Source organism: Desmodus rotundus, chromosome 2 (genome assembly GCF_022682495.2).
Source record: "Desmodus rotundus isolate HL8 chromosome 2, HLdesRot8A.1, whole genome shotgun sequence".
In the NCBI taxonomy this organism is placed as follows: domain Eukaryota; kingdom Metazoa; phylum Chordata; class Mammalia; order Chiroptera; family Phyllostomidae; genus Desmodus; species Desmodus rotundus.
In genome coordinates this window covers 106,435,356-106,578,574 of record NC_071388.1, presented here as the reverse complement: position 1 = coordinate 106,578,574, position 143,219 = coordinate 106,435,356, and the positions used below count along the sequence as shown (strand labels likewise).

At 48.9% G+C, this 143,219-nt stretch overlaps 1 protein-coding gene across 8 annotated transcripts; it reads left to right on the top strand.

Moving 5' to 3' along the window:
* The first annotated feature begins 25,276 nt into the window (after window positions 1-25,276).
* Window positions 25,277-118,115, top strand: FBLN2 (fibulin 2). 8 transcript variants are annotated; one of them, XM_053918518.1, is made up of 19 exons: window positions 25,277-25,406; window positions 63,776-65,137; window positions 78,709-78,819; window positions 86,273-86,384; window positions 87,823-87,952; window positions 91,540-91,720; window positions 95,126-95,335; window positions 95,933-96,046; window positions 96,675-96,776; window positions 98,646-98,786; window positions 102,895-103,029; window positions 105,113-105,250; window positions 107,042-107,185; window positions 107,309-107,437; window positions 107,873-107,998; window positions 110,063-110,179; window positions 110,697-110,825; window positions 115,676-115,799; window positions 117,329-118,115. In XM_053918518.1, exons 2-19 carry the CDS (start codon window positions 63,835-63,837, stop codon window positions 117,684-117,686), a joined length of 3,804 nt encoding a protein of 1,267 aa, XP_053774493.1. In that variant the 5' UTR covers window positions 25,277-25,406; window positions 63,776-63,834; the 3' UTR covers window positions 117,687-118,115. The 8 variants fall into 8 exon arrangements, with proteins under 8 accessions (XP_053774493.1, XP_024433845.2, XP_053774495.1 ...); XM_024578077.3 differs by lacking the exon at window positions 78,709-78,819; XM_053918520.1 differs by lacking the exon at window positions 98,646-98,786.
* The last annotated feature ends 25,104 nt before the right edge of the window (window positions 118,116-143,219 follow it).

Sequence of the window (143,219 nt, the reverse complement as noted above, 5' to 3'; positions counted from 1 at the left end):
ATTCCTTTCTTTTTCACGAAATTCTGGCATGGGGAGTCACGCTTCTTGGCAGCGGGCAATCAGGCCTACACATCTGTTTCAGAACTGCGTAGGCTGAGATTCTGTAAAAGACTCCTCTGAGAATAGAGGGGTCCCTGCCCCACAATGGGCTCTACAGGCCAGAGTTTTCAGTGCCAGGAAAAACAACTCACATAACATTAGTGGGGATTTCATCTATCCACGGGAGAGAGAGGACTACTAGAAAACCAAGTGTTCTTTTAAAGGGCTATTCACAGACTCTGACTTGCAGGCTCTCACTCTCACTCTGGAGGTCCTGGAGACATACAGAAAGAAACTGAGTTGATGGCTTCAGGGCAGGGGCTAGAGGGATAGCTGCCATTTTCCCTGGGTTGAGCCCTCCTTCAACATAGCTGGCAGGTGGGTGACACCTTTCCTGTATTGAGCCCTTGCCCCACATGACAAAATCTGAAGCTGCATTAGCCTGGTGAACACCACTTGCCCCACCATGACAATTGCCTGAGGCCCTGCCCCACCAAATTTGAGTATCTCCAGAGGTTCTTTCAGGAAGGCAGCCAGCCATGGCCCACAATGCAGTTTTCCTTTAAAAGTCTCAAAGTTCTGAAGGCCCCAGGAAGGTGGGCTACTGGACTCAGTGTGCCCGTGCCTTTTGCTGAGTCGCCCTAGGCTTGGAACTGGCAACAAATCTGCATCTGCAATAACCTGGTGAACACCATTTGCTCCACATCAGTCACTCCCTGAGACCCCACCCAAACCAGCTTACATAGCAGGGAGACTCTTTCAGTGACTGAGCCTTATGGGCAGCTCTCAGGCAGCAACAGGCTTTGGGGTGCCCTGTGCCTTCTACTGAGCAACCCTAAGCTCCATTACTCATGGCAGTCAGCCTCAATGTTCAGCATGGCCTCTTCAACATCCTTCTAGGCCCAAAACAAGCAGTTAACACCCACAGCTCACATTGTGGCTGTTACTAGTTAGCCCCAGGCCAGTCTGGGAAGCAGCTGGCCTTGGACTGCACAGAACGCACCCCCCCCCCCCCCCCCCCCGCCGCAAGAGGCCCCAGAACCAACACATCTTCTGGCCAGCTTTGCACAACAACAGAGCACCATCCAATGAGCTCCACAAGTGGAACACCTAAAGGGATATCTCAGCAGGTACCAGAGCCCACTGGAGTGAATCCTGCTCTATGGGGTTAGCCACTGCAGAGTAGCTTGTATGCCGTGGTCTGGCCAACTCTCACAGACAGTCAGCCTGAAGGCCAACCCCACCCAGTACAACGTCAATAGCAATCAAGGCTCAACTACATGAAGAAGGCACTTAAAACCCACACAAGAAAACTCCTGGAGTGCTTGGCTTAGGTGACAAGGGAGGCTGTGGCACAAGGCCCCACAAGTCACCTACTACATAAGGCCACTCTACCAAGACTGGGAGACAACGCAGCTCTACTTAATACATAGAAACAAACACAGAGAAGCTGCCAAAATGAGGGGAGAAAGAAACATGGCCCAAATGAAAGAAGAGAACAAAACTCTAGAAAATGAACTAAATGAAATGGAGGCAAACAATCTTTCAGATACAAAGTTCGAAGCATTGCTTTTAAGGATGCTCAAGGAACTTAGTGCGAACTTCAACAAAAAGATATTATGCATAAAAAAGGACATAGAAACCATAAAAAAAAAGACTGGTCAGAAATGAAGAACACAATAACTTAAATGAAGACTATAGTAGAAGGAATCAATATCAGATTAGATGAAGCAGAGGATCAAATCACTCATATGGAAGACAAGGTAGCAAAAAAACCACTCATTTGGAGCAGCAAAAAGAACAAAGAATTTTAAAAATGAGGATAGTTTAAGGGACCTTTGAAACAATATCAAGCATAACAACATTCGCATTGTAGAGGAAGCAGAAGGAAAAGAGAGAGCACAAGGGATTGAGGAACTACTGAAGACATAATGATGGAAAACTTCCTTAAACTGGCAAAGGAAATGGACATACAAGTCCAGGGAGCACATCGAGTCCCAAACAAGATAAACCCAAAGACGTCTACACCAAGACACATCATAATCAAAATGCCAAAGGTTAAAGACAGGGGAAAATCTTAAAAGCAGCAAGAGAAAAACAGTTAGCTACATAAAACTGATCTCCCATAAGATTTTCAATTGATTTCTCAAAAGAAACTTTTCAGAACAAAAGGGATTGGCACTAAATATTCAAAGTTATGAAAAGCAAGGAACAACAACCAAGACTACTCTATCCAGCAGGTCATCATTTATGATCAAAGGACAGATAGCTTCCCAGACAAGAAGAAGCTAAAAGAGTTCATGACCAGCAAATCAGTATGTCAAGCAATGTTAAGGGACTACTTTAAGGAGAAAAGAAAAAAAAGAATATAAATGTAAATAATAAAATGACAATAACTATGTATCTTTTAGGAATCACTTTAAATGTAAATGGATTAAATACTGCAAGCAAAAGATATAGGGTAGCTGAATGGATAAGAAAACAAGACCTATATATTAACTTTAAATCAAAAGACACACAGACTGAAAGCAAAAGGAAAAAATAGTAGTTTATGCAAATGGAAACGGAAAAAGTTGGTGTAGCAATACTTATATCAGACAAAATAGACTTCCAAACAAAGGTTATAATAAGAGACAAGGAGGGACATTTCATGACAATAAAGGGATCAATCCACCAAGAGAATATAACCCACATAAACATTTATGCACCTAAATATATACAGAAAATACTGATGAACATAAAGATAGAGAATAACAGTAATACAGTCATAGTAGAGGACTTTAACACCCCAATTGACATCAATGGATAGATAATCCAGACTGAAAATCAATAAGGAAACAGTAGTCTTAAGTGACACATTAGACCAGATTGATTTAATTAATTTTAGAGCATTTCATCCAAAAGCATGAAAATATACATTCTTTTCAAGCATACATGAAACATTTTTCAAGATAGGCCACAAGTCTCAACAAATTTAAGAAGATCAAAATCATATCAAGCATCTTCTCCAACCAAAATTGTATGAAACTAAAAATCAGATACAAGGAGAAAACAGAAAACACACAAATACATGGAAGCTAAAGAACATGCTACGAAACAATGAATGGATTATCAATGAGATCAAGGGGAAAATCAAAAGATATCTAGACACTCATAGAAAATCCTATAGACTCCACCAAAAAAACTATTCGACCTAATAAGTGAATTTGACAAAACAGCAGGATACAAAGTCAATACTCAGAAATGGAATGCACTTTTGTACACCAACGATGAAATATCAGAAACAGAAATCAGGGAAAAAATTCCATTTGCTATAGCAACAAGAAAAATAAAGTACCTAGGAATAAACCTAGCCAAGGAGGTAAAAGACCTGTACTCAGAACGCTGAAGAAAGAAATTAAGGAAGACACAAACAAATGGAAGCATGTACCATGTTCATGGATTGGAAGAATTAACATCATCAAAGTGTCCATACTACCCAAAGCAATTTACAGATTCAAAGTGATCCCTATTAAAATACCAATGACATATTTCACAGATGTAGAAGAAACATTTCAAAAATTTATATGGAACCATAAATGACCCTGAATAGCCACAGCAACTTTGAGAAAGAAGAACAAAGTAGGAGGGATCACAATACCTTACATCAAGCTATTCCAAGGCCGCTGTAAACAAAACAGCCTTGTACTGGCATAAGAACAGTCACATAGATCAATGGAACAAAATAGAGAGCCCAGAAATAAACCCATGTCTGTATAGTCATTTAATATTTGACAGAGAGGGAGAAGCATAAAATAGAGTAAAACTAGCCTCTTCAACATGGTTTTGGGAGATCTTGACAGCTACATGCAAAAAAATGAAACTCAACCATCAACTTACACCATACACAAAAATAAACTCAAGATGGATAAAAGACTTAAATATAAGTTGCGACACCATAAAAGTCCTAGAGGAGAACATAGGCAGGGAAATCTCAGACGTTCCATGCAGCAATATTTTCACCAATATGTCCCCTAGAGCAAGGGACATAAAGAAAAGAACAAACAAATGGGACTATATCAAATTAAAAAGCTTCTGCGTGGCTAAAGAAAACATCAGCAAGATGAAAAGGGAACCAATTGTATGAGAAAATATATTTGTCAATGATACCTCAGGCAAGGGTTTGATTTCCAAAATACATGAAGAACTCACAGGATTCCACACCAGGAAGACAAACAATCCAATTAAAAAATGGGCAAAGGGCCTGAACAGACATTTCTCCAAGGAGGACATACAGAGGGCCCATAGACTTGTGAAAGGGTAGTCAGCATCACTAGCCATCAGAGAGATGCAAATTAAAACCACAATGAGATACAACTTCACACTGGTCAGAATGGCCATCATTAACAAATCAACAAATAAGTGCTGGCGAGGTTATGGAGAAAAGGAAACCCTAGTGCCCTGTTGGTGGGAATGCAGACTGATGCAGCCACTGTTGAAAACAGTATGGAATTTCCATAGAAAACTAAAAATGGAACTGCCTTTTGACCCAGGAATTCCACTGCTGGGATTATACCCTAAGAATCCTGAAACACCAATTCAAAAGAACCTATGCACCCCAGTGTTCATAGCAATGTCATTTAAAATTGCCAAGTGTTAGAAACTGCCCAAGACCCCATCAGTACATGAGTGGATCAAAAAACTAGGGTACATTTACATGATGGAATACTATCAGCAGAAAGAAAGAAGGAGCTCCTACCCTTTGTGACAGCTTGGGTGGATCTGGAGAGCATTATGCTAAGTGAAGTAAGCCAGGCAGTGAAAGACAAATACCATATGATCTTACCTATAAGTGGTACCTAATCAACAAAACAAACAAGGAAGCAAAATATAACCAAAGACATTGAAGTTAAGAACAAACTGACAGTAACCAAAGGGGAGGTGGCAGGGGATAATGGTGGGGGGGAAGGGGGAAAGGGTGTCAAAGAACATGTATAAAGGACACATGAACAAAGCCAAAGGGGGGCAGGATTGAGGGTGGAAGGTGGAGATGGCTGGGGTAAGGCAGAGTGGTGGGAGGGAAATGGAGACAACTGTACTTGAACAACAATAAAAAATGAAAAAGATAGTACAGTAATTAATAAATAATTTTAAAAAGATACCTAGACACAAATGAAAATGAAAACACAATGACCCAAACTCTGTGGGACACAGCAAAAGCAGTCTTAAGAGGGAAATTCATAGCAATACAAGCCTACCTAAAGAAACAAGAAAAATTTCAAATAAACGATTTAACCTTACACCTGGAGGATCTAGAAAAAAATAGAAACAAAGCCCAAAGTGAGTAGAAGGAATGAGATAATAAAGATCAGAGTGGAAATAAATGATATAGTCTTTAAAAACTATACAAAAGATCAATGAATCTAAGAGCTTTTTCTTTGAAAAGATAAACAAAATTGATGAACTTGTAACCAGACTCATCAAGAACAAAAAGAAAAAGAATCCAAAGAAATAAAATCAGAAATGAAAGAGAACTCATAACCGATACCACAGAAATACAAAAGACTATAAGAAAATACTGTGAAAAATTATATGCCAACAAATTGGACAACCCAGAAGAAATAGATAAGTGCCTAGAAAAATACAATCTTTCAAGACTGAATCAAGAAGAAACATAAAATCCAAACAGACCTATTACCACTAACAAAATCAAATCAGTAATCAAAAATTCACAAAAGCAAGTCCTAAACCAAATGGCTTTCTCAGGTGAATTCTATCCAACATTCAAAGAAAAATTAACATCTATTCTTCTCATGCTATTCCAAAAATGTTGAAGGTGGGAAAAGGCTCCCAAGCTCATTTATGAAGCCAGCATTACCCTGATTCCAAAACCAGACAAGGACATTAAAAAAAAAAATCATAGGCAGCTATTTCTAATGAACACAGATGCAAATTTTCTCAACAAAATACTAGCAAACTGAATTCAGCAATACATTAAAAAGATCATATACCATAATCAAGTGGCATTTGTTCCTCAGATGCAAGGTTGGTACAATGTCTGCAAATCAATTAAAGTGATACACCACATGAACAAAATGAACGACAAAAAACATGATCATATAAACAGATATAGAAAAAGCTCTTGAGAAAATCTAGCATCAATTTATGATAAAAATTCTCAGTAAAGTGGAATAGAGGGAACATACCTCACCATAATAAAAGCCATATAGGACAAATCCACAGCTAACATCATATATTACCAGTGAAAATATAAAAATGTTTTTCCTATGATCAGGAACAAGACAAGGGTGTCCACTTTTACTACTCTTATTCAACATAGTACTGGAAGTCCTAGTTACAGCAGGCATAAAAGATGAAGAAATAAAAGGCATCCAAAATAGAAAGGAAGAAGTAAAACTGTCATTATTTGTAGATGACATGACACTACATATAGAGAACCCTAAAGACCCACCAAAAAATATTAGAACTGGTAAATTAATTTAGTTAAGTAGCAAGATACAAAATTAATATTCAGAAATCAGTTGCATTTTTACACACCTAATGAACTATCAGAGAGAGAAATTAAGAAAACAATTCCATTTACAATTGCATCAAAAAAAAATACCTAAAATTTAACCAAGGTGGTAAAAGATTTGTACTTGGAAAATTATCAGACATTGAAAGAAATTGAAATAGATACAAATAAACAGAAGCATATACTGTGTTCATGAATAGGAGGAATTAACATTGTTAAAATGTCCATACTATCCAAAGCAATCTATAAATTTAAGGCAATCCCTATCAGAATACCAAAGACATTTTTCACAGAATTATATCAAATAATTCTAAAATTTATATGGAACTACAAAAGACTCACATAGCTACTGCTGTCTGGAGACAGAACAAAATTGGATATATCATGGTACCTGATATCTAACTATACTACAAGCCATAGAAATCCACCCAGCATGGTACTGGCATAAAAAAGACACTTAAATTAATGGAAGAGACTAGAGAGCTCAGAAATAAATTCAGGCCTATATGGTCAATTAATCTATGACAAAGGAGGGAAGAATGTACAGTGGGGTAAAGACAGTCTATTCAATAAATGGTGTTGGGAAAACCAGATAGATACATGCAAAGAGAGAGAGAAAGAAAGAAAGGAAGAAAGGAAGAAAGGAAGAAAGGAAGAAAGGAAGAAAGGAAGAAAGAAAGGAAGAAAGAAAGGAAGAAAGAAAGGAAGAAAGAAAGGAAGAAAGAAAGAGAAAGAAAGAAAAAGAAATCAGACCACTTTCTTATACCATACGCAAGAATAAACTCAAATGGATTCAAGACTTAAATTTAAGACCTGAAACTGCAAAACCCCTAGAAGGAAACATAGGCAGTAAATTCTCTGACATTGCTCTCAGTAATATTTCTTCTGATACATTTCTTCAGGCAAAGGAAAGAAAAGAAAAAATAAATAAATGGAATTCATCAAACTAAATTTTTTTTTTTTCACAGCAAAAGAAACCATTGACAACACCAAAAAAGACAACCTACTGATTGGAAGAATATATTCACCAATGGTATATCCCATCAGGGGTTAATATCCAAAATGTATAAAGAACTCATATCCTGGCCCTGGTTGGTGTGGCTCAGTGGACTGAGGGCCGACCTACAAACTGAAAGGTCTGTTGCCTGATTGATTCCCAGTCAGGGCACATGCCTGGGTTGGGAGCCAGGTCCCCAGTTGGGGGCATGTGAGAGGCAACCTCGATGTTTCTCTCCCTTTTTCACTCCCTCATCCTCTCTCTCTAAAAATAAATAAATAAAATCTTTTTTAAAACCCCTCATATCTGAACATGAAATAGCTGAACACCATAAAAACAAACAATCTGATTAAAAAATCGGCAGAGGACCTGAATAGACATTTCTTCAAAGAGGACATACAGATGACCAATAGACACATGAAAAGACGCTCAGCATCACTAATCATCAGAGAGATGCAGATTAAAACCATCATGACATACCACCTCACACAAGTGTTGGCCTGGCTATGGAGATAAGGGAATGTTTGTTCATTGTTGGTAGGAATGTCAATTGGTGCAGCCATTATGTGAAACAGTATAGAATTTCTTTAAAAGATTAAAAATACAGTTACCATACATCCCAGCAATTCCACTTCTGGGTACTTACCTGAAGAAATCCAAACCATTAATTCAAAAAGATAGATCCACCCTTATGTTCATTGCAGCATTATTTACAATAGCCAACCTATGAAAGCAATATATCCATTGATAGATGATTGGATAAAGAAGAAGTGGTACATGTATACAATAAAATATTACTCAGCCATAAAAAAAAATCTTACTATTTATGCAACATGGATGGACCTAGAAGGCATTTTTCTAAGTGGAATGTCATACAGAGAACAACAAATATCGTATTGTATCATTTCAGTTATATGTGGAATCTAAAGAACAAAAACCAACAAACAAGAAAGAAACAGACTCAGATACAGAGAACAAAGTGATGGTTGCCAGATGGGGGAGGGTTTTGGGGAGTTGGGTAAAAAAGCACTACTTGGCAGTCACAGAACAGTCACAGGGATGTACAGTTCAGCATAGGGATATAGTCAGCAATATTGTGATAACTGTGTATTGTGCCAGGTGGGTACTAGACTCATCAGGGGGATCACTTTGTAAATTATATAAAAGTCTAGCCACTATGCTATACACCTGAAACTATTATAAAATAACATTGAATGTTGACTGTAATAAAAAAGAATTTTAATTGCAAAGCTGTTCAATTAAGGAGGAAGGGGAAAGGCAGGCTGTGGAAGTTGGCTATCTTTTTACATTGTTTTATTTATTGATGTGATGGCACCAGGGCTGATCCTGCCTGTCCTCCAACCTCTGGGAAACCTACCTCTGCAAAAAGATGATAGTTTGGCACGTTCAGTTCCATGAGGTCAGGCACCCTATGCTACTCTGTGGGCTCAGTGCGCAGCGGGTCCAGCACGGGAGGTTCTGAGGAACACTTGTCTGCAAGAGGGAATTGGTATTTAAATGAGAGGTTGGCTTTATCAAACATTTTTTTTTTGATACCTATTCAGATGATCGAATGGTTTTTCTCCCTTCGTTTGCTAATGTGGTGAGCCAAATGACTTGCCCTTCCGGGGTTAAGCCAAAGGTACATTTCTGGATAAATCGTATTTACACATGATGCATTATCTTTTAGAGATGGCTGAGTTTGGCTTGTTCATATTTGTTTAGGATGTTTGATCTGTGTCCCTGGATGAGATTGGTCTGTGCTTTTCCTTTCTCATAGAGAAAACATTGGAAGATATGTTCTATTTCTCAGCCTCACCTCTACCCCACCCCAACCCAGCACCCTGCCTCTGCTCACCAGCTCAGCCATCTAAGCTGGCCAGGGCTGAGGGAAGAGCTTCTTGGGCCCTGGCTGGGAATCAGCCCACCTGTGCAGCCTGGAGTGACCTGGAGATTGACGTCTGTTGGCAAAGTCATGGAGTAGGTAGAGACCCCTCATAGCGGGCGGGGCCTTGGTGTGCTGGATGGGGCTGGGAGCCCTTCCCCATAAACCTGCACTGGGCACAGCTCTCCAATTCAAGTGCCACCTGAGTAGCCTGGACTTGCTGGGAAGACAAAGGGTAAGTGGTTTTCTTTTCCTTCTATGGGTGCTATCCTTCAGGCTCTGTGGACCCCACTATTCCCTGACGGCCATCTCTGGCAAATCCCAAAGTATTGGGGCCATTGTGGATTGTGAATTCTCTCCCCTTCACTCCCAGCATTGGAAGTGGTCCATAGCCCAGGGACTGGGTGGAAAGGGTATAGCTTGTCTTAAGCTGCTCTCTGTGCCTCTTTTGCATCCAGTATGGGGAGGCAGGAGGTTGCAAGGAAGAGGCTAGCATCTGATTCTACTGCCCTCTCGCTATCAGTCTCTATAGCCTCCTGGGCTGCACTGACTTGTCATGATATCAGCAGTGTCCTCGGTGTGACTTCCATCCCCTCCAGCTCATTTTTAGGCAGGTGTGATTCTTTAGGAAACACTACTAGGGAGAGGCCCCTGTGCAGAGGACTGGGACCTGGGACAGCTGGCCCCAGCTGGACCCCTTCCCATCTGCTCAGTTCCTGCCCCCAGCCAGATTCCCTGCTGCTGTGGTCTTGGGCAAGGAGTGTCCTGATTAATCAGGAATTGGTTTCCTGGCATCTTAATTCCCAGATAAGGAAAATCCCACACCCCGCATCATTTCCTCTTGCTTAGACATTTAGGGATATAAAAGTCAACCTAGGTCAAGGATTTGGATGCCAAGAGTTTATTTGGGAGGTAATGGAAGAAAGCACAGAGTGAGTGAGGCAGGGGAAGGGTATGTTCACTAAGTCACCAGTGAGGACATGTAGGTTGTTCATATGCACTGTGTTCTTCCGGCCTACCCATAGACCTCATGCACAGTTTACAGACAGCTCCAAAAGGTGAGCCAATTGCCCTACGGCACACAGCTTGCAGGTGGCAGGGTGGGGACTGAAGCCAGATTCTCCGCAGAACATCTTCTGCTGCTGGCACATGTGGGTGGACAGCCATGGGTACACGCTCAGCAGGTTTCCAGATGCAAAGTAAAGTGACGTTGAGCCCTGCTCCTCCCCTTGAAGCTCTCCAGAAGGCCAGGTGATGACATCACTCCCTGTCCAATTTCAGGTTTGCTCAGGGAAGGCTGCACCCTGGCTTTTCATGGAAAAGCCAGGGTGGGGTTTGGTGAAAAAAGAACTCCCACCTCCAACTATTGAGAACTCTGGAGGCACTGTGGTATGGTCCCAGGTGGGGAGGCTCAGACCAGTGCAGCAGTGGAGTCAGGCTGCCTGTGTGTGGTCCATCCTCTGGCTCTCCTGGCTGAGTCTGAGGGCTCATGACCATAACCTCCAAGCCTTTCAAGTTTCTCACCTGTTAAATGGACCTGGTGACAATGCTTGTCTGGAGGGTGACACAAGCCTTGCATGAGGCAAGAAGGCAACATGCTTTGACTGGCTCCCTCAGCCCTGTGAGAAACTCATGTGACAGCCTGGTGCAGCTGGGTGGGGGTGGGAGCAGGGGCAGTAGGAGGACATTTCTCAGAGTGAGTCCCTGGCATCTGGCATTTGGGTGCAGCCTGGACATTGAGAGGAGTACCGGGATGCTGCTACCTGCCCAACCCCCACCCCCTTTCTCCTACATGTTGGCATATTGTTTTGTTCAGCTGGAGCCAAGCAGTTGTAGGAGAAGTTTCCATGAAAGAGCCTAGGGAACAAGGCCCCTTTGTTTGATTAGGGATCTGCTTGCTTCCTGGGCCTGAATTGTGGTCAGACCTCAGGCCGGCCTTATGGAGCACTATCTGCAATGGGAAAAAGGCCAAGGCTCCCCTCTGTTACGTGGGGAAAACAGAGAGGACAGGAGACTTGTCCAGAGATCTTAGTATGTCCGCAGTGGAGGCATGACTAGAACCCAGCTCCCTGACTCCCAATGCAGTGCTCACTCCTCCTCCACCCTAATGTCAGTTCCTAGTGCTCCCAGGGTCTGTGTTAGTCAAAGAGTTTATTTGGGAGGTGATCTCAGAAATCTTATTATGTGCTCTAACAGCCTTACCTGGTCCCTGTCCGTCTGTCTGTCTTTCCCACCCTTCCATAGAGAGTTTTGGAGAGGTGACTGTGCAGCCACATTCCCAATTACAAGGAATATGCAATAAATGTGAGCAAAACATTCATGGTCTTGTCCCTCATGGACTTTGTCCAGGGGCAAAGACTTGATGAGCCTGCAGACAATTATGGTACAGGAGCAATACCCTGAGACAGAGTACCCAGGTGCTGTGGCCCTGCAGTCTGGGTGGGAAGAAGCTAGGAGGTCTCCCTGGAAGAAGTGACATTTTAGCTGAGGTCTGAAGGCTGAGAAGGAAGCAGCCACAATACACAGATTATGTATTATATAATTGTACCCCTGAAACTTAATATAATTTTATTAACCAGTGTCACTCCAATAAATTCAATAAAATAAAATTAAGGAAGGAAGGAGGGAAGGAAGGAAGGAAGGAAGGAAGGAAGGAAGGAAGGAAGGAAGGAAGGAAGGAAGGACAGAAAGAAAGAAAGAAGGAAAGAAAGAAAGAAAGAAAGGAAGGAAGGAAGGAAGGAAGGAAGGAAGGAAGGAAGAAAGAAAGAAAAGAAGGATGGAGCCAGGCAAGGATATAGGATCAGTGGAGGGGAGTGTTTTGCTGTCCAGTGCCACAGCACAAGCAGGAGCTGAAGGTTGCACAGAGCAGATGCAAGCAAGCAAGTGGAGGAAGCCCTATAGGAGCTGAGGGGAGGGGAGAATGTGAGAAGAGTCAGGAAATGCTTCTATTGAGAATGGAGATACAGACTAGAGTCAAACCACTGTAGGACCTTGCTGGCCAGGCCAACAGGTGTGGGTTTTGCTCTGGAGGCCCCCATGGAGCCATGAAAGGGCTTAAAGGCAGAGAGTCACAGGGCCAGACTGTGCTTTAAAAATCAGTGGTTGCACCCTGATTGGTGTGGCTCAGTGGGTTCCTCATTCTGCAAACTGAAGGTCACTGGTTACATGTAATTGACGTTTGCTCACACATTATCGATGTTTCTCTCCCTCTGTTTGTCCCTCCCCTCCCCTCTCTCTAAAAATAAATAAATAAATAAAATCTTTAAAAAAAAAAGAAATCAGTGATTGCAAATTAAAAAACAAGGGGCAAAAAAGACATGAGCAGAAATTTCACAAAAGAGGAAATGTAGACAGCTGATAAACATATGTCCAGCTTATCCTCATTAGTGACAAGGGACATGGAAACTGAAACCACACAAACACATTTATATGCTCTAACAGCCCTACCTGGCCCTTGTCCATCTGTCTGTTGTGTGCCTCAACAAGGGTTAGCAAGGAGGTACAGTCTTCACCAGCAGCTGGAGGGAATGCACACTGGTACAAACACTCTGAAATAACAATTTGGCATGAGTTGGTCAGCTTGAATGTGTGCACACCCCATGACTCAGCACTCCCACTCTTGGATGCATCCTAGAGAGCTAGTACAAATGTCACTGGAAGACCGGTACAAGGATAGTTACAGCAGCATTATTTGTAACAGGAAAAAAAAAAACCCAACCAGAAAACAACTTAAATATCCATATACAAGAGAATGGATCAGTCTGTTGGGTCAGTCAGTGCTGGAGAGATAAGAGCAGCTATAGGCACTGACATATATGCTCCTCATCAATGCAATAGGAATGTTTAGAGGATGTCTGTTTAATCAAGTTCAAAAACAGCACACATTAAATTACAGTTTGGGGATGCATGCTTTTAAGGAAACTGCGGATTTCTAGATCTTGCAGCCTCTGTCTTTCGCAGACTCACTTTCTGCTATTTTCACAGAACTGGAATCAACCACTGGGCTCTTGTCACATCTTCTCTGGCTTAACATTTTTGCAATGGGTGTAACCCACTTGTTTTATTAGTCACCAACCCTCGGCAACGACTTTCCCATCAGACCCACGTTTGTTTGCCTGGCCTCTGTGAGTTAATGACATTGTGAGATTTGGGAACCTTTGGGTTCTCATTGGCTGGACTGTCTGGGGCTTCTTCAGCTGAGGCAAAGTCACTGACAGTCACTGACAAAGTTGATGAAGTCCCTTTGTGCCTGTTGGGGATTTCACAGATAACATGTTTTTAAAATGTGTGCTATTATCTGGCAATATGTGAATCTAGTATAGAAGAAATCAACTTCAAACGCAGAGCTCCTAACTCCTTCAGGAACATCTGCAGATTCCTCTCCAGCATCTGTCCACAGCCCCCAGTTTCCATTTAGAGGTTCACCCCACCCCCTTGGGCTTTCAGAAGAGCAGATGACCTGGGCTAAGCCAATCAGCCAGCCCATTCACCTAGCTGCAATGACTTAACCCCTTCCCGTGGGAGAGAACCTTAAGATTAGTGGACTAGTATTTCATTTTGTCTGGACTTGAAGGGTTTCTGGGCTGGAGCTGCTGAGAATTTTGGTCACAGAAAGGTGCTTTTGATGGAAAATGGAGAAGAGGGGAAGAGAGCTGAGGGACAAGAGGGGAGAGATTTGTTTCTAGAGACCTAGGTCCAGCTGTGCCTGTAGTCAACATCTCTTCTGTACTCTCTCATTATGGAATTCAATATTTCCCTTTTTTGACTTAAGCCTCTTTGAATCAAGTTTACTGTGACTTGCAGAAGAAAGCCCAGACCAGCTCTCCTTCCCAAGTCATTAGTAACACCTTCTGAGCCAGAAACCAGAGAGTCATCATTGCCCCTCCCTCTCCCTGGCTCCCCACATCATACCAGTCTGCATAGTCTCCCTACTCAGTATCTCTCCGATTCTATCACTTCCCCATGCAGCCACACTTGTCAGAACTCCATTAGCTCCACCTGGATTCTAGTACCAGCCTCCTGTGTTAAAAATCCTACAATAGCTCTCAGAATAAACACCAAATTCTTCCTGCAGCCCACTGGGTCTCCCAAGTCCTCTCTTTGCTTAAATTTTCCTTCAAAGGATTCCCTAGCTTCCATATCACTAACTTAACTTTCTTTGAGAACTTACAGTGTGTCAGGTCCTACAAAACTCCTTTCCATCTGTTACTCATTTATCCCTCATGAAACCCAATGAGATAAGCACTATTATCCCTATTTATAGAGGAGGAAATGAGGCCCAGGGAGGTTAGGAGCCTCCTCAAGCCATCATGCAGCTAGAACTCAGGCATTCTGGCTCTAGTCTCCATAGGTTAACCACTGCACTATATTGCATTCCTGCACCTTCTCTTTAGGGCAGTTCTTACTTTTGCTTTCAATTTATATCTGTCTCCTGTTAGACTGTGGCTCCTTGTGGAGGCTGACTCTGCCCTTGACTCTGCCCTCCTGCTGGACCCCCAGTGGGGTGCACAGTGCCTGGCCCAGCTTGGGTGTCCAGAAAATATTTATTGAGTGAGTAATATTAGCTAAAATTCATTGAGAACTTGGCCTGTACAAGTAGCTGCCTAAGCTCTTTCCATATATTAGTTCACTAAGCCCTCACAATTGCATGTTGAGGTTGACTCTTATTTTATAGCTGGGAACACTGAGACACAGAGAGGGGACTTCCCTCAGATCACGTGGCTAGTAAGTGGCAAAGCTACTTACTAGCCACGTGATGTTCAGTGGACAGCTGAGGGACCCTAGAACCAGTGTGTATTGGCACTTGAATACAGTCACCCCAAAGAACTAACTCCAGCTTGGGTCACATTACCTGAAGTTAAAGTTGGAACGCAAAAGGTGAAACTTCTCTCTGGACTGTGCACACTACCCTAAGGTCATGTGCTCAGTCCTGGCCCAGCCCTGGGAGAGTGACAGGTTGAATTGGCTACAGGGCACTGGAGGAGCTGGGGAGTGCCAGCCTGGAAAAGAGCACCTTGGGGTCCCTGACTGAGGAGTAACAGGATGGTCTGGAGGGCCAAAGGGCAGGGCCAGAACCCAAGAAGAGAGTCACCTCTCTGTGTGAAGAAGACTTTTCTCTCGACATATAGAGTGGTCCAGGAATGGAAGGCGCTGCCCCCAACCCCAGAGCTGAGTTCCTGGTTCCTTCCTCTGGGTTCAGCTTGGGCAGAAGGACGTGGGCTCCTTCCACACAAGGAAAGAACTCTGTCCTCTGGTGCCCAGATTGCTATAGCCCAGTGGGGACCAAGGGTCTCAGAGTTTGGTGAGAAAATACAGCCTACTGAGCTGTGGCCCAGGGGCAAATGCTTTGGACTGAGAGGCCTGTGCTGAAGAGGTGGGGGTGGGGCAGGGTAGAGGGCACAGAACTCACAGAAGCTGCCTAGAGAAGCAGAGAGAGCCTGGGTTTGGACCCAAGCTAAGCTCAGTTTCCTCAACTGTAAAGTGGGACACACAGTATTTAACCTCCATTATGGTAGAAAGGGATGCAAGAAAGATGGTTGCACCATAGCTTTGTAGACTGTAGAGCATAGTGACCATTTTATTTACCAGCTTTTTACATTGTTTTATTTATTGGTGTTTTAGAGAAAAAGAGAGAGGAGAACAAGAGATTCAGTTTGTTGTTCCACTTATTTATACACTCATTGCTTGATTCTTGTATGTGCCCTGACCAGGATTGAATTTACAACCTTGGCATATCAGGATGACACTAACCAATTGAGCCATCCTGCAGGGCTTTAGTTAATATCTTCATCATTGCATTAGTTTGGGTCTGTCAAGAAGCCCAAACTAATTTTACCAAGATGGAATTAGGTACGCAAGGAAATCCTTGGGGAAGGGAACAGGAGAAGGCAGGGAGAAACTCAGACCAGTGCAGCTCAGACACACACTTGTGACAGGAGAAGGTGAAGGAAGGACAATTGGGGAGGAAGAGTCTTAGAATGTGGCACAATTCCAAAAACCTTCAGCCAGGACTACAGGGGGCCCTAGGCAACATTTCTGCTGAAGAGTCCTGGGACTCTCTGTAATGTCATTAGCATTGTGGATGGGGATGGGGGTAGAGAGGAAGGCGCGGAAAGGATGTCCTATGGAAAGTAACTTCACAGGGTGATCTGATCAAAAATTCCTAACTGGGCAGGTCATGGTGGGTAGTCACGCCCTAGGCATATAACTTCTTTTCTAAAAATCTTTTCTTTGCCTTAAGCTAAACCTTGTCCATTGTTTCTGTGCCTCTAGGTTAACACACTTTTGAAATGCTCCCTTTCAGACCCCTCCTTCTAATAACTCTGTTTAAAGTGTGTAAGACAAGTATTTAATACATAATCTTAACTATCCTATAATCCAATCTTACTTTCACCCTAGTGCTATCTTCCTTACAGTCCCTCCTTAATTCCAAATGCATAAAATAAGCTGCAAAACTGTTTTCTCCAGAGTGTTTGAGACCTTACTCTTCAGTGTATGTCATTAGTTTGGCTCAAATAAACTCACAAAAATTTTCTGCAGGTTTGGATGTTTCTTAGGGTGACAGCAGCCATTGTGCTCTGTTCTTGGTGGGTGGGGAGTGGAGGGGAGGGGACTGAGCTTAAGGTGGCAGGTCTAGAGGGGAGGACAGTCACCCATGCGTGCTGCTTGGAGCAGATCTGAGTGGTGCATTATTCTCATGCCACCATAATCATCATTATCCTAAAATCCTCAGTACTCAAGGACTGGTTGGGTGTAGCCTTGCCAGGTAACCAGAGGTTATTTTGAGCCTCAGAGGCCAAAGTTTGTTTTTTAAACAGGAATGTGTTTTCCCTTCCCACATTCCTAGAAGGGGAAGTTTTCAGAAACTACTGTAAATTCCTTCCTCACAACAAGGCAATGTGCTGAAGACCCAGCCACCAACTATGTGTGATGGGGTAGCCAGAAGGCTTGGGGTTGAATTCAAGGGCAACAATAAATAAGGATGGATGAATGAATGAAAGAAAAATGAATGAAAAAAGAGCTGGAAGAAAAATATATATGTAGTTTACTATGTCTATCTCAGAATGGGGAAAGCCTAAGTACAAAGAAAGATGCTGGTAAGTTTTTCTACATCAAAGTTTGTAAGTTTTATGTAAAAAAATGCATAACCAATACATAAAACAGATACCTCCGTTTTAACTAAAGTTTAGTTTAACTTTAGTTAAAACGGAGGTATCTGCAGCATTTGTACTTAGACAAAAGGCCAATAGTCCTACTATACAAAGAACTGTTTAAAATTATTAAAAGAAAGATGAACAATTCAATAGTAAAAATGAATGAAGACCATGTACACTGAGTTCTCAGGAGAAACACATACAGCTAATAAACACTTAAAAAGACAATCAACTTCAAATAATGCACACCATCTTCACCCTAACAGACTGACTAAAACTAGGAAGGCTGCTGGTACCTGGTGGTGTGGTCACTGTGTGAGAAGCACGGCCTCTCACTTATTCCTGATGGGAGGCGATTTGTACAACTTTCTGGGAGCCCTGCTAAAAAAGCATTTAAAAATGCACATGCCCTTTGTCCTTGCAATTTCTTGAAAGTACACAGGTACCTAAAAATATTGATTCAAAGATATTCTTCAAATCATTTTTTATACTAAAGAAATTAGAAAATGATCAGTGGAGGATCAGATAAATAAACTGCTATTAGAGCAGACAGTGAGATACTGCACAGCTATTGACTGTTATTATATAGATATATGTTTTGATGTAGAAAATGGCCAATATGTATCTCATAAAAATGTAGCAGAAAAATGTTCATTAGAATTTCATTGTGAGCGTACATAAATACATATAGGACAGAAGTAGTTATAAGAGATTCTTTGTGAACATAGATTTGCTGATGTTGAATGTTTCATTATTGTATTTCCTAACTTATTTATTAATTAAAAATCAGTGATAGCCTCTCCCATTTCACAGATGGGAAAACCAAGGCTCAGAGTAGGCAAGAGGCTTGCTGGGATGAGGCCTCCCGTTTCTGGGCTGCCCTTGCTGTCCGAGGGGCCCTTTTCAGCTCCTTAGGGCTTCAGTGTGGAGCTGTAAGCAGATCCTTTCCTTCTCTGGGATGTTCAGTAGAGAAGGGGCTCTAAGACCCTTCAGCCTAATTTTCCAGCCCATTAGGGAGGTTCCAGCCCCTCTGCTTAGCACCCCTGGCCCCCTTGCTTTCCTCCCTCCCTGCCAGGAAAGCTGGACTGAGCAGCAAGGCTGGGCCAAGCCTTACCCAGGGTGACCAGAACTTTTCTGAACTGCCAGAAATTTCATCACACCAGGCAAGGGATGGGCTGGGGGTGAGTCACGAATGTGCTGGGCCTTAGAAGGTAGGAGCTAATCATTCCCAGATGGGAGGCATCAGGCTGGGCAGCTCTCCCAGAATAAGCAGGCAGCTTGGGAAAGTGTAGAGAAGCCCCAGTGTGAAAAAAATTGTAATGGTTTCCCCCTACCTCCTCTCTCCATACACCCCTTTCAATGTACTTCAGCCCTCCAACCATCTGCCAAGGGGTCTCCCAGTCCCTGTTTATAAACCCTGGGGATGGGGAATCCACTGCCTCCTACAGTGTGCTCCACTCCTTCTGCTGCAAGGGCGGGGAAAAGCGTGCAGACTCTGTCGGCACACTGCTCTGGGCTAGGGCCCTCTATGCCACTGAACCTCAGTTTCTTTGGCTGTAAAATGGGGTAATGATATCTAGCACCTTCTAGGATTATTTTGAGAATTAAATGGATTAATCAATGTAGGGTGCCTATTAAAATGCTTTGGCACACAGTGTATGGCTAACAAACAGGAGTTCATTCTTCATTCCCATCATTGTCCCATTTATTTAAGGTAAATCACTTTTGGGGAGGGTCTGGGCATCATGAAATGCTAATCCCTGATAGCTAACCTCAGTGTCCAAAGAGGGCCTGGGAAGTGCAGGCTCCAGACTTGGTAGGTAATGTTGCATCAATGAACGAATTAGCAAAGACTCTTGGGTGTGAATTTAAAAATCAGCTCAAATTGGCTATAGCCCCAGAGGGATTTATTGACACTTGTAACTGAAAAATACAGGGATGGGTGGCTTCCAGCCAAGCTATAATCAGGTGCTTAAATGTTATGTCATCAGAAAGCTCTCTTGATTTCTCCTCCCCCTCATTCTTCTCCTCCTCCCTTCCTCTCAGCCCTGCTTTCCTTTGAGTTGACTTCATTCTCAGCAGGTTTTCATGAGAGGTGGCCTACATGTCACGGCTCATACCCACAGCGGGGCAACACAGTAAGAAGAGTGGTTCTTAAATAAAGATGTCCCCTCCCTTGAGTCACAAGCCCTTCCCTGGATGGAATATTCTAGCAGGCCACAACTGGGCCAAGTGCCCACTCAGGAGGAGGAGAGGATAAGCTCCATCAAAGGAACCACATGGATCCATAATGGAGAGAAGAGGGTTCTACAGAGGCGACTCAGGAGCTGGTAGCTGCAGCAGGGGACAAGGATGGGTAGAAGCCACAGGTGTGGACTGCACCAGTGTTCTTAAGGGCTCCAAACTCTGAATTTCTGTGCAGAGGGGTGCACACAGTGCACTATGGCTTCTTAGAACATTTGAGCTTACTACTGAATTGGGATAGTGGTTAGTAGTTAGGTATAGTTTAAGCTGCTATAACAAAGGAGCCCTAAAAGACAATGGCTTAACATATTTGAAAATTTATTTCTCTTTCATGTGCAGGTCCAGGTGAAGCATGATGGTTCCATGATGATCAGGGACTCCTCCCACCCAATGTACTCAAGGTGGCTACTCCAGCTCCATGTCCACCACCAGGTCCTTGCTTTAGCCAGTGGGAAACGGAAAGCAAAGGGCAGAGTACATCACTTCTGCTCCCATTCAATGGCCTTAAACTTTCACTGCCCTACCTGGCTGCCAGGGAAACTGGGAATGAAGTCTTTAGCCAGGCAGTCATGGGTCTGTGTAAAGTTTCTTTAATTATGGTTCTGACACAAAGGGAGGGGGTGACTAGTAGTTTCTGCCCAGGTAGAACAGCATTCAGGGTGGGTGGAAAGGCAGGGAGGTGGGAAGTTCCTGGTGTATGATCAGCTTCTCATTGGGTTGAAGAGTAGGAAGCTGGGGGTCAAGGACAGGAGTATGTGTGGATACAGAGGCTGGAGAGGCAGGTGGGGTTCAGAACAGAGAGGGCCAGAATTGGGTTCCAAGGACTGTGTGCCCACATGTCTGAGCTCCATTCACACCACTAGCCAGCAGTTGTCCTTGGCCACTCCTCAGGCCTGGGGTTTGTCCACTGGTGGTGCAGCCCACTCCTGAGGAGAAGGAAGGAAAGAAGGAAGGAAGGAAGGAAGGAAGGAAGGAAGGAAGGAAGGAAGGAAGGAAGGAAGGAAGGAAGGAAGAAAGGAAGGAAGGAAGGAAAGGAGGGAGGGAGGGAGGGAGGGAAGGAAGGAAAAGAAAAGAAAAGAGGCCCGCATAGACCCTGGGGCTCAGGACAGTTTGAGCAGTGTCAATGTACGGAACATAAGAAATGTCCAAACCTATAGAGAATTTTTATGAGTTTATTTGAGCTAAACGGATGACATATGCCAGGGAACAAGGTCTCAAATACTTCTCACAATGACAGTTTGCAGTTTCTTTCCTGCATTTGGAATTTAGGAAGTAACTAAGTAAGACTACATGGAAGTGAGAGAAAGTAAGGCCGGGACTGGATTACAGGATAGTTAATGAGATTGTGTGCTCTTTTGAGGGTGGTTGTGGTTGTGAGGGATATGAAAAAGAGGCATTTCAAGCGTGTGTTAACCTAGATCCACAGAAACAATGGGCAAGTCTTGCTCAAGGAAAAGGAAGCCTTTTACTAAAGAAGTTATATGCCTGGGTTGTGACTACCCACCATGACCTGCCCAACTGGGAATTTATGATCAGGTCACCCTGTGAGATTGCTTTCAGGTGCTGAACTTGCCATATTCATTATAACCCCTTTTTTCTTCCATAGTAGGGAATTCCAGGGACTGGCACGAGGCATCATGAGCTCCGGGTGGGCACACGGTCTTGGCCTCACAGCCTCTTCACTTCCTGGGGAGGGACACAGCTGGAAGGACAGAGGGACACCTTGAAGAAATGTTTTCCAAACTTGGCAGCACCTTACAGTCAACTTGGACTTTAAAAAAATACTAATGCCTACCTGCACCCTCTGGAGACTCAGCTTTAAATGTTTTGAAGTAGACTGTGGATGCTGGCATTTCCACACACAAAAAAATTCCCAGATGATTCTGAAGGACTGCACATTCTAAAGGTTGGGCCTGGGTTTTTCTTGAGCAGCAGGATGGCAGGTAGTGCCATGCCTCTGCCTGAAAACCACTGTCCATCATCTTGGAATACCTTTTCCATATTTGTGGAATATTCTAGAGTCTTGCTGGGTCCAGACACTCACTTTTCTAGCTTCCACAGACAGTTGCCCCATGCTGCCCAGTCATTGTACCAGCAACAGATGCTCAATGGGAGGCAAGAGCTACAAGGAAGCAGGCCCCAGTGTAGAAGCCACTCTTCAAGGAAAAGATGTCCTGTCAGCCCTCACAGGAAGCAGCAGGAGAAGCTCTGGGGGTGGGGAGGAGTCCGGGACCACCATTCAAGGAGTGGACAGCACCCATGCCATCTGCTCCCAGGAGTGCAGGGAGACTTTGGGTCCTTTGGCTGGTTCAACTTGGTTTAGTCTGTGTGCAGTTAACAAAAACAACATACATTTAATCAACGGCTTATCATGTGCCAGACTCTGCTCTAAACTTCTTCAGAACAATCCTATGAGGCAGAAACTACTTTATAGAGGAGGCCGCTGAGGCCAAAGAACTGAAACCACCTGCTGACTGTCACCCAGGGGGGATGTGGCTTTAAACCAAGGCCATCTGCTTACAGAGTCCCTGCTTCAAAACCCCATGTGATTGTTGTATGGGGTTATTATTATTGTTACTGTCATTTCTCAGATGCCAGGGGTGGTGCAGTGACCTTCCCAAGGCTATTCAGCTAGGATTCAGACTCAAGAAGCCCAAGGAGAATTCTCTTCCCCACGCTGGCTGCCAGGTGGTGCAGGTGAGCCTCATGCTTGCCAGACCTGGTGCCACAATGCCTAGGGAGCTGGTGAGATTGTCACTGATGTGAGTAACTTTGATGCCCACTCTGAGCATTCTGATTGAGACTTATCAGCCTGGAACTTCCTCCAACTGTGTTTCAGCCAGATCTGGGCCTCAAATTCCTGGGGGTGATGTGCATTCTGTCTGCGATTACAGCCCTGGCAGGGCTGTCTTGGCTGCATCACTGCTCAGATAACAGAAGTCTGGCGAAGTGTCTCCACTTATCTCCTGGAAAGCTGGCTTGGCTTTGGACTCAGACTGCTGTTGGGTGAGGCCAACTCTCCGCCTATTGCCTCTCCTGGCTCAAGGAAACTGCAGCAGGGAAGGGAGCCATATCAAAGGGCTGTGAGTTGCCCAGATGAGTGAGGCAGGTGTCTCCCATTGTGCCAGCCTGCATGCCTGATGACAGAAATAAGGAGTCATTCTGTCACTTGCTCATCAGGTATTTATTGAGCACTCCCCTTGGTTCAAGTCATGTTCAAATTATTTTTATATTTGAATTCATCTATTCTTCCCAATAAGCCCATTAGATAGGCCCTGCTATTATTTTATTCATTTTACAGCTGAGAAAAACAAGGTCCAGAAGTAACTTGCCCAAGGTCACACAACTGGTGTGTGGCAGAGTTCTAAACACAGGCTATCCTACCTATAGTCATGTACAAATGAATAAACAAGTCAGCCAGTGACAAATACTCTGAAGAGTAGAGAGAGTAGAGCAGTTGCTACCTCTGCTGAGGTCTCAGAGAGGGCTCTCTGGGGTGGTGACTTTTCAGCGATATCTCAATGCAAGGATGAGTCATCCATGAGGTTCTAGGGGAAGGACATTTTAGGCAGAGGGGCACAGCAAGTACATAGGTTCTGATGGGAAACAAGCTCCAGTGGGGAAAAGGGCCCAGAGAGCAAAGAGTCAGGGTTAGACAAAAAGCCAGGGCAGGCTGGACCCAGGTTCCCAGTCCAGGCTTTGGCTCCTCATCCCCTCCTGGCTCTTCTGTGGCCATCCCTGCCTGAGCCATGCAGCATTTCTTGGCTTCACCTCCTCCCAGCTGTGTGATCCTGGGCGAGGGGCTTCCCTTCTCTCTGCTTTTGTTGGGTGCCTCACCCATGTCTGGGGCTACAGTGAGGCCCCTGGGGTGAGGTACACTCTGGGCCCATGGCTGCTGCCCAGATATGAGATGGCAACCACTGGGCCATGTGTCTTCTTGCAGGGATGGTAGGTGGTCCTGGAGGTGGTTCTGGAAGTTCTGATTTCCTTGCGGGCCCAGTCTAGGCCTTAGGTCTCAGAGAATGTGGACCTAGGACTGAAAGACCATGGGACAGAATCAGAAGGAGGTGCAGAGATCAAGAAGGACAAAGTAAGTTGGAGACAGGTCAACATAAAAAGTGAAAGAGAGACACAGAGAGAGAGAGGACGGGGGAAGAGTAGGAAACACAGTGAGAGGGAGAGACATTATGAATATTCTATATGCCACTGAATTGTATACTTTAAGATGGCAAAAATGCTGAATTTTATGCTATGTGAATTTCACTGCAATAAGAAGAGACAAAGACAGAAGATGGCAAACAGGGAAAGACAGACAGGTGGAAGTTCAGAATTCCAGGGTCCTGACTCTCTTTGGACCTGACTGGACTCTGAAGTTGATGATGGGGGAGAGACTTGGAGTTCCTGTACCAGAGTTTAGTCCTGCAGGGACCAGTCAGTGGCTGTAGGCCAGTCCTCCTTTCACCTGGGCTGCTGAGGAGACAGAATGTGTTGCCCTGGTCTGGCAGTGTGGATTTTATTTGTGTGGGTTTGGGGTGGGGTTTTGAGTCCCTAGTCAGGAGAAAGGGCCTGGGATGTAGTTCCTTGCCAACTTTCTGCTCCCCACAGGTCCTCTTACCAGGCACAGGCTCCTACTCTGCCAAAGGGGATGAGTGGGTACTAGGTGATGGGATGCCCACCCTGCCGGGATTGTGGGGATCAGAGTCACAGTAATTACCGTTTTGAACTTACAACTTGCAGGGTGTTCACCACCTGTTGAATGGGCCCTGTGCTGAGGGCATGACATGGGATTCTCTATGTCTCCCCATCAACAGGCACGGGTTAACCCTTTCAAGAGATGAGGAGGCTGGATTCAGAGGTCAAGGTCCCACAGTGGTCACAAGAAGCTGTGTGGGCTGGGGGAAATGACAAACCTACACAGTCTCAAAGTTAGAGGCTGGGAACTATGAGCCAAAAGACCTGTATTAGCGTGTCAAGTGCCAGCAGGCCCAGTGGAGTGTGGGAACCGCCCCGGGATCTGAAGGCTGGGGCCAAGCTGGGCTTGCCGTCGACGGTGGACCCTTTCACATTGGTCTGCCTCTTTGAAGAGTTGTACCCAGGCCCCTCAGGCCCTTCCAACGTGTCCAGAGTTTCTGAGCCCATCTTCCGTGTGAGGACACTGAGGGTCACACTAGCTGAGGGGGCCAGAACAAAGCTCCCTAGCTGCGGGCAACAGTGCTATATCTGGAACTCAGAGTTTAGACTGGGCGGGGGGAAGGGGCTGCAGGGAAGGGGTCGAGGTCCTTGGCGAACTCGCGGCGGCGCAGCCATCTCTAGGTCTCGGTTTGCACACCTCCGCCAGAACGGAGCCGCACCAGGTTGCCCACCCACTACGCGCGTCGGGCGGAGACCCCGCCCCGGGGCGGAGGCAGAGGCAGGGGAGGGGCAGAGAGTCAGCTCCGACCCACCCCTCTGTGCCTCGCCCCGCCTCACGCCGCGCATAACCCAGGGGCGCATGAGCTCTGGGGGCGCACGAGCTCTGGAGGCGCCGACGGCTCCGCAGACAGACGCACCGACGGACGTGTGTAGCTTCCCGAGGTGAGTGCGCACTGACCCCCGCCCGGGCCTCTCTCTCCCCACTGACCCGCGACCCCACCAGCCTGCGCTCAATGCCCCGACGGCTCGGCGGCCCCACGGCCGCGCACCCCGCGTCCAGGTCCCGGCCGTGGGGACTGCCCCTTAGCGCGTCAGGCCCATTGGCTAGATGTGGGCACTGAAGCTGGCTCCTTACAGCGGGCTAGGGCTCCGCGGGCAGGTCCCCCACGCGCCAGTTCCCCTTGGTCATCAACCCCCCTCCCCTTGTCCCATTGCTTTCCAACCGTCTCCCAAGTCGAGAGGCCTGGTCCCCATCAACCCAGGGGAAGACTGGAACCCTAGGTCAGGCACCACCTCTTCCTTCACACATCCTCAGTTACCCCTCCCCCTTCTCTCAGTCACACTCACTGCCACACACGCACTCACACCAGTAACCAGCAGAAGTTCTTGCACACTGTTCGTGGGTGCACCCACCCCCATGCCTGTCATTCTATTGCTCAGGTCTCAGTCCAATGTTCAGAGCCTCCTCCTTCAAGTTTCTCTCACACATGTTTGGGCTCCTCACATTACCCCTCACACTCTGCCCTTTTGTGCACACGTGCTTCATATATATGTGCCTTGCACACTGGCGTCTCTCAGACATACGTGCCTCTGTATCAAACATTTGTGTTTCTGTTAAACCTGTGTGTGTCTCTAACATGCACTTATGTCTGCCACACATGTGACTCACACACACATATCATATGTCCCATGTGCGTCTCACATACATGGAGTCACAAACAGTTCCATGCACACTGTGAATCTTGCACACAGAGTCACATATGCCCACAACTTCATAGCCTAGGCACTGCCATGCCATACTTCCATGGGCACAGTCCTCAGGCTATCCTGAGTGGTTGGAAGTTGGGGTGGGGGGGCTCTTGTCTGACTGCTCCCTCACAGAGGGGCCTGGGTGGCTTTGGGGAGCACGGGGAGGGGCCTCTGCCTGCGGGGTGGCCCTGACTCTGTCAGCCTCCCCACTTTTCATTACCCCCTGCATCCCCTGCCCTTCCTTATTCTCCCAAGAAGGAGTGCCCCCCTTCTTTGCTGTCACAAGTTCTTGCCCTGACTTGGACTGGTCCAAAGCTGGTCTGGGCCAGGAGGTGTCACATGATAGGCCAGAAAAAAAAAAAAAAAAAAAAGGTTTTGGGTGTTGGTCATCGTCTTGAGCCCCTGGAGTAAGGGAGCCTTGATGTCTGGGCCTGGCACTGGCACATACTGTGGCTAAATGATTGGGGCTCTGGGCCTCACCTTCCCTACATGCAGATGGGGGTGAAGGTCCCTGCCAGGAAGGAGGAAGGAGGGACCTGGAGCTGTCGCTTGCAGTGCTTCCTCAACTTCCCACCCTCCCTTCTGTGTTCAGAGCTGTGTGGTGGGGCAGTGGGCTGGGATGGATGAAGTCAAAGAGTCTTATTCCTGTGGCATGAAAATCGGCCAGCCCTGGCTGTGGTTGTCCCTGCATGTTTTGTTTGGCTCTTACCGTGTTGTTATTTTTAAAAAAAATTTAATTAGCTGGCAGCATTTACAAATTGTCAGGTTTCACATCAAAGTCTGGATTTCTGTCTTCTGAAAAAATCACAGGGTCTGGCAGCCCAAAGTTCACATCTCATTGGCTGGTGCTGCCTGTCTGCTGCCACTGGGGGTGGGGCTGGAGCACCATTTGGCCACACTCCCCACCCGGCCTGCTTGCATTCTTGGCTCCTGCCTGGCCTGCCTAGGCTTCCATGTTGGCTGACCCTTGCTGTATAAATGGGGGTCTTTTTGCTGTACTGCCCACCCCAAAGTGGGTGTAAGCTAGTCCTCTCATTAATGGCTGGGGAATCCTTGAGTGAACCTCCAATCTTTCAAGGCCTTTCTCATCAGAGCACTGATGGGCATACCAGGGGCCTGGCATCTTGTGATGCTGGCAGGCACCTTCTGCTAGACTGTGGGAATTAGTGGCCTGGATGCCACATCAGAGAAAGGCAGTTACTTCAGAGCTAGGCCTCATATGTTGGTTTTCTTCCCAGATCTTGTCAATGACCCTGCGGGTCACATTCTTACCCCTTTGTGCCAGCTGGGGGAACTGAGGCTCGGAAAGGGTCTTGTAGCAAGCAAAGGGTCAAGCTGGGATTTCAACCCAGGGTTTTTTTGACCCTAAAGTCAAGCTCTTTGTCCCCTTCTTAATGCATGCATGAGGTGAAGGACTTAGTCCCATTGACCCTGGGCAAATTTCCTGAGCCTGGTGCATGTCTGACATTCAGTAGGTGCTTAACGAGCTTGTGGAACAACTGAGGGATGTAAAGCTGCGTTCTCTGTAGAGGTCAAGGTAGAACTAAATTCAGAGACTAAGATGAAGATCTCACATGGCCTAAATGGCTGTTAAATTTCTTTTGAATTTTCCAGAAAGCCCAGTGCAATTTCCTTCTCTGGTCTTGATGTCCATGTTCACTGTGATCCCATTGACCACCAGGGTGAAGACCTCCAAGTCCCTTGAGTCTGTATGGCCTCAAGGGCATTGTGGTGTGTCCTGTTGGACATTGGATTCGATGTTTGCCTTGCATTTGGGGACTGTGGGTGTGAGCATATTCTCTTTGAACTCCTTTTAGGCCTTGGTGGATGAGATGCCTTATAAGAAGGGACTCAGTCACAGGAGGGAAGGCTGGCTTCAGCTCCAATGTGTGTGTGGCATTGCGGGGGGGCAGCCACTGAGTTAAGTCCTAATTCTCATGACCCTCTGCTCTTCTCTTGTTTGCCACCTGCAGGTGGCTGAATTTACTTAAGCTTAGGGTCCCCATGATGTGTGGCCTCCTGAAAGATTGTTGACTGACTGACTGACTGAAGACCAGCTTTCTCAGTGTCATGTGAACTTGGGAATGGTAGACAGTGCCTGGCTTCTTCCTCCTGGAGATTTTTGTTTCTGTTGGGGAAGAAGGTGCTGGGCCTGGCTGCATAAGGTGGTGTTGGGGGCCTGTTCCACCCTTTTCTGGGCCTCAGTCTTCTGTAAAAATGGCCAAAAAATCCATTTAGTTTTTTCCATAAAATAAAAGACATAGTTTTCATTTTCACCAATAACTTTATTGATTTGAATATTTTGAGTATGTCAGCTATCTCTCACTATTGGCTTCGAGTGGGTAGAGGCCAGGGGTGCTGCTAAACATCTTCCAATGCGTAAGACAGCCCCACAGCAAAGAACTATTTGGCCAAAGTGTCAATAGTACCAAGAAACTTCACAAACTACTTTTGACATGTTTGATCAGTCACAGCACCTTCTCCATACACTGCACAAATCTTTTGTTGCGTTCTTATGTTTCTTGAAATAATCAAGTGTAATATACCGAGAATGTGTATTTTCGTCTATCTTCAATATTAAAATGGCTGTGCAAAAAGTTGCCAATTTTGTTAAGTTTTTTAAAAGAATGCATTCTGATTTGACAGCTATCACAATACAATCTAACAAGATTGTTTCCAATGACATTAAAGACAGCTAAGTACTGCTAGAGCTATTAAAGGGAGAAACGTGGTTCTTCTTGCCAACACAGTAAAGAATTACAGATCAGCAAGCCTGTTGGTGTGCAGGCAAAGTTTATTAGTGCTCAGTTCTAATGGGAGAGCAAAAGCAAAGGGGGCCAGAGCAGGGTAACCAGAGGCTGAGTGGCCAGCACCTGGGTGGCCAGAGGCTGGATGGCCAAAGAGAGTGGCCAAAGGCTGGGTAGCCATGTACCAGCCCCCCCCCCTCCGCCCCTCGCTGTGTGGCAAGATAGCCAAGAGACCAAGAGCTTGAGTCCTTTGTTCTGAGGATTTATACAGTTGATGGGATGGGAGTGAGGAAGTTACGTATTGATTACGTATTGGTAAAGGTGGTGCCAGCTTTCCTGGGGAGATGTGACTGCACCAATGTAGGCACGTGTGGAGGTCTGTTAGCTCAAATCCTTATCTTGCTCCAGGCTCTATTTGTTCATTTTGTATATGTGACAGGAGGCAGGGAGTTTACTCGAAGTTGTTTTACGGGCTTCACTGTGGACCCCTTTCTCCTTCCTCCTACCAGGTCTTGGGATGAATACAGTCTCAAGGATTTCCTTTTCCCAGCTAGTGGAGATGATACACACAGACTTTCAAGCACCACCCCCTCCCCTGGCACCTTCCCGCTCAATCATAGTTTTGCTTGTTGTTCGGAATGCCTGGCAGCCTTATCAAGCCAGGCTCAGGGACTACTGGGTCAATGGGTGAGACATCTCTTCCTTTGCTTTTAGCCTCCTGTATTAAGTTCTTTGTTAGATTGCAATGGTGAGGGTCCTGCCTTATTTCCCCTCTGACCACTCATTCCTAGCTGCTACCATAACAGAGGCATCATATGGAAAAAACTAAACGAACGTTTTAGCCAACCCAGTAGATGCTGCCCAATGGTTTTCCAGTGCTAATGGTCCTGAAGTTGGGATATGGTCATAGAATCCTGGGGTCTGCTGTCCAGGTGGCAGCTGTGCGTTGCCCTCCTCTCTGGCTTCCTGAACTCTCTCTGCCCCCATCTACCCCCCAGTCAAAGGCCTTGCCCAGGGATGCTGTTCCAGCCTGTGAAAGGATCCAGCACTATGCTCTGTCAGCCTGTGGCCTCCCAGAGGGCCATCACTTCTAATTCTGTCAGGCAGGAGCTGCTGCTGGAGCCTGGATGTCCTGTACTGAGGGTGGCCAGGCAGCAATGGTCTGGGCAGGGAGCTCATGGTGGGCAGTGCAGAGACTATTTTTGCTCTTACACAGTTTATATTCTAGTTGGAGGGGTGAGGTGGGATAACTTGGTCAACAAACAAATTAATTCCATTGATTTCCCAGAGGTATAGATGCTATAAAGGAGCTGTAAGGCAGCAGGGCAACCACATCCAGGTAGGCAGGGAAGGTGTCATTCAAGAGAGGTTTTCTGAGTTGAGACCAGAGTGGTGAGGCCCTGAGGTGGGACCCTGCTTGGTATGTTTGAGGGACACAAAGGGAGGAGGATGGAATGGGTGAGGGACAGCAGAGAGGGGCAGGGTAGGGAGATTGAAAGCTGCTGGAGAGTTGTGAGCCAGGGAGTGATGAGAATTAATTTCTGTCTTAAGACGCCCTCCCTAGCTAGCTATAAGATCGAGAAGAGGCTTTGCTCCTCGACAGAGTGGATGTGGCCGGGAGTGCTGAGCTGCCTGGTAATCACTCATTAGAGCCAGCTTGGTGCTGGGGACAGTGTTTACCTGTAAGAAGCTACAGGCAGGTTGGGGAGAGAGCCCTGTCGACATTTGAGATCCAGGGTGACACACCCTGGTTAAATAGATGCTGGCATGGCCCGACAGGGAAATACTACACAACTGTAAAAAATGGGATGCTTTCTGTAGGATCTATTAAGAGAAAAACACAATGTGCTGAATGGTATGTAAAGCATACTACCTCTTGTGTAAAGTAAGAAATACCAATTCACGTTCGCTTGGCTGTCCAGAAACAAACTTGGAAGAGACACCAGGAGCAAGCTGTAGTGGTTACCTGTGGTTACCTGGGGAGGTGGTGCAGGTGGGGGACAAGCGTGCAAAGGTGAGGTGACACTTCCCACCGTATGCCTTTTATATTTTATGGTTTTTGAACCATGCGAATATATTGCCTGTTGAAAACATTACATTAAATTCAAAAGCAACTGGGCAGTTGGTGGCTGACGATTATTTGTGAGTTTTAAGTGGAAGTGTTTAACGATGGTTTTTAAGTTGTCTGCTTTACTGACCTTGTGGTGGAGCAGACGTCTTCCTGGCTTGGTATACAAAAGTTTCCACTGTGATTAAAATTAGATGGTCAGAAAGTCACTTTTTGCAAGGTTTGGCAAATGGACAAAAGAAAAACCCACCCTTTCCCTCTCCCCCTTTTCCTGTGGTTGTATTTCCTCTGGTGATTAGACTGCTGGCTCTTCCTGGGGTGGGCACTGGTGCACTGACCGTTCTCTCTTGAGCCCATCCACAGTCTGCTAGCGACAGATCCCGACTCCAGGAGGGCTGGACTAGCGGGCAGTGGTGCAGGGAAGTGGTGCGGTGCTGCTTGGGCATCCTACAAGGTTCAGACCCTAGCTCTGCTACTCACAGGCTGTGCTCTTTGCACCAGTTACTTACCCTCTGAGCCTCAGTTCCCTCATCTGTAAAATGTTCCCCTACCTGTATCTCTCAGGGTTGTTGGAAGGAGGAAACGAGACCACTTATTCCTTTATTCAGCAGATGTTTATTGAACACTTACTGGGTACCGGTCACTGTGTTGAGTGTTGAGGATAAAGCAGTGACCAAGGCAACGTCTTCTGTCCGCACAGAGCTTCTTTTCTGGTTGGGCAAAGCAGATGGGACACAAGTGGATACTCTGTGTGGTGTGCGCTGCACTCTGTGCCTGTGAGGAACAGCAGACAAGTTGGCCTGGGGCTGGCAGTGGGAGGGTAGGGCTCTTTTAGGGAGAGTGTCAGAGAGGGCCAGCAGAGCAGGTCCTGGGTGCAGTGGGGATGTTCAGGCAGAGGGCATAACAAGTGCAAATGACTGGAAGCAGCTGGAGGACAGGACCTCTGTGAGAAACGAAGGTGGTCAGAGCATGGGCCCAGTCTGGTGTTTTGATTTTATTCTGTGTGTGATGGGGATTCAATTCCTGGAGAGGTGAGATCTGAATGAGATTTTAAAGCCCTAGGGGAGAGAGCAGGGTGAGGTCTACATCCAGGCCTTATGGGGTAATGGGCAGTTGTGGAATTGTGGCCTTCCTCCCAGAGGGTTAGCAGCCCTCGCCGGGTCTTACTGGGAGCAGCCAGGGAAGGCTTGTGGAGTGGGCCTTCCTGATTAGTGGCTGCCTGGACACCCACGCCAGGGACATGTGGCTGAGGCCTTGGGTTCTCTCTCTCACACACACAGCTCTAGCAGTAGCCTGTAGTGTGGGCAAAGCCATGGTCCTTCCCATGACCATCCTGAGGGCCACAGGGATTCAGACAAGTAGTTATGAAATGCTCTTTGGTCAGGGCTGTCCTGGAGAAGAGCACAGAGACCCTGGTTGGTGGAAGCATTCAGCCAAACCCCGGGGTGGTCAGCAGGGAAGGCTTCCTGGAAGACGTGTTATTGGCACTGTAATGTGAAAGTAGAGAGGTGAGGGAGACACAGGGACAGGAGAAAACCTGGCTTCCAGAGACGTGGGGTGAAGGGGAGGTGGGAAGAAGAAGAACTGGAGAGGGAGCCAGGTCTGTCCACCTCCAGATTCTGTCCCAGGCAGGCTGCCCCTTGATTACAAGGTCCCACTGGCACACACATACCACTAACTCATCTACTCCAGGCTGGTCCCCTCCCAGGGCCCCTCTTGGGTCAAGCCATGCGTCATTTTACTTCATTGTCCTCACAGCTATTGGAATTTGGAAACACTGCAAAAATGCCTCTGCCTTCTCATATATGGAGATTGTTGCAATGAAAGTGCTGGTTTGGGGAAAGGTTGTTTCCTTCCTTGAGGGTGGGGAGCCTGGCTTTATATGGAGTATTGTGGGCCAGAGTGACCTCGCCTGAGTCACAAGCTGACGGGGAGCTGGTGCTGCCTGCCTGCCCAGGGTTGGGGCCAGGGGACCCTGGGAACTCTGCCTGGCCAAGAGGGTGGGGGAGGGGGCATGTGCCTGGGGAGTGGGCCAGCAGTTTTTGGGCATAGGAGGCCTTTGCCTTCAGGTTGACACTGCTGGCCTTAGGCCACCTCACCTCTTAAGTCCTCAGTTTTCTGTTCTATGAATTGGGGACAGCCTTGCTGACTGTGCTGTCATTTTGTCCCTGGGAATGGCCTAGAACATAGGAAGAGGGCTGCGAAGTGTGGAGTGACTGTGGGGTGAGGGCCCAGCCAGGTGTGTGGGAAGCGCAGGGGGCACTGTTTTGTCTACCTGGCCTGAGTCACATGACCCTGGATAATGAGGGTTTTCTCTCTCAACCTCAACCTCTCAATCTGTTAAAGGGACCTGGTGGTAGTGCCCACATAGTAGGGTTAGTGTGGAGACTGAAGAACGTATGGCAAACCCCAAGTGTGGGCTTCGGCAAGTATGTGGTGCTCCACTAATACATGATAGCTAGGTTCTTTTTAGTGGCAAGGCCATCCTGTTCTCTCACTTCTCTTCTCTTTGTTCTGATCTCTGAGATGCCTTTGTCTGCATCGGAGCCAGCCCTAGGCTCTGTGGTCTGGACACAGCAGATTCTTTTATTTTTTTAAAATAATTATTTAATTACAGTTAATATATGACATTATGTTGGTTTCAGGTGTACAACACGGTGATTAGGCATTTATGTAACTTATGAAATGATCAATATTATTGACTATTGCCAATATTCTTGAATGCTTATATTGTACAATAATATTATTGTACATCCCCCAGCTGTTTAACTGCCAATCTGTACTTTTTTTTTTAATTTTTATTGTTATTCAATTACAGTTGTATGCCTTCTCTCCCCATCCCTCCACCCCACCCCAGCTGAACTTCTTAATCCCTTTACCTTCTTCACCTCCAGTCCTCCCATCTGACAGCTGTCAAAATGTTCTCTGTATCTGTGAGTTTGTTTCTGTTCTGCTTGTTTATTTTGTTTTTTAGATTCCACATATAAGTGACATCATACGGCACTTGTCTTTCCCTGTCTGACTTATTTCACTCATTAGGTCTATGCACATTGTTGCACATGGCAAAATTTCATTCTTTTTTCATGGCTGCTTCCATACCTTGGCTCTTGTAAATAAAGCTGCAATGAAAGGCCCACACTGGTTCTTGAAGCCTCCCAGAGTTCCTTCTTCCTCAGCCTTGGTTCCCCATCTTGGCCCTACATTTTCAGTCATGTATTTGGTCATTAAGTAAGCTTTTGGTGATCCAGAAAATTCTATTCTTCTTAGAGTTTCCTAACAGTGAAAGCACAGCATTAAAAAATTTTTTGGTAGAGAACTCTTGGGATCCCTGAGAATACCTCCCCAACACCCCCTGAGTCTGTGGCCTGTAGTCGGAGTGATAGAGAAGAACTTTGAGTAGGAAAGTGTAGGCTGCCTGGGAATGCGCTGGACAGGCCAAGTGGGAACTATGTGGAGACAGGATGGGGACCGAGGATCAGGGCCAGCTCAGGAAACGGGTGGTCTTTATACATGCCAGCCCCTCAAAGGCACACCACACTGTACCATCTTTCACTCCTGGCTCTCACTCGCTCTCTATTTCTCTCCCATTGCCCATCACTTCATCAGCTAGCCTGGTCCTCTTGGTAGCTGGTACTGGCCTAGAATCTCAGTGTTTCCTATCTGCTCCTCTGTGTATCTTCATAGCAGATGAATTATGCCACCTTGTCTGACCATGGACACCCCAGGATCGCTGTCTGCTGTTGTCTGATTACATGGCTGATATAGGCAGGCCCCATGGGTGCCTTGTGGTTCTTTCTTGGGGAAGGATCCAGTGGGTGTTGGCTTCTTCTCATAAAGTGATGATTAGCATAATCCCATCTAGTGTCTTGCCTCCCATGCTTTTACATTATACTGAGTATATTTTTAAAAATGCCTCCCCTGTTTTATTTATATTTGTTTTTAAAGGAGGTGTTCTGTCACAACTATAGATAGAAATCAGGATCACTCGCATGGAATCAACAATACCCACGAAAATAAAGGTAGATGCAAAACAGGACCAAATTCTCGTTGCCTTTTGTTCCCTCCCTCAGTCTGAGCCTGTCCACTCTTTGTGAAAAAGAAGGTTGGTAAGTGGCAGGGAGATGTTCATGGCACTGAGAGTTTTCTGTGGTTGTGACTGGTTAAAACAGTGTGCGGAGGGGTCCTTACTCACCATGGGGGTCTTGCCCTGAGACCTTCCCATACCATATATGGTTATCTCTAGCCCCACTTGGAAAGGCCCCTCTGGCTGGTCATCACACACCTCACATCTTCTTTGAACCCTCCTGCTTTCTGGGCCCTCCTTGGCATGTCTCTCACTGGGCAGGGCTGTGAGAGGAGGCTGCCACCCCTCCTGCCAGGATGTGTTCTTCAAAGTGAAGTCCCTGATTCCTGGGTAGTGGCTGGTGCTTGTTTTCCTGTAGGGGCTGGGGCTACCCGCTGTGCTCCCCAGCTCTGCACCCTTTGTGCCAGCTGTGCAGAGCTTGAGAGGATGAAGGCAGCATATCCCGAGGTGTCCTGCAACCTGGAGGCTGTGCCAGGGGGAAAGGCTTAGTGCCAGGGCTTCAGCTCTGAAGTAGAAGGCAATGGGTGCTGGCAGGTGAGGCTGGGTCTAGGGCAGGGGTGTCAAACTCATTTTCACTGGGAGGCCACACCAGCCTCGTGGTTGCCTTCAAAGGGCTGAATGTAATTTTAGGACTGTATAAATGTAACTACTCCTTAACTAAGGGCAAGGAGCTCAGTGTTGCCGCCAGGTAGAAACAAGGTGCTGCGACGGATAAAACAAGGTGCAGGGCCAGATTCGGCCCTCAGGCCTTGTGTTTGCCACCTGTGGTCTAGGGCTTGGATGAGGTGAGGGTCTAAACCTGGTCAGATGGGAAAGTGCCTTATAAACTGTAAATTGCTGAGCCCAGGTGAGCAGAGGTCATTAATATTGCTTTTAATGGGTAATACCAATAACAGTCACAGTAATGGCTGGTTGGCTACAGGCCCTTAATTAGCTACAGGACCTGGTGTGAGGGAAGATGTACTGCTGGGAATGGAAAAGTTGTTGTGACATTAGCTGCCTGTTCCCTGAAATGCCCACCATGATCCCAAGACCAGAGGTGCCTGACTCAGGTACACCCCTTGGAGTGACTGTGGCTTTCCATGCATGGGGTGGGTGGAGAGGCCCTTCCTCACCATACAGCATGGTCGCCCATTGGTGACCTGGGCTTCATCCATCACAGTGATTCTCATACATCGTCAGGAAAGGACAAGTGACTGCTACCTCCAGGGAGTGCTGCAGCGAGGGACTCCTCATACCCATCTTTCTTTCTCTCCCCCTGCTCCCCCGCTGATAACCCCCCATGTGATCTCCATTTCTGTGGTTCTGTTCCTGTTCTAGTTGTTTGCTTAGCTTGTTTTTATTTTTGTTTTAAGTATGGTTGTTAATAACTGTGAGTTTGTTGTCATTTTACTGGTCATAGTTTTGATAATCTTTTTCTTAGATAAATCCCTTTAACATTTCATATACTAAGAGCTTGGTGATGATGAACTCCTTTAACTTGACCTGATCAGATAAAGTGCTCTTTATCTGCCCTTCCATTCTAAATGATAGTTTTGCTGGATAGAGTAATCTTGGATGTAGGTCCTTGCCTTTCATGACTTGGAATACTTCTTGCCAGCCCCTTCTTGCCTGCAAGGTTTCTTTTGAGAAATCAGCTGACAGTCTTATGGGAACTCCTTTGTAGGTAACTGTCTCCTTTTCTCTTGCTGCTTTTAAGATTATCTCATTCTTTTAATCTTAGGTAATGCAATTATGATGTGCCTTGGTGTGTTCCTCCTTGGGTCCAGCTTCTTTGGGACTCTCTGAGCTTCCTGGACTTCCTGGAAGTCTATTTCCTTTGCCAGATGAGGGAAGTTCTCCTTCCTTATTTGTTCAAATAAGTTTTCCATTTCTTGCTCTTCCTCTTCTCCTTCTGGAACCCCTGTAATTCGGATGTTAAAACGTTTCAAGATGTCCTGGATGTTCCTCAGCCTCTCCTCATTTTTTTGAATTCTTGTTTCTTCATTCTGTTGTGGTTGAATATTTCTTCCTTCCTTCTGGTCCAGACCATTGATTTGAGTCCCAGTTTCCTTCCCATTACTGTTGGTTCCCTGTACATTTTCCTTTATTTCACTTTGCATAGCCTTCATTTTTTCATCTAATTTGCAACCATATTCAACCACTTCTGTGGGCATCCTGATTATCAGTGTTTTGAACTGTGCATCTGATAGATTGGCTATCTCTTCATTGCTTAGTTGTGTTTTTTTCTGTAGCTTTCATCTGATCTTTCATTTGGGCCTTTTTTTTTTTTTTTTTTTTTTGTTTCCCCTCATACCCATCTTTCTTTGTCGGTACTTTTCTCTGGTTGATTCTCTCAAAATGATTCAACTGTGCCCATCCTCAACTTGGATGTGTCCTAGTTCAGTTTTTTCTAGAAATGGTCTGTTCTCTTTGATTCCCAGATCAAAGTCCTGGGGAAGAGCTTTGATCAACCCAGCTTAATACCTACCCTGGGCCAATCAGCTGTGGCCAGGGGCAGGGTCACCAAGTCATCCTATAGGTATGGCTTTAGGGGCATGTCTCTAGCCATTCTCTGAGAATGGGCATTCAGTGAAGCAGGCTGTTGGGACAAAGTTTAGTAATTTCAGAAGCTCAAACTTCTTGGAGTCCAGTCATAGTCAGCAACAGATATAACACAGTTGCTGTTCTTGTTTTCTTTCATGGTTGTAAGAATTATTTTGGTTATAGGTGACAGAAATTACAACTTAAGCAAACAAGTCATGGAATTAAAATATACAGGGGACTAGCTTCAGGCTTGGCTGCATCCAGGGCCTCTGAAGATGCCGTTAGGGCTGTGTCTCCATGATCCATGTCTCAGGCAGGCTCTGCCATGTGACAGTCAGGTGGTGGCCCAGCACCTCCAGGCTCAGTGCTTTGAGCTTAGGAGCTTCAGTACCAGCTGGTGTGACTGAGTTGTGTGACTGTCCCTAACCAATCATTGTGGATGGGGGAAGGAGGCCTCTTATTGGCTATCTAGCAGTCCACATAGCCTAAGGGTGGAGGAGGTGGAGGAGAGGGTGTTTCCCAGAGGAAAATTGGGTTTCTCTTACCAGGAGAAGTGGGCAGAGATCCCTACAGCATCTCTGGCATGCTCCAGATAACTGACCTGTACACTCCTTTCCCTGTCCCTGTCTCACACGGTAGACCCATCATGAGAGAACGTGAGGATGTTCTAATATGAGTAACATCTGCGTGGCTTGTGTTAAAATAGGGAGTTGGAAAGAAGGGTACGGATTATGGGGTCCCGACCTCCAACCCAACCACTTTTACTGCTAATGGTGAGGATGTGGGCAGAGTTAGTTATTCTCTGACAGTTTGCTCTAAACCTCTTGTTTTTGTCCCTCCCTTCCTCCCTCCCACCCTTCCTTTCTTCCCAAGGATTTTATTTATTTATTTTTAGAGAGAGGGGAAAGGAGGAGAAAAGGAGAGAAACGTCATGTTAAGAGATACATCTGTTGGAGGTAGACCTGGCCTGTAGCCCAGGCATGTGCCCTGACTGGGAATTGAACCAGCAACCTTTTGGTGCATAGGCCAGGGCTCAGTCCACTGAGCCACACAAGCCAAGGATTTTTTTTTCCTTTTCTGTGAACTCTGAAGTTTCAGGAACTCTGTATAGCATGCAAAGAGGTCAAAAGAGGGAGCCATGAACACTGAGAAAAGGTTTCCCAGAAGAGGAGATATTGAGCTGGGTCTTAAGAGAGGAATAGGAGTTTGCTAAGGGGCAGAAAGGTGTGCCTGACAGAGGGAACAAAGGAACTGGCAGACTTGAGGAATGTGAAAAAATTAGAGTAACTGGGGCCAGTATTTATTTATTTATATTGAACATGTGTTGCCTGTTGTTTGCCATGTGTGATCCTGGGTCTTTGCATCATCTCCTTGAGTCCTCCCAATGTTGCCAAATGGCTACTGTGATTGAGCCCGTATGTAGACAAAAAGCATGACTGCTCAGGGGGTCACATGCTCTGAGCTACCCAGCAGCCTAAGGGAAGAACTGGGTTAAAGTTTGAACCTTGACCTTAGGGTGCCCTTGATCCTTGCTATCCATTTTTGCTCTGGCAGTGGCTGCTGATGGCCTTGGGGGGGCCTGATGGTTGTGCTAGAGCCTGGGCCAGACCCTGCCATTTGCTTCACACTGGCTGCCTTGTTGGCAGCCCTGAGAAATTCCTTAATTTCAGGGCCATGCAAGTAAATTGGGGCACTGGCAAAGCAAAGACCTGAGGGAGTTGTAGAGTTTGTCTGGCTGATGCCTCCTTCCAGATGCCTCAGTGGCTGAGGGAGCTGAGCTCTGATGGTTTCAGTCCTGCCCATTCGTTTCTATCATCTCTGTTTCCTTTCTGGCCCTGTCTGCTTGGCTTTTGGTCCACTTCTCTGTCTCTCTGTGTCTTCAGTGTCTTTCTGCCTGACTCTATTGCCCCCACCCTCCTTCATCTAGAATCTCAGGTCTAGTGAAGCTAAAAGGACACATGAGATGAGGCATAAGGGTGGGTATGAAACTGGAAAAGTTGGAATACGTGCTGCTTGTCATTACCAGAACCAAAAGTAGAGACAATGATTGAAATTGTATGGGCACTGTATGCAGATGGCCAGCGATTTGAAAAGACTGCAGGTTATGTATCCTTAAAACCATTTAAACATCTTTCAAGCTGTATAAGGAAAAGGAAGAGTGTGTAAGGGGTGTAGAAAAAGCTCATTGGGGTGCTCACCTGAAGCCCGGTTGCGCGCATGCAGATTAGCGGATTGGGGGCCCACACCTGAAACCCCGGCGGGGCACCCACACCTGAAACCTCAGGTGGGTGAGCATCTGGAGCAGAGGCCAGCTGCTCCACCCACAGGCCCAAAACAGCGGACCCAGTGCCGCGTGACTCAGTCCCAAAGCGGCCCCGCCCTCCAGAGAGACTCAAGCCCAAAGCGGCTGGATTGGCTGATCAACTGCCTGGCTGCCTGCCAGGGACCACACCTACAACGCCTACCTAACACCTACGCACAGAGCCCTGCAGGGCCTACTGCCTCTCTAGGACAAAGACAGAACACCCAGCAGAGGGGAGCTGCAGGGCTAGGGGAGACTGCATTCCCGGGAAAGACTCAACCCAGTAGGGGGCTGAACTACCCCATAGCAGCACCCAGAACCCCTAGCATCTAAGAGAGCAAAGAGCAAGAAGGTAGATTGTGAGTTGCCCCTAATTGGTGCAACACAAGGACAGCACAACTGGTGAAATAAAGGACTAGTGGGGAGCAGAAGGACCCTGAGGACCTGGACTGGAGGCTGAACAACAGCGAAGAGTGTGGCCCAGGAAGGGAGAAAAGTGAAACCAATCCTTCCAACCACCCCCTCCTGTTCCACGGACAGGACGACCAGCAGAACTAACCTGACCGGTTTAAAGCCAGCAGAAGACTTTTTTTTTTCCCCTTTCCTCCTTTCATCCTGAATTCCTTCTTCCTTTCTTTTTTTTTTCATTCCTTCTTCCTCCCATCCTTTACCTTTTTTATGCCTTCTTCCTGCCTTCTTTTATTTATTCCTGTTTTAATATTTGTTAAAATTCCTTCTTATCTTGCCTACGATCTTTCTTTATTCCCTCTTCCTTCCTTCCTTTCCTTTTCTATTTCCTTTTCCCCTCCTTCCCTTCTTTTATTTTTCTTCGCCCCTATCTCTTTTTCCCACAGGTGAGACAACAAAACCTGGAGTGCTGAAAAGACCAGAGTTAGACCGTGTTACACCCATAAACGTCAGCTCAAGACCAATGAGCACAAGAGATTAAGGAGACAGCACCACTGAATCCCATTGGCATTCTACCATAGAAATTCATACCATAAACCCAGGGAGTCAGAATAGATCAATTTAAGAAGCAGAGGCTAACAAGAAGAGTCTCACAAACAATGGGAAGACAAAGAAACAATTCCCAAATGAAAGGAAAGGAGGAAGCCTCAGAAAGAATGCTAACTGAAAAACAGGCAAGTCAACTATCAGATACTGAGTTCAAAGCAATGGTTATCAGGAAGCTCACTTAGCTCTCTGAGCTCAAAGAGAACTACCAGAAACTACAAGGAAACTACAATGAACTCACTGCAAACTATATCAACATGAAAAAGGAAATAGAAACTATCAAGAAGAGCCAAGAGGAAAGGAAGAATACAATTTCTGAATTGAAGAACACAGTAGAAGGAATGAAAAGCAGACTTGATGAAGCAGAGGACCGGATCAGCGAGCTGGAGGACAAAGTAGAAAAAAACACCCCGAAAGAGCACGAAAAGGAAAAGAGGCTCAGAAAGAATGAAGAGGCAATAAGGGAAAAGCAGGACAACATGAAACGTAACAATATTCATATAATAGGAATACCAGAAGGAGAAGAAGAAGAGCAAGGGATAGAAAACCTGTTTGAAAAAGTAATGATGGAAAATTTCCCTAATCTGAGGAGAGAAAAAGTCACCCAAATCCAGGAGATACAGAGAGTCCCAAGCAAGAGGAACCCAAAGAGACCCACTGCAAGACACATCATAATTAAAATGGCAAATTTCCAAGACAAAGAGAGGATCTTAAAGGCAGCAAGGGAGAAAAAGGAAGTAACATACAAGGGAGCCCCAATAAGGTTAGCAACTGACTTCTCAATGGAAACGCTTCAAGCCAGAAGAGAATGGAAAAAAATATTCCAAGTAATGAGAACCAGAGGCCTGCAACCAAGGCTACTTTACCCAGCAAGGCTCTCAATCAAGATAGAAGGCCAAATAAAGAGTTTCCCAGACAAAAGAAGTATAAAGGAATACACCTCCACCAAACCAGCTCTTCAAGAGATGCTAAAGGGACTGCTTTAAGGAAAGGAAGGAAAAGAGAAAGAGAGAGGAACACAGGCAGGAATAAAGGCAATTAATAACTACCTATCGATAATAACCTTAAACGTAAATGGATTAAATGCTCCAATCAAAAGACATAGAATAGCTGAATGGATAAGAAAACATGACCCACACATATGCTGCCTACAAGAGACCCATCTCAGGAAAAAGACTTACACAGACTGAAAGTGAAGGGCTGGAAACAAATTTTCCAAGCAAACAGACAGGAAAAAAAAGCAGGGGTAGCAATACTCATATCAGACAAAATAGACTTCCAAAGAAGGGCCATAAAGAGAGACCCAGAAGGTCACTTCGTAATACTCAAAGGAAGAATCCACCAAGAAGACATAAACTTTGTAAATATATATGCACCCAACATAGGAGCACCCAAATACATAAAGAAAATCTTGGAGGACTTCAAGGAAGATATTGACAGCAACACAATTATAGTAGGAGACTTTAACACCCCACTATCAAAAATGGACAGGTCTTCCAAACAAAATATCAACAAGAATATTGTGTCACTTAACAATACCCTAGAGGAAATGGACTTAACTGATATATACAGAGCTTTTCATCCCAAAGAAGCAAAATACACATTCTTTTCAAGTGTCCATGGAACTTTTTCAAAGATAGAACACATGATAGGACACAAAGCAAGCCTCAACAAATTCAAGAAAATTGAAATCATATCAAGCATTTTCTCTGACCACAAGGGGCTGAAACTAGAAACCAACCCCAAAGGAAAAAACCCAAAACACTCAAAATCATGGAGACTGAATAGCATGCTATTAAACAATGAATGGGTCAAGAACGAGATTAGGGAAGAAATCAAAAACTATCTGGAAACAAATGAAAATGAACTAACAACAACCCAAAACCTATGGGACACAGCAAAGGCAGTCCTGAGAGGGAAGTTCATAGCAATACAGGCCTACCTTCAAAAGATAGAAACATTTCAAACAAACAACCTAACCCTACGCCTACAAGAACTGGAGGAACAACAACAAAGACAGCCCAGAGCAAGCAGAAGGAAGGAAATAACCAAGATCAGAGCAGAGCTAAATGACATAGAGACTAAAAGCACAATTCTAAGGATCAATGAATCCAGGAGCTTGTTCTTTGAAAAGATAAACAAAATCGACAAGCCTATAAGTAGTCTCATCAAGAAAAAAAAGAGAGAGGATCCAAACAAACACAATTAGAAATGAAAGAGGAGAGATTACAACTGATACCACAGAAATACAAAGGATTGTAAGAAATTACTACGAAGAACTATATGCCAAGAAATTTGAAAACCTAGGTGAAATGGACACATTTCTAGAAAAATATAATCTTCTAAAACTGAATGAAGAAGAAGCAGAAAACCTGAACAGACCAATAACAGCAGAGGAAACTGAAGCAGTCATCAAAAAACTGCCAACACACAAAAGCCCTGGACCAGATGGTTTCACAGGAGAATTCTACACAGCATTTAAGGAAGAGCTAACCCCTATCCTTCACAGACTATTCCAAAAAATCCAAACTGATGGAAGACTCCCAAACTGTTTTTATGAAGCCAGCATCATCCTAATCCCAAAACTAGATAAAGACACAACGAAGAAAGAAAGCTTCAGGCCAATATCTCTGATGAACATAGACACTAAAATTCTCAACAAAATATTGGCAAACCGCATCCAGCAATATATTAAAAAGATCATACACCATGACCAAGTGGGATTCATCCCAGGGATGCAAGGATGGTACAATATTCGCAAATCAATAAACATAATACATCACATAAACAACAGCAAAGACAAAAATCACATGATCATATCAATAGATGCAGAAAAAGCATTTGATAAGGTACAGCACCCATTTCTGATAAAAACACTCAGCAAAGTGGGAATAGAGGGAGCATTCCTCAACATAATAAAGGCCATATATGAGAAACCTACAGCCAACATTATACTCAATGGACAAAAACTTAGAGCTTTCCCACTAAGATCAGGAAGAAGACAAGGATGCCCTCTCTCACCACTCCTATTCAACATAGTATTGGAAGTCCTAGCCACAGGAATCAGACAAGAAAAAGTAATAAAAGGGATCCAAATTGGAAAGGAGGAAATGAAACTGTCACTGTTTGCAGATGACATGATTCTGTACATGGAAAATCCTATAGACTCCACCAAAAAACTACTCGACCTAATAAATGAATTTGGCAAAACAGCCGGATACAAAGTCAATACTCAGAAATCAAAGGCATTCCTGTACACCAACAATGAAACTGCAGAAACGGAAATCAGGAAAAAAATCCCATTTGATATAGCAACAAGAAAAATAAAGTACCTAGGAATAAACCTAACCAAGGAGGTAAAAGACCTGTACTCAGAAAACTACACAACACTGAAAAAAGAAATTAAGGAAGACACAAACAAATGGAAGCATGTACTGTGCTCATGGATTGGAAGAATGAACATTATCAAAATGGCCATACTACCCAAAGCAATTTATAGATTCAATGCAATCCCTATTAGAGTACCAATGACATATTTCACAGATATAGAATAAACATTTCAGAAATTTATATGGAACCATAAACGACCCCAAATAGCTGCAGCAATTTTGAGAAAGAAGAACAAAGCAGGAGGGATCACAATACCTGATATCAAACTGTATTACAAGGCCACTGTAATCAAAACAGCCTGGTACTGACATAAAAACAGGCACATAGACCAATGTAACAGAACAGAGAGCCCAGAAATAAACTCAAGTCTTTATGGTCAATTAATATTTGACAAAGGAGGCAGGAGCATAAAATGGAGCAAAAACAGCCTCTTCAACAGATGGTGTTGGGAGATCTGGACAGCTACGTGCAAAAAAATGAAACTCGATCACCAACTTATGCCATACACAAAAATAAACTCAAGATGGATGAAAGACTTAAATATAAGTTGTAACACCATAAAAGTCCTTGAGGAAAACATTGGCAGGGAAATCTCAGACATTCCACGCAGCAACATCCTCCAGACATGTCCCCTAAAGCAAGGGACATAAAGGAAAGAATAAACAAATGGGACCTCATCAAAATAAAAAGCTTCTGCAAGGCTAAAGAAAACAGCACCAAATTACAAAGAGAACCAACAGTAGGGGAAAACATATTTGCCAATGATACCTCAGACAAGGGCCTGATCTCCACAATATATAAAGAACTCACACGACTGCACTCCAGGAAGACAAACAACCCAATTAAAAAATGGGCAAAGTACTTGAACAGACACTTCTCCAAGGAAGACATACAGAGGGCCCAGAGACATATGAAAAGGTGCTCAGCATCACTAGCCATCAGAGAGATGCAAATTAAAACCACAATGAGGTATCATCTCACACTAGTCAGAGTGGCCAACATAAACAAATCCACAAACAAATGTTGGAGAGGATGCGGATAAAAAGGAACCCTAGTGCACTGTTGGTGGGAATGCAGACTGGTGAGGCCACTGTGGAAAACAGTATGGAATTTCCTCAGAAAACTACAAATGGAACTGCCCTTTGACCCAGCAATTCCGCTGCTGGGATTATACCCTAAGAACCCTGAAACACCAATTCAAAAGAACCTGTGCACCCCAATGTTCATAGCAGCACAATTTACAATAGCCAAGTACTGGAAGCAACCTAAGTGCCCATCAGCAAACGAGTGGATCCAAAAACTATGGTATATTTACACAATGGAATTCTACCCAGCAGAGAGAAAGAAGGAGCTTATACCCTTTGCAACAGCATGGATGGAACTGGAGAGCATTATGCTAAGTGAAATAAGCCAGGCGGTGAGGGACAAATAACATATGATCTCACCCTTAACTGGAACATAATCAATAGAAGAAAAAAGCAAACAATATACAACCAGTGACATTGAGGTTGGGAACAGTCTAGCAGTAGCCAGGGGGGAGTGGGGTGGGGACAGTGGGAAGAGGGGATTGCAGGAAGTATTATAAAGGACACATGGAAAAAATCAGTGGGGATGGTGGGGGTGGGGGAGGGAGGTGGGTTCAGCTGGGGTGGGGGGTAGGGAAGGGGAGAAAAGGCATACAACTGTAATTGAATAACAAAAATTTTTTTAAAAAAGATGCTTAAGAGAATAAATAAAAGTTGTGACACCATGAAAGTCCTACATGAGAAAAAAAAAAAAGAAAGAAAAAGCTAATTGGATAGAAAGGTAGGTAAGGGGTTTATATAAAAGGTTAATTGGATAAGAGTTGCAGTTCTCATTTTCTTAGTATTTCTTTATCTGTTGATCAACAATTATTTATCTTTATCCCTTCCTGGAACAGAATGGCTTAGATACTGTGTCGGTCATCTGGCTTGCAGATCCCCTGGGGCACAAAGGTTGAATTGCTTGTCCTCTTGGAGTTGGTGTGGTCAGGCCTTCCAGTTCCTAGAGGAACAGCTTTCCACAAACATTAGTCACTTAAGCCTATCAACTATGACCGAAGCTAAAACCTTTAACTATTGAATTCCCCTATCACATTTGCACAGTGGTTGTAACCTTGGGAAACTCCCAGCTTAGCCACCGACTTGCCAGGCAACTTCAGGCAAGTTTTCTCCAGCTATGAAGGCTCTTTTGGGATGAGTGTTGGTGGCACTCACATTTATAACTCATTCCATGTTTTGTGTCAGCCCTGTGCTGGGGCCACATAAATTAATTAGTCCACCCACCTACCAAAAGCATTCTTGAGTATCCATGTGGGCCAGCCCCTGGGTCAAGGCTGAGCAGAAGAGCAGGGTCCTTGTGTTAAAGTCACAATCCATTCAAGGAGACGAGGAGGTGGGCAGTGCAAGCTGTCAGCTCCTAGGATGGAGCATGCCAGCCCCAACCCCTAATGACCATCCTGTGGCTAGAGGGGTGGAGGTGGGCACTCTGGCATGCAGCTGACGGAATGTGTCTCTCCAGGGTGCTGCAGGAACCTCCAGGGCTCTCTGCACTGAGTTCTGATGGTAGAAGTGGTGTAGGAGTCTGGATGGACTCTGATGGATCTGTGAATGAGGTGGGTACAAGGACATGTCTGGAGATCAGGGAGCAAGGCATGGAGGGACCAAGAAAGCAGTGTGGCCCAGAGAGAGGAGAATGGTCAGGGGGACTGGGGAGCAGTGACCCACTGGCTGGGGATGGAGAAATGGCAAGGACCCACCAGGCCTGTCATGTATGTGAGCATGCACATGCATGCTCACATTCTCACACACTCACACTGTCTATACAAACTCACACATGCTTGCCCTCCCTTAAACATGCCTCACATTCACACATTCACACACCCCCTCACACACTTGTTCACATATACACATGCTCACAGTTGCACACAGAGTTACACCCACACTCACACCTCGTGCACTTACTCATACACACTTAAACACACTTGCATGCACACACCCACTGCATACCCATGCACCTACAATTATGTCTCACATACACACAGATGCATTCACACTCTAACTTCTACACATACACTCACAAGTATTTACATCTCTTACAGAAAGCACTCTCTTGGTCTTTTGGCTTCTCTTGAAAAAAAAAACCTCTTGTATCAAAAAGAGGAGAAAAGAAAGAAAGCAAGAGAATATCTGCTTGAGCCCAGAGACAGGGTATGAATCTGGTCCAGGCCCTTCTTAGGGACTCTGCTCACCTCCCTGGAGCAATTCAGTCTCTGCTGGGGTTCTCAGCATACATGGACTCCTTACTGGACCCCAGAACTCAACTTTAGGGGCTGAAAAGGGGTGAAAGGGGCCTAGCTAATGTTTGGAAGGCTCTAGAGGATGGGTGAACTCCAAAGTTTATCTCCCACTGGCCTGACATAGTGCCTAAAATTCCACCTTTGTGTTCCTGCAGGGAGGCATTTAAACCCCCAAAGGCCAGTTTATTCTCTGGGAGTGGAGCCAGGTGAACCCACTCTTAGTGTCTTCTAGGGAGGGGTCACTCCCATAGAATGGTCCTCTTGCCAGGAGAAGCTTACTTTTCTCAGAGTTTTCAGTCTTAAAATGTTGAATTAAAAAAAAAAGATTTTATTTACTTATTTTTAAAAGAGAGAAGTAGGGAGGGAGAAAGGGACAGAATCATCAGTGTGTGGTTGCCCCTCGCATGCGCCCAGCTGGAGACCTGGCCTGAAACCCACGCATGTGCCCTGATTGGGAATCGAACCAGTGACCCTTTGGTTTGCAGGCCAGCACTCAATCCACTGAGCCACACCAGCCTGGGCAAAAATGTTGAATTTTACTGAATACTTTTTTCCCAGCATCTAGTGAGATGATCATGTAGAATTTTTCTTTTAGTGAATTGCATTGATGTTTTAGTATTGAACTATCCTTGCATTCTTGAAGTAGCCCTACTTGGGCACAATGTATTATTATCCCTGTAATATGCTGCTGGATTTGGTTTTCTAATAATTTGTTTACGACTTGGCAGCTAGGTTCCTAAGTGAAGCAGGCCTATACATCTCTCTTCTTGTAGTCCGTGTCTGCTCTTGATATCAGGGTTTTCTTAGTCTCATAAAATGAGAGGAGCTGGCACCTTTCTTTTTCTAGGCTCTGGAACAATTTTTTTTAATAGGATAGGAATTCTTGTGAGCTTTGTTCTACCATGTCTTGGGCTAGCCTCTGTGATTGTTTTTAATTTAATCACATGGCATCCTGTGAGGAGAGCATGATACTTCTCATTTAACAGATGGGAGAATGAGTCTCAGAGAACCAGAGTCTCTGGTCTGTGGTTAGACAGCGGGAGGTGGCTCAGCTGGACTGTGATCATAGGCCAGTCTCACTCCAAGGCCTGTGCTTTTTATGCTGTTCACCATGGTGCAAGAACTATCTGAGAGGCTGATCTATGGGAGAGCCATTGGCCTTGCTCTGGGTTTTTCCAGGGGAGGGTGGAGTGGCGCTGGGAAGAGTACTGACTGAGCATCAAGACAACTTTCCTGCCTCTCCTCACCCACCTGCTGGCCTACCTACATACCCACGAGCCATTCATGCATCCTCTTGTCTACTGACCCATTACCTGCCAGTTCCCTGCCATTCCTCAGCCATTCGTCCCCATGCTGATATACACACCAGTTAGCCTACTTTGCCATCCATGCTACCTTTCATCTCCTCAGCTATCTTTCCCCCCACCCATCTGTCCATCAGACGTTTATCCACACACTGATTTCTTGTCCATCCATTGATCCATCTTCCCAGTCATCTGCCATCCAGTCACCCACTTACCCATGATCCACCACCACCCGTCTGCTCACTCATCCATCTCTTTATCCGTCCACTGGCCACCCACATACCAATTCTCTTGCCCCTCTGTTGATCTATCTTCTCATCTGTCTGTCCTCCATCTGCTACCTGCTCATCGACCATCCACTTACCCACCTGTCGCATCCACTGTCCACCCACCCTTCCATCTGTTCATCTGTCCATCACATCCATCACATCCACCTACCCACCCTTCGCATCTACCCATCGCATCCATCACATCCACTCATCCATTCATACATTTACCCAAGCTTGGGGCTTGGCCTTAAAGTTGGGGTTGGGATTTGGGTATGCAGAAACTCAGAATGGAGGGCAACCTGATTTGGGATAATGGTATGGGCAAAGATGAGGGGTTGGGCACTTGTCCTCCAGTTTAGGTGGAATTGGGTACATGGAGGACAACAGAGGGAAATGGGTTAGGAAAGATTGGTGGGGGCTAGATGGTGAAGGACTTTGAATGCCACTCTTAGAGTTTTCACTTAGTTCTTGGTCCTGGGATCTTCAACCAGGGATTCATAAGTTTCAGGGAGTCTGCAAGACCCCTAAAATGATAACACAACTATTTTTGGTATGTGCTCATATATCTGTTAAGATGCTTGGCTGCAAGGAGCAGAAAATCTGGTCCAAGTTAGCTTAAGCTAAATGTGTTTATGTCATTGCAAAGTTTAGCTTTTCTATTAGCTTCAGCCATGACTGTATCCAGTTGCTTAGCAGCTATTACTATGACTCTGTTTCTCTTTTCTCTACCTATTGACTTTTTTTTTGGGGGGGGGGATAGTTTGCTCCAGACTCTACCTGATGACAAGATGCTTCAGGGATTCTTATTAATAAATCATCTCATGTCTAATACAGTGGGAAAGAGAGAGGCTATTTGCCCAATGTCTCACCTGAATTGGTTCTCATGGGCTCACATTGGCTCCGTGTCCATCCCTGAGTTAGGCATTGTTGCAAGAGGAACAAGAAGCACTGAATGGAGTGACAGTGGAGTGGTGTGAACGGCAGAACAAAATCTAGACGCTGTTCTTGGTAAGAGGGTAAATATATGTTGGGTGGTTAGAAAGCACCCCAGGTCTATTCTACCATGCTCTGTTTGCATTTTCCCTTTTTTGGTGGAAGGGGCTACATTATCCATGGGTTTTCTCAGGTTCTCAAAGGGACCAGAGATATAATAGGGATCCATTTAAGGTTTTGAGTAGAGGTGGGAGATCAGATGAGAAGTTCCCAGTGGCAGGACCATGGGCAAGCTGGATGGAGGATGCCTTGAGATCTCACAGAGAGAGGAAGAGGCCAAGGGTGTGACTCCCATCCATCTGGGGCTGGGTGGAGGGCGTGGGGAAGCCAGGTGGAGAAAGCAGTGAGCTCAGCCTTGGCTGACGGCAGGGCTGTTTCTCATCACTCCACCCTAGGAGTGTTTCTTCTTTCCAGAGTCCTGACTTGTGGGGAAGGAATATATCAGCTCCATTTTCTTCTCTCAAAGGTTGATTATAAGTCATGGGCATTCATTTTTGTAATTTCTCACTTGCTTACGTTGGTAATAAGATTAGTGATTATATATGAAGGGTCAGCTCTCACCAAGGGTTTGAGGAGCTTTTTATTAAAGGGAAAAACCTGACTATTCTACTTTAAGAGGGGTTTTCTCCAGTGGTTTTAAGCGCTCACTCATTGAAGGTCCACAGGGGCCAATGAGCGTGTGAGGGCTCAGGGCTCCTGGCACCCTCTCTGCCTTCCACCTGGGGTCCCTCTGCTCCTCAGCACTTATTACCCAGTGTTTGCTCAGAGGCCCAGAGTCCCCCTGTGCTCTGGACCTAGCTCCTCCCTCCTCCTTGGAGATCTCAGGCAACCCCATGTGTGTCTTCCGCTTTGCCTTCTCTCCCCTGGGCCTGACCTGTTCTGGCTTTCCTACCTGAAAGGACCCAGGCCCCTTCCCGAACCTCCTGTACCCTGCTCTTTTTTTTTTTTTCTTAATCTTCAAGCTCCATCATCCTATACATTCAATTTGAAAAATGCTTTTTATCAGAAATATTTCTTTTTTTTTGTTATTCTATTACGGTTGTCCCAGTTTTTTCCCTCTTTACCCTCCTCTGCCCATCCCATGCCCCACTCCCACAGTTAAGTCCCAAAATATTGTCCATGTCCATGGGTCCTTAATACATGCTCTTTGACTAGTCTCTTCCCCTTCTTTCCACCATTATCCTTTCCCCCCTCCTCTCTGGTCACTGTCAGTCTGTCCCATGTTTCCATGCTTGTGGTTCTATTTTGTTCCTTAGTTTATTTTGTTCATTAGATTCCTATTTATTTATTCATTTTTTGTCATTCTATTACATATGTCCCAATTTTCCCATTGCTTCCCTTGCTCTGCACCCCCACCCCCACTCCCACAGTCAGTCCCCACCCTGTTGTCAGGTCCATGGGTCATTTACATGATTGTTCTTTAACTAGGCCCTTCCCCTTCCTTCCTCCCTTATCCCCCCTCCCTCCTCCTTGTATAGGTGAGATCACCTTTTCTTCTGAGAATTTGTGACTATTATTTACTTCCCTCCCCTCCTCACCATTTCTTGTGTTAAAAACTTCTCTGCCCTTTGTTTCCTTTGTAGATTACTACAATTGGCTTTTTTTCTTTAAAGAGTCTCTTTTATTGTGAAAAAGCACACATACAAAAAGGACAGAAGGACATACAATTGAACAGACCATCGAACAGTCAGCACCTGGGTGAATCAGGAGGACTGTGCCACCCCACAGTCTCCCTCCCTCCCTCTTGGAGGTGCCCTCCTCTGCTCTCTCCTGTGACTGCTTGACTTTGCTTTCTGCTCTGCCCCCTACATTTGCATTCCCTAAATAATGATGTTTAGGTTTAATTTGGTTGTGTATTTTATATGACTGGGGTCTTCCTCACATTTCTTGAAAGGTCCGTTGCTGAGTTTCCAGTGTGCTGTGTGGTAGCCCCATCACCCCACAGGGACAGTGTCCACTAAGTGTACTGGATGTTCTGTGGAGACCCTGGGGAACTGGATATGCATGATCGGCCTTTTCCTCTTTCCAGCCTCTCTCCTTTCTTGGTTTTCACATCCCTCACCCACTCTTCCTTCTCTTGCTACTTACCTTACTTCCTCCTGTCACCAGACCGGCTGGGGGCTGGCCCTGCCCTGCCCTGCCAGTCTGGGTCTGGGACCTCTCTTGATTTGTGCAGGGAAGACTTCAAGAACAAGTCCAAGTGAGAGTCTGAGTGAGAGCAAAAGCAAGTTTTATTTAGGTAGAGACAGAGAGAAGGCAGGACAGTGGCACCCTGTGTAGGAAGTGAAAGTGCGTGTTCGAATGGACGCAGGCGAACGAACTCGTCTGTGAGTTCCTGTGGTCAGTTAGTTCTTGGGATTTTATGTTTCCAGTTTCTGAATTTTGTGGTGCCAAATTCTGTCTGTGCCTCCTGGTTGGGAGTGGCCTTGTTCCTAACATGGTCTTTCCCGGAGGTATCTTGGTGTTCATCCCCCATGGCCCTCCTTGTCCTTGTAGTGTTAGTTTTCATTATAACAATGACATAAGCTTTGGGTGTTTCTCTGACTAATTTTTCCTCCATCTTGGATGGATCTAGTTTTGGCCAGTCCTTGTTGTGTTGACTTCTGTGACCACCACAGGGGTTTCCTGCCATAAACTGTTACCCTCTGATCATGCTCACAGGTGGGGGCTCTGGTGAGAAATCTGCTCCCACTTCCTCATTCCACTTGCAGGGATTTTTCCCTGATTTCCTTCTGTCCGGCCTCACTCCCACTCTCTTCTTTGTTCCATGCAGGCCTTTGCACTTGCTGTTACCGCTGCCTGGGACTCCACTCCCCAGGCCTTTGTGTGGTAGCACATCTTTCCAGGCACGCCTCAGCCGAAGTGTTGCCTCCTAGTGAGGCCTGCACGCACCACTCTTGCCAGAGGAATGCCCCCCTCCTTCTCTTTCACAATGTCGACACTGTCTTATTTACTTGTTCCTTGTCTCTTTGTTCCACCAGAACGTTGGGCACATGAGGGTAGGACCTCTGTTGGTCTTGTTTACTGACACATCCCAGTACCTATAATAGGGGCTGTCAGGTAGCAGGTGCCCGATTAATACCTACAAACTGAAGGTCTCTGGCCATACATATTTCCTTGGCCAGATAGACCTGCACCACCTTTCAAATATCTGTACCACCTTTATTGGTGATGTAACCTGGGGAAGATCATTCACCCTGTCTGGGCCTGAGTGTCCTTATCTGTGGAGTATGGTTAAATAGATTAAACATCCTGGAAACTTGCAGTCCAGTGTCTGGCATCATGTCAGCACTGAGGAAGTGATCGTTATAAATATGAGCTTAGCAACAGTTAAAATTCCTCCTTATATTTTGTGCCAAAAACATGTTTATTTTTCCCAGTGAACTAGATGACTTCCTCTTAATAGACAAGGAGCACCGGGTTATCCTCTAATTTCCCTCCTAGTCCTGGTGACCAGGAAGCTTACTACTAAGGGGAGGTCTCAGGAGCAGCCCTTATTTCCTGTTGGGTCTTCAGTGTAGTTTTTTCCTTTCCTGTCTCTGCTCTGATTATTTGCTTTTGGCTCCCCAGTACATGTGTTATTATTGTTTTTTATTATGGTATAATATATATAACACAAAATTGACCAATTTAACTATTTTTAACTGTCCAGTTCAGTGACATTAAGTACATTCACATTTTGTGGATCCATCACCTCCATCCATCTCCAGAACTTTTTCATCTTGAAAAACTGAAACTCCATACCCATTACCTCCCCATCCCCCTCTCCCCAGCCTCCTACCCCCCGCCCCCAGCATCCCCCTTCTACTTTCTGTCTCTATGAATCTGACTACTCTAGGGCCATCGTCATATGAGTGGAATCACAGTGTGTGTCCTGTTGTGTCGGGCTTATTTCACTGAGCATAATGTCCTCCTGGTTCATTCATGGTTAGCATGTGTCAGAATTTCTCTCCTTATTAAGGTTGAGAATTAATATTCCTTTGTATGGGTAGACTACCTTTTGTCTGTCTACTCATCTGTCCGTGGACACTGGGTCACTCTCGCCTCTTGACTATTGTGAATAATGCTGCTAGGGGCATGGGTGTGCGAACACTGTTTTAGTAAATTACTTCCTTACCTCTCTGACACTGGGGTGAGCATGAGTAGTTTCTAGAACCGAACTCTCTTATCAGCTTCTGCCCAGGGGTGTGTGTGTGTGTGTGTGTGTGTGTGTGTGTGTGTGAGAGAGAGAGAGAGAGAGAGAGAGAGAGAGCGAGAGCGAGCGATGCTGTGGCCGCTGCCTGTGCCCTGTCTGGTTCCTCCTCCCCCAAAGAGGCACTGCTCCTTCAGCTGCCCTAGATTTGGGCTGCTAATGGCCCTTGTCCTGATGCTTGCCCAGGGTCCACAGGAGTTGCCTGTGCAATCCCCTCCCCTGCCCCCATGCCTGGGAGATAACTTTCCCTTCTCCTTACCTTGATCTTCGGTCAGTGACTGACTAATGCCTCTGTGGGTGGGATGAGCCCTGGGAAGCTGGTCACACTGAGGGGCTCCCCATAGGATCAGGCTCATGCTGGTCTCCAGCTGAGGCCTCGTCTTTGCCCAGCTTTGTTCTTTCCTCTATCCTGCTTCCCGTTTTCTTTCTCCTGAGAGTTCTTCCCCAGTAAACCACGAGCTCAAAAACCCAGCTCAGGCTCTGCTTCTGGGGGTCCCAGGCTAAGACAGTGTGTAACTCCTGTATTCTCTCCTTCAGTTCTGTGTCTTGTATGGCTGGGGGTATGCCACTGGATTCCTCTGTGACGGACCTACCTACTAGGCCACCTGGGTAGAAATGGGCTCCTTGGAAAGGGGCAAAATTTCCAGTGTCCATCACTTAGAGAAGAGGCAGGTCCTAACCCAGGAAACCTGGCCATTCAGGTGACCTTGGGCAGGAGGGAGCTGGAACGTCACCTCCTCTGGGCCTCTCTCCTTTGGGTGTGGACAAGAAAAGCGGTGGACCAGTATCACTCTGCTCTCACGCCCTATCTTCTGATTTTCCTAGAGAAGTTGGGAATCCAGCTTCAGTGTAAAATGTTCTGATTTTAAATATTAAAATGTTAAAATAATAACATTGCAAAGTTATAATGTCAGCAACTAATTTCAAAAGTACCATATGGGACCCCCAAACATGGTCTATGAATAGATGATCCAGCTCTCTGATTGGGCTTGGGGCAGGGCAGCTATGTAGGGTAGGCTGCTGGGAGGAGCTGAGGTGCTGCCTTCAGAGGTGCCCAGGGCAGGCCAGGTGGTCCTGATTACTCCTGTGTTTGGTATGTCAACAAGTGTCTTGTATGTTTGTATCCCTCCGTCATCTCCAGTTGTTTGAAAGTCCAAGTGTTTTGATGTCCCAGTGTCTTGTTTAAAAGAGAGATGCCCTGCAAATATATAAAAAGTTTTCAAGCCATGCCATCACCAGCCCGATACTGTTCTTATCTAGGGTTGCATGGTAAAAATACAGGATGCCAGTTAAATTGGATCTTCAGATAAATGATGAATAAGTATGTCCCAAGTATTGCACCGGACATACTTATACTACACAGTTATGTGGTATTTATTTCAAGTTCCAGTAATTTTTATTTGGTAGCTCTGGCAAGCCTATTCTTGGTCGGTGTCCGAAGAATCTGAGAACTGGAAAAAGGAAGAATTTCTCTACCTTGTGATTCAAAGGCATGTAAGGCCAGACCCCACTTTAGGTAATTGTGGTCCTGGTGGTGAGTTTGTGTCCCCTGGAGTCACCTGAGGAGCATCAGGGTGGCCTTGCGAGCTCAGAGTGTTTTCATCTGGGGCCTGCTCTGGATGGGTGCAAGCTTACTTTTTCAGCGGGGGTGATGTTGCCTTACTATAGGGTTGCGTGTTTATGTTTTATTTTTGGAGGGGGACAGCAGTGAGGGTGGCAGAGAGAGGAGCTTGCAGCCAGGGTGAGCCAAGGTAGCTGGTGTTCGAGCAGCATGCCAAAGCACCTGACACAGACTTCCCTCCCTGACCCTTCCCGTCTTCAGAAGCCCTGTGGTATGGGGGGCTGTGGGACAGTGAGTGTGTCTCCACACTCAGCCACCTCTCTGGAGGTGCTCCCTGGAAATAAACCCTTACTGAGTGTGTCGTTCCCCCATCCACTGTCCTGTCTCGTCCATGTTCAAGTTATGGCCTAAGAACCTAACCCCAAGCTACATTGGAAACTCCACTGCCCCCACCCACAGCAGGGGTCTGATCGACGAAGACCAAACTGTGACAGCCCAGACTATGACCTCAACTTACTCTTGCCTTAAGCCCACTCTGGATCTTCAGCTTGGGAGTCAAAGGCTCTCTGTACAGGGCTGGATGTACCCCTAGACTCTCATGTTAGTGGCTCCCCACCTTTCATTCCCACCTAAACACTGACTGTCCTTGTGTCTCTTCATATGGAGAGTTGGCGAACCAAAACAGAGAAGACCAGAAAGGACACCCAGACACCTGTCACCTGGATTTCACAGTTGTTAACATTTTCACATATGGCTGTTTTCGTACTGAAGTATGTTAGAGCATATTATAAACATGATGATATTTAAAATATTCATCTTTTTAAAATGCCAGTGTTTGCCAGGCATCACACCTCACAGAATGATTGGCTGTTCCTTGGTATCCTTTGATCCTCAGTCCATCCTTGGAGCCTCCTGTTGGCCCCAGCATCTCTCTCAGCGTATTCCTCATGCTGGGTCTCATCAGGAACCCCACATGCATTGGTGCCTATACCCCAGGCCTGTTCTAATGTAGAGCAGCCCCTCTCCTTGCTTCCCTGTGCGCTGAGGAGGTGGGCCTCTGTGCTATAGAAGTGTCCTGCCTCTGAATCACCTGCTTTTAGCTGCTGACTCAGGTCCTGGTGGTGCAGGCTGCACATCGCCACATGGCCAATGGCCCTGACACCTAGATGCTAAGATGGCGACAGTCATGGAATTTGCCCAAGAACTTAGGTGAGGCCAGGACAGGCTCTTTTTCTTTTAAATCTCTACATGGCATCAGTTGGGGACTTTGATATACCTGCCTCCTCACAGAGAAGGGCTCCCAGGTGGGCTCATGCACACGCCCAGTGCAGTGACCAAAAGGAGTGGACCAGCAAGTGGTTTCTCTGGCAGTCTGGCCCCACATCTTCCCAAGTGGCTCAGTGTTTCTAGAGACCTAGGTAGAGGCTGCCAGGCCTCGTGGAGGGGCTTGATGTGCCTTCTGCCGGTCTTTAGTGGGAGCAGTCACAGTGCGGAGTCTCATTAGTTAGGTGTGGTTTCAGTCCCACCCCTTAGCCAATTGCAAGAGACACATGAGGTCTATGGGTTGGCTGGATGTGTCACATCCCCTTCCCCCACCTCAGCTGGATGCAGCAACAACACACACCCCCAACCCACCCACCCAGACTGTTGGGGTTCCTGACAGGGGTACAGTATGGGATTTCTTTTGGTTTTCTCAGCTGGACCTCAGGAGCTAAGGGTTGGGTTAGCTACTCTCCTTAAATAATAACACACTATTATCTTCATCTCTGCCAGGTACTGCTCTTATACTGCTTCTATACTGCTCCTATTTTATTGGTCAGTTTATTCTACTATCTCTGCTCCAAAGCCATTCGTTTCCCTACTACAGGCAGATGAACAGCTCTGGTCTGTGTGGATCTGTTTAATTGCCTGTGTTTTGCAAGTGGTATTTTTTTTTTACCTTGGGTGTGTACATTTGTAATTGACATGAGTGGTGGTGTAACCAGACAAAAATGGAGGTTCAGCTGCCTGCGTTCACAAAAGCTAAACTGGTGAGGCAGGTGCTGGTGCAGAAGGAAAGGTTTTATCAGGTGCCACACAACCGGGGACAATGGTGGACTGCTGTCTCAGAGACCATCTCAGTCTTCCTGCTCAAGGCTGCAGTTCTTATAGGGATAGAGAGGGGAAAGCTTTTTTCCTATCCAATTATCTTTCTAGCTTTTGGAGTGCTCAGGGCCCTGTCTATTCATCTTTCTAGCTTTCCATGCATGCTTGGGCCCTATCCGTTCATATAAGGTAAGAACCTTTCTCTACTGCCATCTTAGCCAGCGGGCAGAGACCCCCTTGGCGCTCTGACTGACTGTTTTACAGTAACAGTGTTGGGCTCACTATCTTGTTCTGTTTCTTACCTTTTCCATTTAGTGTTCTATTTTTAAGGTCCATTCTTGTTGCTGTGTGTACACTGAATCAATCATTGGCTTTGAGTTCTGTGAGGTCCTCATGGGGCTGTGCCTGTCAGGGTCCCAGCAGGAAATGGGAGCCCCTTATGGGTGTCAACCAATGGCCATTGGTGCCAATTCAATGCCAACAGGAGTCCCCAGTTTGGGGTGCGGTGAAGAAGGAGACTTTATTCAGTGCAAACAGTTCAGTTGTGGTACCACATGACTGCAGCTGTGAGAACAACTCCAGAGTGCTACAGCTTGGTTAGGAGACAGCAGAGCTGTGGAACAGCATGCTGTGAAGAAGCCCTGGGGCAAGGCCCCTATTTGGGGAGGCAGCCCAGAAAATTTGTTCTTCAGTCTTTGGTGGAAACGGAAAGTACTTTCCCAAGCTGGAGGGGAGCTGACTTGTACAGACAGAAGTCCCTGTCCTGGTTCTTGAATGGTCTGTCCTCATGCAGATGAGGACTCCAAATGCTCACAGTTTGAACGGTATAGTTTGGTGAAGATGCTGATGGGGCTGTTGCTGTGCACCTCTAATTGGACAGGGAAAGCCTCAGTCCTATTGGTTGAAATACAACTCCAGGAACTCCTTTGTAAGGGCTGGCACAGATGGAAGAAACACTGTGCAGGCAGGCAGTTCAGTGCAGGCTTCTCTCTAATATGTGGTTTGTGTGAGAGGCCCTGGTGTGGAGATAGCTGCTAGGCTGTTTTTTTAGATTTTGAGCCCAGTTAAACCACTAGGAGTCCTTGGTAGATACCTTCTTTCTCAGGACATTGGGCTAAGGGAAGGAGTAGTTAATGAAGAGACCTGGAACAGGTGTGAGCAGGGTTGGGGAATCTACAGAGGGTTGGCCAGCTCTTGGAGTAGCAATGGAGGGTGGATAGGGAGCCCTTAGCACCTTGGGCCTGCAGGGGTGGGGGAGAGGCAGGTCTTATAACCCAGCAGGGTCACCCAACAGGAGCTATGGCCATGGGGGAGTGGAGACAGCCACTACCAAATCTCTGCCCATGTGGTAAAGTGGGTGTGGATGGGAAATGAGCACCCCAACCTCTCTCCCATCCTCCGATCTCCTCTTAGAGGCTGCCGTTGGAGAGTGTGGGAACTGGGTACACATTCCGAGGAGGTCAGCCTCCTCAGTGGAGAACAGGGTGGAGAAGGGCAGGGAGTGGATCTGGGGACAGGTACCAGCATGGTGACCTACCCCTGCCTTATCCCCTCCTACCAACAGAGAGATACCCAGTGACCACCGTGGGTGTGTGGACCTGGTGCAGGTGTCTTTAGGTAGCTCACAGGGTGTAAGAACTGCCATCATACACGGCTCATGTGGGTGATTTGCATGTGTGTTGCTGTCCAGAGTGTCCTCTCTCATGATCATTTAGGTCAGTTGGCATAATAATCATCATCTTAAATTATAATTACGTTATTATTAACGTAAATGTATTTTCTAGCTTTTCAGTTGAGGGTACAGAGCAGAGCCTGTGGGAGATTTTCTTTTTCTCTCCCTGCTCCTGGTGAGCTCTTGCCTTGGGAGTATGGCCCCCTCCCCCAACCGCATACACACCCATGGGCCCATGAACCATCCAGAGCAGCTGTAGAGATGTACTAGGGCCTCTTGAGGCTAACTCTTCTCCAGGTGAGCCTCCTCTAGGGGCCTGGCCCTTCCCCACTGGGCCGCCTCCTCCACATACATCCCAGCTGGTCCCATCCCCCTCATGGATGGCACACAATCTTCATACTGCAGTTGGGGCTCTGAGCAGCACGTGGCATTCCAGATCTCCACTCTCCCAGCTGGAGGCCACAGTGGGAATGACCATGGGGTTCCCAGTTCAGAGGTGAGCCCGGGTTCAAACATACCCAGCCACATGTGAGTGAGTGGAGAGGCCCTGTAGGCTTCATGGGGAACTGAGAGCCCCATGCCCTGTGTGACATCTTAGGGTGGCCAGAGCTCAGTGGTGTTCAAGAGGAGTTGCAAACCTGAATTTTCATGTGAACACTTCCAATTTGTAAATACTGGTAACTAATTTAAAACTAAAAACCCACCATGTGAGGTAAACAAATGCAGTCATGGGCTAGAAAGCGCCTCTGGACCTCTGGCCGTGACTGGAGGTGTGGTAGAACCTCTTCACTGTGTGCAGATGCAGAGCTGAGACTCAGACAGGGCAAGAGCCTTACTTAGGTTTGCATAGCAAATGAGGAAAACACAAAGCCAGGGCCTAATGTTCTTTATCATTCCTCTGGGGTGGAGGTGATGGGTGAACCCAAGATATGGAATCTACCTAGGAGTGGGCAGAATGTGATGCTTGGGGGGGTGGGGTCCAAGGGCCAGGCCACTGTGGGGGTGGAGAGGGTGAGCAGACCTAGGGGACTGACTTGTGGTGGGATGTGTGGGTGGGTGCAGCGGGCCTGGCTGGAAATAAACCCAGGTTCTCTGGGAGGAGCCTGCCAACCTCTGGGAGGAGTTATTCCCTCTTAGGGTATGTGGTTCATGTGATGTGATTAATGGAAAGGTGAATGGGGTTTGGGAGGAGGGTTTAGGTCTTAGTTTGCTTCTTTAACGACACTGTTGGGCATTGACTAGAGGGCCTCTGTGCCCCTACCCCTATCATCATGTAGACGGTGATTGATTTTGTCACTGGGAGTTGCAGGCCCCAGCTCTCCCAGTGCCTGATTCCTAATCAGACTGGCTTTATGGAGCCCTCCACCCTCCTGAAGTGGCTTCTCAGCTTAGAGGGATGTGCGTGTCACCTCTTGGAGTCCACTGACTCCCCCAGCCCCCTGGCCCAGATACAGACTCCTGTCTCCGGCGACATTCTTACCATCTTCACTTGGATGATCCCTGGGTTTCTCAAACTCAGTACTGACCACACTGGGCTGCAGTCTCCCCTGTAGGTCCACGGCCCTCCTTCCACAGCCTTCCCTGTGTGCTCTGGCTGAAACCGGGGCTCATCCTGGACACCTCTGTTGTCACACCCATGCAGTGTAGCAGCAAATCCTGTCAACTCTACCTTCAGAGTATTCCCCTGTGCACCGTCCTCTCCTGCCTCTAATCACTGGCCCCCTGGCCTCTCTGTTCTTGCCCAGCTCCCCTGCTTTCAACATAGCAGCCTTAATAGAGTCCCATCAAGTCATCCAGGCCCAGGGCTCCCAGAAGCCCTTACTGTAGTCAGAAGCCCTGCTTGATCTGGTTGTTACCACACTCACCCTTGCTCATTTTTCTCAGCAGTGATGGCCTTCTGCCATTCCTTACCTCCCTCCTGCTGGGCCTGCTCCAGGCCCTTCGCACCAGCTGTTCCTGCTGCCTGACATATTTTGCCTCTGGACAGTCACACGGTTGTCTCCATTGATTCACTGAGGTCTCAGCAGCTCAAATGCCATTTTCTTAGAGAAGCCTTGCTTGACCACCCTGGCTAAGATGGGCTTTTCCACACCTCCCAACCACTTCCTGTTCTATTTCCCTGTTCTCATTCATTTATTTCCTCATTGTACTTATTACATTCAGAAACCCACTGAGTTACTGTGGGTTTATGATCTGCCTCTTTGCATGAGAGGGTCAGTGCTAGCAGAATGGTCAGGAGGCCTGTCTTATTTTCTAATAAACCCCAAGTTCTAGAAGGATCCATGGCACAGAGGACTTGCTGCTCAGTCGTTGCTGGCTGAGTAGCTGGCAGAGGCAGACTTCCTTTCTCTGTTGTGCCTGGGCACTGAGTGGCTGCTGTGCTGTCACTGCCCCACTAGACACAGGTCCTGTGCTCTCAGGTCGTACTTGCCTGCCCCTGCTCTAGGCTTAGCCAGGAAGCAGGGAGCTTGTGGTCATTTCCTCTAGAAATAGCAGTAGCTCTGCCCTCTGCTTTCTTTCTCCTCTTTGTCAGAAACTTTTAAGAAGTTTTTGTTATTATTTTTAGGTTTGAAATGACAAACACTTAAAATACTAGAGATGCCACTTCATTGTCTTTTTATCCCTGTTTTAAAAAATCGGATAATACACAGTAGCCCAGGGTTGGGGGCTGGGAGTGGGTGGAGAAGGAGCCCTTTGTCTGTGACCCAGGAGCAGGCAGCCTAGGTGGGGACAGCCTGGCCCCAGAGCCACTATTGGCTGTGGGGTCCAGTGACTTTTGCAAGGGTAGCAGTGGGGGAGGCTGAGGACTGGTGAGAAGGTGGCACTTGAGTGGCCTATACAGGATGACAAGGAGGGGCTATGGAAGGAGAGGGCCCCGTGAGAGTGTCATGTGAGGGCCTTCGAGAGGGGAGGGTCAGACACCCCCACAGGGCACCTGGGCCTTTCCTTGCCATCAGCCTGACACAGGGGCATGGTTTGGGGCCTCTGGTGTGTCAGGTTAGTTGTTCTGAGATTTTGCTGGCTTTGCCGAGAAGGGGTAGCAGTGGAGTTGGGAACAGTGGGAGGTGGAGGTGTCCCAGGGCTGGACAGAGGGGGCAGAGGGTGGAGAGCTTCACAGAGTTGAAGAACTTGAGAGGTACATGGGGAGGGGGTGGGAGGTATAGGGGCATTGGGTGTCCAGGATAATTCCGGAAGTGGTGGTAACCTTTGCTGGGGCAGCTGAGGAGGTTGGTAGGCATATCCCTTATGGCTTAATTTGCAGAGCAAGGGGGTCTCTTTGAAGTTGTTCCTGAGCCCTGAGGTCTGCTCAGGGCTGTGTCAGGGGGTTGTCCGTCTGTACCAAGGCCTGGAAGAGAGCCTGTTGCTGCCCAGCTTTCACCTGACCATATCCTTTGGTTGCTCACAGGCCTCAGGGCAGATGGCTGGGGATTGAGCAAGATTTTGGGGGAGGGAAATTGTTTGGGTGGCTTATGTGTTCATGTGTATGTGGGACTGTGTGTGGAAGACCGCCCTAATGCCCTGAGGCTGCAGGTGAGACGGTGTGTGTAACTGAGGGTTGGGGCTGGCCTGTGAGCAACCATGGGTGCCTGTCATGGAGGGTGTGAGAGACCACAGTGCCCTAGACTGCTGGACATGTGCCCTGGTGAGAGTGCAGGCATGAGTCTGTGAGTGTGTGTGTGACTGGGCAGGAGGGTCCCACTTAGAGGCCGTGTGTCAGAAAGCACCTAGGGTGGGTCACTTGCCTTGAATGGGGCCATGTTGTACCCTGGACAGTAGACCTACAGCGCCTAGGCAACTGCGAAAGCTGCTGCCTGTGACTGTTCCACACATGTGGCAAAGCCTCTGCGAGTCCAGACACATGTGACCAGGAGTGTATGTATGGGGACATGGGAATAAGTGCACATGTGTGAATGAGGCTGGGGCTGAGGCTGTGTCCAGCTGCATACACACGTTGGTGTGTGTGCCTGGTGGGTGCATGTGTTTTCATGTGTGGGCCCTGTATGGTGCTGACAGGTGTCCTTTCCGATTCCCCCAGGGCTTCGCAGGAGAGGGGACCTTTTGGCTCGAGGTGGTACCTGGGCTTCCTGTGGGACCATGGTGCTGCTCTGGGAGCCTGTAGGAACCTGGCTGGCCTTGACCCTGGCCCTGGCCCTGGCCCTGGGTGCAGGCACAGGGATGGCAGCCCCGCAGCAGGACTGCACAGGTGTTGAGTGCCCACCGCTGGAGAACTGCATCGAGGAGGCACTGGAGCCTGGTGCCTGCTGTGCCACATGTGTGCAGCAGGGCTGCGCCTGTGAGGGCTACCAATACTATGACTGTCTGCAGGGTGGCTTTGTGCGTGGCCGTGTGCCCGCTGGCCAGTCCTACTTTGTGGACTTTGGCAGCACTGAGTGTTCCTGCCCACCGGGTGGTGGCAAGATCAGCTGCCAGTTCATGCTGTGCCCTGAGCTCCCACCCAACTGCATTGAGGCTGTGGTGGTAGCTGACAGCTGCCCCCAATGTGGCCAGGTGGGCTGCATCCACACTGGCCTCAAGTACGCTGCTGGCCACACAGTCCACCTGCCACCGTGCAGGGCCTGCCACTGTCCTGACACAGGTGGTGAGCTCATCTGCTATGAGGTCCCCAGTTGTCATGGAGACGTCGAGGCCATGCCCACTACTGCCACCGGGAACTTCTCAGAGACTGAGGACAGCGACTCTGAGCGACACTATGAAGACCCCTACAGCTATGACCAAGAGGTAGCTGAAGCAGAAGCAGCAGCAGCTTTGGAGGGTGAGCTTCAGGCAGGCACAGGGAGCCCAGCCACTCTGGGAGGTGGAAGCCAGCCTCTGTCTGCCATCCAGGCCACCCCCTGGCTGGCCGCCCTCCCTAGGCCAACAGCGGCTGCAGCCCTGGGTCCGCCAGCTCCTGTGCAGGCCAAAGCCAGGAGAGTGACAGAGGACAGCCAAGGGGAAGGGGAAGAAGAGAGGGAAAAAATAGCTACCAGGGAGCAGCTGGCAGCAGGTGGCCCCAGGGGGCTTGATAGGCCTCCTAGTACAGGCCCAGCCAGGCCCAATCTCCCTGTCCAAGAGGAAGGGACAGATGTTGGAGCAGGGCCCAAAGAGAACCTCATCCCAGACACCCAGGCCACCCCTCAAAGCCCTGGACAGGAGGGAGCCAGCCCCGTGGTGGGGTCAAGTACGGCCAGTGTCCTCCAGTCTCAGGCCACATCGAGTTCTCCTGGAGACCCAACGAAGCCCAGCAGCCATACCATGCTGACCACACTTCCCCACGAGGCCACCCAGGTCCTACCCATCCAGGAAGTGCCCAAGCAGCCACCGGTTCTGTCCCATCTTCAGCCAAAGGAGGACGCTGACCCCAACTCTGTCCATTCTGTCCCCAGAGGTGACCCTGAAGGTAAGCCCCTTTCTTAATTCCTTCAGGGGCACTCGGTCCAGGGAAGGGCAGCCTTGGGCCCCATCATTGCCCGAGGTACCTGCACAGCTGTCTGAGGCAGGGGAAGCTGGGTCTGTGGGGCCCCACACGTTAGGGCAGGAGCCTCTTAGATATAGTTTTCTCCCTGACTTAGCTCCCGGGGATGGAGTGGGTGGGTGGGGGTGAGGTCCCTGTTGGGCAGTCATTGCCGGGCTACGTGCATGGATGGTATTATTGCTGGGGCAGGGGGCGGGGCGGGGGTGGTGGTGGTGAACAATATACTATTACGGAAAGGACCCCCTTTTCTCTCTGGGGGTCCCCCCCACCTACTAGGTGTGCCTTGCCCGCCACCAGAGGAAAGACGTCTCTCAATGCCAGAGACTGGTGAAAAGGAAAGGAATTATTTATTTAAAAGTTATACAGACGTAGAGTAATGACTTAATGTCTTCATTAAAATACTAAAGTCCTTTAGAATACCCACAGATGCACACAGTCCTTCCCTCTCCCTCTGCCCAGTCTGGGGTACCGTATCTCAGGAAAAGAAGTAGAAGTCCGTGATTTGGGCTCCCGGCACCATCAGCTGTGTTGCAGCCACGGGGTCCCCACGCTGCCAAAGCCGAGTGGTTCTCTCCCTTCTGGTCTCTGAAGGGAGGCATGGTCCTCTCTCCCCTCTCCACCAAAGCTGCATGGTCCTCTCACTGGTATGGCTGCCGCACCTGGGTTTAAATCCCAGCACCCGTCTACGTCTGCAGCCCCATTTCTGACCCCTCCTACAATCAGTTACACCTGCCAGCATCCCCGTATTCTTCCAGCTTTACTGGGCTGCCATAGTAAGTCCGGGCAGGTGTGGCCCCATGGCATGGAGCCAATCATCTTCAAGCTCTCACCCAGGTGCTGTAACCAGGGGAAGTTGCTTCCCAATAACATCTTGGCTGGAAGTCACTCTCATCTCCCTGGTTCAAAGCATGGCCACAGCTATTTAACATACCTATGAAACCAGTTAAAGGTTATAGATACTTAAATGACCATGTCAGAGGTTAGCTGCACAGCTGTTGCTATGCAAAACAGCTCTCAATGGCCCTGCTCCCTGTGTCCCTTCCCCCAGCTCAGGCTCGTGAGGGTAAGGGGATCCTATATATGTATTTCTAATATGTCCTGGACACCTTGAGTACTGGACCCCATTACAAATCCCTATTTGGGGCCCTCCTCTTGGATGCACCCTGTTACAGTATGGCATCCCTCATCAGTGCGTGGGAGTCACTGAAGAGGGTTCCTGCTTAGGTGCAGGTGGGGCCTGGCAGGGTCCAAAGTGCCCCAGCAGGAAGTGGGGAGTTTCACAGACCTAGGGCAGCTGCCTTCTCACTTCCTTCCTGATAGTGGCCTCCAGGCATGGCTGTGATCTTGGTCTCTGAGGTGACAGCCAAAGGGATGCAAGTCTCTCATGGGGGCTCTTTTGAGAGTCCAGGACCAGGTTTGCTACCTCTTCCAGTCAGTCCTGTTAACACACAAGTCATTCTCATCCCCCTGCTCTGCACCCTGCCATGGCTCCCACCTACTCAGTGTAGAAGCCAAAATCTTCTTGGGGTACCAGCTCTGCACAGCCTGCCTCTGTGACTTCTGGGCCTTGTGTTTATCACCCTTGTCTAATCTGTTTGGACTGCTGTAACAAAGAATACCATAGACTGGGTGGCTTCAATGACAAGCACTATTTCTCGCAGTTCTGGGGGCTGGGAATGCAAGGTGAAGGCTGGGTATCTGCTGCAGGCCCACTTCCTGGTCTGCAGATGGCCAGCTTCTTGTCGTGTTCACACATGGCAGAGCAGGTGAGGGCACATCTCATCTGAGATAACACTAGAGAAGGAGCAAACTCTTTGGTATTTCTTCTTAGAAAGACACTAATTCCATCATGAGGGTTTCACCTTCATCACCTAATCCCCTCCTACAAACCTTCATTAGGTATAAAAAATGAGCAGGTCCTGGTGGGCCCTGGGTAGATAGGAAGGGACCACTATGGCCCTGGTTCACAGGCTGGGGGCTGTAAGGGAGGGATCCCTGGGAGGTAGTTGGGAAGGCTTTTTGGAGGAGGGGGCATGTGGGACTCTGGAATTTCTTCAGTATTCCCATTGACCCACCCTGCTGCCCACAGCTGTGTGGCCTTGGGCAAGTCTCTTAGCTGGCCTGGGCTCCATTTCCCCATCTATCAAGTGCTATAGGCCTTGATGGGCATGCAGATTCTGTGCACATGCAGTGAGGGGTGAAACTGTATGCTCCTCCTGACCTGTAGACCAGATGATCTGCAAGCCCAGACACCTCTGCATCCAGCCTGCTTACCAGGGGTGGGCACAGAATTCACAGAGCACCTGTTGGGTGCCAGGCCCTGTTTCTGTGACTTGATCCTCCCCACAAGCCAGAGAGGTAAGTTTCTTCTCATTTTAAGGCCAGAGAGATGTGTCTAGTGGCTCTAGGCCACAGAATGGGAGGTGGTGTGCTGGGACCAGGGCGTGGTGCTTCAGGGTGCTCCTTCCCACTGAGCCCAGAGCCTGTGGGAAGCGAAGAGTGTTCGTGGGATGAGGTGGGGGCTGTAATGAAGTGCACACGTGCCCAGAGAGGGCTGTAGGCTTGGCTCCAGAGCATGGCACATGCAGTATATTTGGGCTGCAGCCTTCAGGGTTTCCAAAATAGATGCAGCCCCACCCTCAACCCCACCTCTTGCTGCCAGAGAGGCCTTTCTGTGGTTCCGGGCCTTTTGGAATCCTGGAGAATTGCTTTGTTCTCAGGATCCCTGGTTTTTGTTTTTACTTTCTGCCCTGGGCTTTCTCACTGGGTTTTGGAGTGTGGCCTTTGATGAGGGCTGCTTGGGGGTAGGGGTCTGTGATTGAGTGCCCCCTTTCTCATCTGAAGGCTATTCTGGCAGAAGTCCCTACACATGCAAGGCCCACTGATGAGAATTATCAGGGCATGCAGCTTTGGCAGTGCCGGGGAAAGGAAGGTATAGGAGGTTGGTGTGGGGCTGGGGGAAGGGTGGAGTAGGGGGTTTTAAATGGGAACCAGGAGCTTGGTCCTGGCCAGATATACAAGGGCTGGCCTGCTATCCACCACCCCCATATATCTTTTGTCCTACTCACTCAGTGTCCGTCCATCACCTGTGAAACTTAGGCAAATGGCTTACCTTCTTGTGCTTCAGTTTCTTCACCTGCAAGCAGCAGAGAAGTTCCTGCTTCATGGGACTGTTTTGAGGACTGAATGAGCTAATTCATGTGTCCGGTGCTTGGCAGGGAACTTAGTACTTGCTGAGTAGTTACAATATTAACCATTATAACTCACTATCCATTCTTCAGTCTGCTCACTTCAACAACTATTTAGGGAGTACCTGTCTATGTCAGGGGTTGTGCCAGTAAAAAGGTACGCACAGCCTCTCTTCTTTTGGGGTTTCATGGGGAGGAGGGCATTAAATGGATGAGAACACAGATTTATTTGTGGTCACAGCTGAGTGCATGCAACAAGGGGGGCTGTCAGGGGCAGGGAGGCCTGATGAGGGGCTGGGTCTGGTCCCCAGTTGAGCATCTTGGGAAAAGTAAGGCACCCAGATGCTATTGTATGGAAGGGCTGGGGGGATCCCCAGTGATGCAACAGCCCTCTCTGAGGAGAAGCTGGGGAGGTGGCTTTGCCCTGCTTGCCTGTGGGCCTGCTGAGAGGTGGGCCATGGGGCCAGATATGACCCCCAGCCATGTTGCCATGGCAGCCCTGGGGCCTGGAGAAAGTTTCTAGCCATTGCCCCAGGCCTGGCTGGGGTAGGGGGTGGGGGAAGGAGGGGTTCCTGTCTTTGAGCCGGAACCCTGTCAGGGATCCAGACTGCCTCTGAGCATGTCCAGATGTGGCCTAATGGAAGCCACATGCCTGGCTCTGTGGTCCAGGCAGAGGGGTCTGATGCCTGTTGTCATTCAGGGGGCTTTGTGAGGGGGGGTTCTACCGCTGGGGGGGGCACAATGGAAGGGTTGGCAAGCATCCCATCCCCAAACCCTGCTGCCCTCCTAGGCCACAGGGAGGGAACCCTGGGACAGGACGGCCCTCAGAAAGTCAGAGGTCTCCCAAGCAGCTGGAGGCAGTCCCTCTCCTGGAAAAGGCCCCAACACAACCTCTGTAGGCCCCAGGAATGTGGCAGGAAAGAGGCCCCTTCTTCAGGGCCTCACTCAGTCAGAGTCTGCAGGACAGGGGTCTCTGAGTACTTTGACAATCAGGTTAGCAGAGAAGCTATTTAAATTCAAATAACTATGTTAATTGCAGACACCATATAGTGCTTATGCCTATCAGGCACTGTTGTAAGCCCTCTTTGATTATTCACCCCTTAAATCCTTGTAGCCCCTGCCATAGTTTACAGAGGGCATTCAGGCCACTAACCCACAGACGCTTGTGTAGGAAGTGGTGGATCCAGGTTTCCCTGGCATGTCTTCATCTCTGACAATCATTCCTGAGTGCCAGTGTATATACATAGGCTGTGACAGATGAAAAACTTTCAGTGTTGATTAAAATTCACATCGTCTCTGCCCTCTGGAAGCTTGTGGTTTATGGGGGATGTAAAGAACCCAATAGTCAATGGGTGTGAAGTTTCTGTGCCTCGTGAGCTTGTATGGGTGTGTGTGTGTGTGTCTGTTGGGGGTGGGGTCTCATTTCTCCTGGAGATCACGGAAGGCTTCCTAGGGGAAGTGATGTTTGAGCAGGGGTTGTAGACCGGGTGATGGGATGGAAGCAGAGAGAAGAGAGTGCCCCAGTTAGAGGACACAGCATGTGCAAAGGCCCTGCAGCCTGAGGGGAGTGAACTGGATTGAAAGGAGGCTGTGTGGCTGGTGTGGGAGGCAGCTGAGAGGGGCAGGGGCCAGGCCCAGGGTGAGGTGCTTATCATAGGATGAAGATTTGGGCCTTTGTGGAGAGCTGCTAGGTGTCAGGCAGGAGGTGGTGTTACCTTATCTGTGCTGTGTAGCAACCCCCTGGGTACAAGGAGGAGATTGCAAGAGCAGGGCTGTCCCTGCCTCACCCTGCAGCCCTCAGGAGCCAGCACTGGGCCTTCCAGTGTTGGTGGGCCTCCAAGGCGCCCCACAATCACCAGGCTGTGGTGCTGCTCCAGGGAGCAGACGAGGGGGACTCACCTAGACTGTTCTCCACATGACCCCTGCAGACCCTGCCTTGTCCTCTCTAGTATTGGCCTATGGAAGATTAAACTTGTGTGGGATCTGAAGAAGCCAGGCTAGGATTCTAGACACCTGAGCCCATGTCCTATACAACAGAATTACCTCCTGCAAGAACTCAAGGCTCCTGGGGTGAGCTAGGGAGGGGGTTACCATGTGGGGACCATGGTCCTCAGCAGCAGCAGAGTGCTGTGAGGAGAGCTTACAGGTGGGCCCAGCTGCCCCTTCCCATCAGCACCCCCAGCCCGTGGGGTCGTGAAATGGCATGTCTGACTCTGTCAGGGTCTGCTGGGAGCAACAAGGACCAGAACAGGCAGAAAAGAGGCCTGGGTTCCTCACCAATCCCTGCAGGTCCACAGTGAGTTTCCAGTCATTGTGTGACGTGGAGCCTGGGACATCACCCCTCTGAGCTCCAGTTTTCTTATTGGTGAGATGATGTGCTGAACACGTGAAGCTGTAGTGAGAACTAACACCTCTACAGCAGGGGCTGTGTGGAGAGAGAGTGAGGCCACGGCCCTACCTCTGCCTGCTGCCCTGCTTGAAATTGTGCACGTACCTCTCATCTGTCCACCTGCTAGCTTCTTTCTGCAAAGCATATTTGTAAGCATTAGAATTGTGTTGTGACATTTAGATATTGGAACACATCACATAAGATTCAGCTTTGTGGCTTTTGTTGAAAATTGGCCATTGTGGGCACACTAGGCCCATGTGCCATTGGCTGGCCATCAGGGGAGCTGAGAAGAGACTGCCACTCAGACTGGGCAGGTGCTGTGCACTGTGCTGGGCCAGCTTGCCTCGATTTTATTGCCTGTTCAGCCCTGGTTCACAGCTGGGTTGGGTCCTCTGCTGGGGTACCTGTCAGAGCATAGCGTTTCACCCTGTGGCAACCTTGAGAGAATCAGTGTGGTCATACTATTTTATGGAAGGGACACTGGCATCCTGAGAGGGGAAGGGGCTTTTCTGGAGGTCACAGTATGCTAAGCAGGGGGCCCCAGTGTTTCAGTAGAAGGGGTTGGTTCATAGCCCCGTTAGGGGACCTGGGAGCTGCAGTGGATCTGTGTTCCCTACAGCCAAGCCTTCCCTGAATTTGCCTCCCAGAGCACTGGACTTGTGCCCGCCACCTGAAGCAAACAGTGCTCCCCATCACGAGGGTCTGGGGCCAAGACTAGGCCTTTGGTAGGTTTCTTTAACTTTTAAAACTGTTTCTTTATTTCTTCCAGAACAGCTTTATTGAGATATTATACATGTACCATAAATTCCCCCTATTTAATTGTACAACTCAATAGTTTTTAGTACAGTTGTGCAAATATCACCAGGTATTCTAATTTTAGAATATTTTCATCACCCCAAAAAGAAACCCTGTTCTCTGTAACAGCCACTTCCCATTTCTTCCTTCTCCAAGTCCCCAGCAAACATCACCCTACAGTCTGTCTCTATGGATTTCCATATACTGGACATTCCTGGACTTTGGGAACTATCTTCTGTCATTTAGCATAATGCTTTAAAGGTCCATGCATATGGTAGCAGATGTCAGTACTTCATCCCTTTTTGTGCCTGAGTGACATTCCATTGTGTGGATGGACCACATCCAGTTTATCCACTCATCCATTGATGGCCACTGTGTTTCACCTTTTATCTATTGTGAATACTGCTGCTATTAATATTCACATACCTATTTTTGTGAGGATGTATGTGTGTGGGGAGTATACCTAGGAGTAGAATTGCTGCATTATATGTTAATTCTGTGTTTAACCATCAGATGAACTGCCAAACTGTTTTCTGCAGTGGCTGCAGAAATAATAATGCACTATAATGCATGAGGGTTCCAGTTTCTCCACATCCTTGCCACCACTTATTATTGTCTGTCTTGTTGAGTACAGCCAGCCTTGTTGCTGTGAGGTGGTTGTCTCACTGTAGTTTTCATTTGCATTTTCCTGATGACTTAACAATGTCAACCATCTTTTCATGAGCTTACTTTAGAAAATCCTAGAAGACACAGAAAAACAAGCACACATTCCATTAGCCATCAATGTGTGACATTATCACATTGTCATGTAGTCTCTGAGGAACTCCTGAGTAGTTGTGGGAGAAACAGAGATAAAGAAGGCAGCTAAATAGTGTTGTTGTGAAAATGGCTCCCTGTAAAGGTCTCAGGGCCCCTCCAGGACCCAAGTTCACACTTGGGCACCACTGGACAATACGACTGCAGTAATGGAGGGTGCGCACATATTTTTCACAAATACTAGCATGTTTTGCTGTGTTCTCTCCTGTGCTTTTTTTTCAGTTATATCTTGGAGCTTTTCCTCGTCAGTATGTGGAGAGGCCCCTACTGGCTAGTGCTCCACTGTGTGCATGGTTTACCTTCTGTTTGCCAGTCCCCAGTGATGCACCCTCAGATTGTTTTCAGTCTTTCGTCATTAAAAAGCAATACTTCGGTGAACATCTCTGTGCTGCACCCAGCAGTCAATGTGCATATGCCTTCCTTTATTTTTATTTTGAAAAACTCAGTCATACGTTTTCACAAATGAACACACCCATGGAACCGTCACTCGGACCGTGAAACATCATGAGACAGCCCAGGTCACCGCTCCGTGGCCGTCCCATGGGACCACTGTCCTGCCTTCTAACAGTCCAGCCGTCCGGCTTTCACAAACGGAGCCATGCAGGCGGTGCTCCTTGGGGCCTGGCTTCTTTCACTCACACAGCGTTTCTAAGGTTCACTGAGTAGTGTGTCTCAGAGGCAGTCCTTTTTATTGCTGAGAAGTGCTCCACTGTGTGGATGGGCCCAGTCTGGCTGGTCATCCCCCCATCAAAGGGCCTTGGGGTGGATTCCAGTCTGGGGTCAAGGAACGGCGTTGCCATGCACTGGCTCAGATGACCAGCCACAAGCATCTCTTCTGGGAGGTGCTGGCTGGTGTGTGCCCAGTTTTAGAAGACATAGGATGCATGTTTATAATCCTGGTAGATGTTGTCAACTTGTTCTCCCTTGATGGTGTACCGTTTTTATTGTACCTGCAGTGTATGAGAATGCCTGTTCGCCAATTTATTTATTCAACAAATATTTGAGTGCCTGTCATACTGTTCCAGGTGCTAGGGATACACCAGTGATGAAAATAGATGAACTTCCATCCCTTGTGGAGCTTCCACTCTGTGTACAAGGGACACACAATCAATCAAATGAATATGTAAGGTCTGTGGTTAGAGGATGAAAAGCACTAAGGAGAGAGTTGAGCAGGGTGCTATAAAATGTTCCCAACTTGGCCAATGGGGGAGGTGTAAATATGTGTCACAGAGTGGCTTTAGTTTGCACATGGGCTTTCTGCTCCCCAGCAAGTCTGACCTCACTCGCACTAACACGGTGTGAGGATATGGTGGGGTCTTTCTGACACTCCCACTAAACTGGTGCCAGTCCTTCCTGCTGGGGACACACCTTGGGCATGATAAAGGCAACCTATGTACTGCCATAATAATGTGAGTAGCAGACCACCAGAAAACCTCTGTAGCACACACAGTAAGCATTTAGTATTGTTCCCAAGTCCACAGGCCAGGTGCAGCTGATGTCAGCTGGGGCTGGCTGGTCTGGGACGGCCTCACTGGGATGGCCTCACCTCTGCTCCTGGTGCTCTCATCTTCCAGTGGATTAGCCCTGGCTTGTTCTCCTTCTGGAAATAGGGCCCCAGGTGAAAACCTTAGAATCACATAAGGATTCATGGGCCTAGGCTTGGAACTAACAGAACTGTTGCTTTTGTTACATCCTATTACCAGCCGGAATTGGGGCAGTGCAGTGAATGTACCCTAGGCCCTGGGATGGGTGCTCCATGCACCTCATTTCACTTAGTACTTCAGTAGGAAACGTGACTGGCTCATGGTCCAGCAGCAAGTAAGTGGTAGGCCCAGCTCTGAACCCAGGTCTGCCTGTGCTTAAGGTATCTCTGCGTTTCCTGCTTAGGTAGACCTGGTACAAGGCTCCCCAAGTTTGAGGCTGGTTCTGTCCCTCACTAGTTGTGTGACCTTAGGCAAATTACTTCACTGCGCTGGGCCTCAGTTTTCTCATTGTATGATGGGTTTACTGAGGGCTCTGTCCTAGAGCTGTGTTCTCAGAAGAAAACTGGTGTTGAGCACCAGGTGCTGGGCATAGTCGGGCTCCACTCATAGCTCGTGCTATGATTTCTGTCCTGGTGGCACTGCTGGGAGGGTGGTGGCTTCTGAGCTCTGGGCTGCTTCCTATTCACACGCCAAGCCTGAGGCAGCAGATGTACCTCTCCTAGGGTTAACCAAGCTCCTCTGGCTTCCTGCACCCTTAACCTTCCAGAGTCCTGGGTGCCTCAGTGAGTTGCAGCTCAGGCCTGTGCTGCGGGCTTCCCGGTGGGCAGTGGCAGCAGTGCAGTATCATCTGCCTGCCGGCACCTCCTTCAAGCTGGGCCAAGATTCTGTGGCCATGGGGTCCTTTGTCTTGCAGTCTCTGAGGCTTTGAGGAAGAGGCTTCCATCTGACTGAGGTCAGCATTTTGTGGCCTGGGGATTTGCTCGGACCTCTTTGTCTACTACAGGGTCTCCTCACTGGGATAGTGGGCTAGGGGCTGAGTCATGCTGGGGAATGAGCCAAGTAGGCCCTCAGAGGGTGTGTCCTTGGGTGTGACCTTAGACAATGTCAAGTCACTTTCTCTGGGCCTGTGTCTCAGTCTATAAAATGGGAGAGTAATCACTTACCTCCCGCCCCACCCTCTAAGATTACTGAGAGGAGTAGGAGAGAGAATGCTAGTCAGCACAGAGTGGACATTGGGTACTATGAGTTTCCTTTTTTCCCTGCCAGAGGGCCACTGGGAAGTGGCAGAATGGATTTGTGTCTTTATTTAAGTGAACAGATGTGTGTCTTTTCTGGTGGCTAGGAGTTGTCCCTCTGGTGAAAAAGCAAAGGAACCAGGCCTTGTGGGCTTGGGTGGGGGGCGTCCACCTGCTCACCTCCTGCCTGCATTTGTGTAGTGCAGTGGTCCTGCCTCTTCCCTCCCTTGCCCTGGGCTTTTGCTTTAGCCAGCTGAGTCAGCAGATGCCCAAGTCCTGAGATCTCTTCAGCGGCACAGCCTGTCTGTGAGGCTGACTTCCCAGAAACCAGAGGAGTGGGTGTGCCCCATGGGGGAGTGTTTATTACATAGCAGGCTTTGTGCTTATCACGATGTGTACTGGTGCATTAAGCCTTGTGGTGCCCCTGTGAGAAGGGGATGGTCATTGTGCTCATTTTAGGGGTGGGGTGACAGGCACAGGGACGTTAAGTGAATTGCCCAAGCTCACTGGAGGGCAGCGAAGCACACGCTTGCCAAACACTGACTCTCTGTGCTGGGCACAGAGAGCTCCCAGAACCTGAGGGGTGTGGAGGAGAGGATGACAGGTCCCAGGTGTGTGAATGAAGAGTCTTTTCTTGCTTCCAGTTCCCACTGTCTCACCTGCCCCACTCACTCATTCATGGCACATGTGTAGGCCACGTTGCGTCAGGGGCCAGGGGATCCAGTGGGAACCAGAAAGGTGAAGGCACCCCTCCACTGGACTCAGTTGCTGTGACAAGCAGGCCTTTGGAATGCGCACAGTGCGGAAGCAAAGCCAGGTAGGTGCTCAAGGTGAGGTAGCTGGTGGAGAGGAGCCGCTGGCCTGCAGAGGCCATGGGGGCCAGGGTGGCGCCGTGAATGCAGGACCACTGGCTCTCCAGCTCCAGTTGTTGCCCAGGGGCAGCATTAGGCCCAGCATGGCCCATAACTTTGGATTTTCCAAAAGAAGCCTGGCATCTTTAAACATATAAGATAGCTCCTAATTTGCAAGTGTTGGCAACTAAATCAAATATATTACAGTATCAATAAAGCATGCAGTGGGCCTGGTGTGCTGCCACAATGTAGACTAAGAGTGCCAACTTCCCCCACCCCTTAATCATACAGCTAGGTCACAGAGGCCCAGAGGGGGATAAGATGTCTAAAGACTCACAATTGAGCTCAGAGGATGGGGCTCCCAATGTCCTGACTCCCAGCCCCCTACTCTTTCCTCCCCGACCTTCCTGCCCAGTGAAGTCAACGAAGGAATTACATGCAGAGGTGAGGGTGGGGTTAGGGAACCAGCAGGGCACAGTGCAGCACCTGAGCTGGCAGTACTGGGAGCTGTCATCCCCCGGCCTGAAGGGGAACCTGGTGAGAACTGAAGCCTTGGGAGGACCTGTGGCCTTAGGTAGAAGTGGCCATGGGGACCCATGCTGCAGGCCCTACAGGTCAGCCTCCGTCAGCAAAGAGTGAAGTGGAAGGCAGATATGGGACAGTAGGAGACAGGCTGCAGAGTTAGTGGAGAGTGACTGCCCGTGTGCCTGGCTAGGGATGAGGACCTCTCCGAGATGCCAGCTCCCAGGCGTGGGTGTGGTGTGTGCATGCTGAGATGGGTAATCCCAGGTCAGTGGGCCAGGGCTACTCATGGTTTCATCCTGGAGGTGTTGAAGCCAGCTGCTGACACCAATGTGGAGACACTACTTCCATGTTTGGGGTTTCCAGTCTGGAAGACAGAGCAGAGGTCTGGGCTGGAGGTGCAAACTCAGAGAAAGGCTGGGCCCCACTTGGCAGGTGAGCCGCAGGTGGGTGGTGAGTGGGCCTATGAGAAAGGTCTCATGATTCCTTATCCATCATCACAGGGCCCCCGAAGCCTGGATTCAGGAACAGAGTTCAGGGTTTTGCCTGAGGTCAGTCAGCCCGGGTGAGCCAGAGCAGGGTTCTGGGCAGGGTTCTCTGACTTCCTAGGTCTGTGCTGCAACCTGACCCCAGTTCACGGACCTCTGTGTGGAGTACAGTTAACCTTCCTCTCCCGGACACCTCTGATGGTGTTCATTGCTTCACTTGCAATATTCAGAGTCACCAGTCACTTTACAGGCTGCAAAGGGAACAAGACAAAGTATGGAGATTTTCGGGGAGTGGGAAAAAGATCTGGCCAAGGCCAAGATCCCAAGAATATGGATAAAGAGAAATGGAAAATGGCTGGGCAGAGCCCTGGGAATTAATTCTGGAAGAACCTGTGTCTTCCTATTTGAGAACGCCGGAAGCCTGAGAGCACAGACTTGTGCTAACCAGACCCCTCACTAGTGCAGCCGCTCTGCCCTCCCTTGCTTTAGCAGAGCCTCATCTGGCACTGCTCCCAGGGTGCTTGCTGCCTTTTTGCCGGACAGGATTTCCACACAGCGGGGCCAGCATGGCCAGCTGGGGCTGCGCAGGAAACCATGCCAGTGCCCTGGTTCCTGTTTGCCTCTAAGAGGAGGAAAAATCAGGCTAGTTTTTTATGTGATATTATAATTGCTGTGTTTTTAAAAAAGATTTATTTATTTTTAGAGAGGGGGGGAAGGGAGGGAGAAAGAGAGGAAAAGAAACATCAGTGTGCAGTTACCTCTCCTGTGGCCCCCGACTGGGTCCCTTGCCCACAGCCCAGACATGTGCCCTGACTGGGAATCAAACCCACGACCCTTTTGTTCACAGGCCAGCACTCAATCCACTGAGCCACACCAGCCAGGGTAATTTTTGTGTTCTTTTACTAATCACTATTAAGGTAAAAATAAAATTACATTTTTCTTAGAGTAAATACTGGCCTGGGAAAACCAAAATTGCTGTATAGTTAACCATGTTCTCTTATTAAACTGTATATGCGTATGATGGATTGGTAATTAAAATAAACTGGAAAGAATGATTAAAAAGTAAGTCATTTATTAGATGCACCTATAAAACAAAAAGCTATTCCAAGACCTGAATTCCATCAAACTCTTGTTGGAGTGTAAGTATAGTCTCTTAGCAGCAATTTCTTAAAGTAATAATGAAAGAGATAAATCACAGTTCCTTTGAGGAGGAATAGAACACATCTATGTCTTGGTGAAGTTCTGGAAGTCCACGTGTTTGGTTTGTTTGAATGAGTTACTGAAAGGCTGTACTGGGAGGGGGTCAGGAGGGGTTTTGGAAGCCTCTTCAGGGAGCATGGGAGGGAGAAGGGTGCTTGCCTTTGGACCTGGGGCCACTGTGAGCCTCAGCAAGTGGTGAACATTGGCTAGTAGTCCGGAGTGAGCCTGCATGGAGGAAAAACAGCTCCCCTAGATGAAGGCCACCAGCTGGTGAGGGACCACAATGGGCTTGCTGTGTTTCATTCTGGAGCTATTGTCCAGTGAACAGTGCACTCCTCAGGTGATCCGTTCACTCTGGTGTCCAAGTATTTTACACTTCTGTTCTGTCATTGATCTGGGAAAGTATTTTCCTCCTCAGGGATTAGACTGATGCTGTTCATCTTTTTGGAGTTTGCCTAAAAACTGGCAAGGTTCCATATATCTTTTTTGGGTGACTCTTTTCTTTTAAATATTTTTATTCATTTTTAGAAAGAGGGGAAAGGAGGGAGAAAGAGAGGGAGAGAAACGTCGGTGTGCAAGAGAAATATCAACCAGTTGCCTCTCTCATATACCCAACTTGGGACCTGGACCGCAACCCAGGTACGTGCCCTGACTGGGAATCAAACCAGCAACCTTTTGGTTCGTAGGCCGGCACTGAATCCAGTGAGCCACACCAGCCAGGGCATAGGGTGACTCTTTTTAGAGTAGCATCCTCTTAAAATGATGCCAGTTGTACACATTCCTTTTGAACAGAGCTAAAGTTGTCAAGAGTTTTTGCACTCTTCCTGATCAGGGGAACCCTTTTTTGTTCAAGCTGCTAACCTCTTTTTGCATAGTCTGTTTATCATCCATTGTAAAGGTCTGAACAGAAATAGCCGTTAAAACACTGATGACAGGTGCACTTACACCACATGCTACCTGGGAGGCCACAGAGGGTGGGGCCTGTCCAGGGGTCATCCGGCCACTCAGCCACCATCTCCCAAAGCTCCCCAAGGACCAGTCTGAAGCCAGGCATGGTGGGACCTCAGAGCCCCAAAATGTGGCCAAAGCCCACCATAACATACTCTCATAACTGTGGCTCCACCAGCCAGAAAGGATCCCCACTCGCACCGGGCAGCTGGTTCAGACCCTCAGTGAAGCTGTTCTAAGGGGCCTCAGGGAAGATGACTCAGTGCTATAATTGTCCAGTGCTCACTCTTCTTTCTCTCTCATTTGAGATAGTGTGTGCCCTGGCAAGGGAAACATTTCAATCTTGCCACTATGTTGCAACTATAAAAGGTAAAGACATCCTCCTATATTACCACATACCACGATCTTACACTTAACACAATTACCAATTCCTTGATGCTATCTGATACTCAGACCCTATTTGTATTTCTCTACTTGTCACCGAAGTGTATTATACATAGCTTGTTTTGTAAAGTAATATCTAATCAATATTTGGTTGTTATATCTCCTGAGTTTCCTTCTTTCTAAAAGTTTGTGTTGAAGTAGGTTACAGATACTCTTGAGTATTGTTTGATCTAGATTAACAAAATTGTTACCAAACAGACCCGTGGGGGTGGGGGAGGTACGATGTACTATTACCGAATGGAGTCCCCTCTTCTCCCAGGGTTCCCCTGTACGAGGTTCGCCTTGCCCGCCCACCACCAGGGAATTATGTCTCTCAATGCCAGAGATTGGTGAAAAGGAAAGGAATTATTTATTCAAAGGTTGTACAGACTTAGAGTGATGACTTAATGTCTTCATCGAGATCCCAAAGTCCCTTAGAATACCCACAAATGTACACAGTCCTTCCTTCCCCTCTTTGCCCAGTCCAAGGTACCGTACATCAGGCAAATAAAGAGGAGTCCATGGCTCAGGTAGCCCCTCAGTTCCTAGCAATCCGTGCTCAGCTGTCAGGCCTCCTTCGGCTCCCAGCACCATCGACTTTGTCGCCGCAGTGATCTCCAGTTAATCCAATCCCATGTGGCACCTTCTCCTGGTCCACAAGCAAGAGTCCTTTCACCCCTTTCCTTCCCTCAGCATCTGTCCTGCATTCTTCCAAACTGCTAAGAGAGAGCTCTACATCACTGCTACATCTTGCTTTCTAGCTTCCTAAGCTCTGTGGCTAAGCTCTGTCCCGAAGCCACATGGTTCTCCCTTTCTCACCAAAGCCATGTGGTCCCTCCTTCTTTTAGTTCTCCTGCAGGCACTGTAGCTTGGGGTGGTTGCCTCCCAGTTACATCATGGGCTGAAGTCACTCCCATCTGCCTGGCTCAGAGCATGGCCACAGCTATTTCACATATCCATGAAACCAGTTAAAAGTTACAGATATATTAAGTGACCCATGCCTGAGGTTATTTGCAAAACTGTTGCTATGCAAAACAGCTCTCAATGGCCCTGCTCCATGTGTCCCATACCCTAATTCAGGCTTTTGGGGGTGAGGACATCCTATATATATTTTTATTATTTCCTGGATACCCTGAGTTCTGGACCCCATTACAAGTCCCTATTTGGTCCCTACCCCCCGGCTGTACCCTGTTACAAAACTACTCCCTATAAACCTTTTTCTTTTTATGTTTTATTTTATTTTTTATTTCTAGACAGTAAAGCATACAAGTCTTCATAGAACAGCTCATGGATTTTCATGTATGTATAACTCAGGCATCTTCATCCTAGTCAAGGTATAAACATTATAAGTGCTCCAGCATTTTCCTGGTACCCTTTCTCAGTCAGTTCTATCCTCCCTACCCTTTGGAAACCACAGTGCTGACTTTTATCACCATCAATCATTCTTACCTATTCATGAATTTATTTATATATTTATTTTTATGAAACAGGTTTTATTAATTATTTCAAAGATCAATGAAATTGAAAAACGAGCAGGACTGATCAAGGGGGAAAAAGTGAGAATTCAAATTACTAGCACCAGGAATAAATATTAGGACTGTATGTCACTCTATAATATACAGATGTATGAAGGATAATAAGTAAACACAAAAAATGGCTTGAACAATTTGATACCTTACATAAAGTTAGTAACTTTACCTACTATAGGTATCTAACTTCTTTTCCCTTGCTGCTTTTAAAATTCTCTCTTTATCTTTAACCTTTGGCATTTTAATTATGATGTGTCTTAAAGTGGGCTTCTTTGTATCCATCTTGTTTGGGACTCTCTGTACTTCTTGAACTTACATGTCTATTTCCTTCACCTAAGGGAAGTTTTCTTTCATTAATTTTTCAAATCATTTCCAATTTCTTGTTCTTCCTCTTCTCCTTCTGGTACCCCTATGATGTGAATGTTGGACTTCTTCAAGTTGTTCTAGAGGCTGCTTATACTATCCTCATTTTTCTGGATTCTTTTTTCTTCTTCTTGTTCTGATTGGTTGTTTTTTTGCTTCCTTATGTTCCAAATCATTAATTTGATTCTCGCCTTCATCCACTCTACTTTTGTTTCCTTGTAAATTGTTCTTTATTTCAGTTAGTGAATACTTTGTTTCTGAGTGGATCTTGTTTATGCTGCTGAGGTCCTCACTAAGTTCCTTGAGCATCCTCATAACCAGTATTTTAAACTCTGCATCTAATAGATTACTTATCTCCATTGCATTTCATTCTTTCTCTGGAGTTTTTGATCTGTTCTTTCATTTGGACCATGTTTCTTTGTCTCCTCATTTTGGCAGCCTCCCTGTGTTTGCTTCCATGTATTAGGTAGAGCTGCTATGAATCCCTGTCTTGCTGGCATGGCCTAATGTAGTAAGTGTCCTGAAGGGTCCAAAGGCAGAGCCTCCCCTATCACCCAAGCTGGGTAATTGAGGTGTGCCCTTTACTTTTCTTTTCTTTTTTTTTTTTGTAATTTTATTTTATTTTATTTTATTATTATTTTTTTAATATATTTATTGATTATGCTATTACAGTTGTCCCATTTCTCCCCCCCTCACTCCACTCCACTGCCCTTTGTGTGGGCTGAGTACATCCTCCTCTTGTAGTTGAGCCTTGGTTGTTCTTGGCAGGTCAATGTGAGGGATTTACCCAGGCCAGTCAGCTTCAAGGATTGGCTGTGACCACTGGCCACCAACTTCCACCCTCCTTGGAGTGTGAGCTGTAGAGCGTGGGCAGGGTGGTGGTGCTCTTTTGTGGTCTATAGCTGTCCACTAGGTGTGCTGGCCATGGGGTTTCCTGGGTGGTGCAGGCCAAAGTCAGCCCCTACCTGTGTTTTGCCCAGGGCTGCTCTTGCTGAGTTATAGAGCAATCTGAGAAGGCTGCTACTTGTGCTGGGCTTGGAGATTCCCAGGTGAAGACAAGCTGTGAATCTAGGGTGGCTGCTGCTAGTGCTGGGCCTGTAGATCACTGAGGCCAGCTGTTGATTGTTGGAAAGGATTTAGGAAGTTGTGAAGCTTGAGGCAAGACCAACCATTCATATGGAAAAGCAGCTTGGGTGAGCCAGTAAGTTGAGTGGGACGGGGTCTGTGGGGATCTCCAAGGCAGGTCACTTTTATCCAGGTTGATGGAGTCTCAAATATGGCACCAGCCTGCCAGCTCTGTGGCTCTGTGGGGAGAGGGCTCAGAAAAGGGACAATGGCCTCTGCTCACCCCAATGCCAGACATATCAGTTCCTCTCTATATGCCACTGGTGCCCTTCATGCTGCCATTCCAACGCCGGGGCTCAGGAGTGAGTCCGAGTAGGTGAGTCCATGTGTGGGTTCTTTAAGAAGAACTGCTTGGGGCTCTGGAAGTTTCTTCCATCGACCCAGTCCCTTCTGGTTTTTGCAGCCAGAAGTTCTGGGGGCTTATCTTGCTGGCATTGGAACCCTGGGCTAAGTATCCTGGTGTGTGGCTGGGCCTGCTTGCTCCTGAGATATCCCTCCCCAAATTTTATTTATCACAGGTGAGTGAGAGACCAGTCCATCCTGTGTCAGCATCCTTCCTACCAGTCTTAATGGATGTGGTTTCTTTAATGCCATAGCTTCCAGACTTCCACTCAACTTGATTTCTGAGGGTTCTGAGTGATAGTTTTTCTATATTTTAGTTGTATTTTAATGTGGTTGTGCAAAGAAGCGAGCCATGTCTACCTACGCTGCCATCTTGCTAGAATATCAACATTTTCTTTTTTGGATGAATTTTAGAATCAGCTTGACAATTTTATAACATTATTTTGGGACTTTGGGATTACATTGAAATTATAAATGGAAGAGAATTGACCTCTTCAAGGTATTGGAGACCGTCATCCAGACACAATATATCTATTTTTTAATAAAGTAAACTGTTGTACCTACTAGACAGTTTTATTTCTTCATGCAGATTTAGCATGTTTACTATAGATTTATTTCTAGAATTATCTGTTTTGAATGGGATTTTTTTCTACTATCTTTTTTAAATTGAATTTATTGGGGTGACATTTGTTCATAAAAGTATATAGGTTTCAGGTATACAATTCTATAATACATCATCTCTATATTGTATTGTGTGTTCCCCACTCCAAGTGAAGTCTCCTGTACTCTCTTTTATTTGTTGTTGGTGTATAGGAAAGCCACCAATTTGAATATGTTGATTTTGGTTTTGGTTACCAGATAATAATAATAATTAGTAGTAGTAGTATTCATTTTAATATTGTGTTAACTTTTAATTCACTTGGATTTTCTAGGAAGATGAACTCAGTTTACAAATAATGACCATCATCTCTTTCTTTCTGATATTTTTACTGCCTCTTTATGTCTTGCTTTGTTGCACTTGCTAGCACTTCTAGGAAACTGCTAAATAGTAGCAGTGTCAGTAGGCATTTTTGCCATATTTTAAACATTTATATTGATTAATTTTACACTTGATCTTAGCCAAAAGGCCAAGAAGCAATATTATTGATTGATTTGAGAGAGAGAGAGAGAGAGAGAGAGAGAGAGAGAGAGAGAGAGAGAGAAGAGGAGAAAGAGAGAGAAGAGGAGAAAGAGAGAAACATCAGTTTGTTGTTACACTTATTTATACATTCATTGATTGAGTCTTATATGTGCCCTAACGAGAGATTGAACCCACAGCCTTGGCATATTGGGATTATGCTCTGACCAACTGAGTGACCCGACCAGGTCATTTTTGTCATGTTTTTCACTTCAGTGGGGCATGTGCCTAATGGTTCAGTGGGGCATGTGTCTAATGAGTGTGATGTTTATGACTTATTTCTGGTAGACACCAGTTGTTAGGAATTATTTTCATACCTTTTGGTGCCTTACAGCAGCTCTCAAGTTGTTATCGAAGCTTGTATTCCCTGTTTTACAGAAGGTAATGGAAACAGAAAAGTTCAAGGACTTGAAATGCCCTTTTAGCAGATAAAGCTGATGATTCTAGACAGCTCTCACTCTGTTCCTAGAACCTTGCAGACTGCCGACATCCCTTGGTGCGTTAGTTGCTTTGCCCTGCCAGGTTATGGGAATTGCTACAGGTTATTTAGAGGTCCTTATAGGCTTCAGCAGTTGTACAGCCATTAGGTCCTCTGTAACAGAGACAGACACTGAGTCTTTAGGGAGGAGAAACAGCTACACATGGTAGCATTAAGATGTGGATCCAGGCTCAAAGTTACTCTCTATTATACCCTTCTCCCCCTCCTCATGTACATAGATATTCAAGATGAGCTTTATTTTTGAATGTCATGTCACGTATTTTCAGACCTCAGGGGGAAGTGTCTGGGTCAGTTGTACTCCTCATTTTCTGGCACTTTACACCTTATCACCTTTGAAGTCTCTCTTGTTTTATTTATGTATTTTGTTCCCTTTTATTACCTATCCCCATTGCCATCCTTCTGCCCCGCCATAGGCAACAGTTCTCTTCTGTTTAATTTGCGGCTTTTTTTTTTTTCTTTTATGTGTTCTTGTAAAGTGTGTATTGTTATTTTGTGTGCAATATTTGAAGTTTGTGTAATGAATCTCACGTGTTTTTTTCCTATTCCCCCTCAGCCTTCTGTTGTGCACCGCTCGTGTTGCTTGTGTGCATGTGTTGTCATGTTGTTGTGTGGACATCTGGTCTGTTGTTTCTGACAGAAGTGGAGTCCTATATGGAGGATGTCTCCGAATCCTCTTCATCCACTCTTCCAATGTGAGCTTCCAGACTTCCTCCAAGCCCCTTGCACAATAATGCTCAAGTGCACATAGGTGTGCTGGTGGCATGATGGGCCTGGCTAAGGATCCCCCTGGAGTGCATACCCGGGGCGGAACCCAAGGTCCTGGTTGATGTTCAGACTTCATTGTGTAAGTAGTGCCAGATCTCTCTCCAGATTGGCTGCCAGTCCCCATGACCACCCCTAGGGCACAGTTAATGCTTGTTCTGATTTTTTCAGTTTAAAAGGTATTTTACGTTGGGGTTGCTTTTTTCTTGCTAATTTTCATGAGATTATTATATTTCTCAATAGCAATTTTTTGTCATGTGTAGACATTCCAAAACTGCCTTCTAGCCTGTCAGCAATCTGTTATATTTGTCCATGGAGGTCTTTGTTAAACACAGAAGTTAAATTTTGAGCTGGTCAGATTCACCCATTTGAGTTTGAGTTGGAAGATGTTCTCCCTGCCTCTGACCCCTCCCCACCTGCCCTGTTCACAGAAATTCTTCCCATGCACTTTGTTCCATGAACTCACCTGAGTTTTAAACTTCCCTTGCTGCTGCAGTTGCTTTCTTATGTCTTGTCCTGTGTTGGAGTCTTAGGTTGGGCTCCTTAAGAGCAGAGCCTGAATTGGGGTCCTTGTGCACATGGTTGTTTGGGGAGGTACAGGGAAGGAGCTGGACGATGCTCCTGATCCCACAGGGAACTCAAGTGTGAGTGGCCCCACAAGGCCTTTGTACTCCTATGCCACTCATCAACTGGCTGTGTACCCCCATGGGACCAACTTATCATCCGAGGCAGTTCTCCAAAGGTGTTTGCAGTGTGAGCTGGTGGCCACCATCCAGAGGAGTGGAGGGAGTGTGTTACCTTCCCAGTAATGGGGGTGTGGATGGGCACCAGCAGCATCTACTCTACTAGTTGACCTAGGCATCTTGGAACTGCATGCCTCCTATAGGGTGGTGGTGACGACTCTGCCCGTATTGCCACCCACAGTCTCCACAAAGGACCTGATCGAGACCTGCTGTGCAGCTGGACAGCAGTGGGCCATTGACAATGATGAGTGCCTCGAAATCCCTGAGAGCGGTGCTGAGGGTGACGTCTGCAGGTAAGGTGGGCACCCTGGAGCACGCAGAGCTGCCCATTCTCCCTCTCCAGATCCCTGTTTGCCTTGGACCCCAGGCCCTGAGAGTGAGCACATGGTTCACCTGCTTCCAGGTGCACAAGAGTGGTTGGACATGGCAGCTGTGGCCCAGCTGGTGAGGATTTCTGCAGGTGTAGAGAGCCCAAGACTGGTCCCCAGTGTATATACTAGCCACATAAATTCATAGCTGGCCTAATGCACAAAATCAGAGGAGTGAACAGTGTGGAGCAAGTGTTACAGGACCATTGTCACCTAAGAGTAATTGGGGACTTCTTTCTGCTGGGCAGTGTTCCACCCACACAGGTTATACCTGCTCAGCTTTGAGCTGGGGAACTCAGTCCTCTTTCTCTCCCTACTTTGCTGCCCTGGAGTCTCCAAAAGGCTGGCCTTTCACTGTCCTCTTCACTGCCTGTATTGATTGTTTCTTTGGACTGTAGTATCTCAGCAATGGAATCATTTACAGCCGTGCCAGCCAGCCCTCTGCCAGGTCTAGAAGACGTCTTGGTCAGCCACTCACTATTTCTTTTTTCTAGCGACACCATCTTTTCAACCTACTCATTTTTCCAGACAAGGAAGACAAGCTTCAGAGAGCTGATGTGATTCATCCCAAGCCATACAGCTCATTGGAAGCATGGCCAGGATTAGACCCCATGTTTGCTAACGTCCAGCCCATCATGCCTCCTTTGGAAACATTTAAATTCTAATCTTCTCCCTTTCCTTTCTCTCTGTTGTCCCACCATTTTGTTTTCTTGTTTGTTTGTTTGGCTTTTTTTTTTTTTTTTTTTTGGTCTGTTTAGTACTTAGAGCATGCACCATTCACATTCCTGGAGTTTTGAGCTGAGTACTCTAGTGTGTGCTTATATCCCTCTTGTGATGGGAAATTCACTGGGTAGCCCTTGCCAGGACATGCTCTTCCTCAGATGGGGCTGAACCCTACTTCCCATGACCCTGCCTATCTGCCCTGGTTCTGTCTGCATGCTCCTGGCTCATCAGCTGCCTCTGCCCCAGGACAGCCCTCCAGAGATTAGGAGGCTTTACCAGGGACCCCATATGCTACTCTCCTCCAGGCCAACCCAGGATTGGGTCTTCCTATCTTCCTCTGTCTGTGGGGGATTTGAAGTGCTAATTCTCCCTTTCATTGGTCAGGGACACACAGCAGTGAGTATAGTGAAGCCTAGACCTAAGTCTTCTTGGTTAAGAAGAAACAAACCCATGTGATCCAGTGGGGGATTTGCTGGCCTTGCGGAGGCACCTGCCACCAGCACTGCCCTGCTCATATGGGCTTCCCTTGTCTGAGCCTCAGTGTTTTTCTCTGTGAGATGGGAGCTGTGATCTGTCCTATAGAGGGTCAGTGGGAGGGTGGGGCAGCACTCAAGTGGGGCTGAGGGCGCTTCTGTTGCAGGACAGCCCAGAAGCACTGCTGCGTGTCATACTTGAAGGAGAAGAGCTGCATGGCTGGCATCATGGGAGCCAAGGAGGGCGAGGCCTGTGGGCTTGAGGACAGTGACACCTGTGGCGTCTCCTTGTACAAGGCAAGACTGACCTACAGCCTTCGTTGCCTGGGCCCCTGAGGGTCCTTGAGGGCTGGGTTTGGGCTCCCTGTGGGGCTCCGTGGTGGAGGGGACCCTCGCACCTGCGTCAGTGGTCTACCCATCTGCATAGAAAATATCCTCAGCTGTTATATCGATCTATTGATTCACAAAATATTTACTGGACACCAGTATATGCCAGGCCCTGTTTTAGGCATGAGGGATGCAGAAATGAGTAACAGAAAAATCCCTGCCTTCTCTGGGTCTTCTTTCTAGTCAGGGAGACAGTTGGAGATAGAGATAAATATATTAATACATGGTGTGGTAGAAGGTGATGGTGCCAGGGAGGAAAAATTCAAGACAGGATGAGGATAAGCTCTGTCAGGGGTGGGGAGGGGCTGGAGTTTCAGTTAACAGTAGCTGGAGATGGCCTCACTAATAGGAGGACATTTGTGTAAAACCCTGGAGGAAGAGAGGGGTGAGCCATGTAGTCATCTGCAGGAAGTATCTTCTAGGCAGAGGGCACAACCAGTGCAAAGGTCCTGAGGCAGGTGTGAGAAGCAACAAGGATGCCGTGTGGCTGGAGTGCAGTGAGTTAGGAGGCAGTGGCAGGAGCTGAGGCCACAGAGGTGATGGGGCAGACCCTGCCTGTCATTATAAGGGTGATGGTTTACTCTGAGTGAGGTGGGAAACATAGAGAGTTTTGAAGGACACTCTCTGGTCCCTTCTGGCAGTTGTGGGGACCATTCATTGAGGGGGCTCTTCTACATGGACAGTGTGATCAGGATGGAGTGAAATCTCATCAGTCAGCAGACTGGGACAGAGAGAAGAGGAGGGCACTTCTAAGAGAGAGAACAATGTGAGCAAAGGCACAGAGACAAGAATGTGTGGGAAAGGGGTTCAGCAGGCTTGAGGTGTAATGGGGACAGGCTGCTAGGAGACCTCTGGCTTTTACATGAAGGACAGTAACTATTGCCCTGAGATCTTTTAGGCTTCAAGCCAAGGGTATACAGGGCCCCAGGAAGGATTTCCATAAGATCAGTTGCTGTGCTAGAGCTCACACTGGTGTCAGGGCTAGAGATGAGGCCATGGTTTGGCTACAGGTAATGGAAAACTCTCTGAACATTGGTTATTCTGTCATATGCTGGAGGTTGGAGGCAGCCAGGCCACAACTGAAGGAATGAGTGGCGCTGTGGTCTTCAGGGACACAGGCTCCCTCTGTCTTGTTGCCCTACCAACTATAATTTGCTGCTGGTTGGTCCCAGATGGCTGCTTGAGCTCCGAGCAGCAGGAAGGAGGAAGGAGCCCCCCTTTTACATTATTTTTAATTGTGCCAAATACACATAATGTAAAATCCACCATCTTAATTATTTTTTAGTGTATGGCTCAGTGGCATTAAACACAGTCACATTATTGTGCAACCATTGCCACCCTCCATCTCTGGAACTCTTTTCACCTCCCCAAACTGAAACTCTGTCCCCATAAACACTAACTCCCCATTCTTCTCCCCTCAGCCCCTGGCATTCCCCCTTCTACTTTCTGTCTCTATGAATCTGACTACTCTAGGTCCCTCATATGAGTGGAATCACAGTATGTGTCCTGTTGTGTCTGGCTTATGTCACTGAGCATAATGTCCTCAAGGTTCATCCATGTTGTATAGCATGTGCCAGGATTTTATTCCTTTTCAAGGTTGAATAATATTCCATTACATGTATAGAATGCTTTTGTTCATGTATTCATCTGTTGATAGACATTGGGTTGCTTCTATCAGTACCTCATGGCTGTGTGACTAATGCTGCTATGGACACGGGCGTGAGAAGAGGCCCTCTTCTGAGGACAGGCAGTACTTCCGCTAACATCACATTATCTAGAACTTGGTCTAGTGGCCACATCTAGCTGAAGGGAGGCTGAGAAATGTCTTTATTCTGGAGACGTCACATGTTCCACTGAAAATTGGGAAGAAGGGAAAACAGACATTGGGGATCAACACCTGGCTAGCCATGCAGCAGAGGACAGGGCGAACTAGGGCAGTGGACAGTTTCAGGGAGCATCACTGAAAGAGATGTTTAGGGGAGAGGAGTATGAGGAATTGAAGTGTCACAAGCCTGGATGACCGTGACAGGGACCTCTGGAGGAGGGTGGCATTTGGGAGATGATTTTGACTTTAATTTTTATCATGTTGGGGTTGATTGTTCTTAAAAATAATGATATCAGGGAAAGGACTTTGGTGACAGGAACATTTCAAATCCCATTTTTTATCTGTATTTTTGACCCTGGACCAGCCTTCTTTTCTGAGCCTCAGCTTGTCCATCTACAAAGTAGGGATAATAATATATGTCTTATGGGGTGGTTGTAAGGATCAGAGGTAAGGCTAAGTGTTTATTAAGTACCTGGTGGGTCTTCACCAAGTGGTGAAGTGATTACCATTGGGTGATGCAGGTCTGGAGTATCAGTTAGCTATTGTTGTATAACAAACAATCCCAAACCATAGTGATTTATGACTGGCATATAGCCTGAGTCAGGGTAGTTTTGCTGACCTGGGCCATACTCTGCTGATCTTGGCTAAGCTCACTTATGTGTTTGCTGCCAGCTGATGGCTCTCCTGGTACTTTGTGGTTTAGGATCACTGCAGCTGGGATGACGTTTCTCTACTCTGTGCAGTCTCTCAACCTCTAGCAGTCTGGGCTTGTTCAAGTAGTGGTGGGCAGGGTTCCAACACAGAGTAGAAATGTGCCAGGCGTTTTGAGGCCTAGGCTCAGAACTGGTGTACTGTCACTTCTGTCTCATCCTGTTAGCCAGAGCAAGTCTTGCGGTGCAGCCCAAAGGTTGGCAAATGGTCTCCTTTGATTGGAGGAACTGCTCTATCACATTGCAAAGACAGTGGACACAGGGAAGCAGAAACAATTGGGGCTATTATAATCAGCCTACCACAGTAGTTTAAAGAGTTGAAGATTTTTGTTAGAGGTGAGCAGTCTGGGACAGGGGTGTATCTACACAGTATCTTCAGGCACTCTGTCTTCTATTTGTCGGCTCAGTCATCTTTAGCTTGTAGCCTCCATCTTGAAGGTCGCCTCCTGTCCCACGATGTTTGCTAGAACTCCAGCTACCATATCTGTTCTGAAAAGGAGGAAGAGGGCTACAAAAAGGATGTACTTACAAGGTGAATCAGCCCCAGTTAAAAGCTCTCCTGAAAGCTTTATCCGTTGATTTCTGTCTTTAGCTTCAAGGGATACTTGAAAATGTTGTCTGTTAGCTGCTAGTCTGCTAGTGAAAATGGAGGGTAGTGGATGTGGCTGGGGCTAATTTGTAGTTCTTTTCTTAGAGGCCATTTATTAATTTCAAAAAACTCGCATTAGCCCTACTCTGAGATACACATGGGAAATAGAGAAAGGTGACTCCTCTGCCCTGGAGAGCACATACTGGACAGAAGAAACAAGACAAAATGAATTCACTTATCAGCTCCTCTGCTGAGCCAGACCGAGGCTGCTTTCTGGGGGTCCCTAGTGAGTCCTATGGGCTCACAGACCCAGGGGAAGGCAGATGGGCTCTGAGGGGCCAGAGTGTAGCAGTGACTGCATGTCTCTCTCCAGCAATGCTGTGACTGCTGTGGCCTGGGGCTCCGTGTGCGGGCCGAGGGCCAGTCATGTGAATCCAACCCCAACCTTGGCTACCCCTGCAACCATGTCATGCTGTCCTGCTGTGAGGGTGAAGACCCCCTCATCGTGCCTGAGGTCCGCCAGCCTCCGGAACCTGAGGCTGCACCACAGAGAGGTGGGTGCTGCTTCAACCTGGGCTAGGGTATATGGGATAGTTGGGTGAGGGGAGAGAGCTGGTTTCCCTCTGGTCTTCTCTGGAGACCCTGAGTCCACAGCCATCTGTGACTTCAGGCACAAGCTCTGCTCTGGACAGAGTTCTTCTGTGCCTTCTGATGGTGGGCTCTGGCCTATTATTTCCAAGATGGAGATCTCATTCTGTTTTCCAAGTACCATCCACTTCACCCACCGAATTGCCAACTACTGACTACCTACCATCCTTCCATCCATCAATCATCTCACCCACCCCCCACCCATTTTCTGCTCTATTTCGCCATCCATTCATCCATCCAATACACCATTCAACCCACCATCCCCTCATCTATGCATTCACACATCCATTCACCCACCCATGCACCCACACATCCACTTACTCATCCACTTATGCATCCATCCTACTCATCCATCCATTTGTCCGTTCACCCATCTGTCCATCCATCTGCTCATGTATTCACCCACTCATTTGGTCAGCAGACCTTTCATTTATCCATTCATTCACTTATCTTTCCTTGTGTTCATCCCCTCACCTATCCCATTCTTGTTTCCTCAAGGAACAGGGTATAACTAGTACCCTACATTCATAATGCATTCACAAATGTTGCCACTCCTGCCTGATCAGCCCCTTCAGGCTATCACTGTCTTTTATGTCTAGTCTCAGTGCCTGGCCCTGTGCTTTTCCTAGAATAATCACTAGCAAATGACTGAATGAATGATGGGTTTGTTTGGCAGCCCTCCTTCACCACTAGACCATGAGTTCTTAAAGGGCTGACCAGGACTATGCCCTTACCCTCTCTATACCTGCCTGGCACTGGTCCCCAGAAACTATAGGCAGTGTGTGTGTTGGGGGGAGCTCCAGGTACATTGTGGAACCTGGAATTTGTGTTTGCTCCTGCCTGAGGCTCAGGAGCCAGGTCCTGGAGCTTCCATGGGAGCTTCAGGTGCTGGAGTATCTCTGGGGTCTCCCTCCTTCCTTCTGTGCCTTCCGTGTGCTCTAGTCATTGTTCCAGCTGCCATGTGCAGCCTCTGTCACCTATCTAGGGCTATCTCCTGGACTCTTGGCCATTAGTGGGCCAGCAGGAGCCTAGTCAAGGTGTCCCTGTGAGTCTGCAGGTATCCTTTGTATAGCCGGGCCTAGCAGCCCTGGGGCTAGTGCCATGAAAGCCCTGGCAAACTACTTCTGCAGGTGTTTACACACTTAGCCTTGACCAGCCAGGGATCAGGTGCCCAGGAGGGTTCCAGAAACACTAGCCTAGTCCTGGGCACTTCAAGGACTGAACAAGGTCTGGGAATGAAAACCCCAAAGATGGTCCTAGCATCAAGGTTAATTCTTGGCCTTTGGAGTCCAGCATACCTGGTTGGGATCCCAGCTCCACCATTCTTCTCAGCAAATCATGGCCCTTCTTGGAGAGTTTGTCAGACAGGGATTCTGCTCTTCACCTACCTCCTTGTGAGGGTGGATGACAGACAGGATGCTTATTAAGAGCTTATGATGGTGCCTGACAAAACACTCAGATGCCACCCTGTTACTGTTGCCATGTTTTAGTAGTCCGGATGAGGAAGCTGAGGGCCAGAGAGGGGCAGGACCTCACCCCACATGCGCAGTGGGTCTTTGGCATAGTTGGGACCAGACTCTTGGCTCTGATGACTCCCATTTTTGACTTGGGCTTTCTGGTGTCCTAGATTTGACCAGACCTAGTCATCCCTGGGTCTCTGTCATGATAACAGAAGACAGTGGAAATCTGTGCATGGAAATTAGAACGTCCGCTGTCCATAGGCTACAAGGCCAGAGGCTCCTAGAAGAACTTGTATCCTGTGGGTACAAAGTTTGCTGGATATAATAGTGGGCCCAGTAGATACCAGGATCTCCCAGCATGGTGTGCAGTAGCAATCATGTGGTGCCTGGGCCAGACCAGGGGAAGCTGTCAAGACAGAGGAACTGGCCAGCTTCACTAGGACAGCATGGGCACAGGGGCACAGGGGCTGTACAGTCCAAGGAAGTTACATTTGATGAGGTTGGCTTTTGGGGGCTGGTTGAGCATTGGTCTGAAGGCTAGGTTAGTACCCATCTGTCTGATTCAAGGTAAACTTTTGGAGGAGGTTTGGCTTCAGGGGGTCAGAGGGTAGGTGCAGGGTCAAGAAGGGTCCAGAGTCAGAGGTACGTGTTCCTCTCCTTCTGTGATGAACTGGTGGGTAACCTGGGCCTCAGGGGACAAAAATATCAGGGTGAGACCAACTTGTGTTCCAGTTCCGCTTAGGTGACCTAGGAAAAATCACTATGTTCCTCCGAGCCTCACTATTCCCTCTGCTGAAATCATTGTGAGAAATATGCTGACGAAGGGGGCCTGAGCTTGAACCCTAGAGATGCTGCCCAGCCTGTAGCATGCCCAGTAGAGCCCAAGCACAGGTCCATAGGGCTGGACCATCATCCATTATGGCCCTGCTGGCAGGTACTAGGCCTGGGCTGATTAGGCTGGAACTTAATGTAAATGCCCTCAATATGAAACATGTTCCTCAGATGTGACCTTATGCAGTTGCTCCCTTCAGGGACTTGGCTGTCTGGTGCTGGCGGACAGAGCTGAGGCGCCAGGCTGCCGTATGGAGGGATTGTAGGCCTCTCCCTTTTCCATGACTGTATATCAAGAGTCTTCCAAGACAGCTCGGCCCTAGGAGCCTTCTCTCCCACTCTTACCTCCTCCTTAACACAGCTTGAAACACATGGGGAGACTTAGTGCTGTTCAAAGTGACACAGCTAGGGGGTGCCCGAGTGAGGGTTCAGCTCTTAATCTGATGGAACCCAGGTTTGGGCCCTTTCTTTTGCTAGAGGTGGTCCTCTCTGATGTCACTGAGGTCAGGGGTCTGAGTCCTATTTGTCACTTTAATTTTTTTTTCTTTTATTGATTCCAGAGAGAGGGGATGGGAGGGAAAAAGAGAAGGAGAGAAACACTGATGTGAGAGAGAAACATCAGTGGGTTGCCTCTTGCACACCCCCAACCAGGGACAGAACTTGCAACCCAGGCATGTGCCCTGACTGGTAATTGAATCCTTGGCCTTTTGGCTTGTGGGACATTACCCAACCAACTGAGTCACCCTGGCTAGGGCCCATTTATCACTTTAGCCAAAGCTTCCTGAGGGCTATTGTGGACCTGGCTCTGATGGGTTCACTCTTATTTCTGAGGGTCTGTCCATCCCCCCATCCTTCATCATCTATTCATCCATCTATCTACCTATCATCCATCCATGCTGTCTCAGCTGGGCGTGCAGAAGGTTCTGAAGAGGACCTGCACTGATTTTCTGGGGGCCTGAGGTCTCAGCCATCTGCTGGGGCCAACCCAGATCCCATCATGAGCACTGACCTCTGCCCCAGTTTCAGAGACACAGCTGGGGAGCCGGGAGGCCCTGTCACTGGGCATGGAGACCGAGCTGCCCAATAGCCTGCCCGGTGATGACCAGGATGAGTGCCTGCTTCTCCCAGGGGAGCTTTGCCAGCACCTCTGCATCAATACTGTGGGCTCTTACCGCTGTGCCTGCTTTCCTGGCTTTTTACTACAGGATGATGGCCGTACCTGCCACCCAGGTAAGGACCCAGGCAGTTGGGGTAGGGACTGGGGTTAATCTTGCCAGGGGAGTATGGCATTCCAGCAGTGGGGACTGTGGGGTACTTCTCCTCCTACCACCCCACACATTGGAATCTGTAGGAGCCAGAGGCCTCTGGTGATGGCCTTTGTGAGGCCCAGCATACAGGCCTCTTCCTGGAACTCTATCTGCATTGTCAGCCCCAGTGCCCTGCTCTCTGGATTCAAATGCAGGGCCAGGACCCGAGTTACAGAGGCTCCCACCAACCCAGTCCGATTCCCCAGTCCTGGACCCATGGTGGTTAAGCCCCAATAGGCAGCCCAGGAAGCTGCCAGCTTCCAGGGATAGATTTGTTGTAAGTCTAGAAACTCACTCCTCTTCTTCCTTGCCTCCTGTGTTGTGAATAGCTGTGAAATCGACCCTACCTAAAGTATTTTGCATAGCTCCCTGAGCCTCAGTTTCCTCTCCTGGGGAATGGGTGGTGGTGGATTAAATGAAGCAGTTTCTGTCAAGTGCTGGCATGGTGCCTGTTAGGGCCTGAGGCCTGGCTGCAGATGTGAGACAGACCTCCCCCTCCTGTCTGCTCTGCCTGGGACAGACAATGGCCCCCCACAGCCAGAGGCTGCAGAGGAGTCTGCACTGAGGCCAGAATCCTCCCAAGTGCCCCCCAACACCATCCTGCTACCACTGCCACAACCCAACACCTGCAAAGGTAACCTGGGCCTCGGGATGGGTCTGGGTTGCTTGCAGGTGGTGAGCTCTTTGGTGCTGGGCATGTGCAAGGTGGCGCTGTCAAAGGGGTGCTTCTGCTTTGGGGGTTGGCTGGTCTCTCCTGTCAGAGCTGAGTATAGCTGAGGAGGTGAGATTTGGGGGAGGGTCAGCCTGGGGTGAGAAGGGAGATGAGAATAGAGGACAACCCAGGGTGATTGTATAGGATGACCCCAAGCAAGCCAATTGGCTACTTTTTTTGGTCTCAGTTCCTGTGAAATTCAGAGAATACATCTTTGCTTGTAGAACTGTCATGCAGACAGTAATGTTTAAAAAGTTCTTTCTTGTTCTGCTCTTCTCTTCTTCCTTGTTCCTTCTCTCTCGGCATCTTTTCTATCTTCTCTGTCTCCTCCTCACTCCCATCACTGTTACTTGGGGGAAGGGTGTGATGGGTTTGGCGAGAGATCTAGCACATCATCCCAGACACCAGCTGATGCATGAGCCAGTTTAACAGGTGAACTTGTAAAAAGGTCCAGTAGTGGGGTTCCTTGGCTCCCAGCCTCTCCACCTGTAGGTTAGAGCTAGAGGTGATGAGCCTGGCAGTCTCTGATTTCTGTGCGATTTTCTCCCAGACAATGGGCCTTGTAAGCAGGTGTGCAGCATTATTGGGGACACAGCCATGTGCTCCTGCTTTCCTGGCTATGCCATCATGGCAGACGGTGTGTCCTGTGAAGGTGAGTACCATGGTGGTTACCCTCATACCTATGAAAACCTGAGTTAGCCTGTGGTAAGGGCCCCCGAGTGGGGATAGGACAAACAGAATGAGGGGAGCGGTCTGGATCTAAAACTCAGAAGGTTTATGAGGGAGCAGGTTTGGCTGTTTGTGAGGAAGAGTCCCAGAAAGCTTAAGCAGTGATTCCTCTCATGTCATCATGCACAGGTGTGCGTGTAATACAGGGTGGGCACATGGGCTGGCAGGACCCCAGGCCTCTTTTATCATGTTTTTGCTATTCTCTAGAGCAATGCTCCCAAACTTCAGTATGTACCAGTCACCTGGAAGCCTAGTGAGAGCATGGATCCTGAGAATTCCACAGAATCCCCAGAGATCCTGACCTAGTAGGTTTGGGGTGGGGCGTGAGGATATGTTGTTCTTACCAGGTCCCTGGACCACACTCCACCTCTCCTGTCCTTGAGGGTTTTCTCTGTCTGCATGGCCTAAGTTGATTCTGACCACCTTGTCCCTGATCCAGTCATGAGGGGAGAAAGAGAAAGAGGGAAGTGCATGCCAGATTATTGTAAGGCAGGACCCGGAAGTGGCATTCATCCTGCCCATTTGCCTTTGATTGGAAGCAAGACTGGGGAGTACAAGTCCCAGCTGGATGGCATGAGTTCAGTTTGTTAATGAAAGGTTCAGTTCTGTTAAGGAGGGGACAGTGGATGTTGGTGGCAGTTGACTACCTCTGCCATGGAGATTCCAAAAGCATGTTCCTTTCATGCCAATGACCCTGCTAGGTCTGGATCTTATCTCAGCAGGGCCTCTCTCAGCTGGGACGTCCTCTTGTAATATGGGGACATTGGATTTAACACCTGCTGGGGTGGTTTCCACAGTATATAGTGCATTGAGAACAACCTGAGAGGCCTCGAGACTGCACCTCCTCATGTCTGGAGGCAAGACAGACATAGAATTTGCAGATGGTGTAACACACACTTCAGTTCAGGTTCAAGTTGAGGAAAGGTGACCCTGGTGGGTTTCTGGGTATACTAGGGTTAAGTCTGTCTGGGAAGACGTATACACCTCTGCCAGAGGCTGAAACCCTTATTTAGCCTCTGGGCTGAAACTGTTTTCTGATGTGGATGACAACTATCCAGTGCCCAGAGAGGACAGGAGACTCTCTCAGGACACAACATGATCATGACTGGCAGGCCTTTGTGTTAGGTCATAGGAACAGATCTCAGGTGCCCTCTGGGCTTCGCTCCCTTTCTCTCAGGGCCCTGAAGACATGAAGATGTATCTCTCTCGGGTCAGGATCCCTTCAGGCCCAGCCAGGCTGCAGGCCGGTGTCTGTGTCTCTGCAGATCTCCCTCCCTCCTGCAGAGCCCTGGCAGTAAAGGCTGTGGGTTCCAGGCCAGAGGTTGCAGACAGGCATTCTGAGGGTGTAACTTGGCCTGCAGCAAGTCCTGCTGGGCTCTACCCTGTTTACAATAATCAAATGAGTTACTAACCATTGAAAAACACCGTATTTTTTTAAATGTCCAGATTTCAGTTTTCTCTTGAAACTTGATAAAACCTGTATAGCTCTAGTCCCCTTCTGGATAGAACATAGGCCCCACACTGCCCATAGAATCCCCTTTGGCTGCTTCTTCCATTTATGTTGCCAGCCTGGCCCCTAAACACTTGAATTTGCAGCCCCTGCCTTGTGTGGCTCCCTTGGCTGCCTGTGGAGGCGGATCATCTCCAGAGGTATACCACTGGTGGGCTCGGAGGCCCTGAGCAGCTGCCTGCCCCTCTCTGGGTCCCAGTTTTCCCATTTGTCACTGGTGCTCCGTGACAGGCTGTGCCCCTCTAATGGCCCTTCTGTTTTTCCTTCTGCGGCTGTCACTAGACCAAGACGAGTGCCTGCTGGGTGCTCACGATTGTAGCCGACGACAGTTCTGTGTGAACACCCTGGGATCCTTCTACTGTGTCAACCACACAGTGCTCTGTGCCCAGGGCTTTATCCTCAACGTGCACAGGAAGTGTGTGGGTAAGCGAGAGCCCCTGCTGCCGCCAACGTCATGGTGCCCTGCTCTGCTCCACACCAAGCCTGCCACACGCTACAGGGCCTGCCCTTTGCATATGAGCTCTCAGCACAGCTAGCACCCCATGTCATGTCCTACGTGTCCTGGTGTCCTGTCCTGCTTCTCCACTGATGCTCCTGGGAGGCTGCTCTCCCCTGGGACGTGCCTGAGAATCAGAAAACTCCCATCGATTTATGACTTGGCTGGGTCATTGAAATGAGAAGGTCAGACCTGTGGGCAGCAGGATAGAGTATATAAGGTCTGGAGGCAGAGGGTCCTGGGTATGAAACAGGACCCTGTAGTAGCTCTGTGGCCTTGAATCAATGACTGCCCTTCTCCAACCCTTAGTTATGTCACCTGTAAAATGAAGATGCTGAGGGCACTGATCCTTCTTTGGAGGTTATGCTCCCTGTGTGTGCAGTGCAGCAGAGGCTGGGGCAGTTAGCATGAGATGTCAGCTGCCAGGATTGTCCTTAGGTGCATCCAGAGTCCCGTCTGGAGATGAATGGGTGGAGCGGGGTCTGACAGAACCAGCCTGCACCCCACCGTGGTGTTTCCTGTGCTGCCATGAGCAGTAGAGCTCTCCTCTCTGAGCCTGTTTCCTCACCTCTAACCTTAGGGCTTGCAGGACTGGAGAAGGGATGGTACCCAGCTCCTGGCCTGCCATGGACGGGGCTGGTGCATCATAACAGCTTGTCCACCGGCCTCTCGGCCTCTCAGTACCTGTGGTGGCTGGGTGCTGGGGTTCCAGGTGTACTCTGTGGGCAGCAAGGAGGGTGGACTTGATGCTGACCCATGTCTGGAGGAAACATTATAGACCCAAAGTAGCAGGAACTTGAGGCAGACAAGGAAGTGTCTCCAATAGAGACACAGGCCAAGGGACAGGCCATTCTTGCTGTAGCATCTGCCCACACTTCCTGAAGAAGGTGGTGTTTACAACTGTCTCCAAGGATGGCTGGGACTTGCCAGGTGGGAGGAACAGCTCGAGCAAAGATGTGGAGGTAGGAACAGTGCAGGTGCATTCAGGGCATGTGCCTAGGGCCAAGTCTATTGTCTTTGTGTTTGGGGACCATGTCCAGCCTGAACGTGTCCTTGTCTTCACCTCCACTGCTGACTGACAGTCCCATTTGTTGGGCTGTGCAGCCACCGCAGGCATGTTTGCCCTGGCCTACAGCCATTGGCACAACATGTGCCTTCTTGAACCCGCTTGTCAGCGGCTGGGCGGCTCTTCTTGTTTGGGTTGTGTATGTCTGGGCAGGCAAGTCCCAAGCCTGTGAGTACCCCTCCTGGGACGCCCTGCCTGCTTGCTGTGGCCCGGTGTGCAGGCTCCTCTGGGGGTCTGGAGAGAAGACTGTGCTATGAGGGTTGCTGGGCAGCTGGAACACAGGTTCCAGGATTGAAAGAGCAAAGGTACATTCCATTTACCAAATTTATGAGTGCGCATTCTCATTCATGCCTTCCCTCCGTCATTCATCCTGCACAGGCTTGTCAGGGCTGTCTTTGTCCTCTTCCACTCACACGTTCATTTTGTCATCTGTTAGCACTCGTTCTTCCAGTACTTCCTCATCCACACGTGTAGACTCATGTCTTCCGCAGTTCACTGGTTAGCTTCCGGCAAGTATATTAATCCCAGCTGGTGAGATGGGAGACTGGTGCCCAGACAGAGTGGGGCTTCCTCAGCCAGACTGCCTGGGTTCAAGTCCTTGCTCTGCCACTTTCTACTTGTAAGACCTTAGACAAGCCATTTAACCTCTCTGAGCCTCAGTTTCCTCACCTTTGAGATAAGATAGTAATAGCACCCACCTCAGAGGGTTACTGTGGAGATTAAATATATGGAACTTCTAAGTATTTGATGTCACTATTGTGATTCAATAAATGTGTTATACTGAGGCAGCCTGCATAGGTAGTGAGTTTTCCATCACTACAGGTATTGTAAGCCGAAGTGGGACACTGCTGGGTGGTGCCAAGTTTAGAGTACCTCTAGTGGACATGTGGCCTCTGTGGGGACTCCGCTGTGCTTTGCTGTTTGCCTTTTGTTCCCTGCCCTTTGAGGACTGTCTTGGTTCATGGGAAAAGTGTTCCAGGTGCCTGGGCTTCGAGAAGGCAGGGAGGGAGCAGCCGCCAGCTCTGGGGCCCAGCCCACAGCAGGGGAAGGGCCCGCTTCTGGGCAGGCACTCGGGGGTCTGGGGCTGCCACATGAAGGCTGTGTGGCTTTGGTGCAATCACGTGCCCTCTGGGGAACCTGTGTTCCTGTCTGTGAGACAGTGTTGCAGGATGACAGTTCCTGCGGACTGCCTGGTCCCTAGCAAGCCTCAGTCAGTGGTGTCTGCTGTTGTTTATCACCATGATTCCTCCCGGGATGCGGGGCTCCTGGGCATGTGTCTCCTTCTGTTAATCAGCCTGTAAATCAGGCTGATTAAGTTCTTATTTTGCCCAGCCAAGACCTCCTTGGAAACTGCTGACCGAAAACTCTCTTTTCCTGCCTCTGCTCCCCACCCCCATACCAGGGTTGGCATGACCTTAACCATTTGGGTCACCTGTGAGTTTGGGAGAGTCATTCTCCCTGCACCCCTGCACCCCTCCTCTCCACTGTCATCCTTCTAGACTTGGCTCAGATGTTGCTACCCTCTGAGGAGAGACACTCACAGTCTGTGACCCAGAGACTGCACAGCTTTTCTCCCTAGAGTTGCCACCCTTCCTGTCCTGTCTGCCCTGCCAGGCTGGCAGTTCCCTGAGGGCAGGGGCTGCGGCCGACACTCCCACACGGCCATCTGGACCTAGCACCACAGGATAGGCACTGGTTAACGAGTGTCCAGGAACGACTGAATCAGTAGATGATCGCCGCCCCACCACCAGCAGGTGCAGCGTGGAGGCAGGCACCCGTTATGTGTCAGTATGTCCTTAACACCAACTTGCAGTGATGTCTGAGTTGTGACCTGTCCAAGGGCTCTCCTCCACCCTCCCTGCTGCTTCTCTCTCCCCTTCCCAATGGCTCATTCTAGGAGTCAGTTCTTGGCCTCTACTTTCTGTGCCACATCCCCCAGATGACCTCAGCAGCTGACCGCTCTCAAGACCCCTTCAGTGAGCTCAGACCCCTTCAGTGAGCTAAGCGGTATGCCTTTGACTGCCTCTTGACTCTCAAATCCAATGTGGCCACAAGGGTTCCCTACCTTCCCCTGTAAGCCTGCCTCTCTCCGCCATCCCTGTCCCAGGTGCTGGTGCTCCCACCACTCCAGCCGCTTGGCCAGAAGACTTTGCAGACCTTTTGGCTCCTCGTTTCCTCTCACCTTCATCTCATGCACTGCTGGATCCTGCCAGTTCCATCTTCACCATGTTTTTCAGAACCTGATGGCTCCTTACCTCCACAGACTGCAGTCCTTCATCTCCTATTCTAACAGCTTCCACCTTCATCCCTGCGGTGGTCACACCCAGCCAGGGGACCGTGTTATAAAGAAGTCCAACTACTTCCTTCCCCAGCTGGAACTCTCTCTGGCTCCCACCTCTCTCCGCATCTCCTGATATCCTTCTCTCCCCTCCTAGCTGGCCCTTGAACCTACTTCGCAGGCCCCTCTTCAGGGCCCTGGCATTGGCTATCCCCTCAACCTGGAATATCTGCTGGGCTCATTCTGTCACTTCTTAAAATGCTTGTTCAAATGTCTTGTTCTCTGAGGACCCTCCCCTGACCTCCTACTTGAAATGGTGTGTGCCTTCCCTACATTGCCCTCCTCAGCACCCTCAGCTTTCTTCCTTTTCTTCACCCACAGCACTTATGGCCGCCCTTCCTGTTATATGTGTGCTTGTTCATCTGTTGGGCCTCCTTTCCTTGAATGTCCGCTTGATGGCAGGGATTTCTGTCTATCTTGTTCACCATGCACCCCTGGTGCCAAGAATAGTGCTTGTTGGCACATGGCAGGTACTCAGTAAATCTCTGTTGAATGAATGGATGCACAGACAGGTGGACATCAACTGTGCGCTACTCTCTGAGTAGTGAGCACCTTGAGGCCAGTGCTGGCTGCGCTCAGCCGCCATCCAGGAAGTACCCTGTGGCCTCTGACAGCATCACTCTCCCTGCAGACATCAACGAGTGTGTGACAGACCTGCACACGTGCAGCCGGGGAGAGCACTGCGTGAACACAGTAGGCTCCTTCCGCTGCTACAAGGCTCTCACCTGCCAGCCAGGCTATGCCCTCGAGGATGGCGAGTGTACAGGTGAGGACCGTGGTCTACAGACCCCACCCTTGATCTGCCCCATCTGCCCTGTGACTTGCCCAGACTCAGGAGCTTCCAGCACTTAGGTTTTATGCCTTTGGGAAGACCTCACAAATGGTATTTGAGGAAAGGGGGGGATTGAGTCTGGTGGGGGAAGGCTAGGGTGTGCTCCTGGCTTTACTACCATTGTTGACGCCTAGGTGCCACTTGTTCTCCTTGCCATGCCTCAGTTCCTGTTTGTACTTTGGGGTGCAGCCCACAGATCACTTCCATCCCTTTCACTGGAGAATTGTGGCCTTCCGGAGCGGGGGGTGGGAGGCGAGTGTTGTTGAACCATCTCAGTAGATCCTTCCCAGTGTCTTTATGTGCCTGCAGGGATCTGGGTGGCAGGGATAGTGGTAGAGAATGGTGTCCTTGTTTCCAATCCCCTGATGAGGGACATGGGGCCACACAGGCACACAGGATGGCAGAATAGCCACAAGCTGGTGCTTCATTAGGTGGGGGTTCAAAGGAGCCCTGCGGAGGTGAAGTCAGAGTGGAGAACTACGAAATGAGAAGCTCCTGGGAAGGGTGTTCTAGGAAGAGAGAACAGCAAGTGTGAGACCTTGAGAGGAGAGAAATCTTGGCACATTCGAAGGAGGAAAGAGAGTCCCAGGGCTGGAGCAAGCATGCCAGTATCTTCAAAGGAGGGTACAGGGTTGACAGGCCCAGCTGGGGAAGGAGTTTGGAGTCTGTTTCTCATGTGATATGAAGCATTTTATTTTTAACTAAAAGTGTCCAGAAGAGTGTCCCCAAGGAGGGAAGATATACTGAAGACTGAAGTGCTCATTTGTTACAAGCCCTGGAGAATACTGATGAGAAGTAGCCCTGAGGTTGGGTGTGAGCTTAGGGAGGTGGGTTAACACAGTCATGTTTGGCTCCTAGCTGGTCATAGGTGGGGGTTGATGAGCTAGAGGAAAAATGAGCCCAGGCCCCTCTGCGCATGTGTGCGCACACCTGCATGTACCCATGAGGGCAGATGCAGATCCAAGGCCAGCCCCCCTCCAAGAAACCAGACTGGGGAGGGGTGCCACCTCCCTGGACATGCCGCAGCATCCACTAACCCTGTCTTATGTCAGGGTGCTGGGATCCTTAGAGTGGATGTGGAGAGGCTGCCTCTCAGGCACCAGGTTGTAATCACATGGGGGCTGTGCCCATTCATGTCTGGCTGCCTGGAGCCTAGCACATGGCCTCCCAATGACTGAGTTGCTGTGAGAAGGTGGTGGAAGCTTTGGAAACCAGAGAGGCAATGGGTGGAGGAAGCACAGATGGACAGAAGACACACAAAGACATGCACACAGGGGTTGGTCTGGCAATCAACAAAGCCGAGGGAGGTTCAGCCTGCCATTGATTCTGCGTGTTGCCATTCTGCTCTGCCTATTTCCTATATGAAAACAGCCTGCTGTACCTGCTGTGCAGGAAGCATGAGGGGAAGCACAGGGCACTGCTGTGTGCACTGTGGAGCCCTGAGCAGAGGCAAGCCCCTTGTTAACTAACCGCTCAGGGCTGCAGCAGGTGAGGGGTGGGGCAGGGTAGGAGGGCATCAGTTTCATCCTAGACTGGCAGCTCCATCCTCAAGAGCTCCAAGCCTTGTTGCTGCCCACACCACTTTCAGAGAAGCCTGGACACATGGCCTAAGGGATGTGAGCTCGTGTCCCCATTTCTGCCTGCCCAAGGAAGCTGGGGGCGGTGGTGAAGAACACAGACCCCCCTGGGTTCTGGCCCCAGCTGTGGAACCATGTTTGTGCTCTGGATCCCCCTGTGTAAGGTGGAGTTTATTATAGACCCGACTTCCTAGAGTGGTTGTGAGCATTAAATAGATAAATACGTCTCAGAGTGCTGGGGACAGTGCGTGGTACCATGGAGGAACACAGTCCATATGGTGATGTCGTTCCTTTATTGTTATTGGGTGTGGGCGTACAGGAATGGGGCTCCCCCTATTCCCATGATACACAAGACCTTTGTAACCATCAAGTTCATGGTAGGGTTATATGGGCAAGGCCCTATAGCCTGCCAGCCCCTGACTCCTGCCTCTGTGTGCCAGATGTGGACGAGTGTGAGCTGGGCACGCACAGCTGCCAGGCGGGTTCCACGTGCCACAACACCAAGGGCTCCTTCTACTGCCAGGCACGGCAGCGCTGTATGGAGGGCTTTCTGCAGGACCCTGAGGGCAACTGTGTGGGTGAGTGGGTAGGGGGTGCCCTGCAGGGATGTCTTTGAAAGGTGTCATGGGTGGGTGGGGGACTTTGAGGGTTTAGAGATCAAGGAGGCCTGGCTTGCTGCTCTTTCCCTCTCCCAGCCTCAGTATATCCCAACCTGTGAATGGACGTTTCAGTGCCTGGTCCCAGGAGGCACTTGCAAAACAGAAGCTCTTATGTTGAGCTGTCTGACCTTGGCTGAGTTACTCCTCTGTGGCCTCAGTTTATCCATCTATGGGATTGGACTAGAGGAACATGTACCAACTTTCTTTTAACCCAGTTAATAGGAAGGAATGTTTTATGTCTTAATGTGGCACACATTTGCATACAAACATGATTGGAATATGGGTTTCACAAAACATTATTGCATATGATACTGAAATTTATATTTGCAAAGAATACTAGCAAGATCTCCGTGGTTGATTTCATGTTGCACTCATGGGTGAGACCCACAGTATGACAGATACTGGCCTTGTTGTCCCCGCGCGGGTCTGAAGAGATCTCATGCCCTTCCCACCTCTCTTCAGTGGCTTCCAAAGAGTCCATGGGCTACAGCCAGGGTCCCACCTTCCCCAAGGCTGCTGACCATGAGGCTGGAGGTGGAGCACCAGCGCCCCAGATTACTGATGGCGCCCAGAGTGTAAGCGTGATCGAAACAACACTCAACGTGAGAGGGATGGATGCAGAGGGAGAGGCTTTGGAAAGGTGGACACTGCAAGGAGAGCACTGGGTGCAGAAAGAAATAAGGGATTTGTCAGAGCGCAGCTTCTGTCACTTACCCTTTCCTACTAAGAACAGCTATGGGTGTCCCCATCTTACAGGGAGGACACTGAGGGACAGAGGGGCCTTAACTTTATCTTGAGAAGGCTTTCTCAAGACTCTTGGAGGGTTCTAGCCAGTCTGGGATCTGGAACTCTCCCTGAGCCCCCTCCCCAACAGCTGTGCCCCAACATTGTCACAGGATATGGGCAACCCCTAGGCTACTACAGGGCTGTGAGCATGACAAGGTCCCTGTGGTCTGCCCTGGGACACCCAGCCAGGGTCAGGGCAAGGTTGGGAGGGGTCTGCCTGATTGCAAACAGTTCCTCAGCGATGCATTCACTGACGTTTCCTGAGCACCTGTTGTATGTCAGGGGTTGCAGCAGTTTAATAAGACATCTTGAAGGGGAGAGATTAAATAAGCAAACACATTTATACAAGTGGTAGTTATTCAGGGTGCTTTCCTTAATAAAGCAAACAAGGTGCTTTTGTACCTAGAATGGTCAGTCAGGGCCTCCCTGAGGCCATTGGGGCAGGGGCCTGAGAAAATAAGGGAGCCAACCATGAAAATATTAGGGGACTGTGTACTGGAGAAGGGGAGACAGCATGTGCAAAGGCCCTGTGGGAGGCAGTGCGCTAGTGTGATGGGATGACTGATGAAGAGGCCAATAGGCTGGGTGCAGTATGTGAGGCAGCAATGGAAGAGGACGATGGCAGGCTGGTAGGTTTGGAGAAGCCAGAGCAGGAATATGATGTACCATAGCCAACCTACAAGTCAGCCTAGATTTCCCCTCTGGTTCTAACTGCTCCATTAGAAAACAGCTGGCAGGTTCTTGGGTTCTGGGAGTTGAAGCCCCTGGGCCACGGGACATGGGTAGGACAGTCTACCCGCATAACCCTTACCTGGGCTGGTCTGGAGCCCAGGACTGGCCACCTCCCAGTGCAGCCCTGGACCCAGGTGCTGGGGCCTGGGGAAGGGCTGTGCCTGGCTCCGTCACCCACACCCACCTCTGCAGACATCAACGAGTGTACATCGCTGTCTGAGCCATGTCGGCCTGGCTTCAGCTGCATTAACACGGTGGGCTCCTACACGTGCCAGAGGAACCCACTGCTCTGCGGGAGAGGCTACCACGCCAGCCAGGATGGGACCAAGTGTGTGGGTAAGACCAGGTGCTTCCCTGCCCCCTGGCCAGCCTTGGCCTTTCTGGGTTTTTAGCCCGTGGGAGACCGCTGTAGGGAGAGAGCTCGGGCCTCAGGGTGCCTTTCTTATCTTCCCCTGGCAGATGTGAATGAGTGTGAGATGGGTGCACATCACTGCAGGGAGGGCCAGGTGTGCCACAACCTCCCTGGTTCCTACCGCTGTGACTGCAAAGCTGGCTTTCAGCAGGATCCCTTCAGTCGGTCCTGTATAGGTAAGTGGGGGTTGGTTGCCAAGACCCCTATCTGGCTCAGTGCCCACCTGCCCCAGGCCGGCCTTCTGGCTTCCTCCTCCTTTCTGTGGGCCTTGCCCTCACTGGGTTTGACTGCCCTCCTGCCTTCTGACCTGGCTGTGGCTCTGCTCCCTCTGCTCTGGCCTCCTCTGCCCCTCTTAGCCTCTATCCTTGTTGCCCTCTTCTCTTGCCCTTTGCTGTGACTATCTGTCCCTCTTTCTGCCTCCAGCTTTCTTTCAACACTCTCACTGCCTTTTTCCCCTGTTCCCAGTATTTTTGCCACTCCCCCAGTCTGGGTCTCTCCCTGTCTCTCCTGGGGTCCTGGATCCCACTTCCCACCCAGCCCTCTCTTCTACCTGGGATCGTGGGAGCTGGCTTCCAGGAGCTACCCATCCCACCCGTGCCACCTACCCACAGATGTGAATGAGTGCTGGACCTCCCCTGGCCGTCTGTGCCAGCACACATGTGAGAACACACTCGGCTCCTATCGCTGTTCCTGTGCCTCTGGCTTCCGGCTGGCTGCTGACGGCAAACACTGTGAAGGTACCACTGACCCCAACCTCCGACCCCACAAAAATGCACCTACTACAGAAAGCCTAAACCAGTGTCCAGCCTCCAGTCTCACACCTTCACTGCCATCAGCCCTACTTCATGCCCCTTCTCTACTTCTCCATCTGTGCAAACCCTCCCTGGCCTCAGCTGGTTCAGCTGTTTCCTGCCATGAGTCCTCCCTATGGGCCCAGGGCCCCACTTACATCAGACCAGAGGGGCTGGGTCTCTGTGTCATGTACATCCTTGGATGGGAGCCCCATGCAGGCAGGAATGGCAGCGCAGCCTCTGCCCCTTGGTAAGCTCTGATCCTGGTCATGGTTCAGTGCCCTGGGGGCCAGGCAGGGAACAGAAGTAAGTAAAACATGAGATGGGGCCTGTGGCTACCTGAGGAGTCCAGGATCTGCTGGCAAAAGGGGGTAGCAGCCACAGAGCATCCATGAATGGGTACCACCCAGCAACGCCAGTCCTGAGTGACCCAATCTTTTTGGTTTTCCAGATGCCAGAAAAATAGGTATTTATATAAAATCTAGTTCTTACATGTTGCTGAGGGATTTAAGCTTTTAGAAAACACACTGAGTTAAACCATGCATGTGAACAGGCTGGACTTGGCCCACAGTTGGCATCTGAAGCCAAGTTTTCACCTGTGTGGGATGCACCCAAGGCTGATGGAGGGGACAGTGTGTGGGGAGCTGGCCTTGCCATGGGTCAGGACCAGTCCAGGAGCCAAGGAGTGTGACCAGGCCTGGCTGAATCAGACAGCATTTGAATGGGCACCCAGACCACACCTCACTCTTATTATTCATTCGTTTGAATTATAATTGCCTGTGAGCACCTCCTCTGCACCTGGCTGTCTGCAAGTTGTGGGAATGAGGCCTCTGCCTCCCAGGCATTACAGTGATCGTTCCTGTACTTTTTGACCCTTAGGGCTTCACCCACCCCACCCCTACCGAGTGCCATTCCCCATCTGTGGCTGGATGTTAGAGACTCAGAGATGAAACCTGGTGGCCCTTGGCCCTCAGAAGCTCAGAGCCTAGATGAGAGTATTCATTTATGCTTTCGTTCATTCATTTTGTGTGTATCTTGTGAGGCCCCAAGGATCTGGGTGTGGATCAGACTTGGCATACAAGGCTCTGCAGGATCTGACTGCCCCTCTCCCCACTCTCCCTTCACTTCCTCTGCTCTGACCACACCCACCTCCTTGCCGCTCCTTTACTGCTCAAGGCCTGCACCCATCTCAAGGTCTTGCTTTTGTACCTTCTTCTGCTTGGAATGTTTCCCTAGATGCCTATTAGATGCCTACATGGCTCCGAAATTGCAACCCTCCCAGACATAGTCCCTCTCCCCTTTCTCTGTTCTTTCTCCATGCACTAGCTGCCTTCTGACGTGCTAGTTCTTCGACTCATTTAATTAGCTTCCCCCCACCCCCTCCATTCTTTGCTAACACACACAAGTGTCAGCTCCACAGCTGGAGGTTTTTGTCCCTCTTGTTCATGGTGACATCTCCAGTTCCTGGGACAGGCCTGGCATGTCATAAGAGGTCAGCAGGTCTTAGTTTTGTGAATGAAAGACCCATCCTTGCCTATAGGAGCTCAGTGCAGTCGATGTTCCATCTAATTGTAAGCTGTTCAGTGACCCTGTACTCCATCAGTCCCACACTGTTCAGCCCACACTCTCATGTACATCAGCACTTGCTCCCCTTCACACCCATGCAGTACTTGAGGAGGTCCTTGTTAGCACCTGGGTGACACTTCTCAGAGCTGTCTATGCCAGGTGGTGAGGACCCTCAGTAGGGAAACATTTATACTGACCAAGAATTCTGAGTCCGGCCAGTGGCTGCCTCTTCCAGGCAGCAGGCCACTCCAGCCCTGCCCCTGCCTCAGTTGCCTGCCCCAGGTGGGCCACTTGTCCATATCTGGGCCTTTGACTCCTCATCAGCCCCAAAGAGAGGCTGGAACTAATGTTCTCTCAAGAAATGGCTCTAGGTGAGTCTGGACCCTGGGCCTCATCTCTGGGTTAGGAGGGTTCCACTGTGACCACCAGCTGGTCTCCCCACAGATGTGAACGAGTGTGAGGCCCAGCGCTGCAGCCAGGAGTGTGCCAACATCTATGGCTCCTACCAGTGCTACTGCCGCCAAGGCTACCAGTTGGCTGAGGATGGGCACACCTGCACAGGTACCTTTTCTCTGCCCAAGGCCCCTTCCTGAGAGGTACCCCTTCCCTCTGTACCCAGCTCCCAAAGAGTCCCTGCTGGGCAGGAGACACACAGAACACGCAGAGGCTTTAGCATCGCATCAGAGTCGGAGTCCCGTCCCTGTGACCTCCTGGCTGTGTGACTTTGGGCACATGCTTCCTGAGTCCGACCTTAGGTTCCTCTTCCGCAAAGTGAAGATGCCAGTTCTGACCTCAGTGGAATGAAGGGTTCTTTAGTTGAGTACTACATCCAGGCCTGTGTCAGTGCCTGATTGCCCCCCAGCTGATAGTATTTGTGGAGCAGCCCCTGGGAGCAAGCACTAAAACGGGAGGCCTGTTTTGCTGTGTGACTTTGGGCAACTCTCTTTTTCTCTCTGAGCCTTATTGTCCTTATCTGTAAAATGGGCCCTAAGCTCCATAGCTGTGGCAGGGACAGCATGGCTCTAGTGGCTGGGCCCTGTGGGTGGGCAGAGTCACAGGGTGAATGTTTCTCTGGCAGACATCGACGAGTGTGCTCAGGGAGCCAGTATCCTTTGCAACTTCCGCTGTGTCAACGTGCCAGGGAGCTACCAGTGTGCATGCCCAGAGTGGGGCTACACCATGACGGCCAATGGGAGATCCTGCAAGGGTAAGCAGGGGTCCCTGCCCACCAGGGCCTCAGCCAGGGTCCTAGCAGACACAGCCTCACACAGCCTGCTGTGCACTTGGAGCTCTCACACCAGTGCATACACACAGAATGACCAGTGTCTCTGGTGGTCTGTGTCTGGGATGAGAAAGGTGACAGCCTTCCTGCTGCTTGACCCAGCTTACAATTTTCTGGACTTGGACTTAGCTCTGCGCCTTTCCCTGGGAGCGGGGCAGGGATCTCATGGGGTGGTTCTAAAGGGCATGAGAGACCTGTCCAGTGAGAAGCCTGCAGAAGAGCAGCTTTCAGTTTCTCAGTCACTGTCCCCAAGTGTCTATGATTCTATCTAGGGACTGGGCCAGCCAGGTCTCTGGACTCAGGCTGAGGTGGGTCCCCAAGTGAAGGAAAAGGGGTCACAGAAGGCTTATCCCAGAGCCTCATGCAGAAAGATACTCCTCCAGAGCTGGGAAGGGATAGAAAGGAGGAAGGGGACTTCCTGTCACTGGAGACATGCAAAGAGGGGCTGGGCAGTCACCTGTTAAATTTGCAGTTGAGGGGACTGCTTCCCTGGATGGTTCTGTGACGTCTAATCTTCTAAGCTGAAGAGTCATGATCTTTCGTCCAGCACTATTAGAATACACCAAAGTACCCAATTCTGGGCGTGGCAAGCCACCAGGGCAAAGTGGTGAGAACCCACCTGGGGCCGAGTATAGGAGCAGCACCTGCAACCCCAACTACTTAGCCCCTCAGAGCACAGCTCACCTGTCCCCCACTGGCTTTCATGACTGAGCCTTCTCCGGTGGGGGGGCTGAGAGCCCGCAGGTCCCCAGGTAGCAGCTTCGGTCCACTAAGGCAGACCCTGTGATTCTGGGGAACTAGTGGTCAGGGTTGGCACCTGGAAGGGTACGGAGTTGGACTAACAGTTACTACCTATAAAAGGATCCTGAGATCAAATTCGTAGGTCTCAGACAGCTGGGGATTTTGGGGGTTTTTGTTTGTTTGTTTGTTTTTGATGTAGAATAGGATGTAGGGTCAGGTTGGGTAGAATGGACATGCTATAGGTCAGAGTGCACTGTGCCCGGAAGGGTTGTTTCAGTTCCATTTGTATCCTTAGTCCCAACGCAAAAGGGTTCCTTACTGTAGGTTGATGGAAATAATAATAATGATAATAAAAAATTAAAGGGCTCTGAGTAAGAATTGGAGAATTGGAGTAAGAACAGGTAAATTGGAGGCCTGCTGGGCTTGCTCACAGAAGCTAACCTGGTCTGTTTGTCTGCAAAGCACCCTGCTTTTTAATTGAAAAAATAATTGGCATGGGCTCCATAAAAGTAGGGATTTTACCCACCATAAACTGAACTGTGTAGGAAATACTTTATGTTCCCAGAATGTAATTTCACTTTTGACACTGAGGCCCTGTACACCTGATAGAAGAATACAAGTGTGGTCACTTCTAGGAAGGTTCAGTCAGAACTGCAGTGAACTTTGCTATTGACAGCACTTCAGGTTGAAAACCTGGTCACATTCAAGACTGTCTCTCTCTGACCCCTCCTCCCTGGCCCATGCTGGCCAGGGTGAGAGGAATGCCCAGACTTCCAAGTGTGCCTGTGCCGTACCAGAGGGCTCCCTGGGCCCAGGCACATGCCCCATCTGTGCTGGCCACAGGCACATCTGACCTCCACCGCTGGTCTTGGGCACTGGTACCCATAGCTCCCCTTGCTGGCCTCCCTATCCCTCTCTCTGCATCATCTTCCAGAGTGGCAGCCCTTTTGCCCCCTCACAGCCTACCCAGTGACCCACGTCCCTGAGATGCAACAGAACTGAGGCACAGGTCTCCTTCATGCTGCATCACCAGCCCCTACTTGGGAGGTATCCCACACATGTGACACTTGTATTTTCTCTCCAAATGTTTTGCTGGAAGAGTCTCTGCTATCACAGGTGGATGAGGGCAGAGTTTGACATGCTGGTTCTGCCTGGTCACGTCCATGTCCTAAGTCATGCCGCGGTGCCCTCTGTCTGTGGCCACTGGCCTTTAGAGCTAAGCAGTTGCTCCTTTGCACTCCCTGGTTCTGTTCTGAGTTGGACCAAACACTGAGTTTCCCAGCTCCAATGGTGGGATGGCCCTGGGGGGCAGAGTGTGCCAGTTAGTATCTCATGTCAGCATCTGCCCCTCCTTTATAGTAAGAAATGGGACAGAAACATATTAAGGCTTTGAGGTTCAGCATGCCCCCTAGAACATACACTGTGTGAATGAAGGGCCATGGCTCCTGTTCGATAGCACACACAGCAGCAGCCAGCACATGACAGGTGGTATTCAAACATTCTACCACACAACTGAACTGAGAGGCAACTATTGCCAGTATTTCGATGCTTTTCCTTCCCGTCCGTCTTCATGCCGATACATAGAAACATATACAGAGGGTGGGGGAAAGTCGGTTGACAGTCGTTTGTATGGGAAATGATACAACAATTAATAAATAGCAACACAAGAAAAGGCTCTGTGTTGCATACTCACAGCTGTCAACCTACTTTTGCCCACCCTGTACATATGCAATATAATATTATCTAAGAACTTGCTGAAAATACCTGGAATCCTGCTTTTTTTTTTTCTTTTTTAGTGTATGTGAAGCCCTTGCCAGCATGCCCCTGAATAAGGACCAGCTCTTAGCAGTGCTGTCAGCCTTCCCACTGACTTTGTCCCCTACCTCTGCATGTCTGAGCTATGGCATCACCACCCAGATGAGGTGCAGGGACACTCCCTGGTACACAGCCTTGAGCTCTCCCTTTGGCTGGAGCTCTCCAGGGGAGGCTTCAGGGTCAAGGGCCTGCAGCCTCCAGGGGCCTGGGAACACCAAGGGGCAAGGACCCTCGGGTCCTAGGGAAGTCCTGCAGCAGCTTCCCCAGCCACTGAGCCTTGGGCTCCTCCTGCCGCTTCTGGACACATCTGTCAAGACCAGCCCGGGTCAGACTGAAGCTGCTGCCATCTCATTCCTGCTCCACCCCCACCCAGGCTTCAGGGTCAGGATTTCCTGCTCACATTGTGGGTGGCTGGCATAGGGTAAGGAAAAGAAGGGGGGTCCTTCCAACGTGTGGATTCAATTAACGAACATCAGGACAACGACCATGCCCATCTCGGCCCCACCAGCCCTGGCCCCTGCCCTGTTTCCTCCCACTCTCCTTTCCGCCTCCCTGGGAAATTGGGATCATGACAACTTTGTAGAGGAAGAGTGTGAGGCTTGGAGAGGTGAATGGCTGTGACCTGATCTGCATGGAAGAGCACGGTAGACAGCAGCCCAGAGTCTGAAGCAGGCCTGGGTTTGAGCAGTGGCCCTGTCCTGCTGCAGCTGCCCAACCCTGGGCATGTCTGGATAGGGGGTGACACCCACACCTGCCTTGCACAGGGTCACGAGGATAAGTGAGTGAGTGTGGAGTGCCTAGAGCACTGAGTGAATGTCAGGTGGTAAATTCATGATGCAGGTTAGCTACTGCTGTCATTACTGTTATGTTGCAGCTGGTATTGTTAGGAGTCAGCTTGGCATCATGATTAGATCCCACATTTTGATATCAGGCGGACCTGGCTTCCAGCCCCAGCTGCTTTGCTGACTGCTGTGTGACCTTGAGCAAGGTTATGTCCATCTTGGATCCCCAGTTCCCTCCTCTGGGGAGGCCAGTGACCCTCACCCCAGACGGACATGAGGATTGGGTAAGGAGAAATCCCTAAACTGGCTCAGTGTGGAGGACCAGAGAATAAAATCTGAAGCCATCCAGGAAGTACCTGATAGACCCCTGCTCCCCACATCCCAGGCACAGGAAGGTCTCTGTGAGCCATTTATTTGAACCATTGGTTCCCCGTGAAACACACACACACACCACATGCTTGCTTGTCTGAGCTTTTGTCAGAGGTATTTACTCCTGTGTGTGTGCGCGCGCGCGCATGTGTCGTTTCAATGTCTTGAATAGGCCCTTCTTGTGTGTGTGTGGGTGTGTCTGTGTGGGTGTGCTTGAGCTTATACATATGCCCAGCCATATGCACAGGAAGCATGTGCGTGTCCATGCAGTTCGTGGGGGCTTCGTAGCTGTGCACCTCGGAGTGTGTGTTTACAAGTGGGGACTCTTGAGCCTCTACCCAAGAATTCATGTAGAGAACGGGCCATGTGCCTGGCACTCTGCTGGGTGCCCGGGACTCCACAGGACTGAGGAAGACATACCTTCCCCCACCCATGCCCTCCTGGAGCTCACACTGAGGAGGGGGAGAGTGGGAAGCAGAACAGACAGACAAAATAGCTTGCATGTGTTTGAGAGCAGGACAAGCAGTACTAGGGGAATAAAATGGAAAGGAATGGAGGGTGATGGGGAGGAGGACCACTGTAGGATAGTCAGGGAGGGCATCCTGGAGGCTGTGGCCCAGAGCTGAGACCTGAAAGATAAGAAGGAGCCAACCGTGGGACAAGGGTCAGGGCACTGGGGCAGCTCAGATATGTCTAGCAGGACTGCAGCCCAAGTGGAGAGGGGCCCAGTGAAGGGCCAGAGAGGCCCTGCAATGTAGGGCTTGGCATCTGTAGGAGGGACTGGGGCGTTTGTTCTGGGAGCATGGAAAGCCCTCAGAGAACAGGAAAAAAAAAAAAAACCCGATTTACATTTTACAGCAAGACCCTCTGGCTGCGGGGTGTGGGGGGTAGGGGACTAGCTGGGATGTGTACAGCACAGGCTGGAATTGTGAGCTGTGTCTGCAATTGTGAGCTGTGTCTGGCAGTCAGACACAGCTGCTCTGAGACCCAGGCTGGAGGCCTGGGTGATTTGGACAAGAGTCCCTAGTGTGGGGCATCCCTGCCAACCCCCTTCACTCCTCCCCACAGACCTGGACGAGTGTGCACTGGGCACCCACAACTGCTCTGAGGCCGAGACTTGCCATAACATCCAGGGCAGCTTCCGCTGCCTGCGCTTTGAGTGCCCTCCAAACTACGTTCGAGTCTCCGAAACGTGAGTGTCTCCACCCCAGCCTTGGGCCTGGGACCCTGTACAGATCCATGATGCCCAGGGAGAGGCCAAGAGACCTGTGGCCCCTGGCTTCACCACACCCTGCTTTTCACCTGCCCCCACTGGAGAGTCTGTGGTCAAACTGACCACAAATGGCACAAATGAAAGCACCTTGCAGAAAGTTCAGAGTCTAGAGAATGAAGGGAAGATGCACAGAAAATCTCTCTTTCTCACACATGCACCCACACACACCATATTAGTTTTCCTAATACTTAGCACCTTAACCTGACAAACACATTGTCTCACACAGCTTTAGAGGGTCAGGAACCAGGAGCAGCTTAGCTGGGCAGCTCTGGCTCAGGGTCTCATGGGGCTATAGAATCCTGCTGTCCAGTCACACAGCTCTGGGCAGGAGGCCTCAGCTCCTCTCCAGGTGGGTCTCTCCATGGCTAGACATGCCTTCCCCTAGCACAGGTCATGGAGAGAGTGAGTGACAGTCCTTTGCAAAAGTGACACATGGTTATGAAAATATTCACACAGTAAAAATGTGCAAACCAAGTTCTTGCCCCTCCCATCAAACAAATCACACAATTGCTGACCAGTTGGGGTGTATCTATGCTCTCTTTTCTCTGAGCATAAAGCACATGTCTCAGCACTGCCACACAGATTCACAGACCTGTTCCCAGCTTGCTTTCTCTACCTTGTGGCACTCTTTGGCGTCTGTACACAGCCTGCCTCAGACAGGGCTTCCTAGCATGAGTGTGTCATTTCCTGCTGCCCTGCTGGCAGTTTGCCATTTTTCACTATTACACACGGGGAATGTCCATGATTTAGGGAGTATGTTTGGGTGACCCTAGGCAAGTGACCTCCCTTCTCTGGGTCCCAGCTGCCTCATCTGCAACATGGGAATGACAGCACCGCCCCCGGGTGTGCATATCAGAGGGGTGAAGACGTGTGTTTGGCGGTGTGCGGCACATCGTGGCACGAGTGCTGTGCCCATGCTCCTGGGCAGTGTTCCCGCCCTGGCCCGGCATGGCCTTGTGCTGCAGCTCGCCAGTTAGAGAGTTCGGCTCAGAAGACCTTTGGAGTTGCTGAGTCCTGGCGCCTAAACAGCATCCCATCTGGGAAGCAGTCAGCTTTTGTACTGATTTAATGATGGAGATGCCAGTAGCTTAGAGGGCTAGGAAGAGACCACATTGCTGCTGTGCTTAAGAATTGAGGCCTTTGGCCCCCTCTGGGGTTTGGCAGAGGTTTTCTCATCACCTTCATGAAGCATAGCTGAGTGTTGAGGCTTCTACCTGGAAAGGGCAGGGCATCCCAAAGCAGAGGAGGAAATGGCCCAGAAGCAGTCAATTAATGGAAGAAAAGGTGACTCGACAGATGCTACAAGGCTACAAAGGGTAGAGCTGGGGCCAGCTGGCCCTCAAGCCTGCCTCTGCCTTGTCTAGGATGGTGGACAGCAGGGGTGGGAGCTCCTGGGGTGGATGTATGTGAGCACCCAGTCCACTGACCAAGTCCCGTGCACCCCACAGGAAGTGTGAGCGCACTACGTGCCATGACTTTTTGGAGTGCCAGAACTCACCGGCTCGCATCACATATTACCAGCTCAACTTCCAGACCAGCCTCCTGGTTCCGGCTCACATTTTCCGCATCAGCCCAGTGCCCGCCTTTGCAGGGGACACCATTGCCCTCACTATCACCAGGGGAAATGAGGAGGGCTACTTTGGCACACGTCGGCTCAACGCCTACACAGGCCTTGTCTACCTGCAGCGGTCAGTGCGTGAGCCACGGGACTTCGCTCTGGATGTGGAGATGAAGCTCTGGCGGCAGGGCTCCGTCACCACCTTCCTGGCCAAGATGCACATCTTCTTTACCACCTTTGCCCTGTGAGGCACCCACTTGAGAGCATGCGGGGGTCATGTCACCTGGAGTCCCCCTGCTGGCCCCTCTGGCGCCCTCTGCACCACCTTCCAATGCACCTGTCTATGGGCACTTAGCACCAAGTGCGTGGGGCTGGGTTATTGGGCCAGTTTTTGCTGTAACTGTAAATTAACTTAATGTTACTGACTTGATTCCTCTTGAGTTCCCGGTAGGGATCTTGTCAGCGGGAGCTGTAGGGAAGCTTTGAAAGCCATTCAAGGTCACTTCAAGTGCTCTGTAGGTAGACTGAGAGGACCAAAGGCTAGAAGATGACCAAAGACTGGAAAGAGAGACCATGTTGTGGCTTTTGGACTCAACTGGAAGGCCTGTCCCCAAAGTCGATATCCCATTTCATGTTTTGCTGTGATTACTTCTTTACTTAAAAAAAAATCACTTTAAGTGTTTTCATTTAATTGTAAAAGTAGTACACATACATTGCAAAAAAAATTCAAATAGTACAAAAGGGTTATAAACTAAAAAAGTGAGAAAAGAAAAAACAGTGTTTGAATTTAATGATGGTATCTGAGTGTCTGGGCTTCCCCAGGCCAGATGTTGAGTCAGTCTGTTAATTAGACCTTCCTTTCGATTGTCTTACTCAAGGAGTTCGTCCCAAACTAAGAGGCCCCATGGGGGTGAAAGGGTCCCAGTGTCCACTTGCTGGCTTTGTGATCGTTTCTTCATTTACCACTGCTTCTCCCTCCTTTCCCCTCGTTTCTTCTCCTACTTCCCCAAATGTGGACCTCAGCTAGTATGTCACTTTAGAATTGTCTAGGAACTCCGGTCCCGGTCCCTGTCACTGAGGCTCAAACACATCAGGTCAGACGGTGGACTTGGACAGGGACCTGAGGGTGAGAGAATTCATTTTTTTCCCCCACGGCCAGGATGAAGGAGAAGGACTCAGGTGTGAGGCCCCCAAGCATGTACTTTTGCCACTTGCCTGGCTCTTTCTCTAAAGCAGTGGACTTCAGACTCTGCAGGGTGTGACTCTGTGGGTCTCGTATATAGCAGGCAGTGGATAGAGGCCGGCGTGTAAAGACTAAGACAGACACTGTCAGGGTGTGCATACCTGGGGAAGAGAAGACTTGGGTCTCGAAACAGCAGTGCCCGTGTCTCTGTGCGCCCGCGGTGCTGCCAGCTTTGGCCGCTGTGCTGGGTCTGTTTCCGACTGTGTGGCAGTCAGGGATGGAGATGTGCAGGCCTGCTGGGGTTGTGGGGCACTGGGAGCACAGGCCCTGTGTGGAGGGGTGGTATTTGCAGCTCCTGAAACTGCTGCCTTCCGGGGACCTGGGCCTAGATGGCCAGATGTTCTCATTCTTCAAGACAAGTTCCCAAAGTACATTTTGATGTAAAATCTCTCAATTTTAAAATGTGGTGATTAATTAAAACTTTTAGGTGTGAGCCTGCAATGGAAGGCCCACCATCTTGTGCTCTTATCTTCCCCTGTTCTTCCCTGGCTCTGGCCCCAAGGGCTTGTGGCAGAAGCCAAGACTTCTTTCTCACTGGCCCAGCTGCCCCTGTTCCTCTGTTTCTGAGAACCAGAGCTGGCAAATCTGTCAAACGTGCTTACTTACCAGGCAGGGGCCAGTTGGGAACAGACTTCCATTCAAGAAGCAGACTGAGGACACCAGCAAGGGATGGACAATACCCGGCTGGCTGGCAGAGGCTCCAGCAGGCCTACAACAGACTCCCACACCATCCAGGGTCCTTCCCCAGGGTACTCCCCATGGGAGCTCAGTTGACTGATGTCACCTCCCGGGGTCTTATCTGCCCCACAGTACGGGGGACCCCCATGCTCCTCTCATGGTGTTGCTGAGCCAACACATAAAGCCTCCAGCTTGGCGCTGGGTCACCTGAGGCTCTCTCTGGGAAAACAATTTCCCTTCTGATTTTAGAGTTTCCAAAATTCAGTGATTCTAGAATTCCAGGCCTGTAAGGAGTTTGGCAAGCTGCAGTTTGAGAGAACAGTCTCTACAAGTGTGTCCCCACTTCAGACTCCAGACAGAAGCTAGAGGGTCCCCACAACCACCCTTACTGCCAAATGTCAGGCTCTCATGTCCTCAGGACGTGTCAGTGTCCTGGCACAAAGGGTGACCGTCCATATAGAGTGTTCCCACCCCAGGAGCCTTTGGCGTCCAACATTTTTATTGGAGCTCAGTCACATACTGCCAGCATGACTGACCTTTAGAGTCTAGTTGCTCCCAGAGGTGAGACTAATAGGGCATGTCCCAAAGTCCCGATCACAAATCAGATTATTAGACTATCCAGTGCCCCCAGGTAAACAAAGACACTCCAGTTAGGACTTCCCAGGGGCCTAGAGATAACCTCCCAGGAGCCAGGGGCAAAGGCCAGATTTTGTTCAGATAAGCAAAGGTCAGCCCCTCCAGCCACTGGCTGAGACCTTCTTACAGAAGGAATGTGTCTGGGCATCTACATTTAGTGTTACTCATTACCTCTCTTGATGTGTTGTCTGTGCCTTATGATAACTTGTGCAGAGTCACTTAGCATAGAAATGAGTTAATGGTTTCTCAGGCTGAACATCTTTCATCGGTATTACATCCTGGGGAGGCTGTAACTCCACGGTTAGTGTGTTTGGCCATTGGTGTAAGTATGACCTTACCGACAATGCCAGTGCTATGCCATGTCACAGCAGGTAAGTGTGACCTGGAAAGTAAGACCAGGGCCCATTCAGTTATTGGCAGTTCATCCAGCCCATTAAAATGTGTCCCAGGGTGAGGCCACTCAGGTTTGCAGCTTCCATTCGACCTCATTAGGTATCACAAGTAAGAGGGGTCTTTGCTTCACCTTTCAGCCAACTGTTGTAATCAAGATAAGAGACAGTATCCTCTTTCTCCAAGCCTCTGAGATAATATAAAGCTGCACCAGTGTTCTGCTGGGTGTCCTTCATTCATAACGCATTTGCTCCCTTCCCTCTACCCTCTCCACTTGCATTCCAGTTCTTCCACCCCTGAAAGGGACGTTAGATTCGGCCTCTGTGCTGGTCTAGATTACAAGCAGCAATACTAGTCTAGCAGTTGCCTCCCCTCAGTCCGCTCCCATCCTGTGAGGGTGGGTTGTGCAGCACCAGTGGACCACCTCAACCAGCAGGCATATTGCCTCGTTCACTGCCAACCACATTCTGCCAGAGGGATGAAAGCAGGATCCACCCCGCCAGGCCCTTAGGAATTGTCACATCAAGGTTTGAAGGTTTAGTTATAGTTTCATGCTCAGGAATCCTCCCTGCTTCTGGCCCCCACAGTTGCATCCTAGGTCTTGGGACAACAGCATTAGATAGGGAAAAAAAAAAGCAAGTTGAAATGATACTAGGGGGAAAACACAGTCATGCCATCACCCTTTCTCTGTGGGAAGAGGTGGGTCATCTAAACGGCAGCTTTCCCCCGAGATCACCTAGAAAACCAGAGGAATCTATCTGGGGGACAGTCCCTTCACACCCCTCGAATTGAGTGTGAGCACACGCTGCTGATGGTGTGTAAGCTAGCCCTTCGTGCCTGCATCTCCCCCACCCTGTTTTAGATAGTGTTTCAGTTGCCGGTTCTGATTCTCTAGCCATTGCTCCAGGGAAGACCTGTCTGCCCATTGTGGGATGCGGCACTGTGGACTGCCACTGTGTCTTGGAAGAAACGTGAATCCTCGGTCCAAATCGGCATACTATCTCCTGTGCCAATAACTTACAGTACCTTGAGGATTTCCATCTACCCCTAGGCTGACTGAGCATGCAAAGCCCAGTCCAGAGAAAATACCTCTTCCTGTTGGGACCCATTTACAGTGTCCTGGGGCTTCCATAATTAGTCTATTTCCCAGCTCCGGAGAATCTTCCCATGGCGATCTACAATTTCTGTCTCGAGTTAACAGGACATTTCTTGTTGACATTTTGTGTCTCAGAGAGGGGCAAGAGGAATATGTCTAGATTTAACCAGCTTCTGCATTGCCGCAGCCCCCAAATGTCCACTTGTTTCATGGACCCAGTTGGCCACCTCAGAGGAGTACACTAGTGTACCTGCTTGCCAATTCCAATCTCTTTTTGATCCCAGACTGGGGTTCTGATGGGCATCAGTGTGTTTACTTTAATGCACCTGTGAGTCCCCATACTAATAATTTCCATAGAGCCAGGCCCACATGGGGACCCTTTAATAGACCTTCATTGCTCTTCTTGAACATGCCATTGGCCACCACCTACAAGTCAATGAAAAACCAACAGGGCAAACAGGATGCCATCAGCCTATTCTGCTGACTGCTATCCATACACCAAGCAGCTCGCCTTTGCTCAATCAAGAGCCTTCATAGGACACCACACAAGTAACTGTAGGATATGACTTTGGAAACTCAGGTAGTTCCAAACTCAGCTGAAGGGGGGGAATCCTGCTTATGGTTATGTCAAGTACCTTCTAGCACTCCCTTGGTAGATCTTTCTGCACAAACATGTTCATTTGCTTACAAGATCTCTTCTGGAGACCCACTGCCCTCCCCATCAGAGCATTTCCTCAAATTCACCCATGACCTGATAGGTATTTCAGATTTCAAGATTATTTTATGGTCTTCAGTCGTAGGTGCAGCGTCAGTCAAGGTCCATGTCCAGCCATGTCTCTCTAATGGAAAATTTCTGGACCCAAACCTCAGCAGTCACTCGTGGGTGGCACTCACAGCTGCGCATTAAGCCCAGCTCTGTGGGAGGACTCCAGCGATTCTTTGGGTCAGTTTTATCTACAGGAGCTAACAATGTCCCCAGATGTGGAATATGTGTCCTCCAAAACCCAAGTGAACTGACGAGTTGCAGGTCTGCTAACATGTTTTGTCCACCAGTCTTGCCTGAAGGGTGGATGTACATGTCTTCAGTTTTACAGTTGGGTAGGGGAAGTGTTTCCCAGTCAGACACAATATCTGTTCTCATGATGATGCAGGTACAGAAAGAGTCTGTTCAAACATTCCGGTGTTCATGGAAATGTTCACCTTGATCCCTTCAGCCATTTCATTTCTGTATCCTCCCAGGTCCAACTGTATCCCCATTGGGATTTTACCAAAAGGTTTTGGAATCACAGTGCATTGGGATCTCATCCCGTAAAACAAGTCCTAGGGTAACACATGGACCTAAGGGAATGGGTGCCCACCTGCCAAAGCAGATCTGGCTACTGCTGCCTCTGAATGCAACTGGGAGGAACACAGAGCCTAGGTGTGTTACTGGCCACTTGGCAGCGAGGCAACACTACATTAGCCCCTTCCATTTTGATCTAGATGCCTATTCAGCAAGAAGTACTATCTGGGGACTAACACAGTGTCTGACCCCTGGGCATGGCATAGGATCTGACTGGGGTCCTGATCCACAGTGGAGCAGCTGAGACTGGCCCATGACCATGGGACCCACTGGTCACGCACAAACAAGACTCAGAGGTGGTCAGCCTTACAGAGTGTGGGAATGGCCTTCTAAGAGTGAATGAAGCATTTAACTTGAGGGAAACATTACGAAACAATGGAGTACTGTCCATAGAACTCAGGTCATTAAATCTGAGACCCTATATGGAGCTGTGTCCCAAAGGAAGGATAAGCAGACCAGGATCCAAGGGATGAAAGGAGTAGACCCCATTTGTCATCACTCCAGTGGCCACTAAGCAGTTCTGTTCTTCCTGTCTCTGCAACTCTGGACTATTCAGGGTTGGAGATTCTATTCCCCTACAGGGCACACTCTCCCTGGGAGAAAAAGCAAGGTGCAATAGACTTACCCACAATGGCCACTGCTCTTTGGTCTCCTGATGGTCTGGACTAGTAAGAAAGGAGTGGAGTCCATATACTGAGAGGGTGATTGACCCTGGGCAGCTGAGGCAATGCTATAAGAGACACAATTAAGCTTGAAACTTGTCTCACCTGACAGCATCCAAGGATGAAAATGCAAGGGGTTTATGGTGGCTTTTTTCTCCTCTCTTTCTACGTGGCACATTGGGTGTGTGGGTGGTTCATCATCAGGAGTCACATCCACATTTCCCATCCACCAGAGATCCTACACGTGGACTAGGCAACACTGCTTTGTGTGTTTTTCATACATTGTGAGCTCACAGTGGGAGGAAGGGGCATCTGGATGCTAGGGGATCAAAAGGGTGGGCTCTGGGGGCCATCTGCATTTTGACAGCACAACATCAAAACCCCTTCTCTGGGCTCAGTGCCTCTCTTTTTGTTAGGGAATTTCCTCTCCTGAACAATGGCATCCCTGTGTGTTGGGCCTAAGCTGACTAGGAGCATGTTTCCTGACTCTTGTGATTGGTTTCAGGACACCCCTTGATACCATCTGAGGTAATGAGGTGCTATGAGACCCTTGCTGGGAATACTGGGATGGAGGTGGTACTCTTGTCCCCTGACCTTGAACCTGAGAGGCTCTCTTGCCTGGAACTCCACACTGCTGTGGGCGACAGGTACGACTGAAGGCAGCACTGTCAAGAGCAGAGCGGAGAGCTGGAGATACATGGTCCTGGCTGCTAGCAGTGCCTGGGCTGAGCCCCACCAGGCCACTGATACTTGAACTTTCTGTGATTACTTCCTTTTCTGTGTAAGCTAATTTTGTTGAGTTTTCTGTCAAATGCAACAGGGAAAGTCCAACATAATACAGTGACAAGTGGTAAGGGCATGCCAGGCAAGGGGACATCATGTACAAAGCTTCTGAGATGGGGAAGAGGCTCATATGCTGGGAGACTTGAAGAAAGGTGAGTGGCATGATTGGAGGGTGGAAAGGGAGTTGCAGTGAGGTCCGACGGGATGTGGTAGGCCGTGGATAGCACTCTAATCTTCAAGGTGACAGGCTGCGAAGTGTTATGGATGGAAACAGGGCCAGATATGCACTTTACAAACATCTCCCTGGCCCCATCTGGAGAATGGAGTACAGGGCTGAGGGCAGGTCCCTGTAGAGGTGGGTCCCTCTGAGGATATCAGTGCCTTGTGATTAGGACCCATGGGTGCCGGTCTTATCACTTTAGCCCTATCCATGTTTAGGCCCTCCTCTCCCTTACCTTGGGGACAAGCCAAGGACTTAGTCATCAAACTGGACAAACCTGCGGGATGCATCAGCAACATTCCCACTAGTGTTCATGTTTTCTGCATGATGCACCCTGCTCTTCAGGCCCCAGGGAGGGGTGGCAGTTCATGGCCTGTATCAGGTGGAGCATAGCACCCCAACACCCCCCGCCACACACACACACACAGAGTTCTATAGCTTCTAGGCAGGCCCCAGCTGCCTGCTGGCTTCCTCTGCTGAGGCCTTCCTGCTGCTGGTGGGCCCGCCTTGGTCAGCCTGCCTGCCCTCTCTGGGCAGAGCCAGCCTGGAGCCAGCTGGACATAAACACACATGCAGGGAGCTTCACCATTGCAGCATGAGGGCTTCCCTGCAAGGGGTGGCCAGTGCGCCCATGCACAGAGGGCCATGTGCAGAGCCCGGGGCTGCTGGCCTTTCTGTTCTCTACCTTTTCAGACCTTGGGAGAGAGGGCTGCCACTCCCCTTCATGACTGTCCCTGGGGATATCCCTATTCTGTTCCTCCAGGCCTCCATTCTAACATCTTTGCTGTGTATCTCTGTCTTAGAAGGAACTTTGGAAAATGAGTACTGTGGCTTGGTGTGCATGTAATTTTTGAATAAACTTTTTAATTTTAGAATAGTTTTAGATTTATCAAAAAAGTGCAAAGACAGCACAGAGTTCTTACACACTGCCACCACCCAGTCTCATCATTAGCATCTTACATTATTATACACTTGTCACAATGAGTGAACCAATATAGAATTACCAACTAAAGTCCATTGTTTGTTCGGATTTCCTTAGATTTTACCTAATGTCCCTTATTCTCTTTTTTTTGGTCCTGGCTATGAGGGTCTTTCTGACTGTCCTTGTTCCTGACTCCCTTGACAGTTTGAGGAGTGTTGGCCCAGTGCACTGTGGGGCGCCCTCTCCTGGGATGTGGCTGAAGTATTCCTCAGGGTGAGACTGGGATAATGGGCTTGGGGGAAAGGACTGCGCCATGTCAAGGGTACATGCTGTTAACACATGTCACTGTTGATTGTGATCTTGATCAACTGGCAGACGTCATGTTTTCAGGTTTCTCAGATGTAAAGTGACTTTCTCTTTACCCTTGTCCCATACTGCATTCTTTTGCTCACGTACTTTTAATTCTTTAACGGTCTTGTGGTATAGACATCCACTCAGTTTCTGAGTTGCTTTGCACTCAGCACCACTTGAAACTTTTATTGTTGCTGTGTGCGTCTGGTCTGATGCTGCAAAGCCCTCTGCGGGGCCTGCACAACGGACCCCGGTGATGATGCCCAGGCTGCCCCGGGTACTAACCCCTCAGACTGTGCCACAGTGAACATCCTTGTGCCCTTGGAGCCTATTCCAGGACTCCTCTGGATGCAAAACCAGGAGTGAACCTCTGGTCATCCGGCATCTGCCCTCCAGAAAGGCAGCACTTGTCAGCCTCCTGCAACCTCTGTCTTCATCGATCATCTCACTTCCTGACACATGCCAAGCTGAGGGCCATGCAGTGCCATTGGCCCATGTACAGGTGGGGAGTCTGACCGCCACACATGGACACTCCTATGAGGCTTGCTTCATCCAAGTTGTTGAGCCATACCACACAGAGGACCCCATCTGGCAAGCTGAGGACCCACGTGCTCCACTGCTTGGCTGGCACAACAGTTAGAGATTTTTTGAGCCAACATGTAAACACTGAGAAATTTCACATAAACTTTTGAGTTTTGAACTTTTCTGGTAATCCCAGTCTTCTTCCTTTTCATGACTTTTTAGAGTAAATCTGTTCTCTTGAAATATCAGTTTGGCCAAAATGTCCATTTAGTTTTTCCTGTAAAATAAAAAAATATATATTTTCATTTTCACCAATAACTTTATTGATTTGTATATTTTGAGTATGTGGGCTATCTCCTGCATGGTATAACATTGATTGTTCTCAATTAATGTCTCAATTTGATCGCTATCAACTTCAACTTGTCTACCCGACTGTGGAGCATCGTCCAGTGAAAAATCTCTAGCACAAAACTTGGCAAACCAATTTTGACACGTTCCATCAGTCACAGCACCTTCTCCATACACTGCACAAGTCTTTTTTTGCATTTCAGTTGCATTTTTACCTTTCTTGAAATAATAAAGCATAATGTGTCAAAATATTGCTTATTTTATTCCATCTTCAATATTAAAATGGATACACAAAAATTCACCAGTTTTGATGAGTTGTTTAGAAAATGCACACTGATATGGCAGCTGTCACAATACATTCTAACAAAGTTTATTTCTTTTTTTTTTTAATTTTTATTGTTATTCAATTACAGTTGTATGCCTTTTCTCCCCATCCCTCCACCCCACCCCAGGTGAACCCACCTCCCTCCCCCACCTCCACCCTCCCCCTTGGTTTTGTCCATGTGTCCTTTATAGTATAGTTCCTGTAATCCCCTCTTCCCACTGTCCCCGCCCCCCCCCCCCCGGCTATTGTTAGATTGTTCTTAACTTCAGTGTCTCTGGTTATATTTTGTTTGCTTTTTTCTTCTATTGATTATGTTCCAGTTAAAGGTGAGATCATATGGTATTTGTCCCTCACCTCCTGGCTTATTTCACTTAGCATAATGCTCTCCAGTTTCATCCATGCTGTTGCAAAGGGTATAAGCTCCTTCTTTCTCTCTTCTGCGTAGAATTCCATTGTGTAAATATACCATAGTTTTTGGATCCACTCGTTTGCTGATGGGCAAAGTTTATTTCAAATGAACTTAAAGACAACTAAATGCTACTATAGCCATCTTACAGAAAAAAACAAACAAACTTTTTGGCCAACCCAATTTTGGGGTTTGGTAGTTCCCATGGCCTCTTAAAACATTGTGGCTTCTGCAAATCAGGCTCAGATCACTGCAAAGGCCTTTTCTTACAGGAAGAGCAGTCCTGCCTGAGCCGGCAGCCTGGCTGTAGGTGGACAGCACCCCATCACTTGAGGTGTGTGAGCTGGGCCTGGAATGCCTGGACATAGGTAGGGCCCTTGAAATTCCATCTTGTCCAGATTTCCTGATTATTGAAATAGGCATTCTCTCCTCCTGCTGGTCTGCAAGCCAGTAGGATGAAGGTGGCACCTTCCAACATTTTGGGTGAGTTCTGGCACATCTACTGGGTAATAGTGCCCTCTTGTGGCTCTAGCTCTAACCCAGCGGGCTCTGCTCACTTACCAATGGAGAGGGATGGATTTGGACGCGTGGACATGGGGGAAAGGTATTTCTGGTGGCAAGGAGGGCCAGGATACTTCCTGGCAGGGGCACATGAGGCCCTGCGCATGGCCCAGTGGGTGGAGTGAAGGGTGTTTTAGGAGCAGAGGCTGTGGTGGTTGAGGGATGCCAGATGGGGAGGGCTCTGGATGCTGAGTGAGGGATGGTCCTTGAGGGGATATGGCCTAAGTAACTTTGACAGAGTGGACAACCCTCCCTTCAACAACAAGTGTGTCCCTTGCCCCAAGGCTGTATTCTCCCTGGGGTCAGCTCCTCTGTCCCACCTGTGAGACCAAGAATTCCCACCCACAAGAATCTTCCTGGCAAATGGACTTATTGACCTCCCCTGCCATGGATAGGACCACCATTAAAAGCCAAGTGCTTTAATGGTGGAACTGTGGACAAAGGGCACCACCCAGAGAAATAAGATGCCTCTGTTCCACCAACCTGTACTCAGCAGCCTGTGTGAGTGGGGATTCTGAATCTCTAAAATTTCATTTCATCCTTGTACAGTGTGGGACAGAGGTAGAAACTGCAGCTCAGAGAAAGCAGGTGACTTGCCTAAGTTCACCAGGAGATTCGTTTTCCTTTTTCTTTTTTTTAAAATATATTTTATTGATTATGCTACTACAGTTGTCCCATTTTCCCCCCTTCACTCCATCCCACACACCCCCACCCTCCCACATTCCCCCCCTATAGTTAATGTACATGGGTCATACATATTAGTTCTTTGGCTTCTACATTTCCTATACTATTCTTACCCTCCCCCTGTCTATTTTCGACCTACCATTTATGCTACTTATTCTCTGTGCCTTTCCTCCCTCCTCCCCCTCCCACTCCCCTGTTGATAACCCTCTATGTGATCTGCATTTCTATGGTTCTGTTCCTGTTCTAGTTGTTTGCTTAGTTTGCTTTTGTTTTTGTTTTAGGTGTGGTCATTCATAACTGTGAGTTTGCTGTCATTTATACTGTTCATATTTTTGATCTTCTTTTTCTTAGATAAATCCCTTTAACATTTCATATAATAAGGGCTTGGTGATGATGAACTCCTTGAACTTGACCTTATCTGAGAAACACTCTATCTGCCCTTCCATTCTAAATGAAAGCTTTGCTGGATAGAGCAATCTTGGGTGTAGGTCCTTGCCTTTCATGACTTGGAATACTTCTTGCCAGCCCCTTCTTGCCTGTAAGGTCTCTTTGGAGAAATCAACTGACAGTCTTGTGGGACCTCCTTTGTAGGTAACGGTGTCCTTTTCTCTTGCTGCTTTTAAGATTCTCTCCTTATCTTTAATCTTGGTTAATGTGATTATGATGTGCCTAGGTGTGTTCCTCCTTGGGTCCAGCTTCTTTGGGACTCTGAACTTCCTGGACTTCCTGGAAGTCTATTTCCTTTGCTAGATTAGGGAATTCTCCTTTGTTATTTGTTCAAATAAGTTTTCAATATTTTGCTCTTCCTCTTCTCCTTCTGGTACCCCTATAATTCAGATGTTGGAACGTTTCAAGATGTCCTGGAGGTTCCTCAGCCTCTCCTCATTTTTTTGAATTCTTGTTTCTTCATTCTTTTCTGGTTGGATGTTTCTTTCTTCCTTCTGGTCCACACCGTTGATTTGCGTTCCAGTTCCCTTCCCATCACTACTGGTTCCCTGTACATTTTCCTTTGTTTCTCTTAGCATAGCCTTCATTTTTTCATCTAATTTGTGACCAAATTCAACCAATTCTGCGAGCTTCCTGATTACCAATGTTTTGAACTGTGCATCTGATAGGTGGGCTATCTCTTCGTTGCTTAGTTGTATGTTTTCTGGAGCTTTGATCTATTCTTTCATTTGGGCCTTTTTTTTTTTTTTTGTCTTGATGCTCCTGTTTTGTAAAGGGGCGGAGCCTTAGGTATTCACCAGGGTCCAGTAACGCTGGTTGCTGCGCTGTGAAGCTGTATATGGGGGAGGGGTCCGAGAGGGAGAAAAAGTGCTCGCTCCACTCTCTGCTGGTTTTCAGTCACTCCCTCTGCTACCCACAATCAAATTGGGCCCTTCTGGTACTGCTTCCCGAGTGGGTGGGTTTGTGTATGTTCTAGAACCCTGTGGGTCTCTCCAATGAACTCTCCTGTGAGGCTGGAAGTTTCTCCTGCTGCCGCCCCAACCCCCACAGGTGTTTTCAATCGGTCCTTTGAGGCTTTATTTCCCTACACTGGAACTCTGGGTTGTGCGGTCTGTCACCAGGTCCACCAGCTGCTGCCTCGTCGGCCAGCTGCAGCTTTGCCCACCCTGCTCCACAATCCACCACCTTGCTAGGTCTGCCAGCCGCCGCCTTGCCACGATCCTCTCCACCTGGCTACCTGTCTCTGGCCCTCCTACTGGTCTGGTTGAATGTTTCTTCTTTATCTCCTTGGTTGTTGGACTTCCATACAGTTGGATTTTCTGTCGGTTCTGGTTGGTTTTTGTTTTTAAATTGTTGTCCTTCTTTTGGTTGTGCGAAGAGGCACAGTGTATCCACCTATGCCTCCATCTTGGCCGGAAGTCTTCACCAGGAGATTTGAACCCAAGTGTGCTTGCTTGCCAAAGTTTATTGCTCAAGAGAATGAGAAGATAAGCAACAAACTTGGAGAAAATACTTACAAAAGACATAGCTGATAACGGACAGTTATCCAAAAAATATAAATAACTCTTTGAAGTCAACAATAAGAAAATAAATAACCTGATCTGAAAATGGGCCAATGACCTTAATATATATCTCACCAAAGAAGATGTACAGAGGGCAAAAATCACATATGAAAAGATTCTCCTTATCATATGTTATTGGGAACATGCAAGTTAAAACAAGGAGATACCCCTACACGCCTATTAGGATGGCCAAACTCTCAAACACTGACACCACCAAATGCGGGCAAGGATGTGGGACAACAGGGACTCTCATTCACTGCTTGTGGGGATATAGAAGGGTGCAGCCACTTTGGAAGACAGTGTGCAGGCTTTTTACAAAACTGAACATACCCTCACCTTACAATCCAGCAATTGCACCCCATGGTCATTCTGGTCCTCAGAGGAGACCTTGCCCAGGCATTCCCAGGGATGGCAAGTGGTCTGGGAGTGTGGTCTGCCTTGTTTCCTCTGAGGGAAACAGATGGGCTACATGTTTAGTATTCTTGCTTCACCAAACTCATCCTCCCTTCCACAGTCATCCCCATTTTACAGATGCAGGAACTAAGGCTCGACAGGTGGAATATTTTGCCAAGGCCACACAGAGAGTCCAACCAAGGATGATGAGGAGCAGGACCCCTGGCTTTTCTGTGTCCTTGCTTGCCATGTCAGGAGGTGAGAGGCAAAGTCTGGGGCTGAGCTAGCAAAGGAGGCATTCAGCTCTGGGCCCTCTCCTGTGTGGGCCCACCATGACTCCCCACCTGCAAGCATCAAGTCTAAGTTCCACAGACCCACATCACTCCCTATCCACTCCCTGCACTCCAGCCACCCCACCCAGTACCCCTTCCCAGCTCCCTTCCCAGTGTCTTCACACCTTCAGGTCTCTGCCCATTCTGTTTTCTATGCTTGGCGTGCCCTGAAAATTCCTGCTCGTCCTGCGAGGCCCACTCTGATCACCTCACACAGAGTTGGCATGTCCCTGCTCTGTGTCCCCTCTGTCTTCACACATCCCTGTGGGGTAGCCCTTCTCCAAATTTATGCAGATAAACATCATCACTGTTTTCCCCACACTTAGCACCAGGTACAGAATAAGGTAGGCACTAATAGCTGTTTGTTGAATGAATACAAATGTGTTTGTGCACTCTGAGCTGCTTGAGAAAGGCTGGGTCCTCTCCAGCATTCAGGTGGTAGCCAGAGTTTGTCCAACTGCCCAGGCAGGGCCAGGGTTGGAGGCAGGAGCTAGGTGCTCGTGACAGCACCAGTGGGTGGGGCCTGTGTGTGACCCACACTGCCCCCTAATACTTGAAGCATCTGTCCCAGATTCCTCCCTACATGCTCCTTGGGGTGCAGGTGGGGCTTTGCCATGGCTTCTACACAGGCCCCCGAGGGTCCCCAGTGGGGCTCAGCTCTCTGAGGCTCTCTCACTCTCAGCCCTAAAAGGTCAGTGCTGGGCCAGGCCTCATCCTCTTCTCAGTCCACTTATCAGGTCGGAAGCCCAAGGCTGAGACAGCCTGGAGGAGCCAAGGTTTATGTGCTTGTTCTCTCCACCCTAGCCACTCTGACCCTGTGAAATGCTCCAGGAAGGGTGGGGACAGGAAGGGGACAGTGGGCCTCTATGTCTGTCCCAGAGCACTGTCAGCTGTGTCAGGATTTATGCCTCAGTGCTTCCACCCTGGGGACTGGTCACCAGGCTCATGCCCTTGGGCTAAGGCTGAGCCCTCCCTGCAGAGGGCCTAGCAGGGCTGGGGATCAGGGGCAGCAGACCCAGAGGTGGGCAGGAGGAGAGAAGACATTCTGAGACACCTTCAGATTGAGCCCAGAGTGAATACAAATCACCCTGTCACTCCTGTGGTACAGGAACTCCTGGGGAAGCCCCCCCCCCCACCTGTGGTGAAGGGTTAGCATCAACTGATGAGGCTGATGCAAGCCGAGTCTGGTCCAGCTGAGGGATATTGGCTGGGACATCTGCTTCCCTGGGCCTCAGTTTCATGATCTGAGAATCCATGATCCAAGAATGGGTATGATCTTCGTAAGCACTCCTTGGGCCCTGGGACAGGGTGTGTCCACTGGACATCAGGTAATGTGCACACCCACAGAGGGCATGGGTTGGTTGTGTCTGCCTTCCCTCCTTGCTGTGCCAGCACCCCCATCCTACTTTCTTTGGGGGATGACCGCTCTCCCGTCCAATCTTAGCTGGACTGTCCCCTGTACACCTTCCTCCCCACCCCTTCAGGCATGGTGGTTAAAGAGAGAACATTCTCAACAGGGGCCTCTGGATCACATGGTAGCTTGGGCAAGAAGTGAGGGGAGAGGTGGTTTTAGGGGTTCCCAGAGTCACAGTGGGAAGGTCTGACTGAACCTGATTAGATCAAGGGGTGCACAAGATGGTGCCATGGTAGCCAGACTCCTCCCCTCACCACATCCAAACCACAAGTGATCCCTGCCAGCTGGACCCTCAGAACATTACAGAACCCAACCTTTTCCCTGGCTTCTGCTCCTCCCTAGCCCCCCCATTCAACTGTAGGCAAATCCTGCATAATCAATTCTCAGAACATATCAGAACCAACCACCTCCCCTGCCTCCTGTCTCCACCACCACCTCTGCCTCCTGTCTTATCCACTTCCCTCCTGCCCGCATGGCCCTTTCCCCTCACAGCTACCTGAGCAATTATTCTAAACAACTTGCCTGTACTCACCGCCCTCCCCCTGTCTTGTTTCCCACCCAGGATAAATTTAATTTCCTTACTGTTGTCTGTAAGTCTGCCAGTTCTGCCCCCACCCACCTCCCTGACCTCATCTCCTTCACTCCCTTTCCACATCCACTTTGGTGCTCCTCACTGTTCCTGAGCTCACTGAGTATGCTTCCACCTCAGGGCCTTTGCTCTGGCTGTTCCTTTGCCTAGAACATTTGATTGCCAGATGTGCATAGGATTCCTTCCCCCTCTTCATTCAGGTCTTTTCTCAAATGTCACCTCCTCATAAAGGTCTTCCCTGACTCCACACCTGCAATAAGCCCTGCTCCCCCACCACCTAGCATCCCCTGTCTTTTTACCCTTTGTATTTTTCTTCAAAACATGTCCTGATATTATTTTATGTGATTATTGTCCGGGGCCCCTGGGAGACAGACTCTGTGCTGTGATGGGGGAAATGCAAGGGTCTGTGAGGGATTTGGAGCAAGTTGCTGCCCCTCTCTAGTCCTCAGTTTCCCCATCTTACTCTAAGGCCTGGGCTTTCCTGCTCAAGCGGCCTGCTAGGCCTACTAACTGTGATGTTGGTAATAATGCATCTTCCTTTTGTCCTGGAAGAGGGGTTGCTGTGGAAGCAGAGGCACTAGGCTCTAGCAGGGGGACCATCCTTCTCCCTTCCCATCACTGCCTGATTTGGGGGAAACCATGCCACCAAAGGTCTGTGTGTTTGTTAAAAGCCCAAATCTGAGCACCTTCCTTATCCTTCAGCCCACACTTTGTCTCCAGTTTGTGAAGCAGATGATACAAGGGCAAAGTTCACTGAGTAGCGGTGCAGGATCAGGTACATCAGGACCCAGGGCATCTGGATCAGGGCTATGTCCCCAAGCCACTGTTCTCAGGTGGGTTCACCCCTAGCCCTGGTATTTCCTGCACACAGATCTGCTTTAAGAAAAGCAATGTTGAGCCCATCCATTTTCCTGGTCCCATGGGCAATGGGGCAGAATGTGGCCTCCTCTAAAGTGTGTGTCACTGGCTGAACTCATAGCTTCTGCTCCATTTGGTCCCTTGGGCTCTTCAGGAAGGTGGGCCTGCCTGCTGGGCACAGTGGAGTGGTGGGCAGGCCCTACCCCTGCCCATGCCTCCCCAGGGCAAAGTTGCACCTGGAAGGTCCGTGACCTCAGGGCTCGGGTGTGGTCCCTCTCTTTGGTCCTCCTGGCTGCTGCTCTGGTGTGGAGAGGGGGACAGGAAGCCCAGGCTTCTTTGGCAAGGTTAGTCCCCTGCAGCAGGTGGTGAGGGTCAGCCGGCCGGAGACCCTCCAGATGGCTGTCAGTCCCACGCCGCCTTCCACCCTTTCATCCACGCCAGCCTTGAGCCGCTCCGTGCCCAGCCTTCGGCGTCCCTTCCCCGCCGCTCCAGGGCGCATCCAACTGTGGCTCCGCTGAAAGGGCCAGCCCGCGCCCCAGGCCAGAGCCAGAGGCCGAAGGCTGCCACCAGGGAGCGCTGCAGCACCGTGGCACACGCAGAGTCCCTGTCTGCTCTAGAAGGTGCGGGGGCAGAGGGGTTGCTCTGAGCGTCTCCTGGCCGCTAAGGCCTGGGTCACTTGCACCTCACAGCTTACGGTGGGTCTGGCTGCTTACCTAGGAAGGCTGGTACAACAAGGAGGGAAGAGCCCTCCTGGCAGACACAAACAACCGGAGCCCCTCGACGCAGCCTCAGTTTCCCCATTCGTGCCCCTGAGAGCAGGACCGGTTTGGGGGAACCAGAGCGGGGTCATCAAACTAACTTCCGGGGAGCTTCCCCAAGGAATCCACCTCCCCGGTGCACTTTTCAGGAGCAGCAGCTGCCCTTAGGCCACTTCCCTGAAGGGCGTGGGTGCCCAGAAATCTCTGGACGTCTACATTTTCCCAGCCCAGAGGTGGAGGTCATGAGAATATTGCATTAAGGAGACGACACCCTTAGGTGTATGTAATATTCCAGTGTTCAAATCTCAACACCTAAACTCTGGACTAGGTGCTCACTGAACATCAGTACAGTGTAGGGTGATCAGCATAGAACCTGGAGCCAGACTTCCACGGTTCAAATCCTGGCTCCGCCCCTTATCTGGGCAAGTCTTTTTACTTTCTGTGCCCAAGTTTCCTCACCTGTGACATGGGGTTAATAACGGAACCAGCTTTACAGGGCTGTGGGGAGGACCCGAGAGACTCATCACATAATAGCTCTACAGGTGGTGATTATCATCACTCATGACAGCATATTTGACTCCTTGGGCTCAGAAACCCAGATACTTATAATAGGAGGTGCAGAGAATCAGGAAGTTGAGAAATGGGTTTGTGTGAACCCTGATGTCTGGGAGCAGCCCAGAGATATTTGGCCCAAACTTTTCTCTTTCTGGGAAGAAGAGGAAAATGAGAGGCTGCAGCAGGTTGGGCCGTAGAAGGTGAAGTCTATGCCAGGCCAAGATCATCGTCTTAGAGACACTGATGAGCTGGGTGATGTGAGCAAGTTGCTGAATGCCCCAAACCACAGTCTCCCCACCTGAAAAATGGGATGTAGATGCTCTCATTTATCACTGACGGGGCACATCCAGGGCAGGGTGTGACAGGCAGTAGATGTTCAGCAAACGTGGGTGGCTGCCTCCCCTAACTCTGTCACATAGCAAAAAGAGAGTCTTGTATGGGGAGGCCAGGGCCAGGCCTCCCCCTTCATCCAGAAGAGGTCAGTGACAGCTGCTCTCAGGCCATCTTAGAAGGCTGCTGAGCAGGTAGATGGTAGCCCTTTCTGCCACTGGCTGTCCCCCTGAGCCCGGGCACAGCTCCTTTCTCAATGGTACATTTCTCTTCACTGCTGAGTCTGCCATACCTTGAGCTACAAGGGGAGGGTGGTCAGGAAGTAGCCGGAGGAGCCGGAAAGCACGTCAGGAGGGGGTGCTTGTGAAAGGCACAGGTTCAGAGCAGAGACAAGCTCCATGCAATGAGATGGAGGTTCCCATGGTCACAGAGAGCTTTGTAGCCATTCTCACTAGTCCCATGCTATACCTGAGAAGAACTGGAGCCAAGGATGTGAAAAGACTCACCCAGAGTCTCACATAGCCAGATAGAAGTAGGTGGGATGAAGGGGACTGAGCCTGTGTGTCCTTCCCAGGAGCAGTGTATCCAGGCCAGATTCATTTCTGCAGATCTCTCTGTACCAGCATGGAACAGCACGAAGATATGTTTCTCGAGCTGATGACTATATCTATCAGACCACATTACTGAAGGTCTATGCTTGCATCAAGGAAGGGGATATACAGCTTTGCTTTGCTCTCCTCTGAACTCCCTAGTTCCTATGCTCAGCTCTAGACCCCTTGGCGGACTCTGTGGTGTACCTCGGTCTCTGGAGACTCCATCCTGTGAGGATATAGAGTAGCTCAGTCAGGAAATATGTGCCCCCAGGGGTTCCGACTGCTGTCCCTAGTTCTCTGCAGGACAGTCTGTGGCAGGAGGGGCAGGGAGGTAGGGCTGAGAGCCTTGGGAAGATAGGGCTCAAACTCATCAGGAAGTGCCTCTTTTTCAGTCATAGCTGCCCCATAATGGAGGTGAAGAAGTTGAGGTGCCCATTTGGTGGGAATGTTCATGCAGTCATTTGTGTGCCAGGCACTGGAGCTGATATTATAGTGCTGGAGAAATAGCCAACAAACAAATTTAAAATGTGATCTCAGGTGGTGACAAGTATACAGATGGACAGCAGAGCTGAGGGCAGAGAGCATCAGGAAGCTGTTGCTCTCATCTGAGAAGATAGCCACCATGTGAAAAGGCAGGGAAGGTTTCTATGACAATACCTGCAAGGGCAAAGGCCAAGAGGTAAGAACGTGCTGAAGTGGAGTGGTGGGATGGGGTGAGTGAGACTAGAGAGAAGGGCTGTGCCCCATGCTCCAGGGCCCCTTGCCTTCTGCCTGCTCTGGTACCCCTCACTTAAGCGGACTCCACAAGCCCCTAAAACTGCATAGCTCAGAAAGGCTGCGTTTACTGCATCGATCATACGAGGGCAGCAGAGAAACGACCTGGAAGGAGTTCAGATGTTGAGACTCCAGTCTGAGCCCTGAGGAGGCTCTGAGGCAGCCAGGGCTGGATATGAAACACTCCTGCTCTGCTTCTCAGAATCCACCTTTGCTACTCCCTTCTCAAGCTTCTCCCTCCTAACCATCAGGGACACCTGCTAAAATCCCAATGCTGCTACTTCTGGTAAAGCAAGTCTTCTTTGAGCCTCAATGCCCACAGTCTGGAAATGGGAACAGTTCCATCTCTAGGGGCATGTCGTAGGTGTCAGCAACATTGTCTGCTTGCAGTCATGGGTGCCTCAGCCAAATAGCTGTGTGGCTTTGGGTACTCTTTTACAATCTCTGAGTTTCACTTCCCCATCTGTAAAATGAGGATGATGGTAGGACTATGGCATGGAAACCCTGTGCAAGAGACGAACACAATACACAGTGCATGCTGATACTCAGCATGGTGCCTGACACTTAGTAAGTGCTCAATGATGATAATTGATAATGACAATAGCATTACCGACTTGGGTCTGTAGAGCCAGGAGAGACCTGCTATTCAGATGAGAGCACTGGAAATTGTGAGGAGGAGGGATTGTCCATCTTGTACTACCCAAGAATGAGGCCAAGAGGCCCCTCCAGGGCTGCCTGTCCATTTGACAGATGAAATGCTGAGGCCCAGGGAAGACTGGCAGCTTGGCCAAGGCCACTCTTGGCAGACACAGGACTAGAGTTCAGGATGCCTGCTGCCTGGCCACGGCTTATCCTGCCCCATCATAGGGTCTCTCCCTGACCCAGGGCTGGACACTACTTCTCAAAGTGACTATCCAGGCCCTGCTTGCCCACCCCCAGGGAGGTCAACCCCCTCTCAAGTCAGATCTGACTGAGAGGGAGGGAGTGCTCTGCCCACCCCACTGCTGAACTTCCCCTGTGCTGTGTGAAACTAGAGACCTGCAAATCTTAGAATGCAGCATTCTTGGAAACCTGGTCCCTTCCAGTTTTCGAATTCTTAGAGCTTCCTATTGGAGCTGAGGCCTTGATTTTGACGTTTTTTGGCATGAACAAGGTGTTTCTGGAGGGTGGGCAGTGTAGGGTATGTGTGGCTAGAGTTCATAGTGGGGGTGGGAGTTGGGGCAGAGAGGAGAAAGGGGTTTTGGGGAGCACCTTGTGAGCCCCCACCAAGATGACGTCTCTCTCTTGTCTGGTGCACTGCCCCTCAGTGTGCAGAGGAGCACTCTTCCATGCCCTTTCTGCCCAAGTCCTTGTGAGCCACTCCCGGGCCTTGTGGAACACGGCCTCTGAAACCTCAAATACCTCCAGCGCCTCCCAGGGTATTTTTCTTGTGGTTAAGGTGGTATTTACAGTGAAAACAGCTATTGAAGCAAATCGCAAAAATAATGTCAGTGTTTCCACTTTTGACAGAAATGGGAAGGCAGGTGGTTTCTTGTCTGTGATAAGTGCATCTGCTCCTGCAATAATTACTATTCGAGATAATTGAGAAAAAGAATTTAAATACTTAAGGCGTGCACAGGGGCCAGGACAACTTTCTTTTGCTTTATTCATAAAGTATTCTGCAAGTTGGAGTTTTGTCCTGCTGTGGGCCATGGGAGGACCAAGGGAGGGGCACTGGAGGTGGTGGGGCCTACTCCAGGGACCCAGGCCGGCTGGGTGTCCAGCATGAGTGAGGGTCTTGGAGAAGGACACGCCTCGGTTGAATCTGGATTCATTGGGGCAGCGACTAGTAGACAACTTTCTCTGCACCTTAGTTTCCTTGTTTGTGAGATGGGGCTGATAACTGAGTACAACATAGAGGATTGTTATGAAAATTAAAGCAGATCATGTGTGAAGAGCACTCAGCATGATGCCTGGTGTACAGACAGGGCTCCGCTCGTGCTGGGTACCTTCCTGTGCCAGCAAGGCCAGGAAGGACCAACTCCTGCAGTTCCACAGAGATAAAAAGCAAGCCCTTGGGGAACTGCCGTAAGTTGTCATTCCCTCTCCTCCACTCTCACCTGAACTTCTTCTGGGAGTGTCGGATTCTGAAAGTGGCAAATGTACATAAATGTGGGGAGAAGCAGCCTCAGGGAGCCCTGGTCCCTATCCCCGGTGGGCCCAGAGGACAGGGCTGGGACTCCACGGGGGCTGATTCCAGCTCTGTGTGCAGCTCAGGTGTCCCAGTTGGAGTGCAGAGGGACTGGGTTGGACTATCGGGGAGAAAGTGTCTTGTCTGTCACCTTAGGTGCCCAGACACCTAAGGTGACTCAAAGCTTGGGCTGAGAGACCCCTGAGGGCCTCTGGTCTTAAGATGAGGGTGAATCCTTGGTTCTTGGGGAGGCCGGGGAAGGGAGACATGGAGGCCAGAGCCTGGGGCTGACAAAGCACATGCAACCACGGAGGGGAACAGCGGGCCCCGCCTCACACACTGGTGCCTGCTGGGGCCCAGGACACACCTCCCAATGCCTCCACCCAGGACTGCCTCTGAGGGGGCCCTCCTGGATGGCAATGAGGCAGAGGAATAGCCTAGGTGACCTTGGGAGAAGGAGGTCCTATAACCGAGTACAGCAATCAGAAGAGCCAGCCAAGGGGTCATCAGAAAACAAGGCAGGTGCTCAGTTCTATACTGGCCCTAGTGTGACTCATCATCCAGCCTTGTACAGGTCCGTACCTGACTCTAGCCTCATTTGCTCCAGGTTTACAATAAGAGGGTTGGACTATAAATGAAAACCTCAAAGAGCAATGACTTAAATGGGAGAAACTTTTCTCTTTCTCATACTTAAACCTAGAGGTAGGTGGTACAGGGCAGATGTGGGGACCAGCCTCCCTCAGGCTCCTGGCTTCACCAAACCAGAGATCTGGTCTTCGTGGTCCCAAATGGCTGCCAGACTTCTAGCCATCACATCTTAGTTCGAAGCAGAGGCACAGAGGAAGGAGAGAAGAAAACAAGGTGCGGGGGTGGGTGGGGGTGGGGAGGTGCTCTCAGATAAAGGCTTCAGAAGTTGATGCTGGACACTGTTTCTTTTCTTCCTTATTTAAAAAAATTTTTTTCATTGTTGTTCAATGGACACTATTTCTTACATCCCACTGGTGAAAGCTAACCACTTCAAGACACAAGAAAGGCTGGGAATAAGATTTTATTCTGGGAACTCAGCTGAAAATCAGAGAAAGAAGAGAAGGATGGTGCTGGGGGCTATCGGCTGAGTCTGCCATAGAATGATCTCATGAGACCTTTTTGGTTTGACTCTTGAGGGGCCAGAGGGTCTGGAAGTATACAGTTTGCTCTGGCTCAGACGTTCAAGAACAGATCATGAGCTAAATTGAAATAAACAAGTTTTCAAAAGTTTAAAATTCTGAGATTCTGGAATTGCCAAAGGAAGTGTGCGTGTGTGTGCATGCCCGTGTGTCTAGGAGCAGGGCCTACTCAGGTAGCAGATCTGGGGCTCTCCCAGGGAGTGGTGGGGCAGGGGCTGGTGGTGACCCACTGCGGGCAGCGTTTTTGCACTTAACGGGCTGCTCCCTGGGCTCCTAAAATCCACTCATGCTCAGCACACTGGCCTGTCAGCACACATGCCTGTGTGCACCAGAGGCTGGGGGTGAAGTAGGGGCCAGGGTGGCAGGAGGGTTCATCCAGGAATGCCTGCCCTTTTTAAGTCAAAGTTGTTTGTGCAAACCACGGGTCTGGTACCTCAGGCTAGCATGGGAGGTTGGGGCACCTGACAGCAAACTCCAGGGTGGTGGGGGGCTATGCACAGGGGGTGTCAGAGTGGGAGCTTCTATCTGGAGGTCTCCTAGTTCTGATTCCTGTAGGTATTTGGCAAGGGCTGTGTAAAACACTGTTCTAGGCACTGGGAATACAGCAGAGAACGTCCCTCCCCTTGGGGAGCTAGTCAATTAACAAAAGATATAAGTGAATAAATGGTATGTAATAAGAACTAGGAAGAAAACCAAGCAGGAAACGGGGTGGAGAGTGGTGGCTGCGTTTGCAGTCTTAGATGGGTGGTCAAGGAAGTACTTGCTGAAAGGGTGACTTTTGGGTGGAGATTTGAAAGGGAGGGGCAAGCCAAGTGAGCGTCTGAGAGAGGGCAAGCTAGGCACAGGCTACAGCCTGGGCAAAGGCCCCAAGGCAGGCAGGCATGTGTCTGGTGTGTTTGAATTATAGAACAGGGGCAAGAAGGAACAGAATGGCTGAAGGGAAAGGAGGGTGGGAAGTGAGGTCAGGGAGGTTATTGGGCCAGATCATGCAGGGCCTTGTAGCCACAGAAAGGACTTTGGCTTTTACTCAGGGTGAGGAGGGCCACTGGAGATCTGAGCAGGGGAGGGTCATGATCTGCCCTCAGTTTTCATGGGGCTTCTGCGGGGAGAATGTGGATGAGATGCTGGCTCTCCTCCCTCCCCTACAACACGGAACTCTAGATCCCCTTCTCTGTCTGAAGCTTCCTCATTCTGTACTGTCTGCCTTCTCCACAGCCTTTGTGCAGTCTCAGGTCTCAGCTTCTCTCATCTGCCTTCTTTAGTTTTTAAACCCCTCAAGATGGCAGAATGGCTGCAGTGGTTCCAGACCTCACTTGCAGGATTTTCCACAGAGCCAGTAGAGGTTCTAGCCTTTGCACAAAGTGGATCATTTCTATGCCAATTTCTAGGGGTCGAGTATGCCACCCTCTGTTGGCCTTGCCTTGGGTTATCTGAATCAGTGGTTGAGGCAAGAGGGAGGGGAGGGAATGTCACAGACCACCTTGGGTGAGGCTGTGCCACCCCTGTGTCCACACAGCTGCACCCAAGACTAGGATATGGCCTTCCTGCACACTGTCTCATGGGAGGTGTGCTCAGGGACCCCTGATGTGTGGGCCATAAGCCCCAGGCCCCCTCACCCAGCCCTGGGTTACTCCTCCCTCAGACCCTTTACAAGCCAGACTGGTGTCTGTATTATTTGCTATCATTTCTGTAACAAATACCACAAACCCAGTGGCTCAGCACGTTTATTCTCTTAATAGTTCTGGAGGTCAGAAGTCCAAAATGGGTATTACAAGGATGAGATCAAGGTGTGGGCAGGGCTGCATTCCTTCTAGAGGCTCTAGGAGAGAATCGTTTTCCTTGCCTTTTCTAATTTCTAGAGGCTTGCTGCACTCCTTGGCTCCTGGCCTTGTCTTCTATCTTCAAAGCCAGAAGTGTAGCAGCTTCAAGTGTTTCTGTGACTCTGATCTGCTTCCTTCTTCCACCTAATAAGGACCTTGGGCCCACCTAGATAATCTAGATAATCCCTCCATCTCAACATTCTTCATTTAACCACATCTGCGAAGTCTCTTTTGCCATGTTAGATAATACATTCAAAGGATCCAGGACATAGACATCTTGGGGGAGGGGCATTTTTTGCCTACTGCAGGGGCTGTGCCCTCTCAAGGCCCATGTGGCAGCCCCTGCCCACACCAGGTGTGGGCCTCTGGGGTATCTGAGCTGGTGTGAGTGAGGTGTACGGGCATGGGGTGTGCCCTGAATAAAATTCACAAGACTCAAGGTGGGAAGGTTGGCTTTCACGGCCCCCTCTCTATAGCGCAGCATATTCTAGGTAGCTCTGTTGCCACTTCTCACCCTGACTTTCCTCTCTGGTCTCTGGGTTGATGGAGAAAGGGGGGTATCAGCAAAGACACCAGGAAGTGCCCCAAACCTGCAGCCTCTGCTGCAAATCCAGAGCAGCTCACAGGGATCTCATTAATCTCAGGGTTCCAGGATAAGGGTCCTGCCTCACAGTGCCGAGAATAGGGGTGTCCTACATGGGGACCGTCCCCACCCATGCAAAGCTGGGACTGAGGTTCCAGGTGTGGACCTGAATAGCATGCTGCCACCTCCACCCCGCCCTGTTCACTGATGGCCTCCGTGTGCCAGCCCTCTGGCTTCATCATGTCCAATCCTGTGCTGCTGCGCTCCT

What these genes read in the sequence shown, in the direction of transcription:
- FBLN2 (XM_053918518.1), top strand. Translation starts at nt 63,835, where the DNA reads ATGGTGCTGCTCTGGGAGCCTGTAGGAACCTGGCTGGCCTTGACCCTG. An exon ending in CGAGGATGGCGAGTGTACAG is followed by an intron (nt 103,030 to 105,112) that starts GTGAGGACCGTG and finishes TCTGTGTGCCAG; the next exon opens with ATGTGGACGAGTGTGAGCTG. An exon ending in GGATGGGCACACCTGCACAG is followed by an intron (nt 110,180 to 110,696) that starts GTACCTTTTCTC and finishes TTTCTCTGGCAG; the next exon opens with ACATCGACGAGTGTGCTCAG.